The 120,184-nt window shown below is 33.6% G+C and overlaps 2 protein-coding genes and 1 long non-coding RNA gene across 4 annotated transcripts; 1 reads left to right on the forward strand and 2 right to left on the reverse strand.

Moving 5' to 3' along the window:
- Positions 1 to 6,859: 6,859 nt before the first annotated feature.
- Positions 6,860 to 63,669, reverse strand: LOC146997603 (uncharacterized). Its single transcript, XR_015040713.1, has 3 exons — positions 63,510 to 63,669; positions 36,398 to 36,712; positions 6,860 to 7,299 (listed from the first exon to the last, which is right to left on the reverse strand). It is a non-coding gene; the product is annotated as an uncharacterized LOC146997603 (long non-coding RNA).
- Positions 22,847 to 70,109, forward strand: LOC118205521 (noggin-like). The gene is made up of 4 exons (XM_085815177.1): positions 22,847 to 23,146; positions 34,466 to 34,875; positions 36,410 to 36,687; positions 67,327 to 70,109. The coding sequence occupies exons 2-3, from the start codon at positions 34,466 to 34,468 to the stop codon at positions 36,681 to 36,683; spliced, it is 684 nt and encodes a 227-aa protein (XP_085671303.1). The 5' UTR covers positions 22,847 to 23,146; the 3' UTR covers positions 36,684 to 36,687; positions 67,327 to 70,109.
- LOC118205529 (uncharacterized) lies at positions 24,466 to 33,144 on the reverse strand. 2 transcript variants are annotated; one of them, XM_035377818.2, is made up of 3 exons: positions 32,352 to 33,144; positions 27,964 to 28,001; positions 24,499 to 27,767 (listed from the first exon to the last, which is right to left on the reverse strand). In XM_035377818.2, the coding sequence occupies exons 1-3, from the start codon at positions 32,513 to 32,515 to the stop codon at positions 27,586 to 27,588; spliced, it is 384 nt and encodes a 127-aa protein (XP_035233709.1). In that variant the 5' UTR covers positions 32,516 to 33,144; the 3' UTR covers positions 24,499 to 27,585. The 2 variants fall into 2 exon arrangements, 1 of the variants encoding a protein (XP_035233709.1); XR_015040712.1 differs by lacking the exon at positions 27,964 to 28,001 and having other exon boundaries at positions 24,466 to 27,767.
- Positions 70,110 to 120,184: the final 50,075 nt, after the last annotated feature.

Below are 120,184 nucleotides of genomic sequence, written 5' to 3' on the forward strand. Positions count from 1 at the left end.
ATCCGCTGAAATTTCTAAATTTTCATCCTTTTCAGGAAATTTCAACACAGGGGCTTGCGTTAATGCTTGTTTTAATTTTTCGAAAGCACTATTGGCTTCGGCCGTCCACGAGAATCTTGCCTTTTTCCTTTTTAATTTTAACAATGGCTCAGCGATAGCCGCAAAATCTTTTATAAAGGACCTATAATATGAACAAAGTCCTAGAAAAGAAGAGAGCTTCTTTGCCGTGTTTGGAGTCGGATACTTTTGTACAGCGATTATTTTTGATTCATCTGTCTCGATCCCTTTTTGCGATATTTTGTAACCTAAATATTTTAATTCAGGGGCTGCAAATTTGCACTTTTCGACATTAACTTTTAGACCGGCCTCATTTAATAAAGAAAACACCTGTCTTAAATCCTGTACATGTTGGTCTAGATTATCACTAGTAATAATGATATCGTCTAAATAGATAAATGTGGACTTTCCGAGAACAGGTCTTAACACAATGTCCATGCATCGCTGAAATGTTGCTGGGGCGCCTGAAAGGCCAAACGGCATTCGCAAAAATGCATAAGTGCCAGACTTGGTTATAAAAGCAGTCTTAGGCACGTCCTCAGGCCTGATCCCTATTTGAAAATAACCATTCGTTAAGTCTAAAGTTGTCATAAATTTGGTTGATTTTATGTTCCTTAAAATTTCTTCTATAATCGGTAACGGATATACCGGATATTTCGTTATGGAATTTAATTTACGGTAATCAATAGCGAATCTCCACCTTTTTGGATGCTCCAAAGGATAATCATTATTTTTCTTACATAAAACCACCGGACTAGCATAACTACTTGAGATAGGCGTTACGATCTTTTTACGTAGCATATCGGTAATATGCCATTCTATAATTTTTTCCTTATTCTTATCATACCGGTATGGTTTTTGACGAACCGGCAATGCATCTCCGGTGTCAATACTATGGTTAGTAACCTGGGTAAATCCTGGAATATCACTAAATAAGGAAGCAAATTCACTTACCACTTGTCGGATTCTATCTTGCTCGTCATTAGGCAGGTGGTCAAGATTTAACCTCGGCGGTTCAACCTTTTCTACACGCACTGGTTTCATCGTCAGCTTAAGAGACGCTTCATTAAAATCCAGTGTAGCTTGTGCGTCTGAAAGAAAGTCTATTCCTAGTATTAAGTGTGCTTGCAAATTCTTTACTATAAAAAACATCACCTTTACTTGTTCGTCCTTGATACGGATGTACAAAGGTACTTTACCTACGCACTTACATTGTTCTCCTTGCGCCGCTAATACTGTTGTATTATCCGCATTATATATGCGGTATTTGCGAAAATACTTTCTAAAAAAGACTTCTGCCACACAGGAACACTGCGCGCCGGTATCCAGGAGTGCGGTGGCCGGGATATTATTTACCAAGACTTCAATCTTCGGAAGAGTTAAATTTTTCACCATTACTGTATTTAACTTGTAGGAAGAGGGGTTTTCGTGGCCTTCGGATTTCCGCACCCTCTCGTCAGCAGAAATCCGTTTTACTTTAAATTATTTTTTCTTTCGGTGCTTTCCTTCTTTCTCCACTGGCCTTGAGACTTTTTTCCTGGGTTGCTATTGAACTGTCGACGTTCGCCGGCTGTTTTTGAATGCTCGGGTTTCCTTGCCCACTGATTCGCTTTTTCTCCGTAGCCATGTGCTTGAGTTTGCTGTAGTCTTGGCGTACCAAATTGGTTTCGCTGTTGATATTGGCGTCTTCTTTCGACGTCCGCCGTTCTGCTACTTTCAAACTGGATTGCTAGCTCAAATAATTTTTCCAGTGTAGTCAGATTTGTCAATTCAATAAAGTCTTGCACTTGGGGTAGTAACCTCGGCAAAATCACTTGAATTATTTCAGGATCCGGACGGTTTCCATACAAGAGCTTGAAAACGTGAATTTTTCTTAAAATAAAACTGGAGAGGTTTTCCATTCTTTGTTGATATATACTGAAAAGTTCTGTTTCTAATTTCGCACGATCCCTTACAACAGGGAAGGCTTTTAGTAGGGCAGTCTTGAAATTTTCGTAGGTATAGGTGGGACTTCCTGCTTGACCCAAGAGACTTCTGCCGATACATTTGAACCAGTTAAGCGCTTGGCCCCTCAAAGCGCTGGTAGCTAAGGTAACTTTTTGAAACTCGTGCACGGGGTAGAGCATGAAGTGGTCATCCAATTTTTCCAAAAAACTGGTTACCTGTGAGTTTCCATTAAACGTTGCTTCTGGTTTCATCGAAGCGCGCATGGTCTGGACAATATACCCAAATCCTTCCAGGGCGGCAGCTGGCATTTCTGGATTCTGAGCTGTTTCTGCAGGCAGCACAGGTTCTTCTTGAAACTCGGCCATGGTTATTCTTCGTCGGGCGCCACTATCAGGTTCAATGTTTCTTCTAACCTTCTTCGGAAACATACAATGACCTGACTAGAACAGAGAGCTTTCTAAAAGCTATGTTCACTAATTGTAGTAAGTAGACAGGATACAGACGAAGGGTATACAAAACCCTTTATTTTTTTTCTTTATATACAATGACTTCCGTACTTCGGAATACAATGACCCTCCACTCGGGGTCTAACTTAAAAGATATCAAAATAAAACTAAACTCTAATTTAACTTTAGAATAAGATTGGCCTTATAATAACAGGAAGCGTATGTAGCACAGAGACTGTGAACACTACAATACGTTTAATTTATCAAGAGGATTAAAACCTCTGGCCTGGAAGGCAAAGTAGCAACTGCGTAACTTCTAAGGTAAGCGGCCTGCTTCGAACTCACGGCTTCCTCTCTTCTGCTTGGCAAAAAGGCCACACTTAAATACTTGGCGTTCGCCAGACAACTTTGCATAAACTCCTTCACGCTTATAATTCTGGCCGGAAGTAGAAAATAAGAAGTGATAGTAAAGATTTAAAATAAAATAAACGTTAGTAAAACTTAAGATCCTTACAACTTAAGGCACAAAAAGATAAATGGAGTACATGAAGTCACATGAAAGCTGGAGCACAATGTTAGTGTAAGGCAGTTCTGTTGTATATAAATACAGGTACATCTTGAATGATGAATGATGAGTTCATGAATACTTATGTGTGCAGAAGAGTGCGGTTAGATTGCTAAGGCGTTGATTATTGTAGCGTCGCTAAGAACATAGATAAAAAACACTGATAAAAGGCACGAGGATGTTGTAGCACTAATTATTGGGCAGTGCCCCAGCAATGTGTGCACCGTGAGGCACACAAGCGTTCACTAACACTGCATAAGAAGATGCTTGTTCACATGCTGTTGAAGGGATTACACACGTATCATTATGGAGCCATAACACATCTCACTAAGGAGATGCCACATATTTGCGAATTGTTAGTATTGCCACTTTAGATTGTGGGCAGGGGAACTTAAACACACAGTTGTGGTGAAGCCCAGATATTGTAAATTTCACTGGACTAGTCTTAGAGCTTATCGTCAGTACAGCAGAGCGTCATTTTAGCACGGTAGGCAAAGGTCTGTGCCCAATGCCGCGATGGTATTCATGATGCTGGAGATTGAATTAACCGCTCCTTTATGCGTTATAAGGAACCGGTGATAGGCGTTCCTATTATTTGTAGGTAGCGGAAGATGGTGTGCAGCCGTCAAAGGACATTCAAATACGTAATGGTCTGGTGACCCTTCTGATCCACAAACACAGATATCTGTATTTAAGATGCCGTGGCGATTGTAATAACTGGGAAATGCGCCGTGACCCGTGATGAAGTAGGTGAGAGGTGCTACGGCAAAGAGTCGATCGGTGGAAACTTTCGGGAGGTATGTGAAAGTCCGTCTGCCTGTCTCGCATTCGGTCCACTCACGTTGCCATTGGTGCATTCCTTGCTCTCGTAGGAGGCGCTTTAGATAAGAGCGGGGCGCAGGTACGGTGATGGGTTGGGCTGTCGGGTTGGAAATTGCATCTTTGGCCAACGTGTCAGGAGCCTCGTTGCCCTCCTTATTCGCATGGGTTTTAACCCAGACTAGATTGAGATGGTAATGAGGGTGTTGCATAAGGAGATGTTGGAGACTGAGTATGAGAGGTGAGACATGATGATGGCTCTCAAGTGCAAGTAAAGTTGAAAGGCTATCGGTATAGATATTTGCTCGTGGGATCTGGCAATCTATGAGATGTTGCACTGCTGCCGTAATTCCCAGTACTTCCGCTGGAAGATGCTATTGTGAGCGCGAAGTTGTCCTTGCCAGTCGTGTGCAGTTTTACCATTCTCATAGTGCACAAAAGCACTGCCTACACCATTCTCCTGCTTTGAACCGTCGGTGTAGATCTGGTTCCCATTCCGTGGTGCGTGTGTCGAGGTGTGAGTCTGTTGCTTGTCAATTTTGATGTGGGTTCCACTTCCTCTGAGAGCTGGATGAGTATGGGTAGAAGTGGAGGGACGTTCGAACTGGACTGGACTGTAGCTGGTATTTGCGAAAGTTGCATCTTTGCGTAGGTGGATCAATTTAGTAAAAGTTGCCTTCATCTCTGCTTTTATATGGAGTGGTAATATGCCGGCTAGAACTGTTGCTGCACTGGTACTATCAGTAATATTCTCTGTAGTGTGTCGGACACTTCAACTCTGATTTGCTGGTGGGCATTATCTATGAATAGAAACCCTGGACTAACTGCACTGCCAAAAAGACAGTCATAATCCATGAGACTGTCAGGCCAATGTTGTTGTAATATTCAATTTACCAACATAAAAGGATTTCTTACACTATCCACACTGCGATCAGCTTCCTCCATGTTCTGGTGATTGATAGCGAGTTCCCCACTCTCTTGACACTAGCTGGTATCTGGAATCATTGCAGAGAGTAAAACGGAATTCGTGACATGACTCTGGATGACTGTTGCGGATTCCAATGAATATGCTGCTTACATCAACGTAATCTTTCTCGACGGTGGTATGCTCGGTAACACAAAATGCATGCAACAGGCTTTCATGTATGTAAACCAACATTATTTAGTCGCTCAGAGCAGCTCTTGCAGATATACGAGTTCTTGTAGTGTTAGCAAGGCCTCCGGTTATCTGTCCAGAAGTAGCACTTCCGTTCTTTACTGCCGCTAGGGCGATATACGTATCCTGTTAACGTGTGGTGGTCTTCTCAAGGACACCAGCATACTTTGACTCAGCACTTCTACCTTTTGCAGATTTTTTTTCCAATAACGAGATAACACTTTACGACACGCCTATTACCACAGCGCCCTGGTAACATTCTGCTGTGCTTCAAAACGTCCAATTTTATGCTTTCAAATGATGTCTTACAGGGTTCTGCAGTCAGTATTTGCTGTCAGAAAGGAAAATGTACAGTAATAATTTCAGAAATCGACAACGTGATTTTTCTATCAAGCTTTATTGCTTGAATTAAAAGTAAGGAAGCAACAAATTTCATTGGTTCTTATGCATATAAGAGGTTTTGTGCCATCATGCCCTTTATACTAATTTTACCTGCGATTGTGGGACTGTCGAGAGTGAAAGTTTACATATATCACTTATTCCTTGACAACTGTCAAGCAGTGTAGTTGGTTATGATACTAGAATGAAATGTTTCCAATCAAAAATCTGTCTCGTCAGCAATCTATTCTGTCTTTCTAAAAAATTAACATAATTTTCAAAATAAACACCTGGTTTCATATCGTGCATATTTAACTGAATCTACGACAAGATCTTCATTCCATATGTAATAATAATGGCCTAACTTATGTTACTCGCTTTTTTATTAAATTTAATTTTTTATTGGCTTCGATATAGTAAAAACACAGGAATACAATTAATTTAATTTATTCCTAGAGTAAAAACTTTCATCAATATAAGAATCGATATTAATGGAAAGTATTTTCAAAAATTCTAAAACACTTTACAATGTAGAAATAAAAGCTGGATATTATTCGACAACCTTTGGAAATTCTTTTTTACTCGGTTACTAAATAAACTATATAGCTGACTTGTTTTGGTATGAAAGTAGTTGCGTAGCTTCTTAGAATTTATAAGTCTTATTTAATCCCGAACTAATTTCCCAAGGCAATGACTTATATTTTTGTGTACTTTGTTCATATTTTTGTTATTTTATTTATTTGTTTTTGGTATATACGTTGTATATATGATACTTAGTAATTGTACAGCATCATGAAGTTAATAAATGTATTTTAATTGAGTTGCTTGATATTTTAAATACTTTTGTCACCTTGATCTCAAAGCGTTTAAGGCATCAAACATCTTCTGTAAGTCAGGCTTTGCTTGGTAAGGAAGATAAATATGAATTGTTGTTTCTTTATTTTCTCTTGCATTTTCAATAAATAAATAAATTAGTAAATAAATGAAAACGTATGACATACAGGATTAAGATTTAGGGCCCGCATACACTGATGTCCATATTCAGTATATTAAAAGTCTGAGGAATTCCTCAAAATAATACAATAAAAAATTTCGTGAAAAAGCTTGACACCGCATAGATACGTAATTAAGTGAATTTATGTGGCATCGAATTTATAAAGAATATGACAGTTTTATTGTTATTGTAGAAATTATTAGGAATTTTTTACCACTGGGAAAAGTGATGCTGGTTCAAATGGAATTTTTGTCATATAATTATTTAAACTTATTTAGTTATTTAAGTTTTTATATGCCATATTCGTAACTTGTGTCTGTTGATTATCTAATTAAATAAAAAGCGACCAATTATTATCTAACTATATAAATTTCAATCTGTTCCTTCAAACGTCCACCGGAATCATTGGCGTAGTTTTGGTGTTATCTCCACCAGTTTTCATCGTTGACGGTAAAATACGTAACTACTCTATATCCAAACCACATTGCATATATACATTAAAAATTAAAATTTTCCTTTATTTTTAGATTTTGGCATTCATCTTGACTGCAAATAAAATAATTTACAGCTAATATTTGATAGAACTTTTGAATTTAACAAAATAATTAATAGTATACAAAGTAACAGAAATAAAGTGTAATGAATTTTATTATGATTAACATCATAGGACAAATTTCTATGCTGTGCAAGACAAAACTGTGCAGGCAAGACTCCACATTTATTCAACGTCAAGTGTGTTCACTGTGACCGCTGAATGACAAGGCTAAATTGACGGCTACAACCGGTTTCTCTTCCTGCTGCTGGCGGGCTCCGAAGGTGCAGGACGGCTTCTGGTTGTCCGCATCCCGACTGACGCGTGGGCCATTTTTTTTTTCTTCTTTTTTCGTCTTTTTTTAGACTGCTATCTCCGTGCTGGATGTAGAGCAATGTGTTCCTCCTAGTAAAGAAATTGGTACTGAAGATTCAACCAAATAAATCTATATACTAACTACTGCCGTAAATTAACTATGTTTACAATTTAAAAATCTTTGAAAGGACTTCATGCGCACGTGCTCCACTTTCCGGATGATATGAGTGTTCGCCTTGTGCTTCTTCAAAAATATATTAAAACAACCAGTCAACTCACATTCACCTAAGGTTTTCAGGAGGAAAGAATTGAAAATTTATTACTAAGGAAGCGTTTTCGATAAAATTTTAAAATTATTGGAAACAAGTGCATAAAAAAACTGCAAATGCTTTTGCTTATGCAAAGCTCGTAATGTTAAAAAAATTAACTGCTAAATCAGTGGGAATAGGAAATAAAAAATATAGATGTCTAATTACATTTGGTGATACAACACTGTTTTCGAGATATCACAAAATTTTAAAATTTCGTCAGAAAGTTCGCTGTTGGCATACAATTTCCTCGAAAATTCGCTATTGAGTATAAAATTCGTCAAAAGTTTGTGACTGGCTATTAAAAGCTCCGTATTTAATATTCTCTATCTATAGAATATTAACAGCATATTTTTACTATGATGTATATCAGTAGAGAGATATATTTTTTAAAGAAAAACTGAGAGTTCAGGTTTGGAAAATCTTCTGTGTAAATACAAAAGAAGGGATTTTTGAACTTATCGAGTGTCCGCCGGGCGAAACTCGTCCAGATTAATCCTAAATTAAATAAGAATCCGGTTCGTGAAAATCGTCTATAAGAACCGAAACTCTCTGAGTACAGATCTCAAGGAGCACATTAAACTATTACATGGAACTGAACAAGATTAGAAAAAACTGTATGTTTGTAAGTTTATTGAAAGTTTTAAAAAACTGCACCAGTGTTGCCAAATGAAAGTCGCATTTTCAGACTGATTTCGTCTAAATCTTAATTTTAAAACTTTTAGAAATTTTTAATATTTTAATACTATATGTTCAACGGAAATATTAGCCGTGGAGCAACTGTATTTAACCAGAGCATAAGCTATTTAGAGCTATTAAACCAGAGCGAAAGCTAATCAGAGAGCATCGAGTCTGACATAATTGACCCAAAAATGAAAGTACAAGGACTGTAATGAAACATCATCTTCCAAAAACAAGAACAAAACGCAGCACACGCAAAATAATCTTCCGTGTACGCATCTGTAATGACCGTTCTAGTTGCATGGATCAATCGCGATTTCCGCTAAAGTCATATAAACATCAAACACCTGACTAATGTAATCATCCTGTCTACACTGCAATGTAGGCAATACCTGAAACTAAATGAACTAGTGAAACTTCGGAGGTATTTAAATCCACGAAATGTCTTCACTGTATGCCTTCGAGCTGTTGCAGTACAGATCTAGTGTATTAGAAAATGTATTTCTGTGCCTTCATATTATCTACTATATTTGACAAATTCAAGGTTAAAGAAGCAAATATTCGCCATTCTAATGACCGATTAGATGACGTTTCAAAATCGTCCAGATTGATGTTGAAGTTGTTTATGCCTTTATAATCGTGAGCTGCTACTAAATCCCAAAACTGGCGGAAAGACCAATGATTCCAGTGAGTTTGAAATTTATGTAATGCAATTGTGCAGATAATTGCGGAAAAGAAGGTGAGCAATTTTAAATTAACACTTGATAACACGTAGGGCTAAAACCGGAATTTCAGACTCAAGCATCAGGCCTAGGAAACATGTTTGGCCAGTTTACGGCCTCATATGGGGAAGACGTTTTAATCAAAATTTAAAAAACCGATTAAATTAATTTAAAGTTACAATCCAACTGAAAATGATGTCAAATTAATCCGAAGCTGTAATTCAGTTGAAACTGCTGTTCAGCTGATTATCAAGCACATGATGGCACTTACGGGCTCACTCTTTGGGTGTATACGTATGGCGATCCTGAGGTACCCTATCTTTTTTACGGAATCACATTGATGAGTTAGATGCCACGATTCCACAGCCTCAGTGATCTTTCTTCTTTCCATTTTCCGCTCTTCTCATCTATTAATTTCCATGTCTTTCTTGTGTTTTCTCTTTAGAGGATGGGGCTCATTTTGAAATACGTTTAAATCTTTCCTCTTTATAGAATCTATTATCAAATATTTGGAGAAAAACAACATTATCTCTAGGTATCAAAGTGGTTTTCGAAAAGATAGAACGACTAAAGTTGACAAAAGGCTATCTGAAAACCTCTATCCATAGTGCTTTCGTCAAGAGAAAGTATTTTATGATTTTTTACATGGAAAATATCTGTAATAAGGCTTGCAGATATGACATTATGCGTGTTCTTTACTACAGTGGTTTGCGCTGTAACCTTCCAGTTTTCATGCGAAATTTTGTTGATATGAAGTTCTATGCTCTCAAATGACCGTTTCTAAGAAGAGGGTGTACTGCAAGCCTGAGACTTAATTATAGTTATACTCAAGCTAAATATAAACAAAGTCCTAAAAGACCTTCCTCCAACTGTGTTTAGATCCTTGTATATTGCTGACTTTCAAATAAATTGCCAAGACGTGTACATGAGGCATATAGAGAAGCAACTGCATATGGCATTTAATAGGATCCACAAACGGTCAATTAGATATGGATTTATATTTTATAATCAAAAGGCCCTTTTCATACACTTCTGCAGACGAAAAAAATTCAATTCTAAGCCAGAGACAGACTTTCAAGGAACAGGGATTCCACTTATGCTTGAAGTGAAGCATTTGGGAGTACTTTTCGATAGAAAACTTACATTCCTTCCGCATGTCGCATCCTTGAGCAAGAAATGTTTCAAGACCCTTTTCATGTCCTGGCGAACATATCCTGGGGAGCAGATTGATCCTCAGTGCTTCATATCTACAGAGTACTTATCTGTTCAGACTTCGACCATGTCTCAGTGGTTTATCAGTGGTCAATTTGGACTTCAGTTTATTAAAAAAAAGATCCCATTCATCATCAGTCTTTTCAGATTTCTTCGGGAGGTTTCAGAACCTCTCCTGCGCAGTATCTGCATGATGACTGTTTCGAACCGTCTTTCCAGTTAAGACATGAGCAGTTGTATTGTAGAGTTCCTCATTTTGTAATTACTGCTGGAAGTGAAGAATCTTAAGAACTGATAAGCGAATAATGGCTTGAGTTCGTGTGACAGGAAACAACAAGATAGAAGGGTAAACTAGCCCTTTGACAACATTTCGTCTTAGAGTGTACAATAAAGCCGAAACTTGGGCTTTGAACTTAAGAGACTAAGAATAATACTAAACTAATCTAAACTAAATAGGTATAGCTGAAGCTATCAAAATTCTAACAGAATTGGCTCCTTAACGTTAATAGACTGCGAAGCTTTCAAGGGCCTAAAAGTACGGCCGAGCGTGATAATAGCTTACGACAGAGTAGCCTAAAAAGGCGGACGCGTGCAGCCAGAATACCTGGTATCTCTCTCTCTAAGACCGAAGAACTTCGCGGTTAAATACCGCTTTTCCTCATTATATATTCAGAGGTGATTCTAAAACTGCGTTATAGCCGAAAGTAGTAAGTTGAAATTCAGAATCGATAAGAAAGAAACTTTAACTCAAAATGTAACTGTTAATAAAATTAACATAATCCTTACAGTATCGTCAGTGCTATTTTAATTACATTCAACAATTACAATCAAATAGAGTACGATCGCATTTACCCTTTATGTTTGAAACTAAATAAAACTAACTTTCAACAAGGAGATATTAATTACCTAGATTTGCAAATTATAAATTTTTAAAGATATTAAAATTTACGACAAAAGAAGAGATTTTGATTTCCCTACTACAAAACTCATCCACTGACGCTCCAATATGTCCAAAAGCGTAATGCTTAATACCATACATACTCAAGTCATTAGAATCAAAAATATTTGCAACAAAATCGAATACTTATAAGAAGAAATCACTATGTCAATATTCTCTTAGAAAATAAAACGCCTCTATTCGAAATTTCTATATCTTTAAAGAAAGCTGGTATTAACTACTTTTTTTTAATTTCTCATCTAAAGTCATATGATAATTACTACTTAAACCTCAATCGAAGGTAATAGTTGGATGACTACGATTAGAAATTTAATGTAAATATGCACAAAGATCTTGTATTTTCTCCCTTTTAATTATTTTTACTATTTTTATATGCTATCTTTCTACTATTTTGTAAGTTTAATAGCTGGCAAATTTAGCTGTTACTAAAAAAATTGGGTTTCTAGTTTCTAAGGCGTATTGTACCCCAATTACGTGAAGACTTTTCTCTTTTATAACATACACTTTTTTCCTTTTCCGCAACTTCGAGCCAGTCCTGTTTTCGAGCTCTAAGATTTTACAGAGAGCAGCTTCTTTTAGAAGATTCTTCCGCCGCCATTATGGGTTGACGATCACTCCCCGCCTCGTAGGTAATAACTTTTACAACTCGCAACCAACCATTGCACCCCCGCACACAAAATATAACAGGGTAGGACATTTTTAACACATGTTAAAATACTTAGTTATGCTACTGGACATTTTGAACCTTATCGCATACTTTTTCCAATAACTACAAAATTTCGGCAGTTTGAATTCTACTTTCTTTAGCAAAAACACAATTTGGTTATCTTTACAATTCAGTTAGATTACGCAGAGAAGGTCGTGTTTAGATATCAGTAAGTTTGCATTTTTCAAATTTTTCAATTATTGTTTCAAAAAGGTTTTCAGTTTTTATAGCTGTTTAAGGCTCAGGTTTGACTTTTTTTATTTATAGAAATCTCTTTGCACAGTTTTTCGTTTTCTTGGTATTAAAAGTTTAGTTTAGCATAGTCGGAGGACCTCCCAATTTTTTTAGTTTTGTTTAAATGACGTTAGTTTTGCTCTTTATTTCTACTTGCTTTTGAGTTTCGGATTAGCATCTATTGGTTTTAGACCAATTTGTATTTTTTAATTACAGTGTACATATTGTAAAGTTCTATGGTTTTTAATTGTCATTTTGGCACAATGTTATGTTTTATTCCTTTTTGCAAGTGTTTCGAAAATTTGTAGGGAAAATTCTGGTACATTTGAGGTTCGAGTTTTCGGTTTTATATGAATTTTAAAGTCTTGAATAAAATTTGATGAAAAAGTTTTGCGGTTTCTGATCTGAAATTCACCAGAAGAACGAAACATATTAATCGACTTTTATGAAGCTTTAATTCATTTTCCCCTACTGAGTTCTGAATTGGAGTTTCAGTGAAAACTAGATTAATTTTTATTTGTATAATTTTGTATATTTTCCCTTTCGAATTTTTATTTTGCGAGTTTGTTCTACTATGAATTCTTTTTTTTAATTGGATTTGTTTTGATATTGCGTTAAATATCTTACACACGGTTGCAATTATTATATTATAGGGGAATTCCCTTGCTTTTATTCCAATTTAATAATAAATTTAGATTCTTTAAGTTTTTACATATATATCAGGGATGGCCAAACTTCAAGACGATGGAAGCCATATGATAAATTTTATGAAAGTTCGAGAGCCGCAAATGCTCTCGAACTTTCATAAAATCTATCATATGGCTCCCATAGTCTATATTGTTTTAAAAATAATGAAACAGGTTTTGAATATACAAAGACTTTTGAATTAAATTAATGAATATGTGATTAATATGATTACATATAAATATGAATAAATACATCTTATATCTACTGATTTGTGTTCAGAAAAGTTAAGTCCCAAGAAAAAAAAAAAATGTCTCATGGAAAAAAAAAAAAAAAAAAAACTAATGAGCAGTCTTTTAAAAAGGATAAATTAAATGATACACGTCAACGAGCACTGAAGATAAACTGTTATTCCAGAAAGAATATTAATTTAAAAATAAGCTATTAACTTGTTAGGCTTTTGCTTAAAAGGTAATTTTGTTTCTCCACACATAATAACATAAAGACTAACATACTGAGATCATTCGAATTTTTAGATCCTAACCTAAGAAATCCTTAAACATTTTTGGCCAAAACTTCGGAATAACTATTTTTACAGATACCCAGTATAGAAGAATTCACCAAAAAAATATGATTGCATTTAAGTGGTATTTGAATACTTAGTATCTCTCATGACGGCTTTGACTGATACAGCATTTCAGCGTGTCATCCAAAGGAATCTGCCAGAATCTGTTAGTAATCGGTACACTGCGCATCATTGAAAATTCTTGAAACTGTCTCTCGAATCATCCCGATTATTTTGGACATAGATAATGAAGTGCAGGCGCATCATTGAAAATTTCTTGAAACTTTCTCTCGAATCATGCCGATAATTTTGGAAATAGGTAACGAAGTTTATGCACGTCATTGAAAATTTTTTAAACTATCTACCGAATCGTCCTGATTATTTTGAATATAGGTAACGAAGTTAATGCGTATCATTGAAAATTCTCGGAATTACCACTGGAATCGTTACGATAATTCTGAACATCCATAACCTATTCCTAATAAATCTGGTAGTTCATGCCGGGTTATATATACGCTTCGTCGAGCACATATTCCATCTGTCTACCAGCCGAACGCTTCAACTTCGCTGTTTAATTTTCAGCAGTTTTGCAAATACATGGCGAATGAAGACTAATGTTACAGAAAGAAAACTTACCTGTCACAACTATAATGAATTTATTTCGCAAATGCAGATATAACATGAACCCGTAAAGATTCCTGTTTCTATGGACCTGTACAGATGTTCCATGTGGAGGACATGTATCACGGCAAACATCTGCACAATATTTTAGTTCCTAAGCTCTTGGCAAATAGGTATATAGATCCACCATATTCAAACTCTTGGGCCCATAAAGACTGTCAAATGACTTACCATATCCTCTAGAATTTCTAAGTAAAATAACTCAGAGAAAAGAAAGTAAGAAAACTTAAAATATATTAGTGTCAACCTAATGGTTACATAGTACAACTCTCCACTATGTTATCTAACTTGTGAATAAAAAAAAATCTCAAGTGGAGTTTGAAATGGAGTCTGTAGGCAGAGAATTTATTTAGAAATAAATATCAGTCTTTAAAAATAAACGTTTAGAGGAGCAGAATTTCGCACTATTTCCTGAAATTTGTAGTGATCAAACAGAGGATCATTGTGAAACTTTTCGTTTAGCTACTAAGTTTTAAGCACGTGCCAGACGTACATGATGATCGAAAACTAGAAGACAAAAAATATCAACATATTAAAAGAAGTGTAATGCTGGCACCAAAGCCGAGGCAATCGGTGCAGCTGCAGAGAAGCAGCAATATGGAGCGCAAAATTTTAGATATGCCAAGCAGCAAAATGCCTCTAACCTAGTGAGATATTTACCGGCGGTTCTAACCTAATGCCTCTAAACCAGGGGTTCTCAACCGGTGGTACGCGTACCACTGGTGGCAAGCAAGAGCAAAATAGGTGGTACGCAAAGAAGCAAAATATTAACTATTAAATTCAAAAATTAAAATCTCAACATCCTGATTGATTTTTTTCTCTATCACTCGTAAATTTATGTGATCTGAGCTTTGTTCAAGAGTGGTGGTACTAAAGGTTTCCAATTTTTGTTTAGATGGTACGCGTTAGACAAAAGGTTGAGAAACCGCTGCTCTAACATATTGCAACAAAATGTGTCTATCCTAGTGGGAGGTAGAATTAAAGAAGGTAATCAAACGAGAAATATAAGGAAAAATAATAGAAAATATCACAAGCTAAAGAGATTTCACCAATATCAACATGCCAATTTTGACAGAAACTTTGGAGAAGAGAGACGTTTGTGTTCTGTTGATTCTCTCTACAACTCCAAATATTTCAGCATGCAGAACCATTGGTGAAATAAATTATGATCTCTGCCTAGCATTACCAAAAAATTATTAGGAAAGATAGAGTTTCATGTGGAAAAAGTTTTCATTAAGCATATTATTGTGAATGGTTGCGAAATCTATGAAGCAACTGCATAAAAATGCTTCATTTGCTTAGGGATAGGAAATTTATTTTGAAGGAGTTATGCAGAAAATTGAGACAAGTCTCCTAACCAAGTAAGAGGCAGAACGTTTACTTTACAAAAAATAAAATCCTCCTAAAATTCTTCCGCAGATTGAGCTCTATATGCTCCACATCTCTATATGGATTGCAAGGCGAAACCGGTTTCTTCAACAGTTGCTAACGCTATTCAAGGACTGAATAAAAGTAGTACCCTACAACGAATAACAAATCTTCCAGGTTGAATTGTCCACGACTGTTGTAAACAATGCGATCACACAGGAATGTAAGCAGATACCGGCTGAAGTATAATTAACTTGAGAGAAAAAATATTAGGGAGAGTAATTAAAAAACATTTAACATTACGTTTTAGATTAATTTCAGTGGAGAGTTTGAAATCTATCAAATTTTTATATACGTAATATCAAAAATTAAATTAGCGCCGTAGCACTGCATGATTTCCATTTTAAATTCCATTTGTATTAAAAAATTAAACTATATTTATTCAAAACAAAACGCATTTAGATGGCGAAGGATAGTAGGTTATTATGACTTTCGTTACTGAAATATGTAAAAACTTACGTAAAAATGCAGCAGTGCGTGACGAGTTTTAAGAGAAAGCTACGCTGAAAAAGTAAAAATACAGGAGCACGCGCATTTAATAAATAGATATCTCGTAATTTATGTTTAAATTGAATAAATGCAACTGTGTGTTAGCTGTAACTGTCATTCTAGTCTTTTGCTTTCCAGAAATCTCGAGAAAATACCATAAGCTTCTCGTGACTGATTAAAAAGCTTATAAAAGTCGCAGAAAAATATCTCAGTCCAGTTGTTTACTAAATTTTTATTGTCGATTGTAGCAAATTATGTGATATCGGATTGGCTTTCTCTGCGCTTTTAATCGTGTTCTATTTAACGTTTTAGTAGTTTAAAATATAGCTACTGTGTGATATTGTACTAATATCTGTGAGGAAAAATTTCAGCATTTTGTTTTATTTCTTGCCATAAGAATAAACTTTATTAACTTTACATCAGGCTTGTGCATTCAAGCTATTACGAACCAGTGCGCACGCAACAATATGTAGATTGATATTAAATAATGAATCGAATTCATTTACAAATTTTCAGCTCGTAGGGCTCTGTTCCAGTTCAACATACGGAGATTAAAAAGTACTATGGCGTAATTAACTTTCAAACACTGAATGATACAAATTTATCTATTATAATAACACTAAGTATTTTTATTGTTTTCTTTGTCTCAATACCATGTTAAACCTATTATGATAAATAAAATCAATAAAAATGAGCTATTTTAAATATTGTTATAAATTTTATATTTAGGTAATTAATTTTAGTAGAATTATAATTAAAATTGACAAATTTTGAGACAGCTAAGCTGGAAAAGTAAAAATATAGGAGCGCAAGCATTTAACATTGAGTAAATGAAGAACTCGGTAATTTGTATTTAAATTTAATAAACGTATTTGACTACTATATTAGCTGCGACCATAATTCCACTCCTTTTACTTTCCAGAAATCTCGAGAAACAGAAAGTACCAGAAATATATCGCGACCGGTTGAAACCTATACAATACCAGAGAGAGAACATCTCAGTTCAGTTGTTTAGTCAGTTGCTTAGTTACTGCTGCTGCGAGTTGTAGTTCCGCGTGAACTAAGATAAATGGAAAATAGTTTTCTCTTTAGACAACGTTTTGCACTGCGTTGTATTTTCCCTTTTTGAATAGTTTGAAGTATAACTACTGATTATACTACATGATATTGTGATCACTTTTACGAATATCTCTGAGGAAAATTCCAGAATTCTGATATACCTGGTAGAGACATTAGGTATTTTGGAAGCAGGAATGATGAAAAATGAGCAACGCCTTCGCTGGGAATCCAACCGCGGACCTCTGGAGTACGCGTCCAGCATGCAGACCACTACACCACGAAGGCACACTAAGAAGGCGGGAGAAATACCTTATATACCCTTTTAAATACCCTTTTAAAGGGCGACTAGGGGTTTTTTAAGGGGACCCAATCGCCAAGTCCTGGGTGTGGAGAATCATCATTCACCACTCTTTTAGTTCAAGCGCCACTGTAGAGACATTAACATTCGCCATCCCACCGACACTGGAATAGAATTAAAAGATTCATTATTAAGCACCGTAAAGTTTTCCAAAACATCAAAAATATTATTGATTTCTTACACCGCCGAGGACTGGACCTGTGTCATCCATAGCTTACAACCCCAAATAATCCTCTAAGTTCATAAAACGCAACCATAAGAATATCCACTCTCACCCTCATACTATACAGGAGTGCCTTTAAAAAACACACTTAAATATATCCATTTATTGAGACAACCGTAACTTTTCTCATACTATGAACTACTTCATACTGTGCAATGTATGACAGATGCACCAGTACTACGAACTCAACACTATGTACCATGAAATTAATTCATAAACTGTATGCTGTACTATGAACTGCACTATGAATGAGAACTTATAAACTGTGAATCATGTAACAAAAAAACCAAACAAACAACGAAACACATACCATAAACACCGCCCCGCCAATAAAGCTCCAAACCGAAACACAAAAGAAATATATATATATACATCTGTAAATAACTTATTGTAATTATTGTATCTATCCATTCAACTGCAAAGTACCCGTGTAAAGTATATCTGAGACAATATTGTCTGCAATGCAAATTATGCATCATTAATATATAACTGTGTATTATGAATGCTGCAATGTAAACTAATTTCCGAGCATAGTGTTAACGTGCCCGGTCAGGGTACACTTCTATAGATGGTTAGTGCAGTGGGGCGAAACCAGTTTTGCCCATGGCGATGTTTTGGTGCCTCCTGTACTTCTTTCTGTCTGTCTGTAGAGACATTAAGTATTTGGGAAGCAGGAAATGTGAAGAATGAGCAACGCCTTAGCCGGGAATCGAACCACGGGCCTCTGGAATACGCGCCCAGCGTGTAGACCACTACACTACGAAGGCACGCTAAGAAGGCGAGAGAAGTACCTTATAACTTCTTTTTATAAGAATAAATTGTATTAACCAATTATCGGATCTGTGCATTCAAACTGTTATGAACTCGTAATCACGCAACAATGCCTTTAATTTAAATACGAAATTAAGGTGAAAACAGTATTGGGATATTGAGATAAAAAACAGATTCCAAAAGACGTCTTTGTAAAACTCCTGGAACAAAGAATTTTAAATTTGTGAAAAATAATATTTAAAATTGTAAAGGACACATTATAAACAGAGAGCGTTAAAAGATGTACAAAACATTCTGTTATTTCTTTTGACATGAGGAAACATTATTTTTTATGGGAATTAGACAAATTACGACAGAAAATACGTGAAATTGTACATGTACGCAAATCTACTGTTCACAATTTAATTTCAAAATTCACCAGTTACGCATCCAGCTGCGTGAAATGATTACGATGACAAAGAAAATATATACAACAGTAAGTCCAGTTAGAATAATTTTATTCGGTCCAGTTGGTATATTTCCATAAAAATATTTAATTATTTTAATAAAAAAGCATAAATATTGTTTTTGTTAGTAAGCAAATGTAATCAATCGTTTCATTCTAGACTTCAGATGCAGAATTTTTTATACAGTAACTGTTAGTAGATGTGTTATGACAAAAAGTATCAGCGTAATATTCATAAGTTTACAGGACTAGTTCATAGATTTAAATACAGAACTTTCTTGTTCAGCTGCAGAAGAGCAAATGACGAAAGGGAACTCGTCCGAAAATTACATTTTCCATTTTTCTGCGTCAAAATTATTCAAAAAAGATTTTCCGCTGGCGAATTAGATTTTTTAGAGGCATTTCACATTTATAAAAATTTTCAATTTTTGTTAACGATCCTAATTCCTGTCCGCCTGTACCTTTCCCTTTTATGGAAATTATTTCATAGCTGATTTCTTTTTTTCTTTTATCAATAGATCAGGGCAGCAACTTGATATGACAACTGTTATTTTTAATTATGCTATTTTTTTCTAATGCACAAAAACATCTTATTGTTTAACAATTGAATCCGGAATATAAAACATAAAAAAATTTCTTTCCTTCAAACCTTCTCAATTATATTTATCTTACTTTTGGAATGCTATTTTATTTTTCAGTACATATTTCCAGAACTGATATTACATTAATACCAAGAATTTGATTTTGTTTTACACTTTTTAAACTGAAGTTTGGAACAATCATCATACATATATTTTCTGTAGTAAAAATTGCCATTTTTTATTTTTATACAAGGAAGCCTGGCGAATTTTTCCCAAAGAATCACGAAAATAATTAAGAAAGGAAATTACAACGATATTATCACAAGATATAAAGCAGGCTGGATGGACTTAACATTTATGAATATTGAAAAATTTTCGTACAAATTTATTATCATGAGTATAGCTTAGTAAGCTGAAACCTTCAAGCTGCTGCATAACACCTTGAAATATTATCTGTTTCTTAAAAAATGTAAATAAATATAAACAAGTAAAAAGTATTATATATCAATTACCTACCAATTTTGTAGAAGATAAACAAAGTGCCAATGAGTATTTATTTTGTGAATCTGTTCGTGATATAGCAACTGCAAGTGAAATTTTCAAATTTACAATTTTATCCCTGAGAATGATATTACTTAGATACGTGCGTTGCCGTATGCAGTAATGGAGTTCGGACTTTAACAAGAAAACATTCCGGTGTTATTTGTCAAATGAATAAAGTCGTACCTGAAACTAAATTTACGCACAACTCCATTCATCGTAAAGCTTTAGCAACCAAACCACCCGCCCCGAAAACCTGAAAATCTTTTTGAATCAAACTGTGAAAATTGTTAATTTTATTAAAAGCCACGCTTTAAATTCAAAAATATTTATGATTTCCTGCCACGATATGGGCAGAGAACATAAACGCTTTTATTACGTTCTAAAGTAAGGTGATTATCCATAAGCAAAGTTTTAAATCGTCATTTTGAACTTCGATCAGAAATTCAAATTTTCCTCTGTGATTCAAAATTTGAATTACAAAAATGTTTATTTAGCGAATTATGGTTCGCGCGTTCAACATATTTAGTTGATATTTTTGGAAAGTTAAACGAATTAAATTTAAGATTACAAGGGAAAATAGTTAGCTTTTTAACCGTTAGAGATACAACAACAAATGCAATAAAAAAAACTCGAGCTAATAATCAAAGAATTGGATAATAATATTTTAAGCTTATTGTCACCTTTAGAAAGTTTTATTACCGAAAATAATTTGAAAATAAAAGAAGAATTAGCATCCTAGATTATATCATCGTTTTTATTGATAAATAATTTCAACATGTATTTTCCGGAGGATTACGAAAAAGAAAATTGGATTAGAAATCCATTTTATTCAAATGTACCTCAAAGTTTATCTCGTGAAGAAAAAGAACAATTAATAGAAATTTCCTGTTATCCAACTCTAATTGAAGATTTCAAAAATAACACACTTCTAAACTTTTGGCTGAAACGAAAAAAAGACTTTAAAGCCATTTCAAATAATGCTATTAAATTTTGATTGCCTTTTTGCACAACGTATTTGTATGAACAAGTATTTTCTTCCATGTTATATTTGAAATATAAATGCCGGACAAAATTAAAAGTGGATCCTAATTTGCGGTTAAAACTAAATGAAATAAGACCAGACAGAAAGAAATTGATCTCTCGTAAACAGGCCCACCCACATTTCGCATTAAATTTTAGAATTAAAATATTATAACTTATATTTTGAGAATTAAAATGGTAACCAATTTTTAATCTGATATTTTTTATGTAAACGTATTTAATGCAAATCGATGTTGTGCAAATAGAAAAATTTATATTTTTTTAAATATTTATAACGAGGAATTGAAAAATAATCTTAAAATATAGTGGTGGTACTGAATTTTTCAATTTTTGTTTAGATGGTAAGCATTAGTCAAAAGGTTAAGAACCGCTGCCATGGAGAATGAGCTGCATTGTCTTGTTGGAAAAACACCTTATCTCAACGTAATAATGTTCGCTCATTTTTTTAACATTTAAAGTAAACAGCATTAGATTTGATAACTTAAAAATTAATTAAAGTGAATACGCGCCAATTTTTGTGTATTACAGTTACAGAGAACTGCACAGAAGAGCACCAGTAACAATCAGTCTATTCTTAAAGGCTGAAAATAATTCACATGGATTATTCGTAAAGGCTCCGCCTCAATTATGTTAAATATGTTCTACTATTTATAAGGTATTTTAGTACAACAAAACCTTGAATTAAATTAGTGAGATAAAAGGAAAATACACAATCAATCGTAATTAATTCGCACTGGTAAAAAAAATTACTTATATTTCTGCCTTCGATTTTCGCACACTTGTTGCTCGTTTCTCTGGATTGTTAAGTAGATTTAAAACATACAACATTCTTTAGGAATTTTCATAGGAAATGCCTTTTAGAAATTTTCTTCGCTCAGTTACCAAACTGCAAGAGAGATATATGTATAGTAATAATATGAAACTACAAAGTTTATATTAAATCTTGAAACTCTGCAATGATTTTTATAAATTAAGCGTCAGTCTGAAATTATGATTTCTGATTATTCGGATATACTTAACATCGGGTTAACTATCTCTACCTGTTTTCCTCCTTGGTCTCTTTTTGCAAATTTACATGAGTGTAATATAAGCATTTAGGGATTTAAAAATTATTTTTTAACTTAATAATAATTCCTATTTCTATACTAAATGGGAATTCTAAATTTTCAAATTTTTGAAACTACGACTTTCAGAGTATTTCTAGATTTTGAAAATATTGTTTTATACAGTTGAATAACTTTTTTCAAGCGAATTGCTTGCATATTATGAAATTTACCTTTTATTTCTTCTACAGGCCAGATTAAATTCCTAGCAAAGTGTTAAAAATACCTTGAGAATCAAACCTACATAACAGTTTTATATAAAGATTTTTATAACGAAATTATACCAACAGCTTTTCAGCTTTTTCTTCCAAAATGTTTGTTCACTAATAACTTAGAAAACATTTAATACGAACAGTATTTGATAACTTAATAATTCATTATAAGTTAGATGATTTTTATAATCGATTTCTAATACGCAGAATATTTTTACAGTTGAAATCACTCAGTGTGCAGTTTCAGATATAAAATAATATTTTCAAAATCTAGAAATACTCTGAAAGTCGTAGTTTCAAAAGTTTGAAAATTTCTTTTTGCTAATTAAAGGAATCTATAAGAAATATATTAAGCAATCTTCACTTCCATCTGCAAAAGTTTTAGTAGTTTACATAACTTTTCTCTTACACAAACTTGATAAAACATCTCTCCTGTATCAACAAGCAGATTTCCTGTGTTCTAAACGAATTGAAAAGCAGCCAATAGGCTTACAGATCAATACCGGGGAGGAAAAAGCGCCAAATAACAAACGGAACTAAAAGATGAGGACAAACAACATGCGGCTGGACGTAACCTTCATCGCGCATGTCATTGTTTACCGGAGCTCTAACTTCTCCACGAATCGCTTTTCCCCCATTTTTTTCTTGGGTCGCGACCTCGCGGAACCCTGGGGATCGGGGAATCAGGGAAAAAAATGGAAAGGCGAGGGGGAGGAGGCGTCCGTCGTCTGTCTCCTGATCCGTGGGCCCGGAGTCTAGACTTAACGTCGACTTGTCCATCCCCTCCACTGCACCTCTGGAATATCATCTTCATCTTTAACATCCTCACTCCGGCCGCATCTTATGTAGAGCTTCTCTATCGCATCTCCTGTCCTCGGTCCCTCTTCTGAGCCCTTACGTGGAAGGGAAGTTAAAAAAGTTCTCTGAGGCAAGGTATGTTCCTCACACTTTCCACTTGCTTTTCACAGCATCCACGGCACTCACTTTCTTTGTGTCATTTTGCATAATATTTGCATTTTATTAATAAATTTATAAAATATGATACTGTCCTCCAAATTTTGCATTGTAAAGCATCCGTGGCATTGCATGCAATTTTTTAACTAAGAGTGTGAAATTTTTCTTTTTTGCATTTATGTTTGCAACCTTATTTAGAGCATGAGTATTTGTTCAGTTAATGTGGTCAAAGTGTATTATCATAATACTTTAAATGACGGAAGCTTTTCCCCAGGCTAACTGTTCGAACGAATTTTTTATCTGTTAGAGCTCCATGCATTGTACAATAGCATAAAACGTATAACTAACAACTTTATGAGTGTGCGCTTATGTTAATATTACTGCGGCAATGCTGGTTGTTATACTATAAAATCATGATCATTATTAAGTTTTATTAAAATGTGTCTTGTAAATATTTCTCTAAAATTCCCCTAATCATGTAGTTTAAAATTTTTAATTTTTTTTTCTTACCCATGTGAATCGACAAACAAAACATTTATTTCTATTAAATGATTTAAATTTTTATAGTGTCATAGCATATTGTTAGAATTAATTATTATCTACTAAATTATAATCACTTAATATCCACGTTACGAAGATAAAATCTGATTGCAATTTAATAGAAATTAAATTATTATAACTATGATTCACATTTCATATGTTTCAAAAAATTTCATTTCATTTAATTCCAATATCATGGAATTCAAAAGCGAGATAATGAAGAAAAACGCTAATAAAACTGTAGATAAGCAGTTTACAACATAATTTAAAGTGCCAATAATTTCATCATTAAAAGAGAATTTTTTATACAAAGTATTCATTTTAGAAATCTTACGTAGCTTATCTAGAATAATGCTAAAGTTATAAACGACGAAGAATTGACTTATATGCTTTGCATGACAAAAAACTGCAGTTTTGCGATCAATAGTTTATAAATAATAAATGTTAAAATACCTTACAAATAAATTTCTAAAATTCTACGAAATTTAATTTACTATGGAATAGGTTATATAGATAAAAATACTATATTATAAAAATAATTTTATTTAATTTATACATGATAAAATCGATCAGTTATTAATAGTAAATGCCAAATTATTGTTCCAAAATAACGAAAATAATACTAAAATATCATCAAAAGATAAATCAATTATTCAGTAATATATCTAGTACTATATCTTTTGAATGATATTTTGGTACTATTTTTAAAAGAAAAAGTTTCCTTCATTTAGAGGAACAATGAATTTGTTCTTCCTTCCTTCAATACCAAATGAGCATTCTGCGCAAGCGCATTATATCTGATCCTTAATTGAGCCTACCAGCGGCCGAGCGGTTAAGTCACTGAACACTCACTGGTAGATCGGTTGCGAGGTTCGAATCCCGCGAAGGATGGGCATTTTTGTGGTTTTTCTCATGTGTAATGCATATACGAGCCAGTTTCCCTTGGAAAGTCCTCCACGAAAGCATCCCTTCCTTTAGACAGATAGCCTTCGAGGCTTTGTCATAATCCCGTAAACAAACAAACAAAACTGTTCCTTAAATGCATCACATGACAAAAAATTAATATTACTTCTGACATAAACATAAGACAAAAGAAAAACATCGCTATTTAGTTTATATAGCGGTTTAACTTTTGGGATTATTAAAATTCATAAAACATCGAGCTACTATAACTGATATCAAATGTGAAGTTATAACTGTCAAATAAATAGTAACATTTACCAAACGCTTTTTCAAAATTCAATAAAACCTGAAATTTACTAAAATGTGTTTAGTCCATGACAGATATTTAAGTCATATCTACATTTTTCTGAAATACTAAAGGTAAGACATGTGTCAATTATAACACATCCAAATATTCCGATCAAATTAACATATACTACTCATCGCTACTTGCTGGGTACTTGCGGGTTTTCAGCCGCTCATAAGTTTAAATAAGTATTACACTCAGCTTTTAGCAACAAAATAATTCGACCGCAGCAAATGGGGATTCTAACCCTGTAGATTATATTATGCTAATCAATGAATTATTATGATTTAAAGCCTAGACTATATCTTCTTTTCCGTAGTGTTCATCATAATTCAAATTAAATGGTATAATATTTAAGTCGAAAAGTTTTGAATGTTTGAAATATTGACCTCTTGGTAATGTAGTCTGCAGTTTACGTTCTGTCGTTCAGCTTAGTCAGTGAGCATTCCGACTTTGCAATTTTGCCAGCCGACGTTATAAATAAGCCACAAAAATATTGGCTCAAGCTTAACCAGGCAAATCTGAGCAGTCTTCAATACGATACGATAGTTTAATTTGAAATTTCAACTTTTACTATCCATAAATGGCTGTCTTATTTGTACGCACAAGTGGTACTGTAGAGATTTAATAAAAAGGTTATCTATAACCTTCCTAAGACAAATCTCAAGGAATCTGATTTAATATTTTGTAATCTGGATCCTATAACAGTGCACACTTAAAGATACAAAATCCATTCACCATATGAATATGTCGCCTAAGTGTATGGATCCCTGTAGTAGGTTAACACACTACGCTAGAAGTTGTCTTTCATTACTAAGAATTCGGTCTCTATGTATGCCACCTATGCATAAGTCAACTAGGCGCATGGCTTCTCGTCGTACATCAGCGCACTATGCTAAAGGTTATCTGATCTTAGAATTCGGTCTCGATACGAGTATATGCCACCTAATTTACGTTATGTTAAATGCCAAATGAAGAAAGGTTTGTATTTAATGCATGCAACACTTATTTTATTCGATAACACAATAGTAGGTGGATGCTAAAAATCCAAACATGAGAGAAAAATGGCATTTTATTCGGAAAATTTCTGTTCAACATGTTTAATTTCTTTAAACAAAATATTTATTTCTTAATGTTAAATAATGATACAATAATAAAACAATGATACAACTTTATTCTTCATCTGTATTAACTTGACATTTAAAATTTCAATTTTTACACATCCATTTTCCTATGGACGGAATTACTACTTTCTCAAGCGTGGTGTTATGGTTTAAGTGGTTAACATACCGAAAATACTTAACTGGAAGATCTGTGGTTCGATATCTGGCGAGGGCATAGTTAAATTTTCACATTTCTTGTTGCCCCTCAAAACGTTTTTCTGCAATGGAGACCAAACTAAGAAAATGGGAACGATATCTCGCTATACGGATGCCTGGGATATGGATGACTCAATACAGATGACTGGTTCTCATGCCTCTCCCCAGTGGTTCTTAAACTGGAGTAAATTTTTGAGAATTACCTTTGCTCTTGTTATAAGTGGTTACATATTCACCTACGATCTGGAATACTCATGGTTTGAATCCCGACTACAGTACAGTTAATTTTTCAAGCCTCCTGTTCCAAAAGTCCTAATAATGTGTACACTTGTAATGTCGTAATGGTTTTTAAAATTGTCGCTTTATTAATTAGTCTATTTTATTTAATGTAATTTATGTACATGTATTTTAAGTTTATACATAAATGACACTTTATGAAAGTTACATTATACATAAATGACTGAACACTGAAATATTTCGACTTTCAACTCTGAATTCTGAATTTTCCCTTTAGATTTAAATTGATTACGATAATTAAATATACTTCTTACTATATATTACCATTCGTTGCATAAGTTACTCCAATTTGCATCACAAAAGTAAGTTACGTAAGACAACTTTAGCACGTGCGGGAAACAGGTGAAATTCTTCAACATAGTTGATATAAAAGAAAGTTTTGAATTTGTAAGAAGCATTTCTCAAACATTTTCTTCTTAAGTGTTATTACGTTTTATGTCTGCATGTAACTTAAAAATATACTTTGCCCCTGATTCTAAACGTTCCTGTTTTACAATTCTTTTCTTTATCTGAACCTTTTTATCTCAGTATTTTTATTTTCCGAGGTATAACCAAGAAGACGGGAATATGTCATAATGAAACTCTATTAATGCAAATCAAGCGGAAAGAAATTTCCTAATAGGTTGTACTAATCTGGATTAATAATGCTAGACATTAAACAATGAAAGCTTAGAACACGGAAAACACTTTTATGTGTAATAGTGATAGTGCAATTAAAAGTTTGTTGTGTTAAAGAAGGTAGAATACTCATTAAGCGCAGAATCTTTCACCAAATGTGTGCATATTAAGTGCATCTACTGAAGTCATCATTATTCTCTAAAGAATTAAATTTAATTGTTTTGTTAATCTGCCCAAGTTAAGATTCCTATTACAAATAACTGGATTATCAAAGCTTTATAATTCCATTATTTTGTCCGATGCATATATGTATATGTATCGGACGAAGTAATGCAATTAGTAAAAATAAATTAGTGATTTCACTTAATTATGACTTTGACTCGCAATTTACATTTTTATAGGAAACAACAGTTAAAATGGCGCACAGCTATAATGACATTATGTAAAAAAAAGTCAAATTCTTCTATTCCGAATGCATTACAAGATATTGATAACTTTTCCAATTTTGATGCTGTTTCACTTTGAATTTCTTCCAATATATGGTTCGATGTCTTCAGTAAATTTTGCCACCAGTTTACTGGAAAGAAAATACTTTAGCTTTACATTTAATTTTTTTCAAGTAGAAAACATTTCTGAATAATAAAACTTTGAATAAATAAAGTGAAATTGAGATTATTAACCAGGAAAATGGATATTTGAACAGTTTTAGAAAATTTTCAGTCTGAATGTGAAAACAGTTTGAAAACAATTCATAAATAAAAAGTAATACTTACAATATTGTCTCAAAACGTTTTGTACATTAGCAATTGATCTGAAAAGAAAGCATGTAATATATTTAATTTAGCCTCACAGCAAGATGTAAATACTAAATATAACCATCACTTTGCAATTCAGATTACTAGTAAACATTTCCAAAATCTGTGTGATATGAGCCTAAGTTATATTAGATTATGTATTATAACAAAGCACTCTAACGACATGTGCTTTATGTAGCATGCCTTCACGAAAGATTTCATAAAATATTTCTTCACATTCACTTTATACATGGGCCTTTGTAGCCAAACCACTAAGCTGCCAGAAACAAAACGCAGGAAGAACGAAAACTAAGGATCCATGCCTCTAAACATCCAGCTGCTGCTCAGGCGAGATAGTGGATAGAGACACTGACTGCTGTACTGAAGGGCACAGGCTAGAATCCCAAAGAAGGTATCGATATTCGTAAGCGTGCCGCAATGGGGGTATCGAAAATCTACGGTGAGCCGAAAGTATTATAGAATGGGCTGGTGGTAAGGAAGAAAGAGTGGGAGACTCTGGGACTTGTGCCCCAGAATGCTCTCCTTCGAAGTGGAGACGGAATGAGGAAAAGTTCCTAATAGTCCTAATACTTATCTTGTTATAAACGTACTATATCACTTATTTTAAAACTGTTCCAGCCAAATTTTATTTATCTTTTTTATGAACGAAAGTTCATATATTCCAACATTTTATAATGAAAATCGACTGTAATTATACATTTTTTAGCTAGAATTCTTGACAAGTTTATTATTTTATAATAATATTTTAAAGCAGTAAAAATACTTCGTAGAGTCATTAGGTTTATCGATGCACAAACATGAAAAATATGCAATGCCCTCGCAGGGACTCGAATTCTGAACTTCTCGAATATGCGTCAATTGTGCTTTCAATTACACCATGACGGTAAGCAGAAAAGGAGAAAATACCTTATTTATAACTTTTTCTGTGATTTTAATAATATTCAAAACTGTATTTGGAAATGTCTCCCTTAACAACTTCGACGATTTTCTGCAGATTAAAACTGAAGTTACAATTGTATTTTTGAACTACACCCTGATAACTGACATTCAATTAACCTGTGAAATTCAGAAACTTAACTTTATCCAACTGATGTTATCCAAGTTCTTTCATAACTACTTTTATAAGCAGATATATCAATAATACGTACAGAGAGATAATGTTTAACTAGAAACGCAAATTAGCTCCAAAGGTCAAATACGCTTCTAATTTTCTAAAATGATAAGCTTAACAAAATTCATTCGTGAATAAAATATATTTTCTAAATTTTTTAAATACGATTTATAACCGTAACTTTAAATTTCAAGCCGAGTAGCTTTAATTAGCAATTCCTTTGAAGATTTTGGAAATATTAGACTCTCATCACTACAGAACAATTATATTCCCCACATGAAATTTGAGAGAGAACTGAAGAACCTAAAAACGAAAGACCTATTGAAACTACAGAAAGACCAAAAATTTAATTAATGTTTTCTTGGTTGCAGCATCCAGCAACGCGCATCACTTAACAACAAAAATTACGCAGATCTAATACCCAACAGAACAATAGGCAGAATTTCAGTCCATTTTGGGTTGTTATGAGCCATTATTGAACTTTCAAGTTGCCTATGAAATCTCTCAATCAGTCCATTGGACTGAGGATGATAAGCAGTAGTTCTAATGCGATGTGTACCCAAAATTTTCATTAAATCCTTAAATAAGCGAGATTCAAAATTTCGGCCTTGATCAGTTGTTATTGATACCTGGCAGCCAAATCTTGCTATCCAGTTATGCACTAATACTTTGCAAGTCGTCTGAGCTGACATGTCGACAGTAGACCATCTGGCCATCTGGTAAACCTGTCAATAATTGTCATGCAATAACAGTTACCTTCAGACGGTGGAAGAGGACCTATTAAATCAATATGGATATGTTCAAATCTTTCATCAGACAAGGAAAAGGTACTCAACGATGATTTCATATGCCTATGAATTTTAGAACGTTGGCACCGTAGACATGACTAAACTGCAGTTTTAATAAATTTTTTCATATTAGGCCAAAAATAGCGCTTAGTAATTAATTTTGTTGAAGTTGAAATACCAGCATGAGAAAGACAGTGAATCTTCTGAAATATTTTAGAGCGAAAAGATTCAGGTATGAACAGTTGAGGTATACCTGTGTCCATATTACAGTAAAGAGTAACATCTTCTAAAGGAAAGTAATGTTTCTCAAGTTTTAAAACTGGCGAAGATTGAGATAAGTGATTTTGAATTTCAAAGTCCTGAATTTGTGCTTCGGATAACTTTTTATAATCAATGTATTGATTATCAGATACTGCATCTATTTCTACCCTAGATAAGGCATCAGCAACGATATTGTCACGACCTTTGATGTATCGTATGTCAGTGGAAAATTGGCTAATAAAATCAAGATAACGAAGTTGTCGTGGAGAACACTTTTCGACTTCTGCTTAAAAGCATATATTAAGGGCTTTTGGTCAGTGTAGATTGTAAAGACCTTGCCTTCAAGCAATGTGCCGAAACTTCCTAATAGACAAATAAATTGCCAATAGTTCTCGATCATAAGTTGACCATTTCCTTTGACTTTTGCCGAGTTTAACGGATAGAAACGCAATGGGTTCCCAAACTGAATTATGCAGGTGTATTAATGAGCTACCAACCGCAACGTGCGATGCATCAGTACAAAGTTTCAAAGTTGCACCAGGAATAGGGTGTTTGAGAAGGGTTGCCTCAGCAATTGCCTTTTTTGCATTTTCGAATTCTTTCTCGACTTCGTCGTCCCATTCGAGAGTATTTTCTTTTGTTTTGCTTGGTTGTGAAGGTTTCCTTTTATTAATGCGGCCTTCCAGTAACCTATTCAAGGGAGCTAAAACATGTGAAGCTCTTGGGACAAAACTTCTGTAAAAATTAAATATGCCAAGAAATTTCCTTAACTGAGTTAATGTGTTTGATTTAGGAAATTTTTGAATAGCTTCTACCCTCTCGGGTAAAGGTTTTAAACCCTGTTCAGATACAAACCCATAATTACTTAATCTTTCAAAAAGGGCTTTTAAGTGTATCAAATGCTCATTTTCGTCTCTTGACGCTATCAATATATCGTCGACAAAAGCAAATACTCCTGGCAGCTCGCGAGTTACTTCATTAATAAAGCATTGAAAGGTTGCAGCTGCATTGCATAACCCAAATTGCATTCTTGTGCTCTCAAAAAGTCCAAAAGGAGTGGCAATAGCCGTTTTAAGGTTTTCAGAGGGATTAATTGGAATTTGGTGATATGCTTTAACTAAATCTGATCCAGAAAATACCTTTGTTCCATGTAACTCCGCTGTTAAAATCGCAAATATTGGGAATAGGATACTTATCCTTCACTGTCTGAGGGTTTAACTTCCGAAAATCTCCCACAGGTCTCAATTCGTTTGGGCCCTTTTTTGACACCATGTGAAGAGGAGAGGAGTAATTACTTTTGGAGGGTCGCATGTGACCTAAATTGATCATTTTCTGAATTTCATGCTTAGCAATTTTTAATCTATTTGGAGCTAATCTCCTTGGCTTACATGAAACAGGAGGACCAATGGTTTCAATGAAATGCATAGTATTACGCTTAACAGTCTTATTGAGATCAGGAAGCTTTGACAGTGAAGGATAGTTAGACAGTAATTTATCATAAATACAATTTGTTATAATTGCTTTAACAGAATATAAATGTGTGTTAATTACACTGCAGTTAATTTTTAAATGTGTTTTTAAATCAACAAGTTTTTTGTTCCTTAAATCAGGTAATAAATCAAAATAATGCAAGAAATCAGATCCAATAATATTTGTTGACACTTTACACACATAAAAAGTAAAATTAAAATTACGACGAAGTCCAAGGTCAATACTTAACGCTTTCTGTCCATAAACTGGAATAGGTGTACCATTTGCTGCAGAAAACATCATGATAGGTGTTTGGCGCGCTTCCTGTCTTGTTGCTGAAAGAAGACTGACGTATGAGCTATTGTCGCACAAAAATATTCTATTCGATTTCCTGTCTCTAATGAAAAGGCGACGAGATTCAGAGGGTAAAGCGCATGTCGCCACTACACTTTCCCTAGTACGTTTCCCTGGATTGTACATGGTGGAACACACTTTTTAGCTTTGTCACTATATTTATGATGATACCAATAATAGGAACAGTTCGAAGCAGCTTTAGCTGAAGGGCTTCGCTTCCTGTTATAGTGATTTCTGGAAGTATTGCGTGATCGTCGTAGAGACAAAACATCGCTACGCAATTTGCACACTTCCTCCAGCAGCGAATCCAATTTAAAATTCTCAGAGACATTGAGAGGTACACGAGAAGAAACTTCGCTTACCTGAGCGGGTGTAACAATATTCTATCCGCGATACTTGCAGCTTTCGATGAATCGAGCGGCTCAACCGACGCTAGAATAGACTGAACATTTGGCGGCATCTGATGCATGAATAATTCCAGTAACAAAGAGTCAGGCACATTGTATTTGTCAGCCCTCCTAGTCATTACACGTAGAAGTTCTAATGGCTTTCTATGTCCAAGTTGCTCGCCGGTGAGTAATTTCCGTATTTCACTCGTACTGCTTTCACCACAGCGTTCCGTAATAACAGCTTTGAGGTCTTCGTAAGAAGAATCTGTACGTTCCCGGAGAATGATATCTCTAACCAACGCAGCAATTTCCGGCGTCAAATGAGCAACGCAGTAGTTAAATTTCGTCTTGGAATCCGTGATAGGCTTGGGTGCAGCTAAAGCAAAAGTTGCTTAACACATAGCAAACCACAATGCCGGGTCAATCGGACTGTAAATTGGAATCTTCACAGCTGCTGTTTCCTCCACGTCAGCGGCTGAAGGGAAAAAACACAAAAGTTCTGGAACCAAGCTCTTGAACGAACAACCAGTATAAGCTTCATGAGAGTAGCCGGATCGCCATTTTATGGTCGTAGACGCCGGGTCACCATTTTATGGTGGCATAGTGGTTATGTGCTTGGTGTATATCCTTGAATTGACTCGTTTTCTTTAAACATAACTTTTATTCACAAACACCATAACTTTAAACACAACTGAAATAACATGACGAAATAACAAAACCAGTAAACTAAAATTCAAAACATCCTATGCTGAAGCTAAGGGCGAAGTGAGTGAGTTCACTGCCGCGCTAACAGTTTTTACATAAACCACATGACGTGGATTGGCTGCGCACGCAGTCGAACATTAGATTGCCACAACATTTTCAACTTCCTTTATTTAAAATTTGAAGCCAAATTTAGAGATTTCTCAAACTACATCTAAATTTCAGATTAAAAAAAATTAAGATGATAATTATTCGTTCATAAAAAACAATATGAATAATGAAAATTAAAATTCAGCAATTTATTTTAATAAAAAATCCCTCAGATTTTGTTAGTTTTTTTAACATTCAAGGAAAATAATCACATAAGTTTTTACATGATGCCTCATGCTCTTTATGGAATTCAATGCAGAATAATATATTAAAACAAAAATAACGTAACGATTATCTTAGGCTATACTTTTCCGAAAGACCAGAATTTTAATAACGTAAGGAGTAGGCAATTTTAAACCCAATATAGATGTAGACTAGATATAATTAAATTCCGCCGGGCATAGAATCCTGTCGAAACTCCAGGGTAGGGAACAGTTGAATTCCTTCACTCCGCATGTCTTCAACGGAAATCGGTTAAACGTCTCAATGTCACCACAGGTGCCTACTATCTATCTCATCAACAAATATACATCATGCACCAGTCATGATGACTTACATCTGCTTTAGTTTTCGGGTCATGCAACAAAAGTTAAGCCAACAAAATTATATACTCGAAATATTTAAAAATAAAGCACTCACAAAGGATATATAAGAATTGCATATGAAATGTCCTACCTGTCATTTCCAGAAATGAACGCATTTTGGAGCCTCTTTTGATTATATTTAATCCATAAAATTCTTAAATAAATTAACATCAGATTTCAAAGTACTGTCTTGAGAAATTTGAATGAAAAAAAAAATGCCAGAAGTATAAAAATATAGAACATAGTTTTGAAATTAAAATGCATTTTATTAATAATAAATTTTCAAGACGCTCAGATTTATTTGCTTGCATATTTTCGGTAAACTGCAAGCTATAACTACAGTGCGTTTACTGCAGTCATTTTAGCTTAGTTAACGAATACTTATAATACAATCCACAACTTTCTCCTATCTAGGTAGCATTTTAGCAAACATTTTAATTTCATTTTAGATTTTTAAGCAGATAACTGGCAAATTCTTCTTAGAACTAATGTTGTAATGTGGCCACGATTCATGTGTAAAAACTTTCACTCTTTCTACGCCTTTTTTATTGTTTAATTTCCTTCTTTCTATGCCTTTTTTTCTCATAACATGAAAGAAAAAGTAAAAAAGATGCAATGCAAAAACTATATTTCTTATATTTATTTTTGCAGATGGAGCATCATTTAAAAATTGGCTGTTTATTTTTGATCCTCTTATATTCCACTTGTAATGCTGATAAAAAAGGAAGGAGGCCCACTGCTTCCCATGTTTTGCCAGTCCTGGAACTAGTGGAGCCTAAAGGAACTCGCTATGATCCGGGCCCAGAAGATACCGATTCGATTAATCTTAGGAATGCTTTGGGCAAATTCTTCGATTCCAAAGTAATGAGTGAAATGGAGCCCGAAGCATATACTTTATTTCCCAATGGGACAATAAAACTTGGTTTGCGAAGAACAAGATCTGGCCATATGGTGCCTCAAGGAACCCCTCCAAAACACATTAAGAGGCTGCATTTACAAAGTGTGAAATTAGGCGATGGTAACAGAATAAACTTGAAGCTTGGCAATAAAATGAGAAGAAGGTATGATTTTAAATTTCTTTAATTGTGTCAACTTGTAAAATCCTTGTAATTCTTTTTACATGTCTAACAATTCACTCGTTATCTGCCAACACTCATTCAATGAAATCCATTTGGACAGTGTTATAAACACAGTGAATCTAAAAATGGCAAATTTAAAAAGGTTTAAGTCAAAATATTGCAAACTTAAAATTATACAGTAAGCTTAACTTAGTAGAATCCTTAAACTATGGCAGCGTACGAATAATTACTTCTAAAAAAAGCAGTGAGGTGATACCTTTGTATCAGCTTTAAGTATGCTTGGTTTTCATGAGCACAGAAGTCCCATGCACTTCATAATATAACAACTGAATGCATCTCATATACTGTGATTATCTTTATGCTGCACTTCCTTGCATTTTCTATAGAAACAAGATGTCTCTAAAGGTATTATTTGAGAAAACTTCGAGTTTTGTTAGAAAACTGTATTGTGACACTTATATCCGCTCTTCAAATTCTGTAAATAACGTTTAAACTTACTTTGTGTATTATAACATGGACAATAAAAGTTATTTTCATTCGTAGCATAGATACAAGTTGAAGTTAAAGAACTAAAATTATTATTATCTATGTATATTTAATGCTCGTATATTATAAGCTATTGCGAAACTTAAAATTTAGCCTAATTTCATCATATACAAACTAAAGTTAATCCATTTTCCTTGTTTCTTATCAGGATCAGTATTTATATTAGGATGAATCAAATATTAATGATATTATACAAAACAGAAATAATATTCAAATTCCCTTGGAATAAAATTTCAATGAATAAAATTCAATTTGCATTACTACGTTAATATTAAACATGTTCAAAATACAAATGCTACCAGTTATTTTAATATCACATATAATCCATTATAATTTTCCCTCTTAGCTGGGCTTATGCTTCAAAAGTTAGATAATACGTTTTTGTTAACATCTAATGCTTGTCCAGTTTAAGCTCCTACACGTTTACTTAATTATGAAGTACATTAGACTGCATATTTTAACTTCATTCAGCTATTGCATAAGTTAAGCAGAAGTATTTAAACTTATTTTTCCATTGATTCTAAATACATAGATTAAAAGATCTCCTGCGATCAGTAGATAACAATTTTCATTTTAAAAAATCTTAATTATTATAAGATAAAATAATTGCGACATCTTTGGGGGTATTGAAATTGAAATATAACTTGACTAACTGATCTTCATACATAAGATATTCGCAAGAAACACTCCCTAGATATAAATATATAAATACAATCCTTATTTATATGCTAATTCAATAGCTGCTGTCTTTGAAAAATAGTACTATTTCAAGAAATTTGCAATATACTTTCAATACTCCAATTTCCTTTTATATCTTCTGCTTTAACATCTTTCAAAATCGTGTAAATCGTATTTTCTTATTTTATTTAGGCATTCGCTCCAAATATCAAGATATATAAATAATAAACTTAAAAATTAAAATACTGAAAATTTACTTAAAAACATAAAAATAAATTACCCTTTCTTTCAGATTCCGTGACTTGCTGTGGTTGCACAGCCACTGCCCTCTCCTCCAGAAATGGAAAGACTTAGGACCTCGCTTTTGGCCAAGATGGTTCTTGGAGAATTCATGCGCTCCTCGTCCAACTTGTTCTTTCCCCAGAGGTATGATGTGTAAGCCTCACAAGTATGAAGACAAGGTGCTTTTGAGGTGGCATTGCCAAAACTGGGACGAGAAGAAAAACTGCGAATGGCTCAAAGTGCAATATCCACTTGTAACTGAGTGTCGATGTGGTTGTCAGTGAGCAGGTAGGTAACTTTTAATCTGCTGCCACTAATTTATACATTAATTAATTTTAATATTTGATTACATAATTAATTTGATTACATAACTAATTTATACATCCTGAAAACCATCACCCGTTACTGTCAATGCAAATAATTCCTGTAAGATTTCAATTAAAGACTTTAATGTTTTACATGAAAACTACCACTAATTTAAAGCATCAGAAAAATGCAAAACTTTTAATAATGCTAATTTACACAATGTAACATAATGTAATTATATATATATATATAGTTACATAGATATAGATTATATATATATATATATATATAGATAGATCGATAGATAGATATAGATATAGATATATAGATATAGATTTATAAGAAAAGGAGAGGTTAAATACTAGCGACATGTTTTTTTTTAGAACACAAGGACATTTGAACTTCCTGATTCCTGATACTACATGTAAAACAACGTCAAATAATCTAAATCAAAATATTTAGGTGAAAACACATATCCATTATACATTCAATAGAAAAGAGAGGTAAAAACTAAAAACAAATTTGTAGTATTAGTCCTACGCTATAGCTGCAGGATTGAAGTAAAATAAACTTAATGCATCTAAAGAAAAGTTAATTGGAGTCAAAGCCAGTCAAAGCAATGATTCCTCAATATTATTAATAATTTAATCCTTGTATAAGAGTTTTAACACAATATCTAAATAATTCAATTAAGAAAGAATCAAAGTAGTACAAATTCGAAAACTAAAAATGCAAAAGGGAAAAAAATATGCAAGACAAAAAAATAGAAATATAAAAATTAATCTTCTTTTACTGAAACTCCAATTCAGAAGTCATCAGGGGAAAATGAATTGAATCTTCACAAAAGTCGATTAATATGCTTCGAAAACGTGTTTCGTTCTTCTATGTGGTTCTCCTGTACTATACTGCTAGTTTTGGGCCAATTCATTAGTCCAAATTGAATGTGATATTAGAAGTGGCTTTGATTATGTTTGCTTTTCATTAATATTGACATAAATGCAATGCCACTTACAGCGCATAAATTAAATTTTGGTGTTTGAATTTAATTTTTTCTTTTATTTAAATCATATATGTATAATAACTGCAGTCTCCTACGAAGTTGCACGTAAGCAATTTACAAATTCGAGTTATGTAAAGGTATACGGCGTAATGTAAAAGTACGTATTTTACACCATTTTCTGTATGCCTTATGAATTACATAATAAATAATATTACATAAGTGTTAAATAAATGGTTATGCATTACATAAGTAACGTTACATTATTTTACATAAATAACATTAAGTATAAATTTTAACTGCGTTATTTTATATAGGTAACATCAAGTCATATTTTAAACTGCTAGATATTAAAATATTGCAAAAAATTAGGTCTTATAAAATTTTTGAGACAGTTTAAAATCTTTTGGCAATTTACATCTTAGCAAAAAATATGAAAAGATATTAGTGTTTAATTTTAACTAATTTAACACTAACGCATTTTTAATTTAAACTAAATAAAATGATGTAAGATTTTAGTTCTACAGCTTCTAAAAAAAGAAATTCGCACATGTATTATTCAAATATCGTATAATATTCAAATAGGATAAACTCTTTTTCGTAGTTTATTTCTAACCGTTAATTGGCTGATCAGTGTAGAAAATTATATGAATATTTTCAGCAAAGTCAAACTTTATGCATTAATTTAAATAAAAAAATTTCATAACCTTATACAAAAGATAATACTTAAAACCTTAATCCTTTCAAAACCCAGAAAATTTGATGCTTTGAAGTATTTCCTTCAAAGCAAATTCATATGACTTACTGCATAATATTTGCAATAAACAAAATTTATGATTAAGTATTTCGAAGATTAATTCTATCGTGGACTAAAAAAATATTTAATCGTTCATATTTTACTTAAAAATAAGTAATAAATTTGTGTCTTATAAGTTGATGTACAATATTTGATTACATAATTAATTTTGGAATCATGTTAGTAAACACAGGTTTCCGTGGTTTTTGCAAATGGAAAACATTTTTGTGTAACCTTTCATCCGCCAAAGTGGCGTAGAGAAAAGAAGCAGTTTCTGTTAATTTATGGGGGAAAGCTTCTAATTCAATCTAAAAATCATATTAAATTACACCAAATAACTTAATCTATTACCCAAAATAAATAAATAAATAAAACCCAAAATAATAATATTCTAAAACTTCCTGCAATAAGCACAAAAACTATATAACATGTTTGCAGTATATTGTTTCTTAAATTGGAAGGAAATCCACGATACTGAAATATTGAAAGGGAATGGCAAAGACAAAGTTGGGATAAGCTGTATCATCGGAAGTTAAGTTATAGGAGATGCAAGGCCAATGGAGTCAACAAGAAAGAAAACCAGGATCATCTATAAAAATATACGCATCCACAGGAACAGGAATTGTAGCCTCAAAATTCACACAAAGTGCAATGTAGCATGCAAATGTCGTTTGAAAACGTATACAAATAATTTTAATCAATTTCAATAATGTGATAATGTTCATTTAGTGCGGATGAGAAGGGAACATCACGCAGCATTTTAATGGAACATTGCTGTCACTCACACGCAGTTTATTTTCTGTTTTAGTACTTCAAACTGATCACAAAAATGTCTTTGAAATATATATGACATCTCAAAGACAGGTGTAGAAACTGTATTGCACCAGATGGCGCTGTGTGCGCTTGAATTCTTCAGACTAGTGCAGAACCTTGATGATTGCGAAAGATGTAACACCAACGCGAAACATTAACTAAAGTTTATATGTGCCTCTCTTTGTTGTAAATGTATTTAATTGTGTCGTCAATAAAATATGAAGAAAATAATAAAAGGCGAGAATGCGTCTGACAGGTAAGTGAGATTTCTTTATATTTTGATTTGAATTGAGTTTTAGCGACAAAGAATGTATATGCGTATTTACAAATCTTTTTGGTGCCGAAACTGGGGATCGAACCAGGATAGAGTATCAATCAAATACAAAGATTTATTTAATCGCTGTTTGGAAGGGTTGTTGTTGTTTGGAAGTCGAATGCCTCCATCAGATTTAAATGCGAATTGGGATATTTCTATTATGAAAATTGAATGTTGCGCCGCATTAAATGAAAAACTAACGCAGTTTTGGCAGTTAGATTCAATGGGGATAAAGAAATCTCACTTACCTGTCAGACGCATTCTCGCCTTTTATTATTTTCTCCATATTTTATTGACAACACAATTAAATACATTTACAATAAAGAGAAGCATATATAAGCTTTAGTTAAAGTTTCACGTTGATGTTACATCTTTCGCAATCATCAAGGTTCTGCACTAGTCCGAAGAATTCAAGCGCACACAGCGCCATTTGGTGCAATACAGTTTCTACAACAGGCGAATACTACGAACATTTATCTTATGTGCTACGAACAGTTAGTTACCTGGTTTTACTACTAACCGTATCATAGTCCTCTTAATGCCAGAATGATCAAGCTTTATCAGAGTAATATTCTTCTATTTTGTCTTTAGTGAATCGATCATAATGGCTCCTATAACTAATGCAGAGTCTTACAGTGCCTCAGACACAAAATCCTTAACAGAAGTTCACAATCAAGAGAACAGCCATGCAAGAGGGACGTTGCTATTATCCTTTCAAAGAATATACTTGTTTACATATTCTGCAGCTTTAAGAAATAGCATTCGGAGACAACTAACAGAAGCCGTAACTAGGTCTCGTCATCCACTAAAGAGACTATCACTAATTTCCCAACATAGGCAAAACCATCTAGATCTGTGCCAGTCATGGTCCTTTTGAACAGTGGTCTTTCGGAGGCATGTTGTTTGTAGTGAAGAATCTCTTTTTTTTTTTTTTTTTTTTTTTTGTTTCAGTTCAGGTAACTATTACATAACTATATGTAGAAGGGAGAGGCCAGCGTTTTGAACCGGCATTTGAGTACTTAAGGGGCACACTCTCGTCATACTTGGTTTGACAGTCTGGGCAGAGCAGTCATCTCGTGGGTTAGCTGAACGTCTTTAGTTGAACTGTAAGGCAAACTGACACATATGTACACTGATGATATTTAGCCTAGATAGTACTACCTATCCTGATTCAGGCACAATGCCACAAGTCTCAACTTAAAGAGCGCCACTATTTGAACTTGTATTCAATGATATATACATACTTAGAAACTTCACTTTTACGGATAGTACCTAACATTAAAATTAATACTCTCGTATTTCAATTACATAGTTTGTAACTATGATACCTTTCTCTATTTTCCTGAATTAAGGTATCTTTGACAAAATTAAGTTGCATTTTATTAAGAAAATGTGTAGAGATATTAAGAACATGCATTTTATAATATAACAAAACCAAAAATGATTTTATAGTTCAAGCTAAAAATTGCATATGGAACATATTCTGTAATTTCAAAAGCACAAAGAATCTACTATATTAGACTCTTTTTTTTTAATTTAATTCTATTTTTAGTTTCATTTCTCTCCAAACCAGGATCTTTAAACAGTTATTCGCAGCATACTACTGTCTTAAGGGGAGTATGGGCAAGATTAAAAAGGGAGAAACAAAAATAAAATAGAGATTAATTTCGGATCTTATGATCTATTTTTCAGAAAACAGGTGAGAATGCGAACCATAATACAGGGCTTTCAAAAATACATAGCGTGATTGATAGGTCTCTGGGAAGTATGTATTAATGAGAAACAAATGGAAAACATTTAATTCAATCATTCAAAATGATCACGAATAAAATAATAAATTTCAATTTCAGGATGTACATCATGAACAGTACAACAGACGTCATAACGCTATTCACGTTCAGTCCAAAATCTGGTATGAACGTCATCTCTTGCAATAAAACGATCCACAGTATGTCCAACTAATACTGAAGTTGATACTGGTCTCAAAAGACAAGAAAAAAAAAAGCACAAAACTCTCATTATTGGACACTTCTTATCGATTGCAACAGATACTGATCTTTGGAGAGTCTCGAATATGTACATGTGTCACGCGCGTATTTTTAAGACTACGCGCGGTAGTATGCTCGTGTTTAGAATATACACGCATGCACATATTCTTTGTGAGCGTCTCATTATATAAAAACAATTTCAATTCATTTTACATGACACATACTTCACAGAAACCTCGTGAAATTCGTCATTGCTTCTCGTAGGCTCTTTATTTGAGAAAAAAACGTTTACTACAAGCAAAATTCTTACTCAACTCATATATTTATTAAACTCATACATTTATTATACTTACTTCTTGAATATATGCTTATCGACACTAAATGAGGTTTTTCAACAGATATCTCTAAGTAAAATTTACCTCTTGATAAACCAAAATCGTATATAAAGAATATTTGTTGAAAGCCACATTGACGTTTTCGTTACCCTCGGGAAATTAACTGTTATCGAAAAACAGTATCTTAATATTAAAGGTATTTCTCTCGCTTTCTTATCATGCTTTCGTAGCATAGTGGTCAGCACGCTCGACGTGTATTCGATAGGTCTGTGGTTCAATCCCGGCGAGGGTATTGCTCATTGTTCACGAATCCTACTTTAAAAAAAAAAAAAAAAAAAAAGTAATGTCTCTACAAAGTAATCAAAAACATAAACCTGCGTTATTCGCATTTACGTTTTTGATCAATGCATTATTTAAGTCATGTGACATTCCGCATATTTCTTTAGTTGCAGTTTTTAGCGTGGTAAACCCATACAACGCTACACTTGCACATATCATATACAAGAGCCTCTACACAGGGTTTTGAAACGCAGATTCATGTATGTAATACGGTTTGCTCAGAAGTCCCAAACCCTGCAAAATAACTCTATATTTTTTAAGAAGTTGGCTACCAATGTTTATTTCAATCTTTAGCGTATTAACGGAAGATTATTAGACAGCTCTACAGCCTATTTTCAAATAACTCTGCAGAACAAATTAGCCACTTTCTCTGCTAAATTATAGTAATGAAATTCAAACAGCTAAAAGATCTGCGTTACCTAAGTTGCCTTAACTGTCATGAACTTAATTGCTAACAAGCAACATTTATAATTTGCAATATGCTGTTGTAACAGAACTCTTTGAAAGTAACCGAACTATTTTATCGAACGCCATCTACTAGCGACGAGAACAACTTGAACAACCTCCAGCTGCGATGAGGATGGGTACTCCAACACCATGTCTCCGTGACTCGAACGTTCATTCTAAATGTTAGGTCTTTCGTTTTGGTATATGTTCTCCTCTAGTATATATTTTTACACCTGTTTCTGTTCTGTGTTAATAAATACTTTTAGGACTAGCCAGCGTTTGTGTTTGTAAAAGAACGGTTACACTATCATATTTCATCGACCGATGGTCGAGTAGATAAGAGTCAAGTTCGTCTCGGGTTCGAATTTCAGTAAACCCCTGGTTGCATGGAAGTTTTCATAATTTTCTTCATGTGTAACACAAGTATGAGGCATTTTCTCTCAGAAAGATTTTACGAAGACATAGCTCCTCTTAAATAAATAGTGTACTTTCCCGTAATTAAACAATCAAACTAATAAAACCTTCTGATAAATGCTGATTGCTTAATTAATTTCTTCAAGCGGGTTTCTATGTGGTCATTTTCGTTTGTTTATTGCTATAAGTAAGGCTGAACGTTATTTCTTTATGATCTTTGTATGGTGAGAATAGTAAAACAGTTTCTTCATCTAGTAATAAATACAAGATCGCTCAGAAGGTATAGTGGTTAGGGGAGTTGACTGCGATACCAAACAGCCTGGGTTCGAATTCCGGAGAAGGCATGGTTTAACTGTCCGTCGTTTTCATAGTGAGAGTGATAGTGATGGAGGACGTGGGCACTGTCCCTTTACCTTAATGGTTAATCAGTACAACATCACGTCCACCATTATCCAGAGCCGCTGATGGGGTTCGCTGCGCGGGTCACAGCACTTATTGTTATCAATGAAAAATATAAGTACATGGTCATACAGGGGCTTTTGTAACATGCTACTTTTACATTCAAATAATGCAAATTAATAATCAAATTACTCTGGGATATGAGTACATGCAGAAAAATGCATAAATACTGTGATACATAGATGCTAGTGTACATTCTACACTGATTATTGATAAATACTGAAAATACAGCAGACTGATTAATAGTATTGAAATAGTTTGAAATTGAAAATACTGACTGAAAATACTGAGAATATTGAAAATACAATGATGTTTAAGTACGTTCAGTACATTTTAGTTATTCTGAGTACACTTATATACAGAATATGCTTTATATATTCTGAATACGCTTAGTTTTCTGCAAAATGCTTAGTAGCACGAATAATAGATTGATAATGTTTACGTTTATGTACACATGAAGAATAAACGTGTTAAAACTTGATATAACCAATAATGGAATACATAGTTAGATATAAAAGCGCCAATAGTGGTCTGCAGTGCCATAATAGTGCTGATATTCATATTTTCTGCACATGCAGTGCTATACAGTACCATTATAATGCCAATAATGATATTAATATTAGTATTCCTAATAATTCTAGGAGGCAAAGGTGGCCCATCTATTAGGTGCTTCCATAGTAAAGTGACCACCATTTCTGGCCTTAGTAGTGGCCAAGCCGAAGTCGGCTGAGGGCACGACATAGGTTTGAAAATAATACTACTAATAAACACAAATGTCTTTTCCCAAACAATGCAATCTTTGAATCTCTTAAGCAATTTCTAGTCTTCCCAGCTATTTAATATTTGTTAATAAGGAATTAAATCTAAGTTTATCATTAAACTTCATAATTTTTTAAAAATTATTCAGCAGATTATTTCTCTAAAGCCTTGTTCTTGAGAGCAACATATTTATAAAATGCTTTTTCTTTGATTTCTTTTGAATCATACCTAGGCTTTAATTTCCTTTTACTTCATAACTAATGAATGAGATTTTCCTGCACAGTCTCTTAAAGAACTGATGAGAAAGAATGGCGCATATATATTAAGCCAATATGTTTATCATATTGTGGTTTACATTGCTGGGAAAAAGAACACGAAAAAGTTTTATTCGAGGAAAGGACTGAAATGAAATGGATTTCACTTCTTTGTACTTGCATGCCCGATTTATGTAGACGATAGGTCTAGGTCACACCATCATGTTTTCGAAGGTATAGAATGAGATTGATTATCATTTATACATATTCCGAGCTATAGATGGCGCTCACACCAGAGGTGCACTAAAAAACATTAATTCCCACTGCAAATGTCGTTCGTTTTCATCAGATTTTCCCCGGATACCCTATATTTAACATCATGTAATTAATTTACCGGATACCCTATATTTAATCCCGTAAAAATTATGTTTTTCTTAGTCGCTAAAGCTCAAAAGTAATGACAGTATTTATGTTAAAAATTAAAAAATATATTTTAAGCATAACAAAATTTCAAGCTAACAAATAATAAAAAATATAATTTAAATACAAGATTTCAAGCTCAAGAATGTTTAACTTTATCATTCATATAGCAAAAGGTAAAAGAATAATAGTCTGACCAACATCTAAAAATACGAAGTACCACAATTTCAATAAAAGCCGAATACTTAGGAAAACATTTCCACATGCCCTTGTGTTTACTGAAAACAATATTTGTGTCATTTACTTTCAATACTTGTAATTAAAAAACAGAGATAGAATGAAAAAACAAGCTTTGCTATGGGAATATATATTTATATATAAAAGGTGCTGTGTGCCATTATAGCTCTGAAAACCAAAGCAATCTACAGAACAGGAATGGAAATCTAATCTCTGATATAGTACAATATATATTTATATAATATATAAATTCTATTTCTTTAATCTACGTAATTTTGATCACGATTTGCATAAAAAGTTTTAATGCCAATATATTAACATTTTGCCGACTCTCATGTTGAAAGACTGAAATTTAGACTTGAGACATTATTTAAAAGTTATATTTCAAAAGAATTTACTGTAATAAGAAATTTGTTGCAATGACGAAATCTGTAAGCATTTCAATCATGTTTAACAGTAAAAGATATGTACGGATTTACTGAATATACGTGCTTTTGAGGTCTTTGAGTTTTAGCTGAAAATTTATTGCAACATACGAAACAAATCTTAAATCTAAAATTCCCTTTTAACAGATGGAAGAAATGCTGATGCACATTTAAAATAGACCTTAAGTAAACTTTGCGTTTTTCTTTCACATGACCGAGTCATTCAAACAAAAAGGCCCACCAGCGGCCGAGCGGTAAAGACGCTGAACACTGGCTGTTCGGTCCGAGGTTCGATTCTCGCGAACGGTTTGGCTGCATGGGCGTTTTCGTGGTTTTCCTCATGTGTAATGTGTATACGAGCCAGTTTCCCTTAGAAAGTCCTCCACGAAGGCATCCCTCCCTTTAGGCAGATAGCCCTCGTGTGCTTTGCCATAATTAAATAATCCAATCCAATCCAATCCATTCAAACAAAAATGAAACAGCTTTTTAAGATTCTAATATACAATTTTAATTTAACAGTCTAATTCAAAAAAAAAAATATATACAATTTGATAACTTGTATATTTTATTACCTTGTGTATAACTTATTACAGTCTAACTAGCCTATTACAGTCAAATCAGCCAACTAATGGAGTTATGTTGTTGTTGTCGGGTTCATATTACTTGGAACAATGGTAGCCAGAGCCTACTCCGAAGAGAAATTGGACTTCTATTTTCCACCCCAAATTTTGAGGGAATGCACCCCGGGGAGGATCCAGGGGTCTCCCACTCCTCTCCTGTCCCACCAATCCACACGAGAGGAATTTCGGCTCACTGCATATTTAGAGTGCCGCCATGCTGCACCGACACTATGTATTTACAAACATTCATGTCTTCTCCGGGATTCGAAACCGGTAGTAGGTGTAGTAGGCTTCCCTAACCACTATACCGTCTGAGCGGCAATGGAACTGTGTTTGAGATAAAAATGACAGAAACCTCTTTCTTTCGTATGGGAAATTAAGTCGGTAGATTGGTAGATTTAAAAAGCGGCATATCAGACTACAGTCGATCATTTGATTAACTTTATTCCCAATGACTGCCAGCTTAAATCGCTGCGATACCTGCACTGCTGATTATTTTAACGTTTTCTTCTCCAAGGGCAGTGAAAATAGAGAGTAAGGTGAAAACATGCTGCAACCAATGCTTAAACTGTTAATGTAGCAAAAATTTTACAAAACATACATCCTCTCACAGCAGAGCTCTTGCAGATTTTGTTATGTCTGAAAAAATTTATGTTTTTAATAAACTTTAAACTTTGACTGATGGTGCCGGACAAAAATTAACAAAAAAAAAATCCAATATCAAATAATTCACATTCAAAATCTAATTCATAATATTCATATATCATTTCGACATTCTTATAAACATTAGTATAGTAAATCTATCAATCAATCATATAGTGGTAGTACAATTTAACTTTTTAGGTTTGCGTTTTGAGTAACCTATGCCAAGGAAAAATCAATAACTCCAAATTCAATTAAACTCCATGTTTCTTAAAAGCCTCCCGGCTCAAACAAATGGAGGGACATGACAGACCACAGTAAATTATACGCTACATAAATACACAAATGCAATTAAATTTTAAACACACATTTATTAAATTCTTGAATATATTATATAATTAAATAATGGATAACTGATCAGTATCCTACAACATATTTTTACTCTGAAAAGTAACACATAATGTCACACACATTTACAGCTTACAAAATTTAATATACCTTAAGATGGAAAATAACACATATCTCATTCCAAAATTAACATACTCATATTAATTTGTAAGTTTACTATTTTTGACGTTCAATAGCTCACTAATTAAGCCGATAAAACAAATCTTTAAACCTTCCTTTACAGACTTTAAATTAATTAGTCATTATTCAAAATATTCTAATCCTTTAGTAGTTTACATATATAAAATAAATAATTTCCGTTTACGTAATTTGAAAAGATAGAGAGGTAGACAAATTTAAAAATCACTCACAGATGGAAGACAGTTTTTCTGGATTGAAGAATCTTTAGTGTCCAATCCACTTGGAAATGAGCTAAAACAATTTTTTTTTTCAAAACACTTTCAGAAGCGTCCATTGATTCAGGAACAGCCTTAAATATGTCCATTAAGTGAGAGACAATTTCCGAAAGAAAAGATCTTTAGTGTCCAATCTTTTTTCTGTCAAAACACTTTCAGAAGCGTCCATTGATCTCAGGAACAAGGGAAGCATGATACCTCCTTCTGGAACAAACCTGTATCTCATGACAAATTTCTTCAACTGGAATGTCTCAAACATGACTATTCAAGTTCTCCAAAATACACGATGAAGCGGCGAAACTAAATTTTGGGTAGAGCACTTTTGGCACAAACTTCTTAGTTGTAACCAATCTCTCCTGTCTATGACGAACAATTCTAACTGGAAAGCCTCTAACATGACAATTCAAAGATCTCAAAATACACGATGAAACGGTAAAATCAAATTGTGTGTAGAGCACTTTCTCCATGCGAACAAATTCTCATCAGAGGGAAAGCGGCGAGAAACCTCGCCTCAGACCGAGTCGCAAGCCCCCCGCAGGAGGTAAAGCCGCACCGAACTTTTTCTTTACTGCCTTACATCTTCGCAACTCAAATGTCTCCAAATCCGACGCAACAGCCGGCGCCCGCGAGAGCAAGACCCGCAAGGGGTCAAGCCCCCACTCCTCTTCTTACTCTTAGCTTGAAAGAATCAGGAAACAGAATGATTTCTAGCCTGGTGCAAGCACCCAGGAAATCTCGGTTTCTCCGCCTCTGTGAGTTCATAGGCTTTCAAAAAAATCATAAAATTAAATCTTACCAATCCCGGAATTTTATGTTATCCAAATTGAGAAAATGACACACCCATGACGAATCAAACACCAGAAAATCTGACAATGAAATCCGAAAAACATCTGCACTCATAACGTGAGAAAAAGAAATAGACCCCCTAACTAACAAGCGAAACTAGCTTTTACGAGCATCCAATTATCTAACTTAGTACACCTCCTACTGTCTTGAAGTAAGAAAACTGCAAACTTTAACAAAGCGACAGGAAAGCGATTTCCGTTTCACACGCCAAGAGTTAAAAGACACACGACTCCCAACTGCCTCCATTGTTAGAAAAAGGCTATAACCAATAAACCAGACGTGTGTCCTCGCAACCGTCTCCTGCCTTTGTTACAATTCCTACTCAAGAATAATGAGTTAAATAAAACCTTAAGAGCTTAAGAATACTCTTTTTTTCCAGATTAAAATACACATGAATACAAATAAAAATATTAGAATAATAATAACTTGAAACACATATTAATAATTGAAATTCGCGACATAACAATTTGAAGTATGCAAAAAAAAAAAAAAAAAAAAAAAAAAAAAAAAAAAAAAAAAACGGGAGCCAAAAATTGTCACTTGTGCACACCTTACGTTTGATCTTATATTGTTACTGCATCGAATTCGGGAGAAACGTTTTGCACTGACTGGCATTCTATTTTACAGAAAACGCTGGGCTCTCTTGTCGTTGTTTCCGAAGCTACATTTCTCAATTAAAATCCCTTGCCATATTCTCATACTCTTTCTAGCATTCTCTCTATTATCATTAGTGATACTTTAATCATTTTAAATTTTGCCATTGGTGTGCTGGAGAAAGAATGATTTTTGTTTCTCTCAGTCCTTGAAACCGTACGTTGTACCATATAATCAAGACTTAAATTTAGCCGGAGAGCGGTTGAGCTATTTCTTAATTTTAGAATGAAATTATAAGTCTACCTAGAATTCTAAATAATACAAGGACTGGTATTTTATTTCTTTCATTTAACTATTTTATCGTGAATTTAATAATTAACGAAATTTTTATTTATATCTTTATGTTTTATTAAACTTCAGTTTTAATTTACTTATTTAATCTTAGTTATTTTAATTCTTAGTTATTTTATTTATTAGCCCAAACGGCGTTAGCACAGCAGTGCTATTAATTTCGTTTTGGCATTTTACGTCGATTCGCTATAAATGGCGAATGACTTTTTAAATTGTTGCCACCAAATATTAAGGCCCTGTATTGCATTTAAAAAAATTAAATAATGAAGAATCTGCATAAATGTATCTATGTTTTTCACATTGTGATAAAACAACGATGCGTAGAGCCATCCAATTTTGAATAACGTACGTTTCCACGCGATTATGGGCATCTGGAAGCCCAAGTTTGGAATTTGGAATTTGTTTTATTATCTGTTTCATATTTTTTAAAGCAATTATGAGTTTTGATTAAGAAATTCAATGACTTTAAAACGAGCAATGGCAACACTGTAACGAAAAGAAAAATTTTTATCTCCAGCGCGCGAGACTGTGTATCAGAAAGTATAAAATACTCTTTTAAAGATTTTGTGATATTGCTGTTGAACTGAATTTTATGGTTTAATTGCCCAGAACATGATATTTAATAAGTAAAGGTAACGCACAAAACGTTAAAAAAACATCGCTTTGAGTATAATATAAAAACTGAAAGCTTTAAGATTTTTTTTTTTTTTTTTTTTTTTTTTTTTTTTTTTTTTTTAATATTTTTCCTGACAGCCTTCTATAGAAGTTTGGCATTTCTAATTTTAGAAATTAAGCCTTGGGTGAAAATGACGGTTTAAGATATATTTAATAGATAAAAGTGTATATTGAAAAAGAGATAACGTTAAATAACAAGGTGTGTGAAGCATAGATGAAAATATGTGCCTAAAATCAATTTGTGAGTCCTACAGATGAATACCGAAAATAAAATATTCTATCTTCCTTCACTTTGCAGTAAATAATTACATCCCTTTTCACTGGGGTCTGGCTAATAAAAATAAATATGGCAGAACTACAACAAGAATTATCGTTAAATAATGAATCATTAATTTTTGTTATAAAACGAACATTTCACGTAAATCATTCAACTGTGAGGTATACGGTAAAATAAACAATGAAATAAATAAACAATAAAATAAACGTTAATAATTAAAGTCCATTTTTAGAAATTTTAACCTCCACCGCTATGGAATGGTTTGTTAAATTTATTTATTAATTATTTAATAATATAAAGTTATTTATATAAAGGGAACGCTAAACCGAAAATGCCAAATGAAAGTATTGTATGAACGTCTATCTCCATTATCCAATATTAAATGAAGTTCATTGCAATGAATAAGACTTGCAAATTTGTATTTTTTTGTATTTTTAAAATTTGAACTCTTAAAAAACATTTACCTGCTGTTTATTTTTTTTAATGGGATAAATGTTTATTTAAATGTGTTATTCTTTCTGTTCAAGGCTGAAATTTGTTTACCAAATGACTGCTTTTCTTACGTAAATTATACATAAATTAATTTAAGGGCTCAGAGAGGTTGCACAGCAATAGATTATCAATTGGAAAAACTGCCAGGTTGGTTGGATGTCTTTCCTAAGAAATGTTATGCAGAAATATTTGCGAGACATGGACGCGAACATAAGGATAGACCTTCTAAAACAACTTCAAGAGAGAAAACAATGTGGCTCCAGAAACCAAGAGAGAAATCACTTTTAGTCCACCGAAGAGCTTTTCGGTAAAACTAGTCTTAATGTAAATGACAGAATAAATCGATGCACACTGATATGCAAATGTGTCTAATTTCATGTTTAAAGAAATACATGCCATAAAACATTTGCATTTTGCCAAGTTGTACTATATCGAAAACGACCTCAAAATCGAAGTGAAGAAATATACTCTGAAACGCGAGAAAACAAGAATTAATTTGTTTTGAAATGAGAAAAACCGTCTCTTTCTCGGTTTCAAGTCTAGACACAAAATCTAAAATACATAAGGAAAACCGTTCAAGTGAAGGTGGATGTCTAACGGTGTAGGAAGGTAAGTAAGTTCTGGGCATACACGTTCTGTCAGCATTTAAGTCAACACTACGCTTCCAATCCAACCGCAGAACCAGACCCAGGAGTTCAAGACGTTAAAGAGCACGTTAAAAAGGATTGATGTCATCGCCATAAGGCGACACTGGTCGTCAAAAAGCCACTAGCGAGTCACACGTCTGCCCGTAGCCCAAGGACAATACCCAGCGTACCCAGAGCGCTACCTCCAGGCGGGTACCCATGACGCCACCCCTGATACTAGAACCTTAAGTTCTAAGACCAACCCGTCCGACAGATAAACGATCTTTCCGGGGCCTTTAGAACCACTAAGTTCGCTACTATATACCCCCGTGGCCGAAACTGCTTAGGTACAAATCCTAGCCTGTAGCTTCACAGAGCTCCTACATCGATCCCGGAGGGCGGGAACGGTAAGTTTTTTCGTGGAATAGCATGCGCCCATATTTTGATGTAGACCATAACACTATTAAAGAAATACATGAGGGCATTTTAGAAAAGGCAATGTAATCATAGGCAGAAAATAGTACGCCACTAAAAGGAGCTATCAATAAGAAAGTAGTCGGAAGCATTCAGAGAAGCTGATGAAAAGCTGGTTCGACGCTGGTTTTATGATCCTCTCAATAACAGGATCTAAATCTAATTCAGAACATATAGCATGAACAAATCTCATAAAACATTACCTATCAAAGTGAAGTAACTTCGAAGAACTGTACAAGATACATAAAATTTTATTTCTGTTGAAAAATATCAAAAACTGGTCGATTCCAGGCCAAACAGAATTACAGCAGTTCCTAAAAACAGAGATTTTGCGGCGAAACATTAACAAAGGAGGTAAAAGTCATTAATTATTTAATATTTAGTAAGACAGCGCAGCGCAGTGCAGCGTGCCGTCGCTGACGAATTTAACCGTAACCTCTCTGATGCAATCGCCAGCACGTGCGAACTTAGCAGGTACAAAACGGAAAATCTGTCTACCATATGTGTCTGTCTGTCTGTGACAATTTTCATTAATTCGTAAACACACTCCAAATTTCCGACTTTTAGACAGGTAGTGAAATCAATAATTACAAGGTAATCAGTGTGTATGTACTCTACCGTTGCTTTGTTCTTACAGTGGTAATCAAAGTGAATGGTACACTGCATTTTATTTAAACTTATTTTGTATTAGTTTTTTTTAAAGCAGAAGAGATGAAAAATGAGCAATGCCCTCGCCGGGACTCGAGCCACAGACTTCCCGAATACGCGTCGAGCGTGCTGACTACTACACCACGAAGGCATGGTAAGAAGGCAGGAGAAATACCTTAAAATTTCCACGAATTTCATTAGAGATAGATTTCTCATTCAATTAATTAATTTAGATCTCACTTCACAGCAAGGAAAAATTACATAAAACCTCAAAATATCTTCAGTAAAATTTGAAAAATATAGAAAAACATAAAATACAAAACGCAGTTAAAGCAATTTAAAAAATTAATTTTCAATTAAAATTAGACTTTTTGTGCAAAACAAGCAAAAACGGAAAATTTACTTTTGGTCCCACTCTACAAAAAGATACTGAAGGCGCAGAAGCTAACTTAATTCACTATTTTGCGAAGTTTCAAATATAAAAAATATGGCTGCCATGGCAAAAGAAAAATTAAGCATAGCCGCATTTAAACAACTTTTAAATTGCTTATAATTCTGCAATTATTGCATACAGATTACCTAATCCACAAAAATCTTAACCGAAGATAAGAGCAACATCATTTTTAAGCAAAACATGCACAATTTACCAACACATATAAGAGTGCTCAACAAGCCGAGTAACAGAGGTGTATATATGAATTTTTATTTAAATTTTGGTGCGGCCGACTGCAAACCAAAAGGGAGGTGCACAACTACATGTTATAGCAGTCCTATATACAAAATTTCAATGATCTGATGCTACTCATTTTTACGTTATGCGAGACACATACATACGTACGTACGTACGTACGTACAGCTTTCACGAAAAAAAAATCTCTTCTGAATCCATTTTAAATCAATTTTATAATCCGTTTGGGCAAAAAGAGTCCTTTATTATGTCCTTACGTACAGATGTCAAGCAAAAACATCGTTGAATTGCATTCGATATGGATCAAAAAGATAATTTACGTTGAATTTTGATAGCCGGAATTTTTCGTGATTACAATACTTCCTTTACTTCGTATGAGGAAGTAGCAAATGTATAAACAAAATTCCATGAATGGAAAAAAAGTTTCAATAAGGGGATTCTCTTACAATGGTAAACTGAAAATAAGAAGAGTAAAAGAAAATGTTAAAATCATAGTTTTACTTCTGATATTTGCAGATGAAATTCTATGTCTTGATCCCAGTGACTTTCAAAGAGTTTAATTTCATCAAGAGAAAGCAACAGGTCATAACTCGGAAAATACGACTGTATTCCTTGAAAAAATTGGATACAATTATTGCATGTACACCTTTTCAACGTGTTCCTACAAATACCTTCCCTGATGTACCCTGATGTTTCATCTATGCAAATACCTTCCAGTATACCCTGATGTTTATTTATGGTCTATTGCCCCTCTAGTCTCTTAAAAAGAGCTCTCTCTAAGCGCAAACCCACCACGATTATTGGACTTTGTAAAGTACAGTGAACAGGAATGGAAATTAATACCCCTGGAAATTTCACGAAAAGCCGTTCTATCATAGAAATCACAATGCAGACCAGAGAAAAGGCTGTCAGACAGAACATTTAAAAACATATTCTTTACATTTCAAACATTAATTAAATGACCTCGAAATCCTTTTAAAAATGTGCAAACACCCTATTTAATATAGATCAAAGTTTCCAATTATAATTTAATATATAATATGAAGCTTAAATACCAGATCAATTAGAAATTTTTTAATATGATGATGGGGTTAAAAGATGCGCTTCTCAATCTTATTTCTATTTCTTATTATCTTCTCAACATCATTTTTCTGTATTCAACGTTATCTTCTAAATTAAATAAATGTAGTACCTGACCAGATTTCATAATTAGAAAAGTATATTTGCTACGTTATTGGTATGAATGCAAATAAAATTACAATATTTTTTTCATTCAGTCTTGTCTGTACTACAATCAGGGTACCAATTTTTAAAGTTCACTTTTATGTTCAGAAGGATCAGTCAGTTAAAATGATTTATCTTCAATCATGTGGCACAGAAAACGTTTAAATGTTTTTATTACAGTATTTCAACAGTCTAACTATCTTGAACTAAAACTGTTTTATATAGTTTACAACTATATATATGTAAATCAAATATGTTTTTTCTAATATGAAAGTAAAAACATAATGATTAAATTATTTTAGCGTATTTTGTCCTAATGTTATACTGAACATGAAAGACAAGAATAATTCCTAAAAAAGCATTTTCAGTAAAAAAATACGCCATCGTACAATAGTGTTAGTGATGTATTATGAATTAAAAGTATTACGTAGAGGTTCTGTGAATTAATTTATCAGGTTCAATGTTCCTTCTAACCTTCTTCGGGAACATACAAGGACCTGACTAGGAACAGAGAGCTTGCTAAAGCTATGTTCACTAATTTGTAGTAAGTAGACAGGATACAGACGAAGGGTAAACAAAAACCCTTTATTTTTCTCTATATACAATATCTTCCGTACTTCGGAATACAATGACCCGCCACTCGGGGTCTAACGTAAAAGTATAAAAATAAAACTAAACTCTAATTTAACTCTAGAATAATACACGTGGAAGATTGGCTTTATAATAACAGGAAGCGTATGTAGCACAGAGACTGTGAACACTACAATACGTTTAATTTATCAAGAGGATTAAAACCTCTGGCCTGGAAGGCAAATAGCAACTGCGTAACTTCTAAGGTAAGCGGCCTGCGTTGACTTACTGCTTCCTCTCTCTCTTGCTTGGCAAAAAGCCACAACTTAAGTACTTGGCGTTCGCCAGACAAACTTTGCATAAAATCCTTAACGCTTATAATTCTGGCCGGAAGTAGAAAATAAGAAGTGATAGTAAAGATTTAAAATAAAATAAACGTTAGTAAAACTTAAGATCCTTACATACTTCCCGCCAGAGTTAATTAGTTTGAAACTGAGGTCTAAAACGACCTTGTTGAAAACTTTTAGCTCTAGAAACTAACGCGAGGCCAACCTTTAACAATCATAACTTAGCTAGAAACTAGAAAATTTTAAAAGAAAGAAATTTGTTACAATAGCAGCTCCCGGAATATACAACAATCTTTTTTCTTTTTCATCTGTACTGCATCAAAACAGGAGCTTTATTCAATTCTGGTTCCTTCCAGAGATCTGGAAGGAAAACTAGTTTAATGAAATGTTACAGAATGACATTGGAAATAACATATAGAATATACTTTTCTTAACATTCTTATTTCATTCATGACTATTTTAATTATCTCTCCCCGTGCTCTCTGACATGTGTTGTAAAAACACCAAACACGAATGTGTTTCTGTCTATGTGTTCAACACTTCCTCCTACAATCAAAACACTAACGTGTTAAAATTAAACATACGAGACCTCTTAACACACCCTAATTTCAACTCTAGACCCTGAGGTACTATTCTGAAAGTGGCTAACTCTAAAGTGTAGCGTCAGAGAGCCTAACTACATCATTCAACCTTTAACACATATTCGCCATGATTTAGTCTTTACAGTCACACGAATAACAAATTTTTAACATTACTTTCACTTTTACCATATCACGGTATTTCTTAACATTTAAAATAACAGAACATATCAACATGCCGTTAATTTTACAGATTTGAAAACATACATTAGTAGTACATTGTTAACTTCTATTCTTTTCAAAGCAAGTGCCAGTTCTTTCTACATTGAAATAATACATTTCAAAAAGTCTTTCAGACTAAAATTTCTCTCTTGCTAGAATGTTTTAAATAAAATTTATACAATAACTTTTTACAATATTTAAGTTTTTACACAACGCTATTATACATCAACTTTAGTTTTACGCACGAGTAATTGAAAAACATAATACGAAAATCGGTCACAACTCATTTCTCGCCCTTTTGGCGATAAAGGTAGACCTCGCATGAGGTAAAACTTCTTGAAATCTGCCACTTGCAGTAAGAATGAAAGATTAACTTAAGTTTGCAAAGTAACATAAAATTTTACTTATCTTTGTAATATTCGGACATCCTTTTCTGGGCCCAGTCTTTAAAGGTACTGCAGATAGTAGTTTGGTTTATCCTCCTTCTTGTACGGGCTCGCCCTTCAGTGCTTTCCTCTGGAAGCTTCCTTTTTTCACCAGTACGGCCACCCTTGAATACTTTCCTTTTCTCCTCTGCTTCTGGTCTTTGCCGTTTGATGGCAGCTGGTCTTGGCGGAACCGGGAAATTTCTTCCGTGTTCTTGCTTGGACCTCGTTGCTGGCCGTTCAAACTTTCCTTGTACTTTTTCCTCCGCCGCTGATGGCCCTTCCGCAGTTCGGCGACTTTTGCTGCGGAGAGTTCTGTCGGATGAATAGATCTTCCGTTTTAAAGCCGGGTTATAGTTGCCGTCATTTCTCCTGGCCCTCTTCACATACGTCGTCCTTCTCCCTTCTTCATTCTGGGGGTGTTCGTGAACTCTGTTTTCTGGACGGTGGAACGGCTTCTTTTTCTTGTTACCTTCAATTTTTTCGCGGGGCAATTTTCTTTTCACTTGCTTCTGTCTCTCATTGGCTTGCCCTTGTACTTGTCGTTTTTCCACCTCTGGAACTTGTACCTGCGGTGTCTGCCGTGCCGGATCCTGCAAAAGATCTGAAAAGATTTGCATTTTATTACGATCGAAGTAGGGCTTGATTTGATCAATGTTTGCGGAACAGGTTTCACCATTTCTGGCTTTTAACACTACAACAGCGTGAGTTATTTTTTCTATAACATATGGTCCTTCAAATCGTGGAAAAAATTTGGCAGTTTTATCTTCTGGTGCTGAAGAAAGTGAATGCTTAATTTTTAAAACTTCATCCCCTACTTTATAAGTTACTCCCCGTCGTTTCAAATCATAATATAGCTTCTGTTTTCTTTGTGCTACTTCCGTATTCTTTTTTGCTTCTTTTATTAGTTTTTCTATATCACCCATTTTAAATTCTGGGGCTCTTTGTTGCACATAAAATAATTTATCTAACGGTGTTATAATCTTTCTGCCTAGAAATAACTCAGCAGGAGTTTTGCCCGTTGTATCATGTTTTGCGGTCCTAAGGGCGAAAGCAAATTCATTGACATAGTTATCCCAGCTTTTATGAAAATTTTTAACATAACTACGGATAATTTTCACTATATTTCTATTGACCCGTTCCGCTATATTTGATTGCGGCCGATACGGGACCATTTTCAAATGACGTATGCCCAGTTATGTCTTGCCATGTCTTCAAATATATTACTTACAAATTGAGGACCATTATCCGATATAACTTTTAGGGGCGCCCCGTATTTTAAAATATATTTATTTAATATAGAATCAGTAACTAATTTCGCGGAGGCTCGTTTTAAGGGAACAATTTCGGTCCATTTACTAAAATGATCAACCATAACAAGGAGATAGCGACTTTTATTTAACTGACTTTTTGGGAAAGGGCCCAATAAATCGATGCCAATTATTTCATTTGGAAATTCGGATTTAATACTATTTAGAAACCCGGCCGGGCGGAAATTAATATAATTAACTGCTTGACAAGTTGGGCAGGACTGGACATACGCCCTTGTTAACTTTTGCAGTTCAGGAAAGTAGACTGCCTCGCGTACGCGTTGGATAGTTTTTCGAATACCAGCATGAGAAGCTAAAGGGCTGTCATGGAGCTCCTGCAGGATATTTAATCTAAGACTAGCTGGGATAACAGGTCGAAATTCGTTGTTGGAATTCGTAGTTTTTGCATAAAATAATAGACCATCCATTAGTTCGTAATGGGCCGCCCTATTTCTTATCGCCACAATATCTTGGTGGCTAAAATTTTCAGGATCCTTCAAATACTCATAAATACTTCCAAACTCAGGATCCTTACCCAGTTCGGTTATTACAGTTTCTCGGGAATTTATTGTACACGCTGTAAGCATTGCCATCTTTACGGTATTGCCTTGTTCGTCTATTTTAATCCTTGATAGGGCATCTGCTACGATATTTTCCTTTCCAGGGGTATGTTTGATTACCAGATTATATTCTTGCAGCTTGAGTGCCCATCGTATTAACCTTGGGGATAAATTTTTCCCTGAGTACAATCTAGTTACCGCCGCATGATCAGAGTATACTGTTATCGGCGCCTTTCCAAAATAGACTCGGAACTTTTGCACTGCTAACAGAACTGCAAGTGCCTCTCTCTCGGTCGCGGAATAGTTTCTTTGTGTTTGATTTAAAGTTCGGCTAAAAAATGCCACGGGCTGCTGATTTTGCGAAAGTACCGCTCCTACCGCATAATCCGAAGCATCCGCTGAAATTTCTAAATTTTCATCCTTTTCAGGAAATTTCAACACAGGGGCTTGCGTTAATGCTTGTTTTAATTTTTTGAAAGCACTATTGGCTTCGGCCGTCCACGAGAATCTTGCCTTTTTCCTTTTTAATTTTAACAATGGCTCAGCGATAGCCGCAAAATCTTTTATAAAGGACCTATAATATGAACAAAGTCCTAGAAAAGAAGAGAGCTTCTTTGCCGTGTTTGGAGTCAGATACTTTTGTACAGCGATTATTTTTGATTCATCTGTCTCGATCCGTTTTTGAGATATTTTGTAACCTAAATATTTTAATTCAGGGGCTGCAAATTTGCACTTTTCGACATTAACTTTTAGACCGGCCTCATTTAATAAAGAAAACACCTGTCTTAAATCCTGTACATGTTGGTCGAGCTTATCACTAGTAATAATGATATCGTCTAAATAGATAAATGTGGACTTTCCAAGAACAGGTCTTAACACAATGTCCATGCATCGCTGAAATGTTGCCGGGGCGCCTGAAAGGCCAAACGGCATACGCAAAAATGCATAAGTGCCAGACTTGGTTATAAAAGCAGTCTTAGGCACGTCCTCAGGCCTCACCCCTATTTGAAAATAACCAGTCGTTAAGTCTAAAGTCGTCATAAATTTGGTTGATTTTATGTTCCTTAAAATTTCTTCTATGATCGGTAACGGATATACCGGATATTTCGTTATGGAATTTAATTTACGGTAATCAATAGCGAATCTCCACCTTTTTGGATGCTCCAAAGGATAGTCATTATTTTTCTTACATAAAACCACCGGGCTAGCATAACTACTTGAGATGGGCGTTATGATCTTTTTACGTAGCATATCGGTAATATGCCATTCTATAATTTTTTCCTTATTCTTATCATACCGGTATGGTTTTTGACGAACTGGCAATGCATCTCCGGTGTCAATACTATGGTTAGTAACCTGAGTAAATCCTGGAATATCACTAAATAACGAAGCAAATTCACTTACCACTTGTCGGATTCTATCTTGCTCGTCATTAGGCAGGTGGTCAAGATTTAACCTTGGCGGTTTAGCCTTTTCTACACGCACTGGTTTCATTGTCAGCTTAAGGGACGCTTCATTAAAATCCAGTGTAGCTTGTGCGTCTGAAAGAAAATCTATTCTTAAGATCAAATGTGCTTGCAGATTCTTTACTATAAAAAACATTACCTTTACTTGTTCGTCCTTGATACGGATATACAAAGGTACTTTACCTACGCACTTACATTTTTCTCCTTGCGCCGCTAATACTGTCGTATTATCCGCATTATATATGCGGTATTTGCGAAAATACTTTCTAAAAAACTCTTCTGCCACACAGGAACACTGCGCGCCGGTATCCAGGAGTGCGGTGGCCGGAATCTTATTCACCAAGACTTCAATCTTCGGAAGAGTCAAATTTTTCACCATTACTGTATTTAACTTGTAGGAAGAGGGGTTTTCGTGGCCTTCGGATTTCCGCACCCTCTCGTCCGCAGAAATCCGTTTTAGTTTAAATTATTTTTCCTTTCCGTGCTTTCCTTCTTTTTCCACTGTCCTTGAGACTTTTTTCCTGTGTTGCTATTGAACTGTCGACGTTCGCCGGCTGTTTTTGAATGCTCGGGTTTCCTTGCCCAGTGATTCGCTTTTTCTCCGTAGCCATGTGCTTGAGTTTGCTGTAGTCTTGGCGTACCAAATTGGTTTCGCTGTTGATATTGGCGTCTTCTTTCGACGTCCGCCGTTCTTCTACTTTCAAACTGGATTGCTAGCTCAAATAACTTTTCCAGTGTAGTCGGATTTCTTAATTCAATAAAGTCTTGCACTTGGGGCAGTAACCTCGGCAAAATCACTTGAATTATTTCAGGATCCGGACGGTTTCCATACAAGAGCTTGAAAACGTGAATTTTTCTTAAAATAAAGCTCGAGAGGTTTTCGATTCTTTGTTGATATATGCTGAAAAGTTCCGTTTCTAATTTCGCACGATCCCTTACAACAGGGAAGGCTTTTAGTAGGGCAGTCTTGAAATTCTCGTAAGTATAGGTGGGACTTCCTGCTTGACCCAAGAGACTTCTGCCTATACATTTGAACCAGTTAAGCGCTTGGCCCCTCAAAGCGCTGGTAGCTAATGTAACTTTTTGAAACTCGTGCACGGGGTAGAGCATGAAGTGGTCATCCAATTTTTCCAAAAAACTGGTTACCGGTGAGTTTCCGTTAAACGTTGCTTCTGGTTTCATCGAAGCGCGCATGGCCTGGACGATGTAACCGAATCCTTCCAGGGCGGCAGCTGGCATTTCTGGATTCTGAGCCGTTTCTGCAGGCAGCACAGGTTCTTCTTGAAACTCGGCCATGGTTATTCTTCTTCGTTGGGCGCCACTATCAGGTTCAATGTTCCTTCTAACCATCTTCGGGAACATACAAGGACCTGACTAGGAACAGAGAGCTTACTAAAGCTATGTTCACTAATTTGTAGTAAGTAGACAGGATACAGACGAAGGGTATACAAAAACCCTTTATTTTTCTCTATATACAATATCTTCCGTACTTCGGAATACAATGACCCGCCACTCGGGGTCTAACGTAAAAGTATAAAAATAAAACTAAACTCTAATTTAACTCTAGAATAATACACGTGGAAGATTGACCTTATAATAACAGGAAGCGTATGTAGCACAGAGACTGTGAACACTACAATACGTTTAATTTATCAAGAGGATTAAAACCTCTGGCCTGGAAGGCAAACAGCAACTGCGTAACTTCTAAGGTAAGCGGCCTGCGTTGACTTACTGCTTCCTCTCTCTCTTGCTTGGCAAAAAGCCACAACTTAAGTACTTGGCGTTCGCCAGACAAACTTTGCATAAAATTCTTAACGCTTATAATTCTGGCCGGAAGTAGAAAATAAGAAGTGATAGTAAAGATTTAAAATAAAATAAACGTTAGTAAAACTTAAGATCCTTACAAATTAACATCTTAAAAAATTTCCAGTATGTAATTATATACAGTTTCCAATTATGCAATTTTTAGTACCGAAATAATTTTACAGACAATATTCTAGCATTAGAGAATGCAATTCTATAAACACTGCAAGCAGCTGCGTCTAGTAGAATACAACAAGAAGAAAAAAATTGTGGTCAAACATTTTGATTGAAACCGTGTGCAGGTATTTCATAATAACTTTACTTCTGGACTAGACGACGAAATGAAATTCTGATGTAGTACAGTAATTATTAGAACTAGAACAGCTATTAAAATTTTCTAATAAAACTGAAAATTGTCCATTTTAACTACTGTTTATTATCAAAACCGTTTTGTATCTATCTAAGTAGAATCGTGAATGAAATAATAAATTTTATTTTAAAAATTTAATAGCAGCATACCCAAATTTTAATCATTCATAAATGTAAATTTACATTCTTAATGTTCAACACTAATTTTCTTACATGAAAAGCTGGATATATTTCTTCCATTTATTCATGCTTTAATCATGCGCGTCGAAATGAATATTATATTCAAAAAATAACCTTTGTAAAATTTATTTTTGAAACTGCAAAGAAATCATTATTTGGTTCGTTTTAAACAACCAGACATTTTGTTTTCATTTGCAACTAGTTAAGGTGTGCAGGTAAAAATGAGATACTTTCTAGAGACATGAAACCAAAGAAATTAAAATTATCTCTTATTAAAATTATGAAATAAAATTTATAGAATTCAGAGCCATACGATATTCGTCTAAACATCTCATTAGTGCTACATAATTTATATAAATACAAAAAATGCTTAAAAAGTAATTATTTGTTCTAAGAACTGAGTAAAACATTTAAGTCAAAAATAACTGTTATATTTAGGCAGTATATTATGCTAAGAAACAAAACTATCGTTTAAATATGACTCTAAGGATAAAAGTTTTTATCAAACGCTCAACATTTTATTAAATATTTGTAAGTTTTTTCTCGGGTTCACTCTGAAACTAATCACTTGCAAATCTAAGCATGAAAAATGATAGTAAAATTATAGAATTAGCACTTAACAATTTAGTAGTTAAACTTCACGAAAAGTAGTTATTTCAGAATCCCATCAGATCATAAATAGATCAGACATAACGAAAAGTGTAGTTACCAATTTTTGAATAGGAGTAAAATCAGTAGTAGCTAATATACTTTAATCGTTGGTTGTAACAGAAAATCACATCTCTATATTTTGTAGGATAGAGTCTTATATCGTTAATCACAATTTATTTCAGAAAGGCTTTGTACCTTCCTTAATAGAACTGCGTTTTAAATGTCAGTAAATCTATGAAAATAGCTGAAATCACTATTCAGAGTAACAAGGTCTATTAAGTTATACTGGTAAAGAATATGTAATTTATTTTACGAAATAAATTATACTTCTGGAGAATATGTAAAACTTTTTATGAAAACTTACCATTTACTAATAAAAACGCAGAATACCAAGAAATCAAGTTCCGTACGACCAGACGAAGAAACCCTTTTCTGTAGCTTTATCACGATGCAACACTCTATTGTGCACCCTCTTATCGCAGACTTAGTTATGAAGGTCTAGTCAGAAGGAATCCCGACAGAGTGTCGAAATAAATAAACGTAATAAAACGTACGCCCACGCAATCGTATTTTCAGGAGTCATGTGATTTCAGAATGCGGGGGCGGATGAAAAGGCCAGAGGGGGTAAAAATAAGAGGGGAGATTTGATGGATGCTCAGTGTCTTGTATTATGTGGACGGTAAACTCATCATGTTCTTAAGTGATAAGAGAGAATAGATTCTCTTATACTACCATAGCGAATATTTAATAGCAGTAATCATTGCTCATGTAGAAAATGGAATTATAAAAGTGAGGTACTGGACACAACTATATACTTGTATTCTTTCATACATATCTGACTTGCTTCTTGTAAGTCTTAGAAATGTATATAACAATGTTATGTTTAGATGGATTGAGCTCGTTGGATATTTTTACATGTTGAATAGTAACTTTTTAATGACCGAGCGCTTTATTTCATAACCATTAGCGTTGCGCCACTACAAGGGCCGGAAGTGTTGGCCATTTCCTTTTGAAAGCATCTAATAGGTGGCCACCGTTGCCTCCTTTGAAGGCAACCCTGCCTTCTCCGGGCTCATTGCTACAGCAATCAGTATCATTAACCATTACGCAGGCTTGTTTAATAGCAATGATTAATAGCTTGTTTAATAGCAATGATAATTAAAAACAAACTGCTGCGAATGTATCACATTTAATATACACCCCTTGCCTTCTCGTTTCTTGTTTTGTAAAATTACTAGCCATTTTCCCATAATTTATCCCACTGTCATGATAATAAATAATCAAATTAATTTTTGATGGAATTTCTTTTCATGTGATTCAATGAATAATAATATATCTTTACTACTCTTTTAAACTTTACCAATTTTAAATCGCAGGTTTCTAAAACTGAAACTAAATTTTTACATAAGATATATATAGAGTAAGATACAATATTTATAGTATTTGAGGTTAGAAAAAGTTTTAAATCTAACTAAAGAAACTGTCTATGAATACATGCATAATTTAATTTCATACATGCTATTAACACTTTAGAGAAAGTTTCATAAGCAGTTAAGGTCTTTGCACTACATTTCATTTTCTTTCTAAAGAATTTTATTTTGTTTAAATGTGCAGTGAAAAACCCTCACAAAATTTATGAAATCATGAATATTTTCTAATAAATTCATAAATATTGCATACGTAATATTAATAGCTGTTCCATATTTTTTATAATGAGAATAACAATAGTATCAATATTTGAAGAAATAATTTTCAAATAACATTTTAAAATAACGTGTGACAGAGTGTTAGTATAATTAATTTAGTAAAAGTTTTCAAACAGACTTACACACTTCGACAAGCGGATAAGCAATGCATTGTAAAAAGTAAAACCAGATTCACTTTAAGCTTCACATTATTAGCCATGTGAGACGGAATTTAAAGTAATAAAATTTATCATTCGACGTTTCTGAAAACATTCTGTTTACTTTAAATTTTAAAAATTTGCTTTCGAATAATTAGAGATTTGTTTAAAAATTTCGTATTTGTTTTCGTAGTTGTTTAAAAATTTCGTATTTGTTTCGAAATGCTCATCTCTCATTTATGTTCTAAGAATCTGAGAATTTGTTACAACTTGAGATACTTAAAAATGCAACAAGTAATAATACACAGATGCAAGACATGTAGGGAAAATCTCAGGTTTACCAATTCGCGAATAAAGGGAGGCTTAATATCTTATTTCTATGGATGGCGTCGATCTCAGAAAAATTATTGCAGAAATTTCACGGATCTGCAATAAATATGTAACAGTCATGGATTCGATATTATCCAAGCCTTTTCACTTAAGCCATCTAGCTCATTTAACTTTCTTAATGCGATGTTTTTGAGCAAGCCGTACAAAATAGTTAACTAAATCGATAGCATTGTTGAAGAATGCTCGAGACATTTTGTTTTCGGTTTGGTTTATTTAATTATGGAAAAACACACTAAGTCTATCTGCCTAAGGAAAGGGATGCCTTCGAGGAGGACTTTCTAAGGAAAACTGGCTCGTATACACGTTACACATGAGGAAAACCACGAAAACGCCTATCCAGCCAGCCCGTTTGCGGGATTCAAACCTCGGGCCGAACTACCAGTGTTCAGCGACTTTACCGCTCGGCCGCTGATGGGGCCCGAGACATTTTGAGGGACAGCGTCAAAAATCTGAGATATATTATTGTAGTGGAGAAACATATAGGAATTTTATGCTGTCTAAATAAAATAACTATAAATTAATCATATTTTCAAAATCGCGTAAGCCATTTCATTTGTAGTATTCGAACTTAATAAAGTATTTACCCTGCAAGTTGAAAACTTTAGCGGATTGAAACAGAACGTTTTTATATTATCATCAAATATGATGACGTATATTGATTCAAAACCTCCATCGCTACATTTTAAAGAAATGTCCAGTATTTTTAGCGTATGCAAGTGTTTTTATAAAATTCCAGTTTTCGTCTTCCGTTTATCTATATCGGTTTTCTAACCGTTGAACTGTTAAGAAATCTGTAATTATTTTCTTATTAGTGCCATTAACACAGAAGATAAGAAGTGTATAACATTGTCGCATACTCTGTTCGTTTAGATTACGACTGCTTTCATTGACTTTTAATATAAAAAATATTATAGAATTTCCTAATATTTCACAAAATGTCTAGCTCAGTTTTAAAGATTTTATGAATTGTCTCAACGTTTATATTTTTAAACCTTTCATTCGATTCAATGAAACAAGAAAAAGAAATGTTTTGAAGCACAATGTGACTCAAACAATTCATTCAAGTAATAGTGATAAATTTTCTAGAGAAATAGGAATCATGAAATTAAAAATACATAATTAAACTTTAGCATCTATTAAACGCTTCCAAACCATTTTTCAACAGAACAAAACACAAAAAGGGGGAGTTTTTATAAAGCTCATAAGTATGTTATTTGTTTGTATGTTATCTGTTCTCGAAAAGTCTTTCACTAAGGGAAGGAACTTCACAATTACAGTATTAATATATGTGCAACAGATTTATAAAGGGCATTAGTAAAGGAATACAACATTGTTACATAGCAATGTACTAATAGTCTAATTACAACGTACCCTTATATGTATATACTTGTACTGGTGCACCAGTGTTCTGGTACTGAAGTATTCACATTATTTTAAGTGCTTATCTAATGAATTGTATCATACATTGTACAGTATTACATTTTTTGTATATTTTTTAGCTTATTGCCATGTACTGTATTCAGAGAACCCACAAAAAGACAACTCTGTTTTAAAACAAAAGAACATCACTTGCACTGCCTCTTCAGTTTAATAATTGTACAATTAAATCAGACTGCTTTTAGCCGCATGGCTGACTTCTTCTCTTACACCGTAATTTCGTTGCTTTTTGCTATAAAAGATCCCTGAATCCCGACTTGCCCTACGAAATTAGAATCACTGGCAGGGCTTAAATAGGCTGATAAGCACAATCCCTAAGCGGATTAACTGCTGTGTTAATGGAGTAATGTAAACTTTTAAAATTCTGCTTCGTTGATAGTTAACAGTTGTAAACATAAAAGAAAGCTTAAGCTACACTTCACATGAAATCGCTTAAAATTATAAATTTTCATGACAAAAGTCGTTCTGCTAAATTACGTTTTTGTTTTAAATATGTTATTTTTTAAAACAGGTGCATAAAATTGAATGAAGAACTTGAAATCCCTGCGCACAACCCTACATCTTGGATGACTTAAGTTATGATGAGAAGCCAAAGAAAAGATGATTGCTGATGAAGATTTCAAACGAAGATGGTATTTTGCGACATGAAACTACAGTTACCATGGCTTTAGAATCTGCTGCCTTATCGTAGAGCTTTACTGCAGATATTGTATTAGAAATATCTTGATGCTTTTCGTATTTTAAAATGTTTCCAGCTGTTCATCAAGAAGACAAAACCTTATTTTACATCAACATAATTGCAATCATCGGTACTTGAATTTTGACATTTTAGTAAATGAAATAAACCATTTCTCAGAGACCGACTAATTATAATATAAAACAGGTTCTTTCAAATTAAAGTCTGGTATATTTATAACATTACTGAAATAAATATTTCTGAAGTGAAATAATAGTTCTGAAATTAAACAAAGTAGGTAAATTTATAAGGTGTTTCTCCCGCTTTCTTGGCAAGCCTTCGTGGTGTAGTTGTCAGCACGCTCGGCGCGAGGGCATTGCACATTTTTCATGTCAACTGCTTCGAAATAACCTAATGTTTCTACAAATTTAACATTAAAATAAATTTGTGAAATTGTAGAGCAAACTGTTTAAGAGGGCTTTTAATAATACAACATTTTAGACATTTAAGAGCTAGGTTTTTCAATTTAATAATCAAAAGCGTTTCTTCTCATTCGGATTATTTTCTTGTACATAAAATAACAGCTTTGTAACAAAGTTATATTTCATACCTGTATACTAATAATCAAATACTAGCACAGTTATTATGACTGTATGATATCAGATTTAACTTTATTTCTAACTTTAAATTGCATTCTTAGATATTTAAATCATATTAATGTTTTGGTTGTAATTTCCGAATGCCTAAAATTTTCATAGCTTTATGTCTCATTTTTTCGTTTCCTTTCTTGAAATTAATTTAATTTCTTTTCACTAAATTAAGTACGGTACTTAATTTAATGAAGTATTGTATTCATAATACTTAGTTTAATGAAGTATGTATTCATAAGTACTGTACTAATTTTTCGCAATGCAAATTTTCCAGAATTTTTTAAGGTTTCGCAAACATTAGACGTATTTTGTGCATTTCGATTCTTTCTTTTTTTTTTTAATTTTTATCATAAATTTTAGATTATTTTCATATCTATATAATAAGTATTCCTATTTTCATTAACATTTCTGCAAAAAATACATCATTAAGTAATTCTGTTTCAAATTTCAATTCAGAATTTCCAGCACCCTAAGCTTTGTTGAATGTCTCTAACATGAAAACAAAGTCGTTTTCCGAAACTACATAAAATCTCTTTTCGTAGCTTCTTAGTGTCGACAAAACATTACCATGCCAAATGATTCTTTTTTTTTTTTTTTTTTTTTTTAAAGCATACTACCTATGAAGGAATTCTTTGCCATACACGATATGGTTGGCTTGGGTTATTTTTGTCAGCAAGTCACTAATAAGTTTAACGCTACTACTTGCGCAAATAAATCTTTCACGGAAGCCTATCAAAAGTGAAACTGAAGGAAGAGAAAAGGAAACTTGACATTCAGTGTCTAAGTCCACATGAGGAGTCACCCTCCCATGCGCAAACCCAGATAGAAACAATATAGAACATAAAATGATTGTCCAATTATATGTCATTCTTGATGTAAGTCAACGCTGTCGGATATCCTTTTCAGAATTTGCTTGCCTTATAAATATGAACTTTGGTTAGCGAATGTATGTAATACTAATTATTTACACTGTTGCTTAATATCTGGTAGATTAACTTCCCTCCTGAAATGTAATGTAATTCCTCGATTGTGAAGCAGTTCGAATAAATTTCAGACCGCGAAAGGTCATTAACCATTCCGCGACTGCCCTGCGGACTTTGCCTACTCTTGCGATTAAGTTACTGGCTTTTTTACAATATATAAAAAGCTACCTTGTAGAATCATTAGGTTTATCGATGCAGAAGTGAAAAATATTCGGTGGCCTAGCCGAGATTCGAGCTCTGGACCTACCGATTACTCTAAGCACGAGCTATCCAGTTAAGGTACGCGGAATGGAGAGAGAAAATACTTTATAATCTGATTTATAACACTGCTGAAAAATTTAAATTGATGAATAGGCGTTTACATCTTCCTGATGCACATGAACATCACCCATAATTAAAGCATTAAGTCATAAAATATGCGAACGCTAGAAGTCACTGTGCTTATTATGTGTGCACATCTACGAAACATTGTTGCATTTAGTCATTAACATTGTAACGCTCCGAAATTCGACATTCCATTTTTACAAAACTCACTGTTAAAAAGTTTTGTACCGAAGTAATGTGACATATGGATGTTATTACGTATTTTAGTACTGTAAAAGGTAAGCATCAAAAAGTATTTTTTAAGGAAATTAACTTTTCCATCAACAAGTATAGATTCATTTTTAATAATTTGCTTGTCAAAAAGAAAGTGATTTGTGTAGACCAAATTTTAATGCAATTTATTTAATCCTAAAATCTTTTCCTACTTAGAAATATTACAACTTTTTTTTAATATTTTGTAGCGATTTCATTGTATTAAGGTTTCATTTGATGAGCCAAATAATGTGAAGATTCTACATAACTGCAATTGTTGCCCTCTATTATGTGAATTCTTTTTTGTACAACTGTAAACACTTTGTGTCAGATTATTGTGTTCTTATATAACATTTTGTGAATATTTGTTACTACTACAAATCGTTTAATAAAATAATATAAAAAAGTTTATTGTCTGATATTGTTTTAATGCTCAAAAGTTACTTCAGTAAAATATTAACTGAATGTTGATTCTGAATGATGAAGTCTTGCGCAAGCAATGATGAGTTTTTGCAGCTTCAAATTTCATTCTATAACTTTTAGTTATTGTTGTTTTGAAGATATAAGCAATAGCTCAAAGAAACGCGTCAGTGTAAAATTTGAGACTAGATATAAACACAAACTTGATCCATTTTGGGAGGGACAAAACAAAGATCTTTCTTCTTCAGAAGCAAAACGTTTTCGTAAAGATGGAAGGAACTACAGCTATATTTATGTGGAAACTAATGGGCAACATAAACAGAAAAAATATAAAGCCATCTTCTGAGCAAAATAATAATGAAATATAAAAAAAGCTTAGTTATTAGAGCTTTGAAAGAGTACATTTGTGTATTACTCACAGTTTTGGTTCTGTGAAAATTACCCACAAAGTTTCTTCAGATGATGAACTGGATTTCCAGGAAGTTTTTCTCAGCTTTACCATTTATGATTATAATTAATATAAAATACAGGTATCTTTGATATATATATATATACGACTTTTTGAAATTATTGTGTAAATTAAAAGTTAAATCTGTAAAACTATTTTGAATGTTTCTAACGTGAGTGTAAAATAAATTTAATGCATATTATCAAACCCGATATGTATAAAAGCATCAAAGCTGCATTATTTTTGAAAATTAACACTTCTTCAAGATACTTCAAATATTTTTATAATTTTGCTAAAGCATATTTTAGTTGTAAAATCTTTCAAATCACGAGTTTTTCTCCTGCAAAAAATACTCCAAACATCGCATAATTTGAAAATTTCAAAAACATTAAATTATACAGTCGCTTTATCCTGTATAATTTCTTGTCCTATATTAGTTCAATTACTATTTTGTAGTGAGTATGATAGTGAATATTTTGAAGTGAATATATTAGTTCAGTTACTAAAACAGTGAATAAGGAATACATTTTAAATAGTTTCTTGTGCCATAAGATTTGGATGTTATCCTGCAGAAAGTAAATTACATAAAGAGCAAAATAACTATGTGGTTAAATGCTATTGGAATTACTAGAAGTAACAATGAGCGCAGAATAAAATACACTGTGTATTCCATATTGAAAGAGGAAAACAGTGGATACATATCGGGTTTGAGTGTAAAAATCTACATTTCACTTTTCACAAATGCTTCATTCAATAATGCAGAAATCAACCTTGTATCTTAAATACAAATGCTGCTTACAGTATGATCGTCATTATACTACAGATTTATAATGAAAAGTTATCTTGACTGCCCGTCATTTGATATCATTCGTTGTTTAAAAGAAACACACACTAATATTAAAATAAGCATTTATTTCTTATGCTATCTTATAATATCCTAGCTAAGGTGGAAGTCCTTGGGGGCTAAAATATTGAAGAACTGTGTAGCGACTTATCGCAGAGTTCTAGTCAGTAAACAGTCCAAGGAAGGGTTAAATTTACTTTTTAGTCCAACTCAAAATAGAGGAACAGATGGCCTCTTCTCAGGCTTACAATAAGCCTCCACTTAGCTCAAGATAGAATAAACGAAATTAACCTAATACTAACTAAAGTAAAACCAGTTGAAGCTGCACAGAATTAACTAACAGAGTTGGCCCTTTATTTAAGATTGTCAGTGTGTCCTAGCAGGCACTTAACAATACGGCCGAATAGTAGTAAGATTAGATAATTAGCAACCACGTGGCCGGAAGACAGAACCTGTTCACCTAACCCTTCTACACTCTTCTAATGAAGTGACGAAGACTTCAGCTTAAATACTGGTTACTTCCTCATTTATATAAAACTTAATCCTAAAAACGCGTTCTTGCAGGGAAACGTAAGTGGAAAACGAAAAAGGAAAGTAAAAGCTTGTTCAAAAATAAAAATAACAATTATAAAATTAAAATAAAACCTTACAGCTTTATAGTTAAAATCCATTATCAATCGGCAACATCCGTTAAATTTCAGCTGCTATTTTCAAAGCATGGATAAATAATGTTTCATTAGTCCCAAATTTTGCAAAAAGAAACTGTAAATTTATTTTCTCTGGAAGAACACATTTCTTTCAAAGTTCGCAAAACAATTTGACTGTAAAGATGGTTTTCTTGCATTTATTGTGTTAAGGCAATGAAACCAACTCTCATTGTCATCAAAGGCATCATGTATTTGCCAACAAGAAGCATTTAAAGAAGCCATTGTTAAAACTATCTATACTAACTTTGAAATATATTTTATTGTGTTGATAATTATCTTCGCTCCATTTGAGATAAACGGATGTCCTGTAAATAAGGAATTCGTCTAACTGTGTTTCACGATTAAGAAAAGAATTTGGAGTTAATTTGGAATCTTAAGAATACCTGTGAAATACGATTATTCACCTATATTGACTTATGAGAAGGGTTTTTTAATTAAATATAAAGAAAATTAGTTTTAGAAGCTAGAAATTTTCGCTATGCAATTAAATAAAGACAAAACATTTTCACTTCACAGTCTTAGAGTATATTTTACTGACTCCCTCTAAGAAAATGCAAATGTAACAACAAAAGCCAGTAAAACTTATGTTCTTTCTTTTCTTTGTTTTTAAGGTTATACAGAATTTAGTATTTTTCGTAATGATTAAGCTGAGAGATCTTAATATTTTTTTCTATCCTATACAGTTTTATTGCAATTATAGTCATCTATTTCATGACTGGTATACACACTTAACAGTTTGTTAAATCGCCAAATATAAATCCGATCAAATAAAATGGTTTCAGTAAAACTTAAATACGCTATACATATATATATTACAAATATATTTGTATTTAAATATAAAATTGAAAATATATATTGTGTATGTATTCAAAGTAAACATTTCAAAATATAATTCTCATATGTTCTCTTATGAAAAATTCTCATCAAACACCTGACACTACCTCTGCCTTTATTTAGCCACTCTGCATTTATTGCTTTTCTCTTATAATTTATTTCTAGATTTTCGCGATTTAAATTCCAGTAATATTCTTACAGTTATAGCAACGCTTATCTATTTTGGTACTTAATATTATGATAAAAGTTATATGTGTTATGTGTGTTATAATATTGTGATAAAAGCCTTTGTGGCAATAATGATATTCAAATCAAAATAAATATACTAAAAAAATGAAGATTGAAATTGACGTGGCTGATATCTCCAGGCAAAATGGAGGACTCAAACTGCTGCCAATTCTAGTTACCGAACCGTCGTAGTTCAGTGGAACTGTTTAATAATTCGGTGCATATTTCAGTGTAAATTTAATCGGTAATTAAACCAGAAATAAATTCTTGTCTTCTTACTAAAATTGAAAATGTTTTATCATAAAAATTGTAAGGTATATCCTAATTTTATAACAGTTATTTTAAGTTTACCACACTTTCCTGTCCTTCCTAATTTCAGCTTACAATTTCTTACCAGAATGAGTTTTTAGAATCGCGTTAAATAAAATTAGTAGTAGTAAGTATTTAAGGCAATGTTCCACGGGCATCGAGAGAGAGAATTATTATTCCTGAATAGCTCGCGTTTGACTTTTGGCTACGTCTCTTAAACTGTTACTAGGCTCGGCCGTATTACGTGCCTTTTGCGAGCTTCGCTATCTGATTTAATATTATGGCCCAACTAGTTTAGAATTTGTGTTATCTTCGGCTAAATCTCTTTAGTTAGTCATTAGTTAGTTCCTATTTCTTATATTTTTGAGTTTAAACCCAAGTGGAGGCTTTCTTGTACGCCTTGAGAAATGGGCCATTTATGAATCTTTATATTGAGCAATAAAGGGTAATTAACCCTTCTTAAGTTTATGTTTCTGTTCTTTCACTTAAGCGATTATTCGCTTAGCAGTTCCTCAGCACTTAGTTAATAGATAAAAGTAACGAACATTACAAAATATTAAGCCGTTCTCAGTTCAAGTTATTTTCGTCATTTGGCAACAATCCAAAGACATTTCGCTAATTTGCAAGTGGTTTCAAAGAAACTATTTTGAAATTAATAAATGAATCATTTTTAACACATCTCTGGTTTCCTGTCTCTGACTCCTTATACAATATAATTGAAAATAATATGTTTAAAATTCCACTCATGTTCAATTCGAAATAAACTCATGCAAACCGAATATCAGAAGTACAGTGGCAAACTGCAAGAAAAAGGAGCAAAACATGCCAAAACCGAAAATGAAATAAGAAATTTACTTCTTTCGGTGCATCGCCATTAGGGGTTGGTGCAACGAAAGAAGTAAATAAATCAGGCTGTTTCTGAATAAAGACAAAAATTAAAGTTTAAAACTTAAACTAAATTTAGAAAAATAATCAAAGTAACCTGTATCATTATCAGACCAACCCGTATAGGTTCTCTGCGCAAGTTAGCTGCGCAAACAACTGAAAAATTATAGCATGGAAAGCCTAAAGAAAACTTTAAAAACTTTAAATTATTTTTTGACTAGACCAAGTTCAAAAAACCAAAAACTTATAAATACAAGCAATACAATATGTGCGAAACCAAATATGCAAATTTTGAATCCCATAAGCCGGGTTAAATACATTTTAAAATAGAGCATCAGAATCATAAATAAGGGAAAAAATCTAATAACAATAATAATTTTCAATTCAGGCTGACAGAGTCTAAGAAGCATATAAATTCGAAGCAATCCAACGCATAAAAATAATAAATTAAAATTTGGATTCCAACCAAAAAGGGAGGTGTACAATTACATGTTATATCAGTCTCACATACAAAATTTCAACGTTCTACGGCTGCTCGTTTTTGAGTTATGCGAGACACGTACGTGCAGACGTTACAAAAAATCCCTTTTGAATCAACTATTACTGCTTTTAACTCATTCTACAATCCCTTTTGGAAAAACGAATCTTTTATTCTGTCGGTGCACAGAGTTCTCCCTCAAAAATATCGTTCAAATAGATTCGAAAGCTGTCAAAATGGATATTTTTGTTGAAATATGATACCCAAAATTTTTCGCGATAACAATACATCTTTTACTTCGTACGTGGAAGTAAAAATGAATAAATACAAAGGAAAAAGCAATTCTAAATATAATCAAACTGCGCTATTATAGGAGCAAAACGTTGTGGTAATAATGCAAAATAAATTAAATTAATACTTTCAAAATGCATCTAGCATTTAATACGGAACAAAGCATAGGTAATAATAAAAAATTTTGATTTGGACATCACATGGACTTCCTTGAATTTCAGTAGAGATATATTTCTCATTCAATTAGTTCTTTCTCACTTCGCGGCAGAGTAAAAATACATAAAACCTCAATCTCCTTTAAAGAAAATACAGAAAAACCTAAAACACCAAACACAATTAAAAACAGTTAAAAAAATGTTTACTGTTAAAATTAGAGTTTCTAAGCAAAAACAAGCAATTATACCAAAGGGCAGGAAGATGAAATTTTCAGTGTACAAGCTGAAAGTTACGTTTTGGTAGCACTGGGCAAAAATATACTGAAGTTGAGGCACCAACTGACATAATTCACTATTCTACTAAGAGTAACAAATGCAAACAAATGATGCCTTTGTTAGGCTTAACATCACTTAAACTTTTCAGTTGTTAATAATTCTACAACTACTGTATACATATTAACTAAACGCATGAAATCCTTAACCGGAACATAAAAATATCATAATTCAATCACTTTCAGGACAAAAAATGCACAGTTTGCTAATATATAAGACTAAAATAACTGAGCTCACAGAGCAAGATAACAGAGTGAACAAAGTTGCAATATATATATATATTGTTTCAAAATACCCTCAGAGTTACTAGATTCAGCGCGAGATCATCCATTTGGCGACAAAATTGGCGATATGCATAGACGGAGCGAGAATATGCTAGATCGAATTTTTAGCGGTTTCTTCGAGAATTTTCTCGAGGATATGTCAAAAGCTATGGTCTTGAGTTGAGAGATTCTTAAGTTGAGAGATTTGTTCGAGAGCGATCGACCAAGTCGGGAGCTGTACATTAGTGCTTTGACGTGAAGCTGTCTTTACAGTTATAGCCTGATGGCCTATTATATATTGTACAATTATATATTGTACGCGTGCATATATATGTATATAAATAGATAGATAGATAGATAGATAGATGGAAAAACAAAAAAGACAAAATTTAATATATAACTAAAGCGCATAAAGCTAAATTAAGACAAAATAGCTAATAAAAATACATTACACTTTTGCTTACACATATGTCTCATCAGCAGTACCATATACATAATTCCATTAGCTGAGTTCCTGACTTCGCAATTTCCCTCGGGAAAAGTGGTTTTTAAAATTCTTTAAGCAATGCAAATTAACCTAATGATCAATTTAATCTCAAGTAACAACTGAACTGATGAGTCCACCTGATGATGGACTTAAATTTAATGACGTGCACATCCAGTTGCCTAAACGGGAAGGAGGTTAGCAATGTTGATTATCGCTCTTAAGCGCAAGGGCTAAAATCACGGGGAAGACACTAATGTTTGTAAATGTATAGTATCTGTACAGTATAGGGGCACTCAGAATGTAACCCCGTACATTCTGAGTGTCCGAAAGTCCTTTCAAGAAGTTCCTGGTAGGGGAAGAGGGGTGGGAGACCTTCGGACCTGTCTTCCGTGGGCTGTCTGTCTAAACTACGGTGGAACTGAGCAAAGTCTGACTATCATTTGTATGGAGCTCAATAAGCCTCTTTCCTTTAGCGTCAGACGCATTCTTGTATTTCTTGCCACGATAAAATTCGTCGGTTTGTTCTGATTAGGTCAGACAAGTGGGATTAGTCACAACAAAGAGTAGCAAGTACAACAGAGTACTACATCCAACCAAAAAAATGAACAACAAAATGAATTAATCAAATAAATCGGTAATTAGCAAGAAGTATAAGCCACAAAATACGAAGCATCTGTGGCTAAAGCGCGGCGAGTGGCGTGGCGTTTATGCATGATATATGGTAAACTAAAACTACTGTTTTTAAATAACTAATTAATTTACTTTATTTATTTTTAAAAGGTTTTTAATAAACTTAAACTGATCAATCTCCAAATGTAATTATTTTATCTCTTTTCCTTTAGTTAAGAAACGTAATCAAAAACATAAAAAAATAAAACCAGTGTATTGATACTATCAAAAATATTTGTAGAGAAAATCTTAAAAAGTTAGATTTGCGTACGATTGGTGGGGGGTTGTTTGTGGATGCTTTACAGGAAGGATCTTCGAATTTCAAAATCATTAATTGCGGCGGAAAATAAACTGGTGTGGTCCGCGAGTGAAATAGAAAACGCATGCATTATATCAGAAACATTTACTATCATACAGAATTTAATACATAATAAAAGAAATTTAGAAGTTGATTCAAAGTCCGAATCGATGAGAAGTTAATGGCACTTGGAAGCTTTAGGAATTTCTAATAAATCTGTTGACAGACACAGCTTAGAAGATAATGTTATCTTCACAGGAACAGATATATGGATAACAGATATATGGCTTATATATATAAGGATAACAGATATATGGCTTATATATATAAGGATAACAGATATATGGATACATATACATATATATAAGGATAACAGATATATGGATACATATACATATATATAAGGATAACAGATATATGGATACATATATATATATATATAAGGATAACACACATATGGTTTTTCTGTCGAGAAACAAGTATGCAGGGAAATTACAGGATGATTTTGAGGAGACAGAAAAATGATATTAGTCTCTGTAGCGCAGAATTAAGAAGAATCCAAAATTTATTGAGCATTCCAAAGCTTTGCTAGACCACTATTTACAAGAAGGCCTGCGAAAGATTAGGAGCATTTAAAAACTGAAGAAGAGTCTTTTTCATCGTATAAAGCTATATTTAGAGAAAACAAAGAAACCACAAAACTTCGCATTGTCGTCGACACATACTAAAGGCGTATTATCACTCAATGATTATTTACAGTTAGACGTTTCTTTCCATTGAAAATTGTTTCACTATTTTTAAAATGATGTAAATACTGTAAATACTCTTATTGTTATGAAGTTTGGCTTCTCGTGATATAAACCACAGCTGTACTCCACCTTGATCACGCTAAATGAGCGTATAGGGTCTGGCTTTCTTAGGTAGCATAAAATTGGACCAGATCTCTAAAAGACAGTTAGTGAATTTTCACTATGCCTTATTAGTAGAAAAGAAACAAGGAAAGGGTGTAAAGGATTATGTATTTGACTTAAATAAAGTTTAACAACCGGCATCAATTCGTGCTTACAGAAGCCAATAGTTTTGGCTTAAATTAAAGATAATGGATGAACTCAAACTAAGAGATAAAGTATGGCCTAGCGGCTTCACAGTATAACTAAAGCGCAAGCTGACTGTCTCTGAAGTCAGCGTAAACAAGCCTAATGGCAAGAATAAGTTAACTCCGCAGAATATTAATCTCTAGAGAATCAAAGTTAGTAACCTGCCCTCAAGTAGGCAGAACAAACTCTAATGTTACTCTCTAAAACCATCCTTTAAATACTCTCTACTTCATTTGAATAACACGCGTGTTAAATATTAAGTTTCGGTAGGGAAATGGAAATCAGGCTGAGAAGATAGCACATTAATGTAAAATAACTTGGATGATACTTTATAAGCTTAATGAAAATTTAGCTTATAAAGTATCATCTAAGTTAAAAAGTCTATCTAAGTTAGAAACTTAAATGATACTTATATAAGCTGCAAAAGCAATTTTCGTTTTTTACTATCAGCTTACTGTGCCCAAATACAAACCAAAAGAAGTGATCCTCATAAAAAAACATGAGCTAAAAAAAGTCGTTAAATACCCCAGAGAAAGAGGAAACGATGTATAAATACGCATCATATAAATAAAATATCTAACTTTTAATGTAAATCAGAATAAATCGGAGTGAAATTAATTGATATATAAAAAGAGAATAAATGAGAAACTTATAAAAATTACATCACTGTACATATATAATATAGGTAGAAATAGATAGTAGGTACTTCTAATAAGGAATCTTCTCAGAAGTGCTTTGGAAGTTAAAAAAATGCTCCAAAATTTAAAGCATTCTGCCGCATATATGACTAATTATTTTATAAGATACTTTTCCCGCCTTTTTAGTATGCCTTCGTGGTGTAGTGGTCAGCACACTTGGCGCGTATTCGAGGGATCCGTGATTCAAGTCCCGGCGAGGGCACTGGTCATTTTTCATCTCTCCAGCTTCAAAACAACTTAATGTCTCTACAATTTCTTAGGCTAATTTTGTTATTCATTTTAAAAGATGTATGAACATTTGTACTCGTTTGCTCAAAAATTACAGTTTGCTTAAATTAATACCCAAATTTCTGTAAACCTTTTATTAGTTGAAGGTTAGACGAAAGCTTATCTTGCGTTGCAGTTCAGAAATTTATTTAGCGGATTATACTAATCATACTATGACATCGAAGAAATCTTTCATCTTAGAATACTTAAGATAGCAAGCCATAAATATTTGCATAAAATTCCTTCTGAAAATTAAAATTTTTTCACATTAAAAATTTATTACACAATTGTTCAATTTCGCCATTTTAATTGAAAAATGAGCAGCCTAGAACATAAAATTTTATGAAAAGAAACAAACTTAAGAAATAAAAGACAAAGAGAAAAAATAAATAACGTTTCAGGAAATGCTTTCAGAAAGAAAAATCGAAAGGCGCCGAGAATTTCTGCTATCTTGTGATTGACAACAAATGAAATGCAAAAAGCGTCTCTTGCCATTTTTCATTCAAGCCTCAGTGCCTTCTACTAAGAAACCTGATGTTTATTTCTCTGATACGAACAGTCATCTCTTACAAGCTAGCTTTATCCTCCTTTACTTGAGCGAATTTTTATGTTAGAGCGTATTATCTCAGTTGAAAGCTTCGAGAATTGTATTTTTATTCATGAGATGAAGGTGACCGTCCTTTAAAACGGATTAAAAAAAAGGACTCTTTATTTTAAAATAAAAGGAATACCTAATATCTGTCGGAAACATTTTCCTCGTAGACAAGTTTTACTGTACAAACCAATTAAATGTGAGTGTATTTAAGAAATCATTTTACTTCGTTATAAATGCATTAATTCTGGTTTTCGAAATTTTATTAAGAAATTCCTTAAGCTCTGCAGAGGCTGTTCACACATTTTTAGACGATGTATATTGTATTCACAAAATTAAATTACATAAAATTCTTGTGTTTTAAATGTTCTATTTGACATCCCTTATTCTGAACTATCTTTCAACGCCGCAATTTCCAGGATAATAATGCCTTTTGAAGTGGCAGAAGAGATATTCTATCCCATCCATCTCGAACAGCTTTCCAGAGTCCTTTTAGGGTTTGGGGACAACGTTTGGATAATGCAGTTTTTAAAAGTCCGAAAGCACAAAATTCCATAGGTGACACATCGGGAGATTTAGTAGGGATATCAGTGAAGGGTATGGCCGTGATACCAGTTTTTTGTTCCATTTCTTTTAGGAAATTTATAGTGGATTTTGATGTGTGACTGCTACCTTTGCCCTGATGGAGTCTCACAGATTGATGGCACTGTGGGTAAAGCGATGGTATTTCATTCAGAAAAATTGGCGATAAAATATGTTTCTGATAGTATTTGGAGTTAATCTTGACATTTTTTTGCACTCTCTTCATTTTTAACTTGCCATTATAAGAAAAACCAGCAACAATCATGAATCCCTTAGAAAAACTTTCTTTCTATTCTTTGAACCATGTACTTGAAATTTTTTCTCCTCTTTTATGAAAGTAAATAGCTCTTTTTTTTTTTTTTTTTTTTTTTTTTTTTTTTTTTTTTTGTTTTGTTACAATCATTTAAATACTCCCCTGCTTCATCTATTGTGACAATTGTTTTCCATTTTTCTTTGGATAAGTGTTTCTCATATAGAGTTCTGCAGCGTGTCCTGCGTTGAGCGATATGCTTTGGAAGAAGACGATGCACATTGCGTTTTTTCGCTTTCTTAAGATTTAAATCAACGTTTATAATTTTGTTTACAGTGGACACCGAGCATTTTAATGATTTTGAAACTGTCCTTTGATTAGGGGGATTTTCTTTTAACATTAAACAACTTACCTTTGCAATAGTCGAACATGTCCGTTTTTTCCTTGGATACTTGTTTGGAATTTTTGTCCCACTTGAGGCTCCAATTTGACGTTTTTTTTTTTTTCTTTCTTGTTGATGATATTACCTATCGACGCTTTAGATATCACAAAACCAAGGCTCTCACATCGTTTTTGGATAACGGAGTATGCATATTTCTCTTCTTAAAGAGCCTAAATGTAGCCTTCGAACCACTGCTTTGTTAAATTCTCCATTTTGAATAAAAACAAAACTTTCAAGCCACAGACGATAATTTTGACTTTTAAAAACATAGTAGTACAATTGCAATTACTTCTTTTGCAGCAAACGATTTTCTATTACCGCTTACCAAAATCGTCTAAAAAATGTGCGAACAGCCTCTTTATACTAGTTATAACCTATTTTTCCTCTTTCATAAAATTCCATACCATGAACTTACTGCTATTTTATAGCTGATCAATAAATATCACTTATTATGAAATACAAGTTACCAAATTTACTACTTTTAGACACTTAACACTGAACTTAATCATCAGGAAAAGGAACAGTATAAAATATTTATCTTTGAAAAGTGGTACTTATGTATTATCCTGTCTACTATTAAAACTGGCTACCACTGAATTATGAAATTTGACGGATATCTCGCCAAAACTACGCGAGTTGTTCGCTTATTCACAAAGCCTACAGACCGTTTCTTCTGCTGTTTGCTCCGATTGGTTAAAAGAGGTAGGGTTACAGAATCTAGTGCTTGGCGACTTTTGGTTCATCGCCTTTACAATTTGTATTTGAGCGTCGTGTACCAAAAAGTGAGCATAACCCACCGGAGAAACCGCAGCCCAGTGGTAACGAGCGAGAGAATAATTATCAGACTTCTAGGTTGACGGTTCTATCCCCGCTCGTAACTTTCATAAACTCTGCTTTATACGGATTTATTTTTATTTTAACTTTATTCAATGACTTTGCCATTATTTGTCTTTTCGCCTTCGGGTACGGTGTTAAAAATTAAACGCCTTTATTTTCTCTATTTTTGTTAATGTTAATTTTTCTTATTTTTATTTACTGGTTTGTACTCTTTCTAGTAGGTACCAGTAAGCAAGATTACGATCCAAGATCCCGAAAAGCGTTTCAATAGATATAGCGCATAATGGAATAAAATATAATTTTAGTTATACTTACTCGTAAAAAGAATAGGTATCCGACACCCTTAAATGTTTACTGAATGTTTTCATTAGGTTAATTTTTTAATATTCCTTTATTTGTATAAATTAATGCGCTATGAAAATTTACACAATAGACTCTTCCTAAGTGAAATAACGAAAAAGTGCATATGCTGTCTCGATATAAACACCTTTTCTTGTAAAACAATTACGTACTTTTAAAAGTTTAAATTCAAATACAAATAAACTATTAATAAGATCAGTAGGTTATTTAAGATATATTCCCCACAATTCCTCTAAGCTTTCATTCATAAACTAAAAAAAAAATATTGAATGAAATAAACGCTGTTTCCGTTTGTTTGCTGTTAATTACCACTCCTACAGGGCGATAACTCGCCATTCCAAATATGACCGCCAAGCAGATGTTTCCTCTAATGAGAGCAGCCAGTAGCGAAATTGTCTGTAGGCTTTGTGAATATGCGAGTTGTTCCTGTAAAATTCTCAAGGAACTGATGTCTCTATATGTAAAAAAGAATTGATATTCGACCTTTTTTCCCCTGCGTTTTGTACAAAGGTTTTCGTCGATTTGTACTATTTTGCTTGACCATCCGATTTTCCCAAAGCCTTTGTTCATAATGTTATAAACACAAACTTTGCTCAGGTAATTGTTCCAACCTACTAGTGTTTGTTTTTGCACATTCATTTGATCATATCGTGTCCATTAAATATATCCTTTTCTTGATAGTAGGCTACCATATCCTTGAAAACAATCTACTGCTTGCTGCTCTATAGAGAGCAGGTCCCAAATATCAATCTTTTTTTCGAAAAATACAAAGAAAGAAGTACAGCTGTAACACTTATTTTATATCCTTATTCACAAAACCAAAACGTGTCTCAACGATAATCAGTCAACAAACGTAAACGCAGATCTTATGAGGATGTTGTGACATCACACTTATCCATTACTGGCGTAAATCATGCTGTTTGGGAACAGTTTCGTGATCTACTGAATAATACACAAGGTACCTAAAAAACTTTATTAGCGATTCTCGAAATGAAGCCCACAATTGTTTTACTTTATTTCAATAATTAGTTAACACTTTTTGGTAGTTCCTTGTTGAGAATGACGTGTTCAAATTAAAATTTTTATTTCCAGTTACAATGATAAAATATTTGCTGTAGATTCCAGAGAGATGCATTTAAGGGAAAATATATTTACTCTAAATACTAACGTAAATTAGGCAAGAATTAATAATTCGTGTGCTTACCTTCTTTGGTACATTTGCAATTCATAAACCTTGTAACTCCATTTCGGTGATGGGATGGCAGCAGAATTCTTTTGATTCATTTTCATTTCAAACCTGCTTTCGATTTACTTTTCACTTTTCATTTATAAACGCGTTTGTTTTATAACTATTTTAAACTGTTAAACGAATTATGAATAATTATAAATAACTATATATATATACATGTATTATGTAACAGAATCAAGAAATTATTCACCGGATAATAGATTATAAACACATTTACTACAAAATGCGTTTCATATGAAAATGTTATGCTTTGAAATCCATTAACTCAAACAGTGCAAATAGGAAGATAAACAGGTATATTTGAAATTAGAAAAATAGGAATCATATTTTTGTATAGGTTTTAAATAGAACCTTATCGATTTCAAGGATAATCAGATAAAATTCCCTCATCTTCGAGGACAAAACTATTCTGCAAAGAAAGGTGAATCCAGGATGTCTTTGCCTTTGGTTCACCAACTTAACTTTATTTTATTGTTGTATTAAGTTTCAAATGTAAACAAAAGGCCTAGCGCCACTTTTAAATTGTTGATAATTCCACAACTATTGCATGAATATTAACTTAACAACTTATTGTAACTTAACCGGATCATAAAAACAATACAATTCAATCACTTTTAAAGCAAAAATTCCACGACTTACCAACATATAAGAAAAAATCTGATGTGTACACCACATGACTTCCTTGTACGGAATATTAAATTATGCGCATTTTTTCTTGCATTTCATTTAAACTTATTGGATTGAATTAAATCTACTTCGCCGACAGCGCATAAACCACAATAGAATAAATGCATTCTTTAAAATTCACTCTAGTATTTGTTTACCATAGCGACACTATGGCGCTAGAATCACTTACCAGTATTATATTTCGTTCATATTATAACTTATAATGCACATAATTTATATCATTTAAAGAATAGAATTAACTAATCGTTGCCACGGATTCTATACAAATACTATAATAAAGCTAGAATGATGTATAAAAGAAATTAAGCAAACAAAACAAAAAAGAAACAGTTTTTCACAGACGATTGAGTATTTTTCATTCAATTAATTCAGTTCACTCTTCGCGAGAAGGCAAAAATGCATAAAAAATCAAAATATGTATATTAAAAATTACGAAGTAAATCTTAAACACTTATTTCTTCGAAAAAATTCCAGATAGGATTAAGCATAATTTAATTGGCAATAATAAATGAAGGCGTTATCTTTGTTGTTGCGAAGCTAAGTTTCTATAGATTGGCAACAAATCCACTAGTCTGCTGTTTCAAATGAAAACAATCAATGGTCGCCGTAAAAAAAAAGGCTTAGCGGCACTTAAACAACTTTAAAATTGTTGATATTTCTAAACATATTGCACACAGATTTACTAAAGGCATAAAAACCTTAACCGGAAGATAAAAACAACATAATTCAATCATTTTTAAAGCAAAAAATGTACAATTTACAAACATATAATAGTAAAGAAACTTAGGTTACTGAGCCGGGTAACAGAGTGGATATATATATAAATATATTTATATACGTTTGGTGCTGCCGATTGCAACCAAAATACGAGGTGCACATCTACATGTTATAACAGTCCTATATACAAAATTTCAACGTTCTGAGGCTACTCGTTTTTGAGTTATGCGAGATACGTACGTACATACGTTCGTACAGACGCCACGAAAAATTGTCTTCAGAATTAATTTTAAAGCAGTTTTATAATTTTTTTTGGAGGAAACGAGTCTTTTATTCGGTCCTTACGTACAGATATCACCAAAAAACATCGTTAAATTGCATTCAATAGCGGTCAAAATGGATATTTTCGTTGAAATATGCTGCCTGAAACTTTTCGCAATTACAATACTTCCTTTTTACTTCGTACAAGGAAGTAAAAAGATATTAAGTTCAACGAGCCGGGTAACAGAGGGAAATGCATATCTATATAGGCATAGATATACGTTTGATGCGCCAACGCCGTTTCAGATGAAGTCAAGAAGGGGAGAATGACTTCAATTACTACGGAGACAGTAACCGGTTGTGTTAGAGGTTGTAAGGGAAGATTTATTGTAAATGAAAGATGTTTTAGGTCTCGTTCAGTATCAGTATATAAGGAATAAAAACTTGAATGGAGCTGGAAGTGGGTGGTTTAAAAACAATAATACAGATATATTTGACGTATATATATTGCCTGATGAAATTTTCCCAAATATCAGCAAATAATTAATTTTATTTGTTTTGTTCTTTCATATTATAATAGTTTATTGCTTATAAGTATAAAAACTGAGGTAATTAAAAATAAGCGTTTTAATAACATCGTACATAAAAATCAACAATAAAGTATTTGTAACTAACTATTTTTACTAATAGTTTCTACAAATATCAACATCATTAACGTAATTAATGAAAACCATTTGAAACCAAATTAGAAATTGCATTAGTGAATTATAGTTAAGAATAACGGCCTCCATTGTTCTGAATACTGTTGGACTGTTGGAAAGATTAAATCTGATAGTATCTTAAGGGTTTTGCAATAATAAAAAAAAAAAAAAAAAACGAAAATATAACTTATTTTGATTCATATATCTTTGGCATATATGCCGAATATCTGTTTGTCATACACTTAATCAAATAGTGAGTAAGTATTTAATCTAGATGATATTATTAAGCATTGATTAAAATTTCCTATAACTGCGTTTTAATTAAGGCTTTCTATGAGCAACTGAGCAACCCCTTTAATTCTGACTCGCATCTTTTATTTTTAGGAAAGCATATGGGCATAATGTTAATCTATCTTTAAATAATGAGATTTTGTGAAGCATTGTGGAATGACAATAATGACTTAGTAATAATAATCTTAAATGCTAATCGACTACTACTGAACTGTAAGGAAGAGTGTAGGAGAAAGAAAATGACAATTAAAATCAACTAAAAGTGCATTTTAGGTAGTTATTTCTAATTATAGTAGACTGCGATATTTGAAAATGAATTGTTTCAATATTTGAGAAAAAAATTATGATTGCCAAAATAGAAAAAGTTCTTTTTTTACAAAATGCAGATGAATTCATTTTTACTCAATGAAAACTAAAATTTATAAACTAATTAATCTGTCCTCTGTCGAGCACCTTAGTTCAGTGATCTGTATTAATAGGCCTTTTTCTAAATTTAAAGGCTTCAAAAATAATAAGAAAAGGACCCAACTCTCTTCTTACTCTTAAATTCTTCATTTATAAAACTGCATTTTTAGCTATAATCATGTGAAATAATTTTCTAAATATAATTAAGTGCAGAAAATTAAGATACATAAACTGCTTCGAAATGGAATCAGCATTGAGATTCTCTTTAAGAAATATGCTGAACCTTAGAAAAATAGGAATCGTAGTAATAATGTAGAACTTTTAATAACTCTTTATTACTAAATTGCACTGAATTACTCTTTATCAACAACATGTAAATAAAATTTAATAATTTAATTTAAATGTATATACTACATATGAGCATACGTACGCATTAGATATATATGTGTGTGTGTGTGTGTATATATATAAATCCTTTGTTAGAAAAGTTCCAGGACAGTTAGACGTTTCTGACAAATTAGCTTACAAACATCGCAGTTGAAGATTTCCCTACTTACTTCCAAGACCTCCAGGAGCATCGACAGTTGTGTACATAGATAGCCAAGGGGACGACTTTGATAGGAGCTAGGATCATTACTTGGTAAGTGCAATTTTGTATTTTTTAAGAACTGTCCTGTAACTTTAATGATAAATGATGTATAAGTAATTTTGAGGTCAAGGATAAAAAAAGTGAATATAATCAGATTCTAGTTCATGTGCAAAAGGGAATTCGGCTCAATCCTAGAATAGGCTGCATGAGTCGATACGTTGTTTACTTGTCTTAGGCTTGGACACGCCTTTTTATGACATGATATTGGTTACGCCTCTTCTTAAAAAACAAATTATAAGTATGCTATAGCTTCTTATTTAAAGAAGACTTAAATTATATTTTAACTGAGTTGAAATGTTAGCTTTATAATGCTCTGAGCAAGATGTTTTTTAATTATAAATCTACTTTTGTGTGGTGTGTGGTAGTGTCATTTAATGCAAATAGTTATCTCTCACAAACGTATTATTAAGATACCAAACGATTGAAAACGATCATTACTAAACGATTGAAAATATTGAAAGCATAATTTAAAAATTATAACCATAACTTCTCAAAATACAGAAAAGAGTTATTTTGCTTAAAGAATGTTTTGATTATTGATGAGTGTGTCTAAATCGAGGCTCTGCAGAATAGATGAGTATCTGAATCTGGATTTGTTTTATCAGTTGGAGCGAAGACGTAAAAAAAAAAAGCGTGATTGAGTGGTGTATGGAGAAACTTTTGATTGCAAGATCGTATAAATGCCCAATTTGTGAAAATGATGGGAAACTAGTAGAGCGAAAGAACTGTAGTTTTGAGTGGATGTGTAGCGTTATTGGAGGGGAATGTAAGCATCTAATTACAAGATCTGTTCGAAAGCACTCGTGCTTTGCGAAGAGTAAATTGAGCATGTCTGGTGTTTTGCGAGTTACCTATCTGTGGTTGGGTAAGTGCGGGAATGCTTTTATACGATCGGAATTACGTATTGCTAAAAATACGGTGACAGATTGGAAAAGTTTTTGTAAGGAAGTGTGCATAGAGTTATGCTTGAAGAAGAATGTGGTGCTGGGTGGGGTGCTTGAAGGAGAATGTGATGGGATGTGAAATGAGAGGACTGAAATTAAGTTTCATTTATTATTATTGAGACTTCAGTAAAATATTGGGTGCTTGTCAAATATGGCAAATTGGATGTGCGGTAGTTACTTTATTCTGGTAGCTTTATTTTCGTGTTGTGTAATTTTTCTGGAAACATTTTTTTTTTTTTTTTTTTTTTCCCCAACTCGAATCAATGGAGTTGGTTATGCGCGAGTTTCTACAATTCTCCGATTTCCTTTAAATGAAAGCAGATTTCGGAGAATATTAACAATGCAGAGTATATTCAATGTCTGATTTTTCAAGTTATAAGAGATGGCAATGTACATGGGCAAAGCCAAAGTAGTGCGCCGAGTTTGTGCAATTCTCAGAATTTAAGTGACAATAGATCGATGTGTATATGGGCAAAGCCAATGTAGTGCGCAATGCCGAGATAGTGCACGATGCTGAGTTTGTGCAATTCTCTGATGTTTTTAAGTGAAAATCGATCGATGTGTGCATGGGCAAAGCCAATGTAGTGCGCAATGCCGAGGTTGTGCAATTCTCTGATACTTTTTAAAGTGAAAATAAATCAATGTGTATATGGACACCGAGTTTGTGCAATTCTTTGCTGTTTTTCGAGCGAATACACATCGTTGTGTACAAGGGAAAACGAGGTAGTGTGTGATGACGAGTAGTAATGTAACGTATTTCATGTGCAGTGTTTAACATATCGTTTGTGTATTTTAAATTTGTATTGTTGTTTTAATTGTAAATTATATTTGATACATCTTTTTTCATTTAAATTGTATTTTTAATTGTTTGGTTTTGATATGTTGATAATACTTTCCGACTTACGATAAAAATCGATAGTCCGAAGATCTACTCAATAGCAAAACTGTAAACTTTGACCCTATAAGTAACATTTACCTCATTATTTTAATACATAGTGTTTGCTATCGTAATTGCACTTGATAATATGAATTCTTTGATAATATGTGTATGTGAAGCATTGCTTAGTGTTCAAATTTGTAGTATTCACTTTCTTATAATATTTTCTTTCATTGTGAGAAATTAGATTTTTTTCTTTATTAATGTGTGGAATTCTAGTATAACTACAGAGAATATGAGGTGATTTAGGAATTTAAGAAACTAATATGAAAGCTGTATATAATGTTCATATGGAATAAAAAAATTTTCTCTTTTTTATTAAAGTTTAAAATTTTTAGAAAGTAATGAAAATTGTCTAGTTACTGGTATGTAAGGGATTATGTCGTTATGTAGCAATAAGGTAATTTGTAAACTACATTATTACTACGATTCCTATTTTTCTAAGGTTCAGCATATTTCTTAAAGAGAATCTCAATGCTGATTCCATTTCGAAGCAGTTTATGTATCTTAATTTTCTGCACTTAATTATATTTAGAAAATTATTTCACATGATTATAGCTAAAAATGCAGCTTTATAAATGAAGAATTTAAGAGTAAGAAGAGAGCTGGGTCCTTTTCTTATTATTTTTGAAGCCTTTAAATTGAAATGTAAATTGAAATGTTTCACAATATGAATTTAAATTAAAAAAAAAATCTTTTTTTATTTGTATAAATGCTGAAGCTTAAAAATCTTTGAAAATACTGAAGCTGTATGAAATAGAAGTATTAGAGACTGCGACGTTGTTTATCAATTGGTAGAATTCACTTGCTCCATCATAAAAATTTTTAAATATAAACAATTTATTATACTTATTTTCAGTAACGCCTAAGCTTAAATGTTAGATATGTAAATTTAAAGGAATGAATTTGATGTTAATTTACAATAATAAACAAATCATTATTGTTATTTTTAAGAAAAAGTTGAAAGTACGCGTTGCGTAAATGCGAGAATACATTGTGACGTCACAAGCTTAGTGCCACCCATTTATGGACGTCGCACAGCTCCGCCTTCTCAACTTTGTTGATGCAGCCTATTCTGTGCTTCTACCAGGGAATCCTAACTATTCTATCTAAGGAAAGGTGTGGTGAAGTAATATTATTAATCCTATTGCACAGAAAACATGAACCGGAACAGATTAAAACTGTACTAAATCTAGTAAGTAAATTCACCAAAGCCACAGTGAAAAGTACACTTAAAACATTGCAAAAAAGGTTGGCAATATAAGTGGGGAAAAAGAAAAACATAGAATTAATTTGCCTTGTTTACCGTTTCATAACAGAACTTGTCAAGGGAAGAGTGTTTGAAATTTAAACTTGGTCCTATAATGAGTCCCGAATACACGTTTCGTTCCTCTGGATCATTTGAGACTTAAAACCGTTTTGCACAAATTTCCATAATAATAATTAATATTATAACGAGTCCCAAATGAATACAGAGCTACTCCTACATGCATTCGTACATTCAAAAAACAAATATACACTCAAACCAATAATTAGTGGTAAATATCTAAGAAATAAAAATAACTAAAACTAAATAAAAAGTAAACAATAAAGAACAAAAATAATACAACAATACTGAAAGAGGAGTATGTATTTCTCTTTCAGTATTGTTGAATATGTATTCCTGTTTCAGTATTGTATATATATATATATATATATATATATACAATACTGAAACAGGCTCACTGGCGGCTGAGTGGTAAAGGCGCTGAAACTGCTAGCTCGGTCCGGTGTTCGAATCCCGGTGAACGGGATGGCTGTTTTCGTGGTTTTCCGCGTGTGAAATTTGTAGACGAGCCAGTTTTGCCTAGAAAGTCCTCCACGGAGGCATCCTTATCCTTAGGCTGATAGTCGTTGAGTGCTTTGCTATAATCAAATAAACCAGACATAAGCCATGTATATATATATATATATATATAATTATCTCAAACATTCCTATATTTTACATATAAAATGGTATATATATCATATACATATTTACAAACTTCTAATTGCTTCAGAAACTAACTAAACATTTGTATTGATATTGCATAAATATCGTGTTTTAAAGAAAATTTCCTGCCACCGCAAATTTCGTCCGCGTAAACAGTTCACGTGTTAATCATTTTTGTCAAACGATTTTTGGCATTTGAAAGAAAACACCTGCTTTAGAACACTACTGTGTTGTGATGTAAGATTCTGTACTGTATACTTTCAGTTACAGTTGAAATTGAAGAATCTTAAGAACTGATAAGTGAATAATTGCTTGACTTCGTGATATAGAAAACAGCAAGTAAGAAGGGTAAAACAACCCTTTATTATTCCAATAAGGTGTAACAGAACTCCGTTTGGGAGTTGTACAATAAAGCCGACACTCGGGCTTGAACTTAAGAGACTAAGAATTAAACTAAACTAATTCTAACTAAAGGAGATATAGCCGAAGCTATCTAACTTCTAACAGAGTTGGCCCTTAACGCTAATTGACTGCGATGCTATCAAGGGCCCAAAGTACGGCCGAGCGCAATAATAGCTTAAGAGAGAGTAGCCTAGAAAGGTGGAGGCCTGCTACCCAGAATCACTGATTCTCTCTAACTAAGAAAGTAGAACTTCGCGGTTAAATACTCCTCAATTTGCATTCAAACATGATTCTAAAATTACGTGCTGGCCAGAAGTTGTGAGTTGAAATTAAGAAGCGATAGGAAAGGAACTTTAACTCAAAATTTAACTGTTAGAAAAATTAACATAATCCTTACAGGGAAATTTGAAAGAATGTCGTTATCATAGTGTTAGACGTTAGTGCTATGTCCATTAATTGCGCTGTGCATCGCATAAACAAATTCAATTGTTGGGTGCCGCATGAGCTGACTCAAGCAGGTAAAGACAGATATGTTCGGGCCTGCACTAATCTGTTGGCATATTCTTATTTTTATTTTAACTGCTGAGCGGGCTTCCGACCTAAGCCCTTACGACTCCGAAGCGCGCAGTCTCCCTTGTTTCAGAATCCCCCGTATTAAGGTTCCTTTGTAATTTGTGACATGACCACATTTTATCAGTATTCATGCAGTACTCTCAGTATATGTGATTTCTTTCTTCATCGAAATTCAGAAATGTGAAAGTTTGTGCACTGTGCTTGCAAAATATTTATTTCTTATAATACTACAGTGCAAACTCAGTATTCATTGTATGTATACTCAGTGCTGTGAAATACTGTCAGTGATTATTACTTAGTGCTTACTTATTGCTGTGAAAACATGGGCATCGTATTTTTTCTAATTTTTCCCTCTCATGGTGCTACAGCGCAAACTAAGTATTCATGAAAGACTATTAGTTTGTCAGACTTCTTCATACATCTCCTTATCCACTTTTAGTGCCGTGAAAGTGGTGCATTGTGCTATTGCAGTTATTTAACCTTATAGTAGTGCTACGATACATACTTAATACTCCATTAAAACTGTCAGTGTATGTGGTTTGATCGTACATCTCCTCATTCAAGTTTAGTGCTGCGAAATGTGTGTATTGGGCTCCGCATCCTTTTCTTACAGTGCTATAGTGCGAACTCAGTATATTTGAAACACTGTCGGTGCATGTGAATATATTGTACATTTCTTCATTCTCGTTTAGTGCTCTGAACGTCTGTTGGTTGTGTTCTCGTACATATTATTCATTCGGATATTCCCCCAACACCAGCTGGCATGGAGTATAGTACTCAAACTTCTACTATTAAACATGTTGCTAGAGCATCAATACTTAACTCCACTTAGGGGGCAATTAACCACATATGTAACCAACTCCAATTATTTATCTTACAAGCAAAGGAATCTCGTAGACAAAACAACTCTGAAAGAAAGCAGTCGACATCTTTTATGAACACCGTTCGCATAATTATAGCGGAACAAGTGCCCTGTAATTGTGCCCAATTACAGGGATAGTCTTGGCTCTTCAACAGCAGCAACTTGTAAACAGTTTACAGCGATCTTACAAGACTCCTCAGTCTACACAATTGCTTCAAGAAGTGGAATCCTCAACCACAGCAGAACAGTCCGCAACAGAAGATCCCTTCACAGAGGTGACACGAAGGAACCGGTCTTCCCCAGTTCTATCGGAGTAGGTTCTCTTATTTAAGTTAAAAAATCCCACTTGGACACCTGAAGGAATGAAAATTCAACTAGTTGCAGTCTTGAAACCCTCCCAGCCAGAGGTCCCTTTAGTGTAAATTCGGCCTACTAGATCCAGAGAGCTTCTCATCAGGTGTCGAGAAAAGCCACATCTGCTACGTCTCAAACAAGCAATCGAAGACGCGCCAGCACTACTAGAGACACTTGAACTTCGAGAGCCTAGTCCAAGGAGGGCAAGCGTCTCTATTTTTGAGTACCTGCGAATTTAGGAAAAGAAGACCTAACAACAGTACTTGTAGATCAACTGCCAAACTTCAGTCCCAATGTTTATCAAGTTCGAACAAGCCGTTCCGGGTAAAACGGTTGGAAAAATAAGATGATAGACATAAACTCTAAGTCATCAAAACACCTAGTTAAGTTAGGGCATCTTTTAGTGGGTTTTGAGTCTTCACCGCTTCGTCCGTACGTTAGAATTATACTCTTCTACAACTGCTAGGATTTGGAAAACTATAGCCGGAGCTGTAAGACCACTCCAGACTATGTGAAGTGTGGTAACAGGCACCTGACGCAGAAGTGTAGTTCAGAAAAAGCGAGTTGCACTAATTGCTATCTTATTAATTATGAAAAGGGGACCTCCTTCAACATAGATAATCCAGCTACTTCAAGTTCCTGATCAGTGTATGGAGCTCATTTTTAAAAGCCTGAGAAATACCGCTGCTAAGAACTAAGCTAAAATGACACTAAATAAACATATAGCAGGTCTTCGATTTCTACAGTGTAATTTTCAGAAGTGCTATGCAGCAGTTTTAAACACGCTGCCAGTAATATCACATACTGTTGCTAAAGTCAGATTCTTCCAGTAACTCTACCGTCACTCAGTGATCACAAAATTGTAATTTACAGCCTGGATACTCCTATACAGTATTATATCCTCCTATACTTTAAGAAAGATTCATGACGGCATCTGGAGGACATTTCGTTTTACGGAAACACATTCGAACACACATAGAGAAACTTATCAAGGATTTCAGCAACTGCACGGACAGAAACTCCTTAGATAATCTCTACAACATACTAGTTACAAACAGTCCAGGCCAATAACAAATCACATCGTTTGAAATCTCTGAAGGCAAGACATTCCATCTCCTGTAGAACACCAGAGCTTAACAGGGACAGAAGCAGAGTGCGGACAGTTTGCAGAACAGCACAATCCACGGTGGATCCAAATCTACGGCAACTCAAAATGATAACATACAACAAATTCAGAGCTTTTTGTATTTAGAATAGATAATTTTGTATTTAGATAGATAATTTTAGTAGAATTATAATTAAAATTTTGGTATTTCTCCGTGTAATGCAGCACGAGACACATTTTAAGAGAAAGCTACGCCGAAAAAGTAAAAATACAGGAGCGGAACGTGCATTTAACATTGAATGAAAGAATATCTCGGTAATTTGTATTGAAATTGAATAAATGTAATTGACTACTGTGTTAACTGTAATTGTATTTCTACGCTTTTATTGTCTAGAAATCTCGAGAAAGAGAAATTACTAGAAAGTTCTCTCAACCGATTGAAAGCTATAAAAATCCAGAGAGAGAACATCTTAGTTCACCTTAACTGCGGATTTCACAAAGTTCAGGCCCTAAACGAGAATCTCTACGTTACTGGTAAGAGCAGGGAAAAATATCTCCTGCTGTAAGCCAGTATACCGACGAAAGTATCTAAGAGTCTCAGTTCAGTTTAGTTAGTTGCTGTTGCTATTGTTGCGAGTTCAGCGTGGGATCGGGTTAGCTTTCTCTTTCTTCGCATTGCATGGTATTTTATCGTTTTTAGTAGTTTGAAGTATAACTACAGATTATATTGCGTGATATTGTGAACACTTGTACGAATATCTCTGAGGAAAATTCCGTTCTGTTATATTTCTTTTGATAAGAATAAATTAACCTTTGATCGGACTTGTGCATTCAATCTATTACGAACCCGTACGCACGCAACAATATAAACGAAAAAATAAAGAGGCCAAGGTAACCTCATGGAGAACCAACCGTAACAGTATCACAGATGTCTTTGGATCTGCACAAAAGATAACATGTAACAAGGTTTTCCGCCCTACGGCACTTACGCCTGTGGTGAATAGCAATGCCTCATCCAACATCGAAGTGATCAGTCAGATCATAAATGCAGTTTTCCTTGATGATGATCAGGTGAATCACTTAGAGGAGCAACATTGAGCGAGAAAGACCCACAACATGAAATTTCTCCAAGTTACCAGAAGAGAGAACCATCTCCTACGCATTCGGGCCCACCAGCGGCCGAGCAGTAAAGACGCTGAACACTGGTAGTTCGGTCCAAGGTTCGAATCCCACGAACGGGCTGGCTGCATGGGCGTTTTCGTGGTTTTCCTCATGTGTAACGTGTATACGAGCCAGTTTCTCTTAGAAAGTCCTACACGAAGGCATCCCTCCCTTCAGGCAGATAGCCCTCGTGTGCTTTGGCATAATTGAATAACTCTAACCCTAACCCTACGCATACGGAAGTTGATATCATCATACGTATTCTGGCACCCAGAAAAATTGGTATTGATAATATCATTAGAGAGATTTACCGGGAATTCCCAGAGTTACTGTTCGCGACCATTTCAGCTTCCTTGGAACATCAGCACTTTCCTAAAAAGATGAAATTGGCAGAGGTGGCGTTATTTCTAAAATCTGTCAAAACTCCAGCATTTTCTTCATCTTTCTGTCCAGTCTGTCTATTGCCAGCGCTCGATAAAGTACTGTAAAGAATAATTCTTCCCAGACTTAACTTCTTTCTGCAAAGAACCAACGCCCTGCAAGCTAACCAATATGTATTCCGAGTAGGCAACTCAACCGAGCATGCCACAAAAGACTTAAAGGTCTCTATCCATTAAAATAAGGATAATGACTTGCACTCACTGGCTCCATGCACAGTGATAGCATCAAGGGAGCCTTTGACTCGCTTTGGTGTGGCCAGACGTAATACATTTGCTGCTCAATATGGCCTCTCTAACAGCTGCTATTACCATTCTCCGCTCGTACCTTCAAGATGGAAGCGTACAAATGAAATCAGACCGTGGCATTTGTGTAAAAAAAAATGTGTTCAGAGGCTGCCCACAAAGGTCATGCCTAGGACCAATGATGTTGAATACGGTAGCAAACTCAGCATTTCTTCAATTCCAGAGTGTAGAATATGCTCGAATTATAGCCTACGCGGACGATGTTATGCTAGTTACGGCAGGAAGAACCAACCTCGAAATGATAGCTCAGTACTACCTCTATCTATTCTCCCAGTGGGCTAGGGCACATAGGCTTCATATTTCGGCTCAGAAAACTAAAACTTTACTTATAAAACGCGGCAGACAGCTTAGACGTAGCCCAAGTGTTAAACTCCATGGAATATTGGTAAAATGTCTCCCCCAACTGAAATATTTGGGGCTAATTCTCGGCAACAGACTTTTCTGGATGCCACATGACAGGAATCTTAAGTCGCGAATTAGCATCCTAAATAACAATATGAGATGCATGACTTCACTTAAATGCTGTTAAAAATTTTAAAACAGTTTTAACACTAAAAGCTGTTAAAAATTTGGCTTAGAGCCATTTCAAAAAAAGTAGTTACATGCGGAGCGACAATGTAAAGTGTTGAACTTACCTCTCACATGAGAAGATCTCTGGTCTCGATTTAGAGACAGCAGCTATATCAAATATTCAAGACCTACCGCACTACGTCAACACGAACCCTATAACAGCTGTCAAAAACTCCTACCTTCCTTCCCTAAATCTTATAGTTGAATTTGAGGCAACTGTCGCAAAGGTGACCAGGCTGGGCCAAACGCCTACACTACGGGGTCAAAGTTATCACCGCTTGGACTATGAGGAGCAAAACATCTGCAATAACTTTCAGCTAGCTGCTTTTAATCTCCCTCACAACATCAACATAAACCACCAACTAGTAGTTCAAAGCAACAATAATAATCTTTTTCACTGATAACTCCAAAATGGAAAACGGCACAAATAGCGCATTCTGTAGACTGAAAAATAGTACTGTAGCATTTGAGTGGAAGAAAAAAACTAGGACTGAGCAACTCGGTATACCAAGTAGAGCTTCTGGCTATCAGAGCTGCAGCAGAAAATCTCCATGCACAGTGATTCAGCGTCAAGTCTGACGACTATCGCAGGACAAAACAGCAGAAGTCTTTTGGTATAAACAGCTTCTGGCAATGCCTATCTCACATAGACTCGCTCAAATGAATTCCCGCTCATACAAGGATTCAAGGTAATGAAGGCGTGGACCTTTTGGCCAAGCAGGCAACTAATGGCACGGAGTTACTAGAACAACCAACTAAACTTCCTTGGTCTCACATTACAAAAAGCAACTTTAATAAGCTTGCTACAGAAATGGCAAAATAAGTTGTCAGAGGCAGGACGAAGGACATTTCGCTTATTGCCGAAAGTTAACATAGAAATCCAGACCAGCCGTACTACACTAACAATATTCTTGAGAGGTCATGGGCCATTCCGAGTACACCTCAACAGAATCAGACTTAGGGATACTCTCTTATGCGAGTGCGGAGAGGAAGGTGACACAGACCATAATTATTTTCATTGTGTTATTACAAGAATCTAATTGTTAAAAACTAATGGTCTTTGCTTGGGAAACATAGACGTGCAGCACACTCAAAAATAGAGTAGTCCTCGGCAAAACAGAGAAGATCTCAAGACACTGCTTGAGCAGAAAACACCGTTGAAAATTATCAGGATTTAAAGCAGATAATCAGGATAACGCTTATTGAGCTAACGCAGTCATCGAGCTAAATAATCCCCGAACTACTGGTAAGTTTATTATAGAATAGTAAAGCTTGTTTTCATTTAGCAAGAAGTACAAATCTGAGCGGTTGTTTCAGGTACTCAGAACGAGTATTTATATGAAATAATTTTGGACAAGAAAAATTTTGTAAAATATAGAAACTTCTATTAATACATATTCAACAGTCTAACTCTGGAGGTTTCCCCTCTCTGATTTTATATAATTTTGTTTGATTCACCTCCGTGATCGGAAAACGTCTTAGCGGCGCACTCATTCACTCACTTTATGTCGATGTTAGTGTCATTTGCGGCCTATGATCATGTTCTTAGATGACGATTTGCGTTACGAAGTTTCCCTTGGTTTTTAAACACTTCCGAACACCATACCATATCTTTCTGCGATAAGCAGGCAGACATCTGAAGTTTTAATCATAGTACTAAAATTTGTAGCATTCATGTGGTAATAAATAGGACAGTTTTAAAATACCGTTTAATTTTGTTTTCCTGAAATCTAAAATCATATTATGTATTTTAATTTTAAAAAATCTGCACGATTTTCGATATTATTTATTTAATTGCGGCAGCTTGACCCGATCTACGGAACTAGCATGCTCCAGTTTCTGCAGATGACTTTCCAAAACATGAACAAGTAAGCTCTAGAATTTTGAATTGCCCAAAAAATCTCTTATCGTTAATCGGCTCGGACCTGTTACTGCCAATTAAGAGATTCTACTGTAATAATATATAAATTTTTAAATAAAAAAATCAGAAGCATAAAATCACGCATCTGAAAATGGTAATAAGATTTAGCGGGCATTTTTATTAAAATTTCCATCATAAAATTGATAATGTAATACATCATTTCACTGATACATTAAATCAGACGATTGGGAAAAAAAAAAAAAAACTTGTGTTGTTTCACCTGTTTAATAAATATATGTGCTTATTCATACTATTCGTTTTCCGTTTAAAAACTGACAATAACAAAAATATTCATATTCAAGCATTCCACTAAAATTTTATCAGTTACACTCAATAACATAAATATTCTAGCAGATATATTTTAACCGATTACATAGATTTAAGTCTATAACATTAAGTACGTTTCATTTCATGTAAAATATTTTGTAATAAATGATAAAACCATAGAAATAATGTTTTCGTTAAGTAACTTGTCCGTAAGGATATCTGATCCCTAGGATTGTGTATCTCTGAACAATAATAAAAAATACTCTCATTCTTTGATTTAAACAAAATCAAGTACTCTGAATGGTACATAAAAATAGCTAATTCTATCAAAATTTATTAATACAGCAAAATTCTGTATTTTAAAGCAATGTGCAAATAAATTTCCTAAGCATCTGATAGAAAATAAGGACGCCGAAACATTAATTAGTTTTAAAAAAAATTACGTTCCACATTCAAAAAATCACATATAATGCTAAAATGCAATAGCTAAAAAGGATTATATGTTGCCAGTTTTTTATATAATTTCAAATTGGTAACTAGATTTGAAAGCTTCACTAATTGATTTTCTTATGTAGTATTTTGTATAGGCATCAAATAATTCCTCGTAATCAAGTTTCCCAGTGTCATCTACTTATATAAGTTGTTTATAGATGCACTAATTCATTAAAAACATATAAATAATTATATCACTCCTTTATCTCTGTAAGTTACGTTATTTCATGGAATCATAAAGTGACATTGATAAATGGACTTCTTCCTGTTCCGAAAATTATTTATTGATCCTTTTCCATTGCATTTCCTTAACTTTTATAACGTTTTCTCTATAGAAACTATATAAATTGACTTTGACAAATGGGCTCCATTCCTAAATCGTACATAATTTAACTATTACGTCAAACAAGCAAATAGTAACTATTAAAAAATAAATTAGAAGAGAAATTCTCTAACAGTACGAATTATTCTATAGTAAAGTATAATTCCTTTCTTCTTACCAGAAATTTTATTAGTAAATCTCCAAACCTAGAAAAGACAGTATGACCCTAAGTCCACAGTAGCCAGTTATGTGGGAGATTATTTCACCTCTTTCTTTTTTTCATGCCTTTCAGCTATTTTATTTATGTTGCAACTTTTCCTAGTAGTGGGCGCTGTTGAGCCGAAAGAAAATATTCTGTGTGTTTATATTACGTAACTGTTGGTGCAACGTTACGTTTGTTATATCAATATTTCATAATATAATTACATACGTATTATTTACTACTGAACATCATTTCTGTGTAATTACTATTATCAATGTTCATACCAGATTATGTGGTAGGTAAATGTATGTATATGGGTAACATAACAAAACATTTCAACCAATATTGTATCAATCACATAACATAGGAAATGAGTAGTTATCATAGTGTAACATAAAAGTAATTAAACAGTTCTAAACTTCAGGAAGTTTGCGTTGTGTTGCTAAACCCATTCTATGACTAAGGTCCAGTGTAAAGGAATTAATTTCAATAATTACAAGGCTAAGTAGGTAAAATCAATCTAACGTTTATTAAGGATAAAATAGTATGAATTAGTTACATTTTGACAAAAGGTGGCGACTAGTCAGCCCTATATCTGGAGAAACAACTGAAGTGTACATACCTTCCTTACAAATTTAACAATTTCACCTTTCCCGTTTGGGAGGCATCAAACAAAATTTTCGGTACTTGATACAGGCGACAACTCAGATGGACACTGTCACGAAACAGGAAATAACAATTACGTCGGTGTTTTCTGTAAAAAAAAAGAGAGAGAGAGAATTATTAATGTGCAACCCCTTCAGAGGCCAGGCTTTCCACCCCACAGCCGCTTCCAACCTGTAGGACTCCAGTCTTCCCCGAAACACCGGTCATAATGAAATCTGTCGATCACAGGAATTCTTGACTCAAAATGCCTTTCTTCAGTGTAGGTAGTCTAATCGTTCAGCTCGCCAGGAACTCCCGACTGCTGGTCTCCGCTCTGCATCTTAGAAATCATCTCTCGTTCCTTTTCTTCGAAAAAGTCTCCTTGGCTCCTTCAGAAAAAAAGCGTGTAATCGAAAATGTTTTCCTCGTCTCTCCCCCCTGATGCCAGTGCCAATGATTTAAAAATTTCGGAGTTCCTATGGTTCAAAACCATCTACCTCCACATCAGAATTACTAAAAGCGAGCAGAAATAGGAAAAATTTTGCATAAGTGATTTACTTGATGCACACTAGAGGGAGCCACAGGCTCAAGAAAGTTTAGGGATAGAGATGAGAAAATAAAAACTTAAGTATCATAATCTTTTTATAAGTTTTCAGGTTTTTAAAATTTTTTTGTATTTTATATTTTATACTTTTTTTGGTTTTTTATAATTTTTTATACACAGTACAAACACTAAAGCAAAAAGTGGATAGGAAAGATTTTACGATTAATAGGCTCATTGGCATGTGGCTTGTGTTGGAGAGTGCAAATAATTATTGAGATCGCGATGAAAATATTCTTAGGCAGATTTGAAATCTGCGGGAGATGTGATTCTTAAGTAAACAGATTGATAACTTTGCTTGAAGATCTTGATAGTAGTAGCAGAGGATGAAATAAGCAATTATATGGCAGCTCGCTGAAGAGACGTCCTTCCTTCATGGCGCGGGGGCTGGAACTGAAGTTGAGAGGGCGTGTCTTGCCCTTTTGGATGGCGGATAGATGCCAAACTCTCGGCCATCCCCCCTGAAACCACTGCGCAGCCACTTTAATAGCTGGAGCGTTTTTGAAAATTTGGCGTAGAAGGTGATAAGCAGGAAGCCAAGTCCAGCAACCTAAACAGAGAAATCTTCACGAGAAGGGGTTTCCCGACTACCAGAGGAACCAGTTAGCGCAATTCAATCATTCAGCTTCCAAGGCCACACCAAATGTGTCAATAATCTCCGCAGACGAAAACAAGGGGGGGATAATCTAGCTTCGCTCGAGGTCCCAGTCGACCATGTAGAGCTTCCTACCCAACGATTATTTCCCCCTCCTCAAAATACGCTGTAGAACCTTTCCCTGCTCACCTGTCCAGCCAAACAGGGTCCTCTTTTCGGGAAACTCTAGATGGTGTATCCATCCAACACGTCACCCGCATATATAGTTTTTCCTTTGGGCGAAAGAATTTTCGGGGTGCAGTAAATCCTCTGATAAGGGTTTCCGAGAATGAATTCCAAGCCGACGGTTGTGGGTGAAAATTTTCAGAACCAAGTTAACACAAATGACTTTGGGAAATTAAAAATGAAACTACTGATTGCACAACAATATAATTCATAAAAAAATGTCAGCACTATATAAATTGTTTCTTCAGCAGCCTTTAAAATATAAACAGTGATAACCCAGATTGAATTACAATTACATTTGATTTACCTACCACCAGTCAGAAAATATGTATTCGACAACTTTAATAGAAAGAGGGGTAAAAATTTAAATTAAAAAAAATTAGCACACCAATAGTGCAGCAACAAGGCTTTAAAATAATTAAAGTTAAAAGTTAAACCACCTTAAGGGTCAAAACAACAAGATACAAAAACCAAAAATCTTAAGTCCCTAAACTTAAATTAAAATTAATCACCTTCAACTCAAGAAAAACTTTTAAAGCAACTAAACCTAAATTATAAATTTACAAAAGTTACAGTTTAAACTTACAACCAACTTTAAACAACTAAAGCAAAAAAAATTAAAACTTCAATTACACATCAAAACTGAAATAATAAGCAAAACTTAAGCTTGAAAATAATAGCAATTAATACATAACACGTTGTTGTTGTATTACTGTGATATATCTTGTAGGTGTTTTCATTAAAAGATAAACAAACAATGTAGTCATTAATTTTGTGTACCAAATCAAGATCAAATAACCACCGATGTAAACTACTAGAAATTAGAGAAGCTTTCGTAAGTGTTCCATTCGCCTTTAGAAATTCGTATTATGTGGTTCGTAATAATCTGCAACAGATGGCTACGTCCACAGTTAGTTCACATTTTTCACTCAATTTTATATAACTCAGTGCATTCTCATCCAAACATTTGTGTGTAATTCATATTTCTTATTTTCCTATTATTTCTTACTTTATATATCTTATTCTCTATAACTCTTTCTCAAAAAAAGCTCCGAGACAATTTCTCGACCCTTGTACTTTCGCGTCACAAATTCAGCTAGATAGAACAGCAAAACGCGTTTCAAGAGGAGCGGAAAAAAATTCAGCGCCGAAAAGCAGAGGTCCTTCCCGAAACAGTACAAGGTGCAAGCGCCCAGTTGAGTTCAACTCTCCGCCGCAAATAAGGAAAATTAAACACAAGAAATTCGGTTCCCGCGAAGTTCCAGAGGGAGAACCGCCCGACGCGAGGAGTTCGCAGTCCGCAAAAAGAAGACCAGACTTCCAATTCCCACAGGCTAGGAGAAAAACAGAACGTTTCATCGCCAGAGGATTAAAAAGAAAAAATTCCTCGCCGGAAGCTGAAAGTCAGCCTCGAAGGAGAGTTAGAGTCCAGAACCTGAATTGTTTTACTGATTGGCAATAATTCCTTGAGAAAAGAATGACGGACTTCAAAACGGAAAAATATAAGTGACATTTTTTCTCCTTCTTAGTTGAAAATTCAGTTAAATTTTATATCACACGCACAAAGTTCCTTTGTAAATTTAGCTTTTAACCTCAACCGAGGTAATTTTCTTTAAGTTGCTAAAAGCAAGAAGCTTGGAAGTTCTTTTCGCAAGTTCGCGATAATTTAATGTATTCATGATTTTAGTCGAAAAAGCCCAGATGTGGGAGAATTCAAATTAGAAATGTTGCCGAAATTTATGTAAAGAATGTAAAGCAATTACGTACTACTGATGTAAAGTGTAACTGAACTTTGAAAATTTCTTAGTCTTTTGTGTGTAAATATGTATTAAGTGATGGTAAAGTTATTTTCTTTCAAAAGTGAATGCTTTTCGTGTTAAAAGTAAAAATGCTTGATAGTTTAACTATTGTTGATGAATTTAAAGCATTTAATTGCAAGCACATGAAAACTATGAATGAAGTTATGTTAAGCTCTCCAGTTTACACAAAAGTTAATACACTTTCGCGGTTGGCACATGAGGTATAGTGTGAACGTATGGTGCTATCGAGGTCACGGAAGTCAAATTTGATTTAACATTTAGGAAGATGTTCAGGTGGCAGTTTGTTGTGATATCACATTGCAGAAACACGGTCGACAATTTTACAGAACAAGCTTCTGGAAGAAAGAAGTTGGGGTAATTAAATAAAATTTATGAGTGAATGAAAATTGTATGAAAGCCAAGTAAATACTGTGAAAAGTTAAACTGTTGTTGACAAATGTGCCTAAAGGAGCCACATTGAACACAGTTACTAATATATTTTCCTTCCAGATATAGTGAAAGGAGTCAAAGATCTTTCGAGGAAATAATGTATGTTCCAGAAAAGTAAATGTAAAATATTTTAGTGATAGATTAGACTTAGCCTGTTATTGTAAAAGTTGGCTCTTAAAATTTTAAACTTTGCCTCTTGAATCTTAAAATAAGAACCGTAAACTCAGAGTTTTTCAAGTAGAATTTAAAACTTAAAATTTAAAGCTGGACTTAAATTTGGATGTAGAGTTTTAAGTTTAGAATTTAAATTCTCAACAAGGTCATTTCGAGACCTTGTATTTCGAGTATTTAATTTCTGGTGCGGAAAATTGTAGGGTTTTATTTTATTTTTCGAATATTTAGTTATTTTTATTTTGCAACAAGCCTTCCCTCTTCCTTCAAATTTCCCACCTACTTTTCCCTGCCAGAATGAGTTTTGAGTATTACGCTTTATGCAAATGAGGTAGAAGCGAGTATTTAAGCTGAGATCTGAGTTACTTCAGGAGGACAGAGTATTCTGCCTTTTGGCCACCGTTGTCGCTATTAGTTAAACCTTGCTATTCTACGGCCGTACTTAATACATGCCTGCTAGTATACGCCGATAATCCTTAATAAGGCCAACTACACGAGTTCGTATCTGTGCCGCTTCAGCTGATTTAATTGATCTAGAACTAGTTTGGTTTTACATTTTTTATTTTCAGTTAAATCCCAAATGGAGGTTTCATATACGCCTGAGATGGACCATCTGTGCATCTATATCGAGTTAGAGAAAAAGGTTTCAACCTATTCTCTGGAGTTGATACTTAGATACAAGAACCCAGCGGATAGTCGCTACTTAGCTCTTCAGTATTCTAGCTTTCAAAGAACTCTGTTCTAGCTAGGATATTACACATTAAAATTAACATTTGAGAATGAGAAATTTTTAGTAATAGCTATAAATTTCTCTTAGCAAAACTCCATTATTTATTTTGTGAAAATAGTAAGTAACTTAAGTCAGTATTCAAAAAGTAACAGAAAAGTTGCCTCAAAATCTTCGAACACTTTAAAGAAATCTACGCATATTAGTTAATATTGTAGTATTTCTGTCCATTAGTATTTTATAGGATATTCTGCAGCATTTATGACAGCTTTCAAACGTCTGGGCATAGATATCAACAGTGTTTTGTTTTTTCAATAACATCTGCATCTATGTTCTTTCTTTCTTTCATTATTACGCTTTTTGATTCAGTTTTCGTTTTTGTTGTATCTTCGTATTCTAATCGGGTTTAAATCTGATAACTGAGGTCGGTTTTTCAGAACTTGTGGGCAGTTATAGATACACCAAGTTCTATATCAAAGGTGAATGTTTAGGGCTGTGTGCTTAGAATCGTTATCCTGATAAAAAATAAATTTGTTTCTAATATCAAAATTTTGGTGCTCATTTTAAATTACGTTATGAAATATTTAAATAAAGAGCATGGTTCATTATGCCGTCAATAAATACTAAATTACCTAACCTTGATGCTGACACACACCCACACAAGGACACCTCCGCCTCTATACTTTATTGTTTCTAACCAAGGGATAGGATTAAGTTTCTTATTTTTTCTTCTCCATCCAATTATACGCCCATCGGAGCCAAAAGTGTTAAATTTGCTTTTATCTGCAAATAATACATTACTCCAACACGATTCGGGTTCATTTACTATTGATTTTAGAAGGTAAGCCTAAGCTTCCTATTTTTTTGCATTTACAAAATATTTTCTTCGAGCAGAGCCCCTATGTAATCTAGCTGATCTGAGTGCTCCTCGAATAGTTTCAGGTGAAATTAAAGTAGAAAAGTTTTCAGTAAATTGTTTAGAAATCTTTAAAGCTTTCAAAAGTGAATTTTTCACAGATTTTCTAACTATAAATCTCTAATCACGTTGAGTTAACTTTGTCGAAAGATATCTTCTTACTTGATTTTCCATCCGATTTTCATCTTTAAAGCGTCTCATCACATATTGCAATGTATAATGCGATAAATTTAATAATTTAGAGATATCTCGGATCTATTTTTCACAATTATGATGAAATATGATCAAATTTTGAATGATATTCATTGTTTCCTTACGACTACGACCCATGTTTTTAAATTGAAAAAAACAAAACGAAGCAATCAAGCAAAGAATAAAGCCAAGCAACTTTCTAAACGTCAAAAATAAAAAAAGGTCCCAGTCGATAATTTTATTTATGAAATTGTATGAAAATGTTTGGGCTTAGGATGACTTTTGTGCAATGTTTTATATATACCTCCTTACATTTATAATTTTAGAAAAAGAAAACCAGTATTAAAGAAAAAAGTTTGGTTTTATTCAAATGGAGATGATATAAAAGAATATTCGAATTCAATTTCGGGCTACAGTGCATTTTTTACAAATTCTCAAAGTGCACTTTTGGAAGCCGCTGTAGGTACCAAAAAATTATTAGTTCTTAGTCCTTAAAGTAACGCATTTGCATTTATGATGCTGTTAGTTATTTGTATCTATTACTTATATTATATTTACCAAATTTCGCATTGAAATGCCTAAATTTCTTATCGTCTGAAGTAGCTTAATAATAAAGGACTCCAAATAGAACCCTGATAGTTTTAATTTGTGAAGTAATAAATAACTACACTGCGGGAAAAAAAAATCGGATAGTTCTATATCTCCCGTTCTACTGGGCCGATTGACGAAATTCAACTTACGTTTTTCATGTCTCGAAAGCGCGAATTAGGATATGTATTAGATTTATATATAGCATTCTTCTAATATGTAGCATTTTTTAATATAGGTATTTTGACATAAAATCGGATTTTTTCTGAAATGATATGCTAATTTTTATTCCATATTTTGATTCTACGACTCCTATTATGCCAAAGTGCCAAGTTTTGTAAACATCCCGCGAGTAGTTTTTAAAACCTTAGCTCTGAAAATATACGGGAATTTACATATTGGCACGCTTTGAAAATTGGCATATTTGTTATAAGTGATTATAACGCCAAATGTGATTTACGCATTTTGTTAAAGTTATTTGAAAGTAATGAATGATGACCATTTTTCTGCTCGTATGCAATGAAAAAAGGAAAGGAAAATAGGTTGCTATAAATTAAGAAGCTTTCCAAGTGAGTTACTCTTGGCGCAAACTGAAAAAAAAAATGCGCCAAGATAAATTTTTGAATTTTCTCCGTAAATTTCTCACCAAATTTTGCAAAATTTAATATCTAGTCATAATTTGAATCGTGGAATTGAAATATGGAAAAACACTGGCATGTCATTTCAGATAAAGTTCGATTTTGTGTCAAAATACCTACATTACAACAATAGTATATATAAATCTAATATATATCCTAAGTCGCGCTTTCCAGACATGAAAAACGCAATTTGAGTTTCCTCAATCGTCCCAGTAGAACAGGAGATATAGAACTGTTCCCCCCTCCCTGTTTTTAGCCCAAAGGTCGTTAGCCCAGAAGGGCTATTAATTTCTTTTTGGCATTTTTCTTTGATTTACTATAAATGTCGATTCGCTTTTAAAACTTTTGCCACCAAATAATAGAGCAATGTATTATATCTATATATTCTGGTATACGTATATTTTCTGTTATTTCTTTCCAAAAGTTTATGATGTTTCTTATTTCACATGCATTAACATTATTGCAAAGAATGTAATAAAATCTATCCGATTTTAATATTCTTTCCTTTTACTTAAACATCTAAATAATATCTCCAGGCATTTCTACTTCACCGTTCCGACAAGAATAGCGATGTAGTTTTCCAAAAACAAAAATCGTTTTCTTATATTACAAATAATTTTGCCACTAGGAACTACATAAATCATCACCTGAGACATAAAAATTTAACTAGCATCCATAGAGTTATTGTAAATACGAATATTGATTTCTGACTATTATTATACTTGTAAATTACTACATTACCCAATTAAATTACTTTTTCCACCCAAATAAATTTGCTTCTTGTCATTGCGTTATTTTCTCAAACATGCATATACAGTTTTTAATAGCATATTAAAATGCAGTCCTTTTGTATTGCTATTTTTATAAGATAAATTCATATTATTAATGATTAAAAAGCTGTCGTTTGCATTTAAGGCGATTGCTTGGCTCCCATTTCAGCAGCTCGCATTATTATAATTGATTCTTAGAGGTCAACGGTATCGTAATACTACATCAAGGACAAGAAAATTCCGTTAGACACCCTTTAAATACGACTTTCATATTTTACTCTTTTATTTTCTCCGCCGTCTTCCAGCGACATTGGATGGCGATTTGGAGTTCAATCACTGCGCGTGGGAAAACAAAGTTGGCGCCAGAGGAACTGTCCTTAACATTTTTAATACCCTGTATCTGATTGAGCAGCTCCTCAAAAATGGTTAGAAGATAGCTTTTGCGCTTTTTTATTATCATTTTCGATTTTCTAGCTAGGTGTAATGTCATTCTGATACTGCCCGGCAAATTGACAAAAGGAATCTTTTTATCGCAATTTGAAGATTTAAAAGACGATACGGAATTTTCTATATTCACAACTAATTCTTCTTGAAAGATGTAGCTTCATTTTTTGTCCTTTCTATTATTTTTTTAGATAAATTTCATCAAGTTTTTTTTAATTAATTTATTTATTTACTTATTTATTCATTTTTGCGCAGTTTTAACCACTTTTTCTTATCACTATTTACTTCAAAATATTTAATGAATGCATATTAAAATATTTTCTGCCTGCATAACATTTTGCAATATGCTCGAAACAGGCTACGCATAATGTGATTTGCATTTTAGTTGAATTAATAACAAGAACATCTGCAAATTTTCAAAATTACTAAAGCAGATTTGCATTTAATTTATTCATTTTCAAAATTGCCTTTGCATTTTATAACCTGAAGTAGAATTTAAAGAAAAAAAAAAAAAAAAAAAAAACTTATTATTCGCTTACTAGAGCAGGGTTTCTTAAGCTGTGGATCGCGGGATCTGCAGCAGGGGGTCACCAAATATTTTAGCAGTTTTGATATTTCTTTCACTTATTATAATAATTTTACAATTACCAAATATTTTTACGCAATGTATCTGAAACTAGATACAGATAAGACAATACAGACAACGAAAAAACGAAAAACCTTTCGACGCATTCTTTTTATAATGTAAACGTTCATGTTCCTTCTTGTTTTGCACGAGACGCTGTCATTTCATCTGTTACTTATTTAAAATGTTCACATAGTTCTATGTCTTAAAATTAGAAATTAAAATTAATGACCTGAAACTGCAATAGTATATTACAACTATTCTTACTATATTCTCATCAACTTTTATTCAATTACTGCTCTTCATTCTCCATAATGAAAAACTATACTCTTATTCTTTACTCTTTACAAATCTTACATTTTCAGCCCCTACTATTCTTATACATTATGTTGTTTATTTTCAAAATTTCAAAATTTTGTAATGATCTTCTTAAGTATTTAATTACGTATTTATGTTTCATTTACTTACATATTTATTTAGGTATTATATATTTATATATTTAATTTTTTTTAATTTTTACTATATAATTCTCAAAATTCTAATACTTTATTGACTTCATATATAACAACATTGTATTTATCTTATTCTAAATTTTTAACTTTTAGTTATTGTATCTATTTATGTTTATTATTTATTATATTATTTATATATTTATTTCTTGATATTTAATTATATTATGTAATTATCAAAATTCTAAAATTTTATTGTATTTTATATAACAACACAGTTGGTAGATGATTCCATCAGTTGAGCGTAAATGCTGAATGTCTTCAAGGCGGTGCAGCTGCTCATCTGATGGTAAATAAATAAATAAATAGTATATTACAGTACAAGTGAAAAAATTGGCAGTTTCATTCACGCGTGTGTCGGATTTACACAATATTTATGGGGTGCAACAAAATTTTTGGTTGATCTTTACAATATGGTAACTGGTAGTTTGGCGACATTTTGGAGGCGATAAAGGTTACTACCTGGCACTTTGGTAATAATGTGAGCAGTACTCAGTTCCGATTACACATTATTTTGTGTGAGGGAAATGATAGATCATGGGATATGTCATGTGATATTAATGGACGGATTACGGTTCTTTAATCGGAAAAGGGGGGAAATCGGGAAAAAATCTGGAAATTTTGTATTTGGCTTTATTCTGTGTTGTGTGAAACAGTGTTCGTGAATTTTTGGATCCCATGGCCGTAACTAAAGTGAATTCGAAATGGGTATTTATGTATGTATTAATTTAATGTATGTGCTCATTTATATTTTAAGTAGTGTTTTTGAATTTAATTATATTTTAATTAAATGATAGTTATTTTGTGAATTTTATAATTGTAGGAATTTGGTATACGTTTTAGTTGAAGTAAACGTGCATGGAAATAATTTAAATATCTGACAATAAGTATTTGTAATGGTTGCGGTATGAATTCGTTGGTGACGTGTATAATGTAATAGATGATTTAGAGGTAAAAGTTTTTGGATATTTTATTTATTTTATACGTGGAAATGTTCATTACTTTTTCGCGATCAGGTAATTTCATATATGTTCTTTTTACCGGGTTTAAAGATTGAGAAAATTGTCATGTATTTTCGTGAAATTTTTCTAATTTATGAGAAAAAAGCAGTGTACATGGATATAGTGAAGGGTGTGCGCAATGCCATTTTTGTGCAATTCTGGGATGTTTTTTTAAGTAAAAATAAGTCGGCGTGTACATGGTTTAGTGGTATTTTAATTAAATGATAGTTATTTTGTGAATTTTATGTTTGTAGGAATTTGGTATACGTTTAAGTTGAAGTAAACGTGCATGGAAATAATTTAAATATCTGACAATAAGTATTTGTAATGGTTGCGGTATGAATTCGTTGGTGACGTGTATAATGTAATAGATGATTTAGAGGTAAAAGTTTTTGGATATTTTATTTATTTTATATGTGGAAATGTTCATATTTGGAAAGGGTAAATACTTTTTCGCGATCAGGTAATTTCATATATGTTCTTTTTACCGGGTTTAAAGATTGAGAAAATTGTTATGTATTTTCGTGAAATTTTTCTACTTTATGAGAAAAAAGCAGCAGTGTACATGGATATAGTGAAGAGTGTGCGCAATGCCATTTTTGTGCAATTCTGGGATGTTTTTTTAAGTAAAAATAAGTCGACGTGTACATGGTTTAGTGATATGTGTTATTTTGAAAAACGCGTAAGGAGTATGGTATTGTGCACTTTTTCCCAATTTTGCAGTGAATATTTGTCATGATTAAGCAGTTTTGTTAGATAAAATTTCTAGCATAAGTGTATATCGGCTAGTAGATTGTTGGAAGAAGTGTTCAGTAGATAAAAAGAAAAGAAACATGTCTTTACTTCGTGAAGACAAAATGGCGGCGGGAAAAAAAAATAGAGTGTTGCTGTAGGAGAGTTGGTCGCCAAATGTTCGCCAAAAAAACGCCAAGTTACCATAATGTAAAGATCAACCAAATTTTTCTAAATATTATTGGATCTTGAGGATCGCGAAAAAATCTCAGTGATAAAAAGGGGTAGCGACAGAAAAAAGTTTAAGAAACCCTGTACTAGAGTATTGTGTTAAAATACATCTTTTCGTGGATGTTCTTTAATTAGTGCATAACTCAGGAAAGCAGTTCTAAAATACTGTTTATTTCAAACACAAGCCATATATTTTACCATCTTACTTTGCAGCGCAGTTCGAAGTCAAATGCTCATTATTTTTGTTAATGCGATGGCTGAATCGTTTGCCTCCAAATGATTGTATATACTATGGTGTTCTGAGGTTCCTTGACTAGAGAATAAATAATGATTAAATTCTCGATTCGCTAAATTGGGCTTTTCAGGTAGGTGCATCGCGATATCCCATGAAGTGAGCAGCAACTGAAAGCAACTGAAAAGCAGTAAATAATAGACATAATATTAGTAAAAGCACCAGATTTAAAAAACAAAAGTAAGTGTAACAATACTGATAAATTTAAATACTGAGCGAAAGCTATACTTGTAATTCTTTGTAAAGAAGAATTTTTAACATTTTCGCTGAGAATGTCTGGAACTAAAATCCTTTCTATACATATCTTTACTTGAAATTCATCATATATTTGATGTTTGAAAATATAAATAATCCACAAACTTCAACAAAATTAATAACTTATTTCCCTATTAAGAAATCTCTGAAGATTTTCAGTTATAAATCCACACACGCCAAACAATTTTCTCTAAACAATGTACGCGACGGCCCACCAGCGGCCGAATGGTCAAAGTTACTGAGCATTCGTTGTTCGGTCCAGGGCTCGAATTCCGGCGAAAGGGCTATCGCATGGGTTTTTTTGTTGTTTTCCCCATCTGTAATATGGAATCAAGCCCTTGAAAAAGGCCGTTTCCTCTGAAGTTAATCCACAGTGCGTCCTCTCAGTGCCGTCGACGCCGGCATCAAAGAAAAAAAATATCCTCCAAAAAAACTTGTTGCTTCCAGCGATAAAATCCATTTTCGACTGCAGTTTGTTTCGACAATTGTAAGATTTTTCTAATCGTAAGAAAACTGTAGTTTAAATTAGTTTTTCTCAGTAAAAGAGACAGAAAGAATGACACATTATTAAAAAAGTTTCATTTAAGATTCATATTCTGAAAATAAGAACATTGTTGTAAAATTTTAAAAAAAAAGAAAGAAACTATACATTTAATGCACTGATATTTCGACCGAATTCGTACCTCTGCGAACGGGCTCACTACATGGGCGATTTTGCATTCTTAACTATGTGTAACATCGATGCGAGACAGTTTCCCTTAGACTTTCACGAAATCATTCCTCCTATTAGGCGAACAGCCCTCGCGTGCGTTGCCAATATCTAACAAACCAAACCAAACCTAATGCCAAGCAAGGCTTTCTAGTCAAGGCATGTCTTCGTGAAGGATTTTTTTAAATGAAACTGGCACGTAATCATATTACAAATGTCAGGAAAAAACAGTGAAAACTATCAAGTAGCCAGCCTATTCGCCAATACTTAAATCCATTTAAAAACTAACAAACATTCAAAGACCACTAGGGCGCTGGTGGCCTTTTGTAATATCTATAACAGAAATCTTTACAAAATAATCGCGAACATACGCTTATTACGTAACAGCGCATCAATTAAGTTCGGAACATAAAGAATAACTTTCATCCATGCTATCGGTATCATCATTGGTATTTGGAGGGGTATTAATTTATTTTCCAATGACAAAATGTTCTTATGATTGTTGCTTTTTGCGCAGAGAAATCTAAGCCTCCCGTATGATTTTCGTAACTTACATTCTATTAATTTTAAGAGATTATCAAATATTTTTACAAATATGGATTTCTTTCCAAAAAAGTTCAAGAAATGCGTATTTTTTCCCTAGTTTTAAAATTATGCTGTATTTCAAATCGTAATAATAAAATTTTTAAAACAAAAAAATCTCTATAAATTCTTTTGAAATATTGATTTATGTGGTTCAATTGAAGTTTGAGTTGAATATCTTTCTTTCCACATTTAAAAATTTGTATATATTAAGTTCTCGTTTATAGTGAATATCCAGTCGCATACAGGGTGTTTCATAGATCATAGGACAAACTTGAATGGGTTGTGAAGCGTACTAAAACAAGCATTTTTTTATACGAATGTAGGGTCTAAAGTGACGGGTTAAGGCAGGAACGAAAAAAAAAAAAAAAAAAAAAAAAAAAAAAACCAACACAAGAGGAAAATGTGTTTATGTACAAAATCAACGCAAAGTGCTTCTTTCTTTGTAGCAATACAGTATTCACAATAAATGTTAAAAATTGTGACCATCAGCAGTAATACATGCTTGGTAGCGTCGCAGAAGGGATTGACGAACATTTTGAAAATCGACAGGCATTTCGCGTACCCTTGCAGCCGCAATGGATAGTCGTGCAACGAGGTCCCCCATTGAGTTAACGGGAGTCTCGTAAATGATGCTCTTCAGATGGTCCCATAAAAAAAATTCAAGCTGGATAAATCTGACGAACGGGCTGGCCATCGAACGGGTCCACCACGGCCAATCCATCGGCCCAGAAATGTCCCGTTCAAGTAATTGCGGACCCGCACGGGGTTATGGGCTGGTACACCATCATGCTGGAACCATATGCGATCACGAACAACACCCGGAACATCCTGAAGCAATTCCGGTAACACCTCTTGCAGAAAAATATAACATAAGCCATTTGTACGTGCAGGTAAGAGGCATGGGCTTATGAGGTAGTCGTTGAGGTAGTTTCCGTGAATGTAAGGGCGGTTAATATCCGCTCACACATTCACGGAGAAGCGGTTTTGTAATGCATGTGGAAGTGTGCCGTGTGGATTATGAGTTGCACACACGTGCATGTTGTAGCTATTGAAGATGCCGGTATGTGAGAAAGTTGCCTCGTCCGTGAATAGCATATGCGATGGGAAATGCGCCTGAGTCGCACACTGCTGCAAGAACCAATGACAGAAATGAACTCGAAGAGGGTAATCTGTCTCTTGCAAGGCTTGGACTCTCTGCAAATGGTATGGGTGCAAACCATTTTCATGCAATACTCTCCAAACGGTGGAATGACTCAGCTGCAGACAACTTGCAATAACTCTTGTCTGAGGTGGATTGGATTGGATTATTTAATTATGGCAAAGCACACGAGGGCTATCTGCCTAAAGGGAAGGATGCCTTCGTGGAAGACTTTCTAAGGGAAACTGGTTCGTATACACGTTACACATGAGGAAAACCATGAAAACGCCCATGCAGCCAGCCCGTTTGCGGGATTCCAACCTCGGACCGAACTACCAGTGTTCAGCGCCTTTACTGCTCGCCGCTGGTGGGCCACTTGTCTGACGTGATTCATGTACAATGTTCAAGATGGGTCCTTCAATTCGAGGTTGTCGTGCACTTCTTCCAATTCTAGTTTCAGATGTGGCTTCAAATGACCCGTTTTCACACACAGACCGATGCAACCTCTCGAACATTGTGTGCTTCGGCATACGCCTGTTCGAAAACCGTTCCTAGTACAACCGCAGCGCTGCTCTGCCGTTCCCATTAGTAGCACCATACATAAGATGCATGTCAGCTTTTTCCCTGTGCATAAACTCACCCATCGCGCTCGACATCAGAGTTGCGAAGGATCCTCTGATGCATCGTATCGCGGTTTGTCCGGTTCACTACCGCCCTCTACAGCTGCATTGCCAGCCAATCACAGTTGTAGTTCCTATTACTGTTAGTGTTCCCTTTTTTGAACATTTATTGTGAATACTGCTAATAATAATTGCTCAAAGAATCACTTTGCGTTGATTTTGTACATAAACACATTTTCCTCTTGTGTCGTTTTTTGGCGTTCCTGCCTTAACCCGTCACTTTAGACCCTACATTCCTATACAAAAAATGCATGTTTTAGTACGTTCCTCCACCCCTTCAAGTTTGTCCTATCATCTATGGAACGCCTTGTATACAAGAGCAAAAACTCACTCATACTGAAAGCAAAATTTTAATATTTGAAAATGTAACAAGGAAGACTGTGTCATTAAAAGCTCCTGCACTTGAAACGAGAGCAAACAAAAAAGATTGTCGCAACATTTTATATTTTTTCTTGTTCCTGACAAATCCGAAACTAAATCAACTTTTAAAACAAATATAGAATATTCAATTATATAATATATTATTTATTGATAAGAAAGACTTCCGTTACAACTCTGTTTCATTCCTACCCCCCCCCTCCCGCCGTTTCTGCTAAAATTCCGCTATGCGTTGTAACAATGAGCGGTTCTGCTTGACATTCATTAGTTTAAAGTAAAACAAAGCAAACAGTTATAAAACAATTTATCTTCATTCACAAGCTTGCAGTCCCCAGAAAGATAACGCGAATACATACCTGCCACATAACAACAGGACTTCACTCGCAGGACTCTTTCATAAAGTGCTCTCTTTAAGTAGACCTCACACCCCATTATAAGCTTTGTATCAACTGAGAGCCGCCGTTTGAAATGTAGTGGAAAGAAGACAACTCTGAACAAGTCTTAAACGTTTATGGACAAGGTCTGTCCTCAATGTGCACACGTCTTAATCATTTTTCGAGAGATTTCAAGCTCATGTAAACGCGTCTAATTCTTTTTAAAAGGCAACTGTAAACGTTTAAAGACGTCTTAAGCAATTAAAGGGTTAAAGAACTGTGTAGTTATAAGCATATACTTCTTTATTGGTTTGGTTTATATGGTTACTACCAAGCCTCGAGGGTTATCTAAGGGGAAGGATGCCTTCGTGGAGGACTTTCTTAGGGAACCTGGTTCGCATACACGTTACAGATGGGGAAAACCACGAAAACAAACCATGCAGAAGCCCGTTCGGGGATTATACTTCTATACATGCTTCTATTTTCAGTTTTGTTGAAACGGTAATACACTTTTTGTATGTTTTGTTCTGTTCATATCGTTTAAAGTAAAGGAAAATATCACATCTGAACTAATAGGTACCAAGAAGCAAGATAGTCGACATTAAAAAGGAGCAAGGGTCATGTTTATTAGAAATCTGTTGATCTGTTGTTGATGGTTGATCACCATCTTCTACTAATAACATTTAGAATAACCACTAATAACTATATTAGTGACAGGCCATATTGCCTGTTACTAATATAGTTTATTTCTCTTAATTTGTGTTGAATTCTATTTGTAATTAGTTTGTCATAAATTTTTGTATACGTCTTTAAGAGGCAAATAGGTCTATATACTCCATTACCTTTTGGAATGAGTATCATTTGACCAATTTTTCCAAGCATCGGGGAAAATACGCAAATAAAGACATCTATTATATAAAATCAAATGAAATGAAGGAAACTCCCCACATAATTTTTTAATAAACCAAACCCCGATCCTATCTAATCCGGGGGCAGAATGGACTCTTAAACGCTCAATCGTACAAGAAATTTCTTCATAGGTAAAAGCATCTTCAATTTTGTCATCATCTTCCATATTGACCTCCCCCGCGATACTTAAATCACTATCCTGCTTTCCATATATGACTTCTTCCACAATTTTCCTATAAATCTCCTCCACAGAGGCGACCCCCCCTTCCTGTGACTGTTTCAAAATCATTTGACTTCTTAACCTTCCTTTTGCAATCCGATAATAATTATCATAATACTCCTTATTTAGTAGAAAGATCCTATTTCTATAAATTCTTTTAGTTTTTTAAATTTTCTTTTTGTAAAGAGCCAAATTTCTTTTGTATTCAATTTTTCTCTTCAATCTAACATTATCATCGATCTCGCTAACCTGGGAACTCTTCCTTAGTGCACGAATAATCCTCCTTTGCTTGTCCAAGTCTTGAGCCCACCAACTAGTAATTTGTCTTTGTGTTTTCTTACATTTTACTTTTAGGTACTTATCCATAATATCGATTAATAATTCTTCCAGTCGAAAAACATACTCATTAATTTCCATTGATGTCTCACACATAATTATTCTATTTTCATAGTATTCAATGCATTTACCAATATTAAGAAGCATAGGTTTGACTTTTCTTAAATCTACAGTAAGCAAAGGAGTAATCATCTCCAATTTTTAAATCTTTTCGTCTCACTAAAATATATTTATGATCACTCAGTGATTCAGCATCTAGAATTTCCATTTCCGCGTTCCTCATTTTTGGTGTCGACGACCCAAGTGCGAGATCAGTCCATCCAACACCCACCGGCGAGGAAAAGGTAGGTCTAGAATCACTATCGTTAAAAAGTTTTAAATAATGTTGTAAAATAAAATATTTGACTAAAATCTCCCTTTGATCCAAAATCTTAGCCCTTCCCCCCCCCCCCAGTTAAAGCTGTTAGCATTAAAATCACCAATAATAATAAAATATTTAGCATAAACAGAGGTGATACTCATTTTAAAGCCTTCCCTTTCTACAATAACTGTCACAATAAAGTCGGAGGTCACCCCTACAGAAAACACCAAATTTTCGTTCACAACAATAACGGCCGCTCTTCCGTTATCTGCGTTTATAGTCCTCCATTTACTTTTAACGTGTGTCATTTTGCCTTTTATATAATATGGCTCCTGCAGCGCAATAATATATGGGGTATAACACAAAATTTTATCTATAGCTGAGAGCTGGACTGCTGCAGTAGCACAAAGACTTAAATTTAAGCTTAAAATCTTCATATTTAAAACCAAATAAAGCAGTAAAATATCAGTTAAAATCTCAATAATAAAAACAAATTTCATAAAATTTTAAAGCCACTCATCCTCTTTCTCCTTCACTAAAAGCTATAGTATGTAAAATTAAATCACTTAAAATTTATCAATATAATATTAAAAGTCTCTTACCTGACGCGAAAGGTCGGCGAGACAATCAAGATCCAAAAATCAAATATAGTACAAAACTCTTCTTGTAAAAATCAGGAATAGAAGCTTGCAAAATTTGTGAAATACAAAATAGAATCTCTAAAATAAAAAACACGTAAAAACAATTAAATTTGTCAGTCCCAGCCAACGTGCTAATCCAGCAGCATTTTATAATTTTTATATATCCAAGTGATCTCTAATAAAACGTATTTCTTCCAAAAGCACCAGACAATCTTTTGAAAAAACATCATGACCTTCTGCTAATTTCTTTACAAGTTATACAACACCTGGCAGTCGATTCACATTCCGATCTTAAATGATTTAAAGAACAATTACTACATGCTGATTCGCTCTTACAAACTTTCTTCAGGTGACCGTATCAATAGCAATTTGAGCATCGCTTTGGATATAGATACAAATTTATGCATAGGATTTCCATCTAATTACCAAACGCTGTTCCTCAAAAAGGAAACCTTGACAGACACCAGAGATCTGAAATATGCGATGAGATACCTCTCTTTCACTTGTTGGAATCCTAAACAATGCCCTAGTACTGTCTCCACCACATTCACATTCCATTTTTACAATGATTTGATCATTCCCTACAGTATCTGAAATATTATAAATTATAACCTCCAGATTAATAAATTGTTTCCTACGAGGTCTCACAATATTCGCTAGTTTCTCATTTTTAACAATTGCTCTTTCAAGTATTTTACAATCTTCTCGATTGGCTAACTGCACAACCAAATCTCTATTTTTTCTGCTATGAGAATTAACAACTCTTATGCTTAAATTTGGTGGACTAATATTTCGTTTCCTTTCCGTAAATACATCTATAACATTCTTAACTGATTTTATTACAATTTCATTATACTCAGATCCACCTCATTAGGTTTCACCACCTTATCTTCCTTCTCAACCTTGGCATCTATTATACCAGTATTTCCACTCACTTTCTCCTCATTCTCCTTGTTTTCCCTCTCTTTCACATCTCCTTTGATATATTCTTTTATTTCAGCGATGTCTCGTATTAAGTTTTCCAATATATCTTCTGTTTTCTCCATTTTTTCCACTTCAACATCCATTAAATTACGACGAATCACCCAGTTAGCAATGTAAACTAATCCTTGATTCAGAGTTTCAATAAGTGTCTTGGCAAATCTTTTCTCTCTCATATCCACAACAACTTTATTTAATCTATCGA

This window comes from Stegodyphus dumicola, chromosome 4 (assembly GCF_044657685.1).
Source record: "Stegodyphus dumicola isolate Sdum_Otavi_A_Nest chromosome 4, ASM4465768v1".
Taxonomy (NCBI): Eukaryota; Metazoa; Arthropoda; class Arachnida; order Araneae; family Eresidae; genus Stegodyphus; species Stegodyphus dumicola.

What these genes read in the sequence shown, in the direction of transcription:
- LOC118205529 (XM_035377818.2), bottom strand. Translation starts at nt 32,515, where the DNA reads ATGACTAGGAGGGCTGACAAATACAATGTGCCTGACTCTTTGTTACTG. An exon ending in ATATTGTTACACCCGCTCAG is followed by an intron (nt 28,002 to 32,351) that starts GTAAGCGAAGTT and finishes CTTTCTTTTCAG; the next exon opens with ATCAATTGCTAATGTACAAA. An exon ending in AAACGTTTTGAGACAATATT is followed by an intron (nt 27,768 to 27,963) that starts GTAAGTATTACT and finishes TTTTCTTTCCAG; the next exon opens with TAAACTGGTGGCAAAATTTA.
- LOC118205521 (XM_085815177.1), top strand. Translation starts at nt 34,466, where the DNA reads ATGGAGCATCATTTAAAAATTGGCTGTTTATTTTTGATCCTCTTATAT. An exon ending in GGCAATAAAATGAGAAGAAG is followed by an intron (nt 34,876 to 36,409) that starts GTATGATTTTAA and finishes CCTTTCTTTCAG; the next exon opens with ATTCCGTGACTTGCTGTGGT.